We start from the raw sequence: 144,179 nt of genomic DNA on the forward strand, positions 1-144,179 counted from the left end.
GACTGATACATCAATGTCACTACTAGTGACAACTTTATTTAGTGGCATACAATAACGTAACTATAGTAATGAACATCTATCTATAAATGCACCACATGTCTGTACGTCTGTCTGTCTGTACGGCTGTAATGCACGTAACCTGTGAACCGTTCGCCCCACCGACTTCAAATTCGACACACGCGTTCCACACCCCCGCAGGGAGTGCAGTGCCCGGTGTCGAGTCGGTCGGACCCACGGTTGTCCAGAACCGCCACAAAAGGCCTCTGCCCGGGCTCTGGACATGGCCCCTGCCCAGGGTCCATAAGTCCATATATGGAGCTGGCCTGTTCTGACATCATAATACTCCATATTTGGGCTGACACAGAACTCCATATATAGGAATGAAGGGACACAGACAGATGGGTGGAACGGGTACTCTGACACGGGTACAACGGGTACTGCATAGCTGGGTGGGGCATCTCCAACTTCCATCGTTACCGACTCAGTACTCAGCCAGGCACCGGTTGTTCCAAGTAGGCCAGCGCCTAACGGGCACCACTCTAGTCAGTAATAACAAAGTATCATACAGTATATATAGTGACATTCAGTAACATACAGTAACATTCGGTGGCATACAGTACAGTATACATTGCTGTATATATAGTAACCAACAGCCATATCTGAGTGTCTTGGTCCCTTTAAGACATGGGAACAGAGAGAGCAGAGGCAGAGGAGAGGAGAGAAACAGGTCAGGATATCCTTTGTCTTTTTAGGAACCAGAGAGAGAGAGAGAGAGAGAGAGAGAGAGAGAGAGAGAGAGAGAGAGAGAGAGAGTGAGAGAGAGAGAATGTAGAGATGGGTGGTAGAGGAGCAGAGGGAGATGAGGGAGCAGGAAGAGGGCAGGGAACCCTTTGTCCCTTTAAGAACCATCCAGGGAGAGGGAGGGTGGGGTAGCAGAAGAAGAGAGCACAGAGAAAGGGAGGAGCACAGCAGGAGAGAGACAGACAGACCCCCTCTCTGCATTAGCTGGCAGCCATGTGCTGCATGCAGCGAGAGGGACAGGGTGAAGGGAGAGGGAGAGAACGAGAAATGATGAGACACAGAGAAGAATGGAGAGAAGGAAAGATGGAGGGGAGCTCGGGTGCAGGGTTTAATTAAAATATAGAGATAGAAGATGGACAAAGAGAGAGGGAGCGGACAGCCCCGTTAAAGCAGGCAGGGAAGGATGGAGAGAAAAGGGGAGAGGGGTGTGTGTGTTAAATGACGTTGGCCTGCACCTCATGCACACACACTCCTAAACACGCTTTGTCTTTCACTCTATTTGTATCGCTCTTCCTCCCCTCTATAGTTGGATGACTATCTCTTGCTTTCCTTAACCCTGTTAGTGGTGAGGCTCTAAGGATGACCATACTGTATCTGTCCGTCCGTCCATCTGTCCAGCCCTGTACGATGAGACCTATACCATTTGAGGGAAACCTTTCTCTCTTACACCACAGCCACAAAATGACAACTTTGTACACAGTACGTCTCATCATAATCGTATAGGCAGGTTGCAGGTTGAACCCAGCCCTTCGCTGTCCCCATGCATGAACTTTCCTCTATCAGCCAACATTCTATACAGTTGGGTTTATTGTAAGGAGCAGGATGGCTTTTAGGGTCTATATGTCTTGTTCCCTCATTAAGTAAGCCCTTTCACTCTCTTGGCATCTATCTCTCACCCCTCCTCTTCTACATATCTCTCTCTCCCTCTTCCGTCCCTTTATGTTCTAATATACCACCTCTGCATCCTGCTGTAAGCTTTCCTCCATGTCCCCCCCCCTCTCCCTCTCTCTCTCTCATCGTGTGGGACTCTCTCCATCCATCCCTGTCTCTCTCTCTCTCTCCTCCCTGTCTCATGTCTGTCTCTTCCCCTCATCCTCCTCTCTTCATCCCCCTGTGAGCCCCTCCCCCTCTCCCAGCCTCAATCCCACTATCTCTCTCTCTCTCTCTCTCTCTCTCTCTCTCTCTCTCTCTCTCTCTCTCTCTCTCTCTCTCTCTCTCTCTCTCTCTCTCTCTCTCTCTCTCCCCTCATGCTCTCCTCCCTCACTGAGTCCTGACCTGTTCACCATCTCCCCAACCCCCTCCTGACCTCCTTCCCTCTGACATCCTCTACCCCCTATCTCCCCCTACCTCTCTCTCTCTCTCTTGCTCTATTCCTGTGTCCCCTCCAGCCCTATCTCTGTTCTCGTCTCTCTTACGGTCTCTCTCTCTTACGCTCTCTCTCTCTCTCTCTCTCTCTCTCTCTCTCTCTCTCTCTCTCTCTCTCTCTCTCTCTCTCCCACTATATGATCTTTGTAGGATCATTGTCTTTATCTCGTAGATCATTACTGTGTGTGTAGCCATTCCTGCTTGTATCATTACTGTGAGGAGAGACAGGTTTGGAACAGGACCTTTTGGTTGCTGTGGGTGTGGAATGGATGGTAGCTGAGGTGGGATAGGAACCCAGGAGTCTGGTTGATTGCTGTGGGTTTGGGATGCTCTTCTTCAATCACAATGACATGGCACACTAAAGCATGAAAGCAGTGTGTGTATTTGTCTGTCTGTCTGTCTGTCTGTCTGTCTGTCTGTCTGTCTGTCTGTCTGTCTGTCTGTCTGTCTGTCTGTCTGTCTGTCTGTCTGTCTGTCTGTCTGTCTGTCTGTCTGTCTGTCTGTCTGTCTGTCTGTCTGTCTGTCTGTCTGTCTGTCTGTCTGTCTGTCTGTCTGTCTGTCTGTCTGTCTGTCTGTCTGTCTGTCTGTCTGTCTGTCTGTCTGTCTGTCTGTCTGTCTGTCTGTCTGTCTGTCTGTCTGTCTGTCTGTCTGTCTGTCTGTCTGTCTGTCTGTCTGTCTGTCTGTCTGTCTGTCTGTCTGTCTGTCTGTCTGTCTGTCTGTCTGTCTGTCTGTCTGTCTGTCTGTCTGTCTGTCTGTCTGTCTGTCCGTCCGTCCGTCCGTCCGTCCGTCCGTCCGTCCGTCCGTCCGTCCATCTGTTGGTGACACACTGTGTCTATGCCAATGCAGCTGCACCCCCCCTTCTCTATCTCTCTACTCTCTCTGTCTCCCTCCCTCTTAGTGCGTGTGTGCGCACACGTGTGTGTTTTGGATAGGCAAGAAAGCTGACCCCAATATTGTCCACATACACACATAGATACACACAAACACACCCTGCATACATAAGCACAACGCAGTCAGGGGACTCAGAGCATCTCACGTGCTTCTGTCTGTGTGTGTGTGTGTGTGTGTGTGTGTGTCCGTGCGTGCGTGTGCGTGCGTGCGTGCACGCATGTGCATGCAATCCGTGCATGCGTCTGACTGGGTAGCCAGAAAACTAGTCAGTCAGCCAGCCAGCCAGTTAGCCCAGCAATCATCCATCAAGCCTGCCACCAGTGTGCTTGGCAGGAACACATTCCATGATCACTTATTTAGTAGCTTTGCTGCCTGACTGCAAGACAGACATGCACGCACGCACGCACGCACGCACGCACGCAGGCACGCACGCACGCACGCACGCACGCACGCACGCACGCACGCACGCACGCACGCACGCACGCACACGAGAGAGATACATCTCAGAGTTTGCTTTGGCAATAATCAGTTTATGTCATGCCATTAAATCCCTCTTGAATTGAATACAGAGGGTGAAAGAGGTGATTATCCATGGAAGTGTGGTCTTACCTCACGCTGTCTGGGTGAACAGCTAGCCAGGGGGTTCAAGGCTGTTGAACACTGTACTGTTCTGTTCTGTTTGCTGGAGATTGAACATTGTGACATTTTAGTTACAGGTTAAGTGGCAGCAATGGGGAGAGGAGATTTGCAATTTATTTCCCCATTCCTATTCATTGAAAAGAAGAATGTATTTTTGTCTCAAATAAAAAAATGTAAATGGTTCATTAATAACTTAAGCGCTGTGGTTTACCAACCCTGAAGAGAAAATAGATTCCCAGAGATTTTGTACATAAATGAATAAATGGCATGTCATTGTAGGTGAAATAGGTATTCTCTCCATCTGTCTCCCTCTCACCCTCGTCCTCTTCGCCACTCGTCTCACTCCTCCACCATCTCTCTGATCAAGCTCTCCCTCTTTCTCACACAGCACCACTACCACTATCACCAAAATAACAACACAAAAAGTCTCACATTGGTCACATGGCGTTTGCAACCTTATTGTGGACTACGACAGATTACAAAGTATCAGAGTAGTTAGCACAGTTAGTGGTTCTCAATTTGTTTTGGCTCAGGTCACCCCTGTAAAAAACAAATTTGTCCACGGCACCCCTGAATTACATTGTTAGCACCTTTTGTCATACTATATAATTATGTAAATCTTTCCCCCAAAGATAGTGTATGTCAAGAGGTAAACTGGACAGACTGAACATTTTTTACTTTTATACCAGCATTCCTATTCTGGAGGAACATTCTGTGTGTGTGTGTGTGTGTGTGTGTGTGTGTGTGTGTGTGTGTGTGTGTGTGTGTGTGTGTGTGTGTGTGTGTGTGTGTGTGTGTGTGTGTGTGTGTGTGTGTGTGTGTGTGTGTGTGTGTGTGTGTGTGTGTGTGTGTGTGTGTGTGCATGTGCGTGAGTGCGTGCAAGCTTGTAGATTGGTTGAACTGAAGTGACATTGATAAATTCCAAATATTATCAACACGCGCGCGCATGCGTGTGCATGTGCGAGCTTGTAGATTGGTTGAACTGAAGTGACATTGATAAATTCCAAATATTATCAAAGTATTCTGAGGAAACCCGGGACTTGCGTCAAGGCACCCTCAGGTGCTATACTTGCTTGAGAAACCCTGCTCTAGCATACAGTTGTTTTAAAACAACTTGAGGCATCATTAGAGTCATCCTGTGACCCAGGTTTTTTTCAGAGAACAGTGTGAGCTGAGAACTCCTTTCTCAGCCCATTAGCTGGAGAAATACTGTACCTAATGGTTCCCCCGTTACCGAGGAGTACAACTAGTTTACTACAGCCTGGGGAGAAATACTGTACCTAATGGTTCCCCCGTTACCGAGGAGTACAACTAGTTTACTACAGCCTGGGGACAGCTTGATTATGGCTGCCAAGCAGTGTGTTTCTTCCCCCTCGTTAGAACAAACAGTCACACGTGTGTCCTCTTTATTAACGATGCATTTTCGGAGAGATATGAGCTGGGATATCTTCCCACCGTGTTCATTATTTTCTGTCCTCCTGCTTTGTTTCCATTTTTTTTAATGACGCTAGTATAGGTCGCTGTTAACAAAGGTGTGGTGTAGGACAGCAGTGTAAATACCTCACTGTTCTACACCTTCAACTTGAGTAAAGCCACCTTGGCTCCGAGACTCATAGTCATGTGAACCAGCCTGTTGGTTAGCTAGCTGCCCCATGCCTCCACGCTGCATGGGACAGTAGCTGATACTGCCCTCTCCTGGAGCCTATGGGTAGCTCACAATAGATAGAATGTCTCTTGTTAATATTGTGAGACAATTATTCAAATTTATGAAAATGCTTAATACAAAATTGATATATTCCAGCTGTCCCCCATCATATATTAACCTGGTAATTTTGTCTACCTGTCCTGTCCAGTCACTTTGGAAGTCATGTTTCAAATGGCTGCTAAGCCTGAGGAAGGCAGCCTCTGAATAAACCTTTTCTTGAACCAGCAGTGTTGCCTTCTACCTCAAATGGCTGGTAAAAATAAATTATTTGGCACCACTTGGTGACCTGGGTTGTATACAAGTTCATTTCCGGTTGCGTTTCATCAAAGTCATCCAGTTTTGAGTCCACATAGTACTGCTTGTGTATTTTGCAGTGAATCATACGTTTGTACGTGTGTGTTTTTGGCAGATGACTCCTCGTCAGAGAGTGGTAGTGGCCTACCGCCGGCGCTGACCCCTCCCTCCTCCTCGTCCGTAAATGACGGCTCCGTTGCCAGGGAGACGGAGGTGGTCAACGGCAACGGGGGTCCCGCCCCGCTGGACTTCAGCACGCCCACCTCCTCCTCGTCCTCGTCCCAGGAGGACCAGCAGCCAATGAACATGAGCGACCCGTCGCCCGCCGCCAATCAGACGTGCCCGCGCCTGCCCCTCTCCTCCGCCCACCTGCCCGTCGTCACTGTCTCTGCGGCGGCGGCGGCCCTGCTGGGCGCCCTCCACCCGGACGCACCCGAGGAGCTCCGCAGGAAGTACCCGCTGGCCACCAAGACGCACGCATCACACCTCGCCGCGCACGCACACCCCGCCCTGCCGCACTCGCACAACGCACACTCACACACACACGCGGCCGAGCTGCGACTGGAACGTGATGGCAGAGACTATGGGAGCAAGGTGAGAGAGAGACACACACACACACACACACACACACACACACACACACACACACAAACACACTAACTCAACCATACCTACAAATGACTTGGAAACAGATACTGATAGAGTTGTACATGCATTCACATATTATCATGGTCATGTACACAGACTACGCACACACACACACACACACACACATAACACGCACGCACACACATAACACGCACGCACGCACACATCCATTCAGCCTTCTCTGTTCTGCACACCCCCCCCTTCCGCCCATTTCTATAAGAAGGTAGAGACTATTTGAGAGGTGGCAGACAGTGAACTGATAAAAGAATGGAGACAGTCAGAGAGAGGCAGAGAGAAATGAGAGTAAGGTCATACAACTGTAGTTAGGGCAAATAAAAGAGGGAGAAAGAAAATGAAGCAATGGAAAGATATACAGGAGAGAGAGGGGGAGGGGGTGAGGACAGAACGCAAGACAACACATTGGAGAGAGAGAGAGAGAGAGAGAGAGAGAGAGAGAGAGAGAGAGAGAGAGAGAGAGAGAGAGAGAGAGAGAGAGAGAGAGAGAGAGAGAGATTTTTCAGTGTAGCTGAAATGAATAGAGAAGACTCTTGCCTCTCATTGGTTAACAATGCATACCGACCTTGGAATTATCGTCTACCTGGCTGACTGGTACACACACACACACACACACACACACACACACACACACACACACACACACACACACACACACACACTGATCAATGCGCCTCCCATAAGGATCCACTCATTGTCGTTTCTTTGCTGCTTTCTTTTCAGAAAAATACTCCAAAGTTGTAGTTTTTGTCCAATCCGCCCGACGTTCAGATGTAAATAGTGCTTTTTGATCACCATAATACCGTTTGTGGTGAAAGCTAAGACATGTCGGCTGCTGCTCGTACAACGTTTTGCTCCTCCTCTCGTGTTGGGCTGTGTGCCCTGGAAGTAGTTGGCGCAAATTCACAGATATCACATCACATGAACACTAGAGGGTGATGAAAGTGTTAACAGTTTGGGTCTTCTTTTGTGTGCCTGCCTGTGTGTGTGTGTGTGTGCCTGCGTGCGTGTGTGTGTGTGCGTGCCTGCGTGGGTGCGTGTTCAGTCTCCGCAGTACAGCTCTGGGGGCAGCTACGACAGCGTGAAGATGGAAATGTGTGCGGAGGACCTGACCATGGGTCGCGGTGCCCAGGCGGTCCAGGACGATGACGACGATGACCATGACGACCATGACGACAGCGACAAGATCGCAGAGGGAGTCGACCCTGAGAGACTAAAGGCCTTCAATGTATGTACAGTACACACACACAGTGACACACAGTCACACACACACACACACACACACACACACACACACACACACACACACACACACACACACACACACACACACACACACACACACACACACACACACACACATCAGGGTCCACTGGAACATTTGGAAAACTATGACCACGTGTTGAGTAGTCAGATGGGTGGGCCGTGTGCATTTTCAGGGCAACATGTTTATTTTAATGAACAATAAATCAAAACTGTAGACCATGACCACAGGTTGGGAGTCGTCAAGGGCCATATTTTGACTAGGGAACCAGGCTGGGGGCCGAGTCCGCTTTCTCATTAATTAATTAAGCTTAGAATAGATGTAGAACAGTGTTTCTCAACCAGTGGTCCGAGAACCACCAGTGGTCCTTGAGGGGGTTCCAGGTGGTCCCCAGCTAAATGATGGAGAGTTTTGGTAACGAAATTGGACCCTTATAGATCTTTAACTCTTGAGAGTGTTAAATGGATTAAATGGGCAAGACCCCATTTGAAATGATATGGCAGGGCTCTAGCAGTGATTCTCATCATTTTAATTTGAAGGATACCCAGTTTGACATGCATAGGCCATTTATATCTGGGACCTCAATTGATTATAACTCTTATTTATTTTTATATCGTAAAATCAATGTCAACTTAACTCTGAGAGAGTACAAATGGAACCAAATGGACGTGTTATGGTCCATTTGGTTCCATTTGTACTCTCTCCATTTCTTCCCGCCTACTCTTCTTTTAAAAATATATATTAATTATTCAATATTATCATTCCGTTGCTAGGGGACCGATAAACAGGAAACACACTCATTTCACATTGTGTCTATTTTGTGTCTTTCAGATGTTTGTGCGTCTGTTTGTGGATGAGAACTTGGACCGTATGGTGCCCATCTCCAAGCAGCCCAAGGAGAAGATCCAGGCCATTATCGAGTCCTGCAGCAGACAGTTCCCAGAGTTCCAGGAACGCGCACGCAAGCGCATCCGCACCTACCTCAAATCCTGCCGACGCATGAAGAAGAACGGCATGGAGGTATGTACTGTGTGTTAACCCATTTTGACCTGAGATCAGATTCTAAAAATGTCTTCTACATCCTGACAGTTTTCTGAAAAAGCTATGTTTCTATGTCAGTCGTTCTTCGATTTAAAAAAAATAGCAGACCTACAAGCTCGTAGCGCGCCACTCGTGGCGCGCTATGAGCTTGTAGATCTGCTATTTTGAAATAGCTAAAGCATAACATAATGCTAACACCAAAAGGGGTTCCCGCCCAAAATGGGTTAAAGAGTACAAGACAGTCTAGCACCACTCGCAGCCTCTAGAGCAGTGGTTTTCAACCAGTGGTCCGGAGACCACCAGTGGTCCTTGAGGGGGTTGCAGGTGGTCCCCGGCTAAATGATGGAGAGTAACAAAATGGACACTTATTAAATCTTTAACTCTTGACTCTTGAGAGTGTAAAATGTGACGGGTCCATTCGGTTTCAATTTACACTCTCAAGAGTTACATTATTGTTAAACACCTGCATTAGGCTACTTAATTTACAAGAAGTCTACACAATTATTAGAGCATGTAAAATAACGTGTTATGCCTTATCTCCTATGGTACTACATCAATACAGCATGGAATATTCCTTAGTTTTGGGTCTGCAAGGCTAAATGTCATCATGGTGGTCCGTGGCTCAAGTGCTCAATAAATAATGGGCCTTTATATGAAAAAGGTTGAAAACCACTGACCTACAGTATCTTGTTTGGGACCAAAGTGTTGTATTGACAGATGGAGGGACAGGGTGGTTGAGCACATCTTTACCATTTAGACAGAGAACTACTACAGAAAACACATCATGGCCTGAGCCGCCTGATGGACAGGGTCAAATATTAACCTAAGCAGTCCATTTTAATAATATCTGAATCGGAATACACTGATATTTTTCTGTGCTGCAAAAAACAGCAGCAGTGATAGAGCAGTATACTGTATACTGTACATGTGTTAGTATGCTGGTTAATATCAGAGCTGTCTTACAGCAAATTTCCTCCTGGTCACAACGGCTTATCTACAGTATGTACTTGTGAAAGTACACAGCGAGAATCACTCCCTGTCAAGGTGTCCTTGAGCAAGAGTCAAGACACTGAACCCGTACTGTAGCAAACACACGGTAGCAAGCAGTGGAGTACTTATATGAACCTTTATTGAGAAAGGATATCCCCTTGAGATGTCACATCTCGTTTTCGAGGGGGTCCAACAACATACAGCAAATACAGAGCAATACAATAGACAGAAACATTACAACAAATACATCCATGCATACATTACAAAACAAAACAGAAAGCTCTCCCAAGCTGGCCGCTCCCACCCCACCTAATCACCCCAAAAATAAGGGTACTGTAGGTCACTCTGGAGACGTGCATGAGCAGTTGTTTTAAAATACATTGTAGGAGCGTACAGCGTACACTCTGCATCCTACTCTTAAAATGAGAATACTTCAATAGCCATTCAGACTTCCATACAGACTGCCGAAACTGCCTCAATCCTCTGTAAGTGATGGAACGCTAAAAACTGCAGAAGAACCGTGGAAACAATGAAACTCAGATGAGACCTGTGACAAAAGTCTCTTGGGTAGGCTTTTAGGTTTGAGAAATATGTGGTTCACTTCACACACGTAGCTGTGGTAGGTGGCTTGTTTTATGCATCGGTTTGTTATTGAAGTTGCCACACGTTTGAAGAATGTTCCAGTGTGTTCCATGCGAGGAATGCAACAGTGCTTGAGACATTATAATATAATATGATTACATCAAATGTGCACATTTTATGTAAAAGGGCAGACCTACTTAGCTATTGTTCTCACTACTGGTGCTATTCTTCATTATTTTTTTGCAATTTCTGTTAGTGCTACTACAATATTGAGGAACCAAAGAATTTTTCTCTTTTGTAATTTTGTATCTTGAAACAGTAAAGAATGAAATAGGAATAAATTGCTAGATTCAGGCTGCAGTGTCTGCTGCAGTTCTGTACAACCCAGGGGTCACGGTTCACTTCGACTTTAATTAATTGAGTAAATGTGCTTCTTTAAACATTTAAAAGGAATCGCATGAAATGAATAACGCTTTGAAATTGACCTACAGTTTCAATTTGCATTGTGCACAGAGGGAAATTACAGTGAATTGACCACATCTCTTGTGCTAATACAGAAGAGATATAATGGGATCTCTACCATGGTGGGGGGTCAGTCTCAGTAGTTATACCTCTAATGTAGTATTATGTCTGATAATAGTTCCTAATGTATATAATACTAATACACTGTAGATGCAGGATGAAGGGTCCTCCACCACTGCAGTGGTTGGATCAATGACTAATACAGTACCATGGCTTCCACTGTACTAATACAGTACCATGGCTACCACTGTACTAATACAGTACCATGGCTTCCACTGTACTAATACAGTACCATGGCTACCACTGTACTAATACAGTACCATGGCTACCACTGGACTAATACAGTACCATGGCTTCCACTGTACTAATACAGTACCATGGCTACCACTGTACTAATACAGTACCATGGCTACCACTGGACTAATACAGTACCATGGCTTCCACTGTACTAATACAGTACCATGGCTACCACTGTACTAATACAGTACCATGGCTACCACTGGACTAATACAGTACCATGGCTACCACTGGACTAATACAGTACCATGGCTACCACTGGACTAATACAGTACCATGGCTACCACTGTACTAATACAGTACCATGGCTACCACTGGACTAATACAGTACCATGGCTACCACTGGACTAATACTGTACCATGGCTACCACTGGACTAATACAGTACCATGGCTACCACTGGACTAATACTGTACCATGGCTACCACTGGACTAATACAGTACCATGGCTACCACTGGACTAATACAGTACCATGGCTACCACTGTACTAATACAGTACCATGGCTACCACTGGACTAATACAGTACCATGGCTACCACTGTACTAATACAGTACCATGGCTACCACTGTACTAATACAGTACCATGGCTACCACTGGACTAATACAGTACCATGGCTACCACTGTACTAATACAGTACCATGGCTACCACTGGACTAATACAGTACCATGGCTTCCACTGTACTAATACAGTACCATGGCTACCACTGGACTAATACAGTACCATGGCTACCACTGGACTAATACAGTACCATGGCTACCACTGGACTAATACAGTACCATGGCTACCACTGGACTAATACAGTACCATGGCTACCACTGGACTAATACAGTACCATGGCTACCACTGGACTAATACAGTACCATGGCTACCACTGTACTAATACAGTACCATGGCTACCACTGTACTAATACAGTACCATGGCTACCACTGTACTAATACAGTACCATGGCTACCACTGTACTAATACAGTACCATGGCTTCCACTGTACTAATACAGTACCATGGCTACCACTGGACTAATACAGTACCATGGCTACCACTGTACTAATACAGTACCATGGCTACCACTGGACTAATACAGTACCATGGCTACCACTGGACTAATACAGTACCATGGCTACCACTGGACTAATACAGTACCATGGCTACCACTGGACTAATACAGTACCATGGCTACCACTGGACTAATACAGTACCATGGCTACCACTGGACTAATACAGTACCATGGCTACCACTGGACTAATACAGTACCATGGCTACCACTGGACTAATACAGTACCATGGCTACCACTGTACTAATACAGTACCATGGCTACCAATGACTAATACAGTACCATGGCTTCCACTGTACTAATACAGTACCATGGCTACCAATGACTAATACAGTACCATGGCTACCACTGGACTAATACAGTACCATGGCTACCACTGGACTAATACAGTACCATGGCTACCACTGGACTAATACAGTACCATGGCTACCACTGGACTAATACAGTACCATGGCTACCACTGGACTAATACAGTACCATGGCTACCACTGTACTAATACAGTACCATGGCTACCACTGGACTAATACAGTACCATGGCTACCACTGGACTAATACAGTACCATGGCTACCACTGGACTAATACAGTACCATGGCTACCACTGTACTAATACAGTACCATGGCTACCACTGGACTAATACAGTACCATGGCTACCACTGGACTAATACTGTACCATGGCTACCACTGGACTAATACTGTACCATGGCTACCACTGGACTAATACAGTACCATGGCTACCACTGGACTAATACAGTACCATGGCTACCACTGGACTAATACAGTACCATGGCTACCACTGGACTAATACAGTACCATGGCTACCACTGTACTAATACAGTACCATGGCTACCAATGACTAATACAGTACCATGGCTTCCACTGTACTAATACAGTACCATGGCTACCAATGACTAATACAGTACCATGGCTACCACTGGACTAATACAGTACCATGGCTACCACTGGACTAATACAGTACCATGGCTACCACTGGACTAATACAGTACCATGGCTACCACTGGACTAATACAGTACCATGGCTACCACTGGACTAATACAGTACCATGGCTACCACTGTACTAATACAGTACCATGGCTACCACTGGACTAATACAGTACCATGGCTACCACTGGACTAATACAGTACCATGGCTACCACTGGACTAATACAGTACCATGGCTACCACTGTACTAATACAGTACCATGGCTACCACTGGACTAATACAGTACCATGGCTACCACTGTACTAATACAGTACCATGGCTACCACTGTACTAATACAGTACCATGGCTACCACTGGACTAATACAGTACCATGGCTACCACTGGACTAATACTGTACCATGGCTACCACTGTACTAATACTGGTCAGATAATGCTACCACTGTACTAATACTGGTCAGATAATGCTACCACTGTACTAATACTGGTCAGATAATGCTACCACTGGACTAATACTGGTCAGATAATGCTACCACTGTACTAATACTGGTCAGATAATGCTACCACTGGACTAATACTGGTCAGATAATGCTACCACTGTACTAATACTGGTCAGATAATGCTACCACTGTACTAATACTGGTCAGATAATGCTACCACTGTACTAATACTGGTCAGATAATGCTACCACTGTACTAATACTGGTCAGATAATGCTACCACTGTACTAGTACTGGTCAGATAATGCTACCACTGTACTAATACTGGTCGGATAATGCTACCACTGTACTAATACTGGTCAGATAATGCTACCACTGTACTAGTACTGGTCAGATAATGCTACCACTGTACTAATACTGGTCGGATAATGCTACCACTGTACTAATACTGGTCGGATAATGCTACCACTGGACTAATACTGGTCAGATAATGCTACCACTGTACTAATACTGGTCAGATAATGCTACCACTGTACTAATATTGCTCAGATAATGCTACCACTGCAATACTAATACTGTTTAGATAATAGTGCCACTGTATTACTGATGTTGGTTCAATAAGATTATACCACTGTGGTACCAATACTGGGTAAATACATATTTGAGAAACAGAATCATTTTAGAAAACTTTTTCTTTTTCAACTTAAATGTTATTCATTTTTCATGAACAACCAAAAATAAACAAAAACACACACAAAACAAGACAAACAAATGGACATCACAGTATATGTTGCCAGACATCATCTTGTGAATTAAGAAATACAATAGAAGATAAATACTATATTAGTAGGAGATTACACACAGACAGAATATTTATGGAAATATGGAAAAGAGAATAGAGAATAGAGACGCCACGTTGAAACTTGGTAAATACCACAGCAGCAGTGGTCTGATCTATTCTATTTTGGCTTCCGCTGCAGTGATGATGTATATAGTATGGTCTGTATTCTTCCATAGATAGCAGTGTAATATTAAAGCTGGTACAGTATGTATGTATGTATGTATGTATGCTGGGGTATTTCATCATGGTTCCCTCTATAGGTGTGTTATAGAGTGTGGAGTCTGTCTAGCAACAGGTGTCATGTTGATTATTATAACCAATGTTATGAGCAAGCAGTGATCTCTGCTGCACCTTGGTGGTCACCTTGTACATTACACTTATCATTTACAATTAGGTATTTAGCGTGAAGCAATGGGATGGATTGATTGATTGATTGAATACTTTATTAACAGTTCACAAAAAGTACAGTTATACAGTCATGCTAAAAGGATAATACAAAAGGCCCTGAGGGCTTGTTTCCATTGCGGTCCTATGTATTCAATTCATCAAGACGGCTAGGCGCAATATGTTTTAGTTCAATATGTTCCATTCAATCAAGGTTGGGATTTGTACCATCTCAGACTATATGAACAGAGGTATTCTACTTTATATCCAGATACAACGGTAATGTTGTGTGTTCTCTCTGCAGACACGACCCACTCCACCACACCTCACCTCCGCCATGGCTGAGAACATCCTGGCTGCTGCCTGCGACAGTGAATCACGAAAGGCTGCCAAGAGAATGAGAATGGACACTTATCATGTGAGTAGTATGCGCGCGTGTGCATGGCATGTTCAAACAGCTGTTGGTGGACTGACTGAATTGTTGTGTACATGCTGCTGTGTGTTGACTGTCGACACACTACGCACAGCAGGACAGAATACATAATGGATGCCTGTATGTCTGCCTGTCTGTCTCTGCTTTTCAATCTCTGTTAATTTAACTTTGAATTGAACTCTTTCAGAGTTAAATTATTCCTCTGTATAAATCAAATAAATCTTCAGGTGTTCTCTTGCATTTTCAAAACAAGTCATCTGTTGAATACTGTTGATTAGTTCACAATTTAAACATGTTACAGGGACATCGACATTACAGGGTCACACACAGTAAAATCTGGAATGTTAATTGAACTCTTATGGGTATATTTTGTGAGATGTGTACACTCTCAGAGTTACAAATGGCTAAATTAACACTGATGACTTACACTAGCAATTTCCCTGCTTCCCTTTCTGCTCTCACTCCCACTATTGCACCCATTCTGGACAAGCCCCAGATGATGGTGTGTGTCACATCATCCCGTGTGTGCCACTCAGTGGACTGCAGAAAGTATAGCATTTCTATGATAGTAGTTTTGACACTGTAATGGACATAATGGGGATATGGCTAGGTAATTTATTATCCATGACAGATATCCATGATAGTACTATTTTGATCTAAGAAATGAAACAGAATTGTAATACTTGCCATGGTAGTTGTTGAGTATTGTACCCTTCTTTACCCCTTTAGGATGATATCTCCCTGGACAAGCCATCCAGTGGAGGAGGAGGAGGTCTGAGGGAGCCTGCGTCTCTGGCCCACTCTGCCTACTCCCTAGCAGCCTCTGCCTTCTCCTCCTCCCAGGACCCCCAGATATACATCAACGGAGCTGGACTCAGCTACGGCTACCGCGGATACGCTGGCCTGGGCGCCGCCATGCAACACCCAGTCTCCCTGACGCCTGGTGCCGCCACACAGAGCAACGGTGAGAGATTTGAGGTGTTGAGGTGTAAAAGAAGATAATGCAATGTGCATCATCTTCTTTTACACAGAGATCCCTTGTTTTTCTGTTGTTCTCGCTGCTCATTGTATAATAACTGAAACAGAACACATATTTTACCACAGTTTGATCCAGCTTTGCATTATGAATGGTCAATCGCTCGACCATTCATCATTTTTGAATATAATATTGAATAATAATTCGTCAACGTCTCACAATAACAGCACTACGAATGCATCAACCTTGTTTTGTTTTTGTTTGGGGGTTTTTGGAGGGGCATTTCAAGCCTTTATTTTCGACAGTCGGCCAGGAGTGGGATCAGGGCATTGTGCCCATGGGGTATGCGCCCTAACCATTGGGACAGCCTTCGGCCTCATGCCTGTGACCGTATAATCGAAAACGATTTATATGTCAGCTGTTTGTGTCTGCTTACTGACCTTTACGTTTCAAATCTCTCCTGCACTACTCCCTGCCCCTCCCTTACTCCTTATCTATTTTTCCCTTTTGTTTTCTTTTACACATCCCCATCCCTGACTACTCTCTCTCATCTTATTTCGCCACCCATCTCTCCATGCCTCGCTTTCCTCCAGGCCCTACAGACCTCAGTATGAAATCCCTGACCTCCAACAATGGCAGCAGTAACTCCTCCTCCGCCGTCATCTCCAGCAATCACAGCCTAGGTGGGCGTGGCAGTAACAGTGGGGGCGGGGCAGGGGGCGGGGCGTCGACCCAGCTCAGCCAACCAGAGATCACCGCGGTCCGACAGCTGATCGCCGGGTACCGCGAATCGGCCGCCTTCCTGCTCCGCTCTGCCGACGAGCTAGAGAACCTCATCCTACAGCAGAACTGAATTGTGGGAAACGGGGTCACACATGCACACACACACACACACACACACACACACACACACACATACATACAGTAGATATACCTCCCCTTGTGGTTGTCTTTTGTGTCTCCATCCCCCCCTGTATTCGTCCCTCCGTTCGTCTGTCTCTCCTCCTCGTGTTTCTACATGATGGCCATTTAACATGGGGACCTCCTTCTTTCTCTCCCCCCTGTATCTGCTCTCTGTCAGTTGGACATCTTGCTCATCCACTCTCCTTCCTCTCTCCTGTAATTTTCTTGGAAAGAGAGAGAGAAAGAGAGAGACAGTGGCAGGTCAGGACTTTGTTTTCACTCCTCTCTGGAGAAATGGAGAGGAGGAAAGTGGGAGAGAAGGAAGACAGACTCACGGCCCCTTCATCTGTCCCCTAGCTGACCCCCCCCCCCCCATCCCGCCCATCATTTTTGCCAGAAGAGGGTGGAAAAGAATGAAGAGAATCGAAAGAGAAGAGAGCACTTGGGAGGTTGAGAGGCTTTTCCCACTCCTCTCTATCTCTCCGCACCTCTCATCCGCTCTGTCTCACCTCACCTCTCCTCCTGTACTCTCCTCTCTGGAAGCACCTCACAATCACGGCCACGCTCCAAGCGAAGGAGTGTGGAAGAGAGGAACAGAGAGCAACGGAGAGATGAGGGCGACAGGAGAGAACAAAGACCTATTGAAACTGTGGAAGGAGAGGAGGAGTAGGAGGAGAACAAGTTGATTTGAGCTGGCTGGTGGAGACGTGAAGAAGCCTACAGAGCTGTTATTGATGCTGCTGCTGTGGGTTCTAACAGGAGACGATGTTGCCCCCTTGTGGGCAGACAAGTGAAATGAGCTTTTCCTTTTTTTTGCAGGAAGTCTTGACGCCTGGGAGATTTATTTTCTGTTCTTTGCTTTTTTCCCCCCAATTGACGGGTGTTGCGGCCAAATGGCCAATGCCATTCTATCATAACGATTTAAAAGAAAAATGACTCCCTAAATTAGTAGTACTAAAACTGTTTATTAAAAAAATTGACCAGAAATTGATTTCAAGTTCAATCAAAGATTGAACTTGTTGTGTTGTTAAGTCCTGTGAGCGTTTTTGTTTTTGTTTTAGTTTTAGTTCCCAATTGACTGAAGGATGAAGCGGTTTGACTTATCTTAAAAGATGGCACTAACTAAATGGCTAAGACACTCTCACCTTCTCTGAGCCTGGAGCGGCTGAATGGAGTAAAAACTGGAAAATGTCAAGAAAAAAATGTTTTTGATAAAACAAAAAGAGATAACTGTTTTGTGCTCGCTTGTATATAAGCTCTCTGTGTCCTATAGCACTTTTCCCTCTACCTGACCTTGAAACCTCACCCTTAAAACTCACCCTCGGTCCGCACCCCAAAACCCTTCCCCTGAACCCCAGCCCTTTACCCAGGGAGTAACTCGCTACTTATGCATCCAAGACGCCATCTTCACCACCAGGAAATACCTCAGATCAAATCTGCCAACCATCTTCACTTTCTCAGATTTACACACACAAGCACGAACGCACGCACGCACGCACGCACGCACGCACGCACGCACGCACGCACGCACGCACGCACGCACTCACGCACGCACGCACGCACGCACGCACGCACGCACGCACGCACGCACACACATACATACATGCACGGCAAGAGGTGAGATTCCCACCAGAAGCCAGTTTACCTTATCGTACCACCTGATGTCTTCAAGTTCTTTTTTCTAAAAAGATATTAAAGGCAGACTGTGCAAAGACCTGTAATGTCAAAGTGATAGAGAATTTCAAGAACTGATGATGTTGTGGGACGTGACCGTTTCCGAACAATGACTTCTTCAAAAAGAAAGAAACACACGAGAGGGACTTTTAGTTGTGTGCAGGTTCTGTTCAGTGTGCTGCTGTATATATAATCATTTCAAACTGAAGACATTAATGATCCAAAACTCTGGACTGGGATTGACTTTGTCCTTCTGAAAGGGGAGGCGGGGAATGGCTGTATGGGTGTTTCTTAAAAGGGAGGGGGGCTGCTAAATGTGTTTATTTCTGGTGGCAATTTTTCCTCCCAGATGTAAGCAAAACCTCAGCGTTCATTTGAAAACCCCCTCCTCCCCTCCTCCTCCTCCCCCCCCCCCCACCCCTCTCTCTCTCTGGGATGGGATATTTACACTCCCCTTTCCCTTCCTCCCCTTTCTCCCCCCCCCCTCTCTCACTGGACCTAATCTAATCTTATTTTTGTGGACCTACTGTATACCGGCTTTCTCGTTTTTCCTCTCCTCCCTCTACTTTCCTCCCTGGCCAAGGCTTAAAGTGGCTCTGTTCTAGTCTGATCTAGTCTGATCCTGGTTGTTGGGACCAGAGCATGGGAGGCACTGGGAGGAGTTCTCCTTGTGTTATTGTGTCTGTTAGACTTTTTTGAGAGGGCCATTATTATTATTATTATTATTATTACTATTATCATCATTATTTTTACTACTATGATGACTACAATGATGATTCATGTTGCTGCTGCTATTTTAAACCGGACCTTCTGCCATAGACCTGAAACCTCAATGAACGCCGGGCGTTCGCTAGCCAAAACGCCCAAACCAACCCACCAACCTCCGTTTTAACCTCAACCTTAACTCCACTGTAACACAGTGAAAACAACACCACAGAGAGGGACCTTTTAACCACAGACCTTTGAACTTTAACAGTCCTTTAGAGAACACGTACCAACACACCGTCGTTCTACAGTAGTTCATCATTCCAGTTGTTCCTCTTTTCTTGGAATTCCAGTTGGTTGATCAGTTTCTTCTTTCTTCATAAGGCTGTGTTCTCTGTTTTGTTTTTTCACCTTTCTTATGGTGACTATACCTCTTTATTTATTGGTAAAGTTCCCTCACCCAACACCTTCATCCTCTGGTCTGGAGGGTATAGGGAGTGAAGAGTTCCCTTTGCAACCCCAAAAGGTACAAGAACTCAAACCGCTCTGGGGCATATGAGACATCTTTCTATTAGTTAGACCCAATAGTACATTCAAAGATTTTAAACTCTTGATGTTCTCTGGTGTGTACATGCTGTCCTGTTCTGGGTTTTGGCCAGAGCCTTCTATCCAAAAGAGATGGGACATTGATGCATCTAGAATTATTTGAATCCTCCAGTGAGTCTGTTTTTTTTTTTAATTTATACTTCTTTCTTTTTTTAAATACCTAAAATAATATTACAGTTTGGCAAGCAATACCAAAATTTGGCTTTACTGGATGGAACTGAAATTTGTACCCTGGCAAATGTTTGTTAAGAATTGTATCTAGATGCTTATTTAAGTTAATTTAAGATTCCAATTATTTATATATTCTAACTCTTTTAGATATGTCTCTGGGCCCAGGTGTCTCGTTTTTACACTTGCAGTCAAACTCTGGGGGGTGGGGTTGAATTATGTTCAGAAACGGGACGAAATATGAATGCAACTACTACTTTCCTCTGGAGGTGGATTCTTGTCAGGAGGATTTCAACTGTCACTCTACTGTGGTTTTTTACTGTGCTTTCTACTCAGTCTGACTGTGGTCGTAGTCGTGTCACTGTAACTTGCTCCCTTTTTTGCACACTGAGCGAAGCAACAGTCATCTGTGAATTGGTTAAGGGGGGCAGTCTCTCCATGTGTTTATGTATGTTTCCCAGGAAGAGACGAGACCCCCCTTGTGGTTGCACGGCTGTAAACAAGATGTGTGAATTGAAAAGGAAGAGAAGATTAAAAAAAAAACAGAAAGGAGGACGAGGTGTTTCTTTTTTGCAATGCAGTTGATAATCATAGCGCCCCCTAGTCATTTAACGGTTTGGTGTTTTTGGCGACAGTAGTGCTGCGTCTGCTAGCTGACACAATGTTGGTTGGATGGTGAAATCTCTTTAATCTTTCTATCATCACTACACCAGATGACCGGCACGTGTGGGCTACTGACTAGTACATGTTTTTGGCATATTAAAGCCATTAATCCGGGAGGTGTGATAACATACTGTACATGCACATCTGCATTCATTGATGCTTGCCCTGAACCTGTGAAAGCCGTACGGCAAAACCTCCTTTCAACTTTTATCAATGTACGTCTAAATGCAATGTAAAAAAATAAAAAATAATCATCCCATCAAGGTTAGAATTGTTCAAAATGTTCAGAAAATGAAATGTAAAGTATTTAATTTATTGAATTTGTAGATGTAGAATTAGTAAAAGTTATTTTTTGTTTGTTTGTTTTGTTCTTGGTCTGAAAAGCAAGACGCTCTGTAATTGCCCAGTTGCAGTTAGGTTTAAAATGTTTTGATTTAACGAACGACACAAAATCAAGAGAAATATGCAACAAAAGATTACCCAGCTAGAGGTTTCTCATCCTCAGCTAGGAGGAAGAGAGAAGGAGAGGTCAGTCATGTCACAACATGAGTCAATATATTGTGATTTGGAAATGCTCAAGCCTGTGCTACATTTATTCAAATTGAAAAAAGGGCGCGATGTTGGTTGAACCCAGCCCTGACAGGGCGAATTCCATGCTGTCTTTGCTATCAAGGTGGACACAATCGGCATCAAATTATTTTCCAATACATGAATCCCACATATTTAGTACATAAGTATTATAATTATTTTTGTATATGTAAGCTTATTTTGTTCCAGTGCTATACTCATAGTATACAGTATGGGTACAAACTAAATCAACTGCGTTTTCTCACCCTGATTTTGTGGGTGACATCAATGACCTATCCGTCTCTACTCCTCCTTGATCCTCACTGTGTTCTCAAATACTGCCAATGTTCGGTTGAGGCTGCCTGGACTGCCCTGTGGGTGGGGCTTGGCATAATTGAGACAATGTGATTGGTTCTGCTCAATCAACCACTGAAAGACTTTAAATAAAATTCCTGTTTGGTGGGTTCTGTGCACACGCACGCACACACACACACACACACACACACACACACACACACACACACACACCATGCATACCATTACAAATTTGGTGTAAACGAGGATGGAACCTGTTTTCTTTTACCTTCTTGACAGATGATATTTCAATCACTGCTGCTGATGCGTCTTTTTAGCCACCGTTGGATGAAAACCCTGTATCTTAAAAATGCTTGTCATGTTTTTTTTTATATGCTTTTTCTCAGACATTTACCAAGAACCTCTGCGTTAACAATTAGTCAGCCTGTTCATTTATAGGATACAAACTTAATTAAAAAAATAAGACTACAACCATCGTTATCACATTGACAACCAGTTTTTAATTAACAAGAGTCTGAATGTCGTTTATTTGACCACGGGGATATTTGATGCTTCATTGACACACATTGGTACAATATAAAAGGGTGATAGAAAAGGTTTTTATGCAACATTTTATTTTATGACACACTCCCGATACCACAGCCTTCTGAAAAGAGTGGACTGCGACAAGAAAGACTGAAAGAAAAGAGGGGAAAATGGTGGTAGTTATTTCTAATAGAAGACCGAGGGGCTCTTTGCAGGGGAGAATGAGAATAATTTATCATTAATAACATTGTCCTAAATTATCTGGGCCCAATGCGTATGTGTTTTAATGGACCCCCCCCCCCCCCCCCGGGGCAAACACTGATCCCTGCTTGAAACACTTAACTCCTTGAATTCGGTGCTTGTCCTAATAAGCGAATATTCGGCAAAAATGTAAGATCTACAATCTGCAGATCGACGTGACACGCTGTAGATCTGCTTGTAGTTTAGCCATTTTCAGCAAATTTGGTGTAGAGGGAAAAAAGGTGGGGACCAAGTATAAACCCCTGGGGGACCCCCCTCTACTAAGTATATGGTTTTCAGTTAACCTTTTCCAAGCTAAAAAACGTAGTCTGCGTTATTTGTCGGGAAGCGACGCTGCCAAAATGCGTAGCCTACGTTTATTCAGTTGTCTAAATGTGTTTGATTCGATCTAGTGGAAAGGCTACTTACATTAGCTTCGGATGGCTATCTGTTGTTAGCTTAGACCCTGGGCTGCGCCATCTTCATTAGTGCACGCGCACGCACGCTTTCAGTTGCTTTAGTCTCCAAATGCCCCTCCCAGGCGGCATTTCTGGTCAAAACAGCACTTTTTGTACGGAGCCTGGCGGTCGTAGTAATGGCGCCGGCCAGTAGCTATCAAGCTCCAGGCAGACAATAACAACCGGTCGAGAGTCAACACACACCATTAAGCTGACACAACATCCGGTCGCGGTGTTTTGGATATTCAAAATAAGGGTTGAAAGGCGCGATATCCTGGCATGTTATTAATTAATCCTGGCGGGGAAACGGTTAAGAAGCCCTGCAGTAAGTGAAGAGACTCCTCCATCCACCCCTCCCTCCTTCCTCATGTGGCTAAAACTTTTGCTTTTATTCTCTATCTCTGTGTACGGTCTAGTTACAAAGACTTTTGAGACATGTTTGAATAGTCAATTTACTTTCTGTGGAATTGATTGTTTTTGTTTTGCTGCATAATGCACCTGAAGGAATATCCCCACGAGTACACAAGAAACAAGAATAACACACATTCATAATGCCATTTCCACAAAGACTAAAGCAAATTGTGCTTTTACACCTGTTAATATTACTCCTGGTTCCAGAGAGAACCAAGACAGTGCAGTTGAATCATTGCCTTAGTCTGTGTGGTGATCTGCCTTGCGGATATCGGGGATCGTCCCATTGGTCTATTCATGCCAGACAGCCTCAATCAACCACAGAAAGTGTTTGTGTTTTTGCACCCAGGTTTGATTTTCCATAAGCCCACACACTGTATAAAAAAGGAAAATTAGAAAGAAAAAAAAAGGAAAAACAAAAAACAGGCAAAAGACAATCTTTTAAAAGGTGTAATTTGCTCATTGTTTGATCCACGTTCTCTGAGTACAGCTAGTATGTACAGCTGGACAGACTTGGAGAATATGATATGAGTATTTTAGCCATAATCAACACGTTCTTACTCCAAAACGCCTCTTCCTGGTATCTCTTCACCCGGCCAAACCAAAATGGCCTGTGCATTTCTACCTGATTTCAATTTTTTATTAATTATTATATGATTATTATCAATGTTCTGATTCTTCTTAATGTTATTATTTTATATATATATTTTGTAGTGCGAGTAAAAGTTGTCTTTTTCGAGAAGATATTTTGTACAAATGTTCCAGCGTTCACTCAGATGAGGTCATGTATGCCTGTACTGCACATTCCAAACAAGGATGTCATCTCAGTTGTCACAACAATAGAACCCGTAACCATGGACCTTACCAGCACCAAGGTATAATCTCTCAAAAGGACATGACATGTTTTGCAAATACCTGTGATGATTTTTTTTTGGGGGGGGGGGGGTCGCTTTTTGATGAAAAATGATGATACATTTTCTAGCTGCCACCATTTGGACTCATGTTGCCTCAAAAAAATAAAGGAAGTGGATTAACTCATTCATCAATAGCTTCAGATTAAAAAAACAAGGCTGCCTGTTTTAGATGTTTTTTTCCATACTGTAATATATAGCAGGAAAACAGCATATTAGGCCGCTGCTATTCAGTAAGGCATAATACACTGGCCTTGTGCTTAAATAATGTATGGTATTTTAAAGCAAAATCAAAATGCTGAATAGCATTTTGCTGTTGGGATCATATCCTGCATTGATTTTCTATAATGAACACCTAGCCATGCATCATCTCACACAATGTGTACACAGTAAAATCCTGAGTGTTAATTCTGTCAATGTGGTGTCATTTGTACACTCAAAGCGGATAGATTAACACTGATGATTTTACGGTGTATTATGTACTCTTGTCTCAAACATATCTCAAATTTCGACCGGATGTCACAGTTTCACTGTAATAAATGGTCTGAACTATGTATACCTCATTCATATCAAAGACTTTACCTGGCAAATAATACAATACATTGGAAAAGCTGCATAGGTGTGTCCAGTCTTATCTCCCTTTTTAGGATTACCTTTGATGATAAAGCAAATGTTTCTCCTGAGCAGATAGATGACCTATGGTGCTGGTCAGGTCTACAAATGGTCACAAACTTGTTTAAAAAACACAAAGATAACGAAGAGTCTGCCTCATTCAGACAGTTTGCTCGATACACACACACACACTTTTATTTTTTTTATCGGAGCAGTGTACAGCTTCTACTGTAAAATCAAACAAATGGCTCTCTGAGCCAAGGCTTTAATGTTTTATTTAATTTTATATTATTTTGTATTTGTTTTTGGGTGTGTGTTAGAATCCTCTGTTTCCCGTTGTTCATATTTTAGCTTTTTGGGGGTATTTTGACCATTTTTCTTTCTTTTCCCGTTATTCCCTTCTTTTTTACCTGACTTGTACCAGACTCTGATTGTCTTGATTTGTGTCTGTCCACCGAGGGTCTTTGTACCTGCAGTAATACCAATGTGAAAGCCTGTATTCTCCTCATGATTTTCAACTCAGTGGAAGTGTGATGTTTACATGTACAGATTTTTGCAATTCTTTTTTCTGTTAATTTTGTTCCCACCACAACCCCACCTACCCCTCTACACCCCGCCCCTTTACTCACTCACTCAGTTTATCTGATTATTACTCCTTCCTAACACACTGAAGGGAAATGGGACTGCATCTAAACTGAATTTACACTTTACCTATCATCAAAGGGATGCCGTTACATGTTGAATTTTACAAGGTTATCTTTATTCACCAGATAGTCATATTTTGGAGGAAGGTTTCTATGATAATATTCAGTTTTTTCACAAAAGGCTTGTTGGCATTGTTAGCATTTGCATTCATCATTGAAATGCCAATTGTGTACAACTGTGTTTTGTTTTTGTTTTGTTGTTAAGGATGCCAATAACAGTTAGCTAATGGCTAGCTGTGGCCTGTGGTTTTAGTTTATGATAATGATGATAATGGGACATTTTTAGGAAAAACTGAAGGACAGATTCATAAATGTGACTAGCAGGAAGTTAAGAAGAAGTAACATGCTAAAATTCAAAATGGCAGGGTAATCCCATGAAGAAGAAAAAATGTTTTGGGAAGGGAGGGGGCGTTTAGTTGTGTGTTTGTTTGGCTTTGAGGGGCTGACTTAACTTTTGACCTCTTAGCGAAACTTAGTACACAAGTCACAAGTAGGGCCACATTGAATTTGTAGTGGTGTTACCACAAATCCAGTGAATGATAAGCCATTACCAGACCCTGTGTGTGGTCTTCTTTCTCTATTAGTATATTTAGCAAAACGTTAAACCACAGACGATGATAAAAACCGACCTCAGGAAAAATAAAAAAGGACATCACTTTTGTAAAACACATATATACCTGAAGGCCCATTTCCCTCTCTTTGATACCATATAAATTATATCAAAAATGATTCTTCTTTTTTTATATTTATTGTGTTTATTAACAGTGGATACTGTTTTCCAGTACCTGTGGCTAAATATTTTGATTCTTTGGAAAAGTGTTGATAATATATATGTGAAGCAACTTAAAATGACCGAGATGAGAAAAAAAGGAAACTCAAAAACAAAAAAGAACTTAAAGAATATACTTTTTTCTTTATTTTATTTCTGATTGCTGACTTCTTGCAAAAACATTATGGGCACAGTTATTTAGTAGCCTAACAAGAACATATCACTCTGGGTTCCGTGAACAAGCAGACCAATGACCTGAAATTTTGCTTTTTTCTTTTCTTTTTTTTCCTTTGTGTGATGTCACTGCTAACGGCTAAAATGTTGTTCCCCCCCCCAAAAAACTTTTGAAGAAAAGGAAATTGTGACCATTTTATTTTTTAATTATTTATTTTGTTTCTCCCAAGCTGTTCGTCACAAAGCTAAATATACTAATAAAACGGTGTGCTATCTATCAAATAGAACAATGGGGTTTGTCTTATTTTGTGTCATGTTGTTTTGTTCTTCAGGTATGTATAATAATCAAACAAAAGAAAAACATGATTTCCCAGTTTGTTTTATGTGGTAGGCCTATACTCAAATGCATCTGTATTGAGACAGACAGAAGGAAAGCTGAGAGGGAGTCAGTCAGCAAGCTTTGACTGGAGAATCAACAGCAATTTATTTGTCAGATGGTGAGACAAAGGAATCAATCCCAGACTAGCCTCGGAAACCCAGACGTTTTTATTTCCTGCAGGGAGACTGTCTCTGGGCACAACTACACACTTTTCAGGGAAGGTGGATATTCTATTTCATTACAGAGACAGAATGTGAGACAACAAGGGGAAAGTATGGGTCATATTTGTTGACATCAGCATTGTCGGTTAAAATTATTTGCCAAACTTTTAGTCTATGATTAGATCAAAATACATTTGGACAATATGTTTATTCTGTTTCTTGAAGACTAGTTTTGCAGGTATGGCCTAAGGATGGTCTCTCCCTAATAAAGATAAAGTTGATTTATGCTCCACAAGAATTTAAAGCTGGAAATTCCCAAAACTTTTAGTCTATGATTAGATCAAAATACATTTGGACAATATGTTTATTCTGTTTCTTGAAGACTAGTTTTGCAGGTATGGCCTAAGGATGGTCTCTCACTAATAAAGATAAAGTTGATTTATGCTCCACAAGAATTTAAAGCTGGAAATTCCAGCTTGAAGTGCTTTGACCAGCTTGGAATAAACTACAATGTTCCATTGTCAGCCCCATCATTATTTATTTGCTTTTAAATCTGAGTTCCTTTTGAATTCTGTTATCAGGACAAAATTTACCTGTATTTTGAGTTACTCTGAGTCAGGTATCTTACTTTTGAGAAAACTCCTTTTGTTTTGAGTATAAACAGGTGAAAATGTCAAGCGGGCACTTTTTGAGCCAGTGATACCTCCATTCAGATGAATACCACATTTGAGATTTGATGAGGTTCTCAAACTTTTGGGGCAATTGGCAAGTCAAAATCTTATGGTACACCTGTATTCGATGTAGCTCTAAAGTGCTTTACAGAGCAATTTATGGAGAAAAAAGAAAAGCATAAAACATTAAAATAATACCAAAAAAGACAGTGAACCATGCAAAATAGTGCTTTAAATCTGTCTACAGAGGCTGCCTGTCTAAGGTGTAGTGCATATACAAGATCGCAACAAACAGTCTCATGCATCGAATATATTACCTATTTTCACTACTTTTGAAAAAAAAGCCCCCCCCCCCCCCCCCCCTTTACAAAAAAAAGATTCGCCTATAATGAGTAATGACATGTCCAAAATGGGGATGCCAAGTTGAAAGAAGTTAAAAGGATTTTTTTAGACGTCTGGGCACGTAGGCTGTGAATCCAGCTTGGCAGCGTGTCACAGGTTCGACTCCCAATCCTGACGAGAGTCTCATTCCCCATCTCTCTGCCCATTACCTGTCAGTCTTAAAGCCCCAAAACTATATATATATATATATATATATATATATATATATATATATATATACTTATTCTTATAACTGAATTAGAAATCAATGCCGGAGTGGCGGGATGTCGAAATGGAAGGCTGATCCCCTGTAGGTTTACTTTGTATAGATAGGCTACAAAAAGTTCCTTGGCACTCTGTTACAGTCCCCGGTAGCCTGTAGTGTAAACAGTAAACACCTCCCAAAAGGAACAAAGAACAATGATGTATGAGAATCAGGAGGCATAGAAAGAAAAGAAGCTGATATCCTTATCAGCCTCCAACCTTTCTCAACGTGAGATACTGTGATCTTTATCAGGGCCACTCAAACAAACAAGTCCTAATTAAGACAGCATTGTGATGTAGGTTGAATTAAGAATTATTGAGAACAGAGTTCAGCTTTATTTGGTGAAAAGTAGGCTACAGTATAATCATATTAGAATAGAATAGAATAGAATAACACACACACACACACACACACACACACACACACACACACACACACACACACACACACACACACACACACACACACACACACACACACACACACACACACACACACACACACACACACACACGTGTGTATAGTGTCAAGTGCACAGAAACATATGTGTAGTGTGTAGCCTACTGTTTTCTCTCTCTCCAGTCTCCTCCCCTCTCTCTCTCTCTCTCCTCACGCACACGCACGCGCAGGTGCTGCTGTATCCGCCCTCCACGCACGCACGAGCTGGGTGGGGGTCAGGAGGAGTGCGCAGGTGCACTGACAGCGGGATCTCCGGGATGTGTACACCGCGCCAAACCAAACCAAAACACCTAACTTTTGGCTTATGGTGCAGGCTTACCTTTAAAAAAAATCCATACCATTGGCATTTATTCTTCGAGCAACACGGTTTAATATCAGTAACTAGCTTTTCTTCCATTAGGCACGCAGCTAATAGGATGGATTAACATTGTTTTTCCTGTGGGGTCCCGGGGACCTAATGATTCGTTCCTCTGGACCGCCGCCGAGTCGTTTCAGGGAACTGATCCGAGTTGGATCGCCTCCACGCCCGTTTCCGCATTCCCACAGGCCGCCGCCGTGGACCGTGGATGTTTTGATCCGTGATCACAGCAAAGGCGAAAGGAAAACCGGTTCCTCAGGATTCTCTGCTGCTGCTCAACTAGAACTACTGCTGGCGGTGCAGATATGTTAGCTGTGCGAGGAGCGAAAGAGCGTGGAAGGGGGATTGAATTGTAACTCTGGGCCGGCCCGGGACCAAGCTTTTGTTGGACTAATTTAACCCCCCGAGTGGTACCTCAATTCACCCCCCTACCCGATAACATCCCCCTAACCCTGGGGATTTATATTATTTATTTATTTATTAAACACCCCTGCGGTTTTTTTAAATGGTCCGGAATGGAGGATTGCTGTCGCTGCTGTATGCCATGTCTGAACCGGCTGTGGAACTGCATTTGGCCCGAGTTCCATTATCCCAACATCACCAGCAACAACAACACGATGACCATCGCCAACGCTGCGGTCGTCAACAACAACTCGCGGCCGGCGGAGATCCGGACCATTTCAGGTGACATCCGCGCTCCGTCGCCCAAGAAGAGGCCGGTGCAGCTGTACGCCGCGCTGTTCGACTTCGAAGCCCGGAGCACGGAGGAGCTGACGGTGAAGGAGGGGGACAAGCTTTCGGTGCTGGAGAAGCGGGGGGAATACGTGCTCGCCAAGAAGCTCACGGGCTCGCTGGAGTCCGGTCTCGTGCCGGCCAACTACGTGGCCCTGCTGCAGGACGAATTCGCCAAACACAAGTGAGTGAGTGGCAGAGAGTGTCACAAAAACTGACACGCAGGTACAATTAGCCTACTAAATACACCTGCCAGTTGTCTCTGCAGGGCAGGCAGGCTGCATCCCATGCAGCAGCAGCTGTGCGCGAGTACTGCATGTTGCCTTTAATTATGTATTGGTGAACAATGAAAGCTATCCTGGCTTTTATAGCAGTACTGAATATTTCATTCACAAGTTTGGTGTGTGGAAAAGCCCCCCGAACAATACACACACACACACACACACACACACACACACACACACACACACACACACACACACACACACACACACACACAGCCTGAGCCTAATGGCTTGGCATTAGCTCAGTGCGCAAATTCAGTGCCATGACATCCTTGAATTTAAACCAAAATTGACTTGAAACCCCTTTACTGTGTTGAAGCCTGACATTTATGGATGTTCTCTATGCAGCCACAACCCCCCCCCCCACACACACACACACACACACTTGAAATATTTATTGATATCCACATAAAAAGAAGTACAAGAATGCCTTGTACAAAGGACATAAACACTGCCAGTGCAGTCAGATAATAGGAAACCAGACAGTTACAAAGTGCCTTGTATAAGGCAGAACATTGTCACATACAATAATGTTGGCATACTTGACAGGCAGCAGACATCATCAATCATGGGCAACTAAAGGAAACAAGCCTCCTCCAAATTGACCGGCTTCCAGGATAATAGCTGATATTGAGCAGCAGTACCATGCCAACTGTTTGGCCCTCCTTTTGGAGAGGCCGGCCATTTGATGGCCCCTCACAACCAACTTGTGCACGTGCCCTAGGGCCCTAAGCTACCAAAGATATTAACAACCAAAAGTTTACATCTGTAGCCTAACTGTGAGATGGCCTGCTCTAGACTAGCTGATTATATTTTAGCACTTCCTTCCTCTAAGAAGCTGTGATCAACAAAAATCTCCTCCCTATGGTTTCCGTTAACAAAAATTACATCAGTCATAGCTGAAATGTTAGAGAACACAGAATCATCACTACACAGACTAAACTAGCTCTGGTCCATAGCCTTCTACTGCTTCTACGATTCTGCCCTGCAGTATAAGGCTATGGGACTTTCGGTTTAAATCTCAAATCGAAATCAGACCAGCCTCTCCTCTTTAGTGGAAATCTCACGAACGTTTGACCTACTCACCAATACAAAGACGGGTTGTGTCAATAGAAAGCCTACTTTCCTTAGTGGACGCACTCTGAGCCCCCCACCAAAAGTATAAACGGTACTTTTTGGCCAAAAAGGGATTTTGTTTCCACCGGGAAAAAAATACTTTTAGTTACTCCAATGCGCCCTCTACCGATATTGCCCAGAGAACTGCCTCATAGAGAATATAATTTCTGGCCAAAAAGTACCGTTTATACGTGTGGTGGGGGGCTCAGAGTGCGTCCACTAAGGAAAGTAGGCTTTCTAATGACACAACCCGCCTTTGTTTTGGTGAGTAGCAAAAACGTTCTTTTAAAATACGCTAAAGAGGAGAGGCTGGTCTGATTTCGATTTGAGATTTAAAACCGAAAGTCCCATAGCCTTATACTGCAGGGCAGAATCGTAGAAGCAGTAGAAGGCTATGGACCAGAGCTAAGGCTAAACATGCTTGGCTTCACAGTAGCATAGCATAATGTTGGACCTGAAAATGGAAGAGAGATCTTTTGATATCAAATGCATTATTTTGTCATGCCTACTTATCCCTTGTAGGGACCCTTATACATGTAGGACGTGGTTTCACTCTCACAAACGCACGCATACACGCACAACGCACACGTGACGCCCACCATATTGTAATGTGTGACAATGGGCTGTGGATTGTGTTTCTCCATATCAGCTATATCTCGGAGCAGGAATAATCTATTGTAGGGGCAGCAGCTTCTAAAGGGGAGGTATAGCCTTATCATCCTAATAGAGACTTTATGTGATTAAAAAATAAAGAGAGAATATGATTATGATATGCCACTCGATTTGCCATTCACTTTATGCCTGCTCATACCCTCTATAGGGAGGCTAAACTGCAGTATGTTTTAAGAATAGCCTAGGCCTACCAGGCTAGCACACATATTCTCTTTTGCAAGTTTGTAAAATGACAGACAATGTCCAATGTTCAACCAAAACCTAGCTCTAAACCTTAGGTCTTTATATAGGCTACTATACTAAGAACTAGAAGCTTATACGCCTAGCCTAATTAGAGCCATAAACGTAACGTAAATTCAATAATTGGACTATTAACACCTAGTATACATTCATACAACACAACCTCATGAGCAGAACCATTATTAACACCTGCACGCATTCTAACTAAACACAATAGGCCTATATTTGGACTATAATCTAAACATGTGTTATAATAATAACAATATTTATTTATATTTATTTACGACAATAATTATAAATGGTAAACACCTGTACACTCATACAGTAGCCCACAAGAAACACTTAAAGAGTATACTCCTTGTCACTTCCCACACCTTGTTTCAATGAAACCAGATAGTCATGGAAGTATGCCAAACGGGCAGGAGCCAAGGAGGCCCGCCCTTCACAAGATGATAAAGTAAATATGGGTTAGTTATTCATATCTGTGACAATAGGCAAGACTACACAGCTACAGTACTTGATGCCCTTTCACTAAAGATTCATTTCAAGATCGTCTGAATTCTAGGTCAGCTAGGAGGATACTATAAATAAGAGGATGTCTTGATATAAACAATATTATATTCAAGTTCAGGCTAAATGGAAAATGACCATTAAAAATGTTTAGAAATGTCTTGTTATTATGTCTTTGTTATGTCAAAATTGTTTTAAAGATGTAAATAGAAATGTCAAAACGGCAAAAGAAATGGCAGTGTCCTGTCTCCTTTTCTATTTCCTGGCTGTGTTTATGTGAAGGCAGCACCTAAACTCTGGCTGTTTGAGCAGTAGCCTTAGTGATCTCTGTGCCTGCACACATTTGGGGCCATGTTTACACCCTCTGAGTTAAATGAACAATGAGGATTAATGTTACCGTGTGCTTTGTCCTATGTATGTCCTCATGTTTTGTATAAACCGTTTTTTCACTTGTTTATATACACCCCTATGTTCCCTTGTTCGATCAAACCTCCACTCTTTTATCTTCTCATCTCTTCATCATAAGTCCATACACTTTCTTATTTATTTCGACTCTATACTTATATCCACCTGTCCATTTATCCATCCTCTGCCTGTCCCTCCATCCCTCTATCTGTCTGTCCGTCTGTAGGTGGTACTATGGTAACATAATCAGAGGTAAAGCAGAGAAGTTGCTGCTTGCACCCCAAAACAAAGATGGCTCCTTCCTGGTGCGGATCAGCGAGAGTCACAGTGACGAGTACACCATCTCAGGTACATTCTCCTCCTCCACTCTTTCCTCATTCTATCTCTCTTTTCTTTTCTATCTCCCCTTGCCTGCGTCCCACTGTGTCTGCCCTGTTGTTGTTGTTCAAAACTCCACCTCCCTCCTGCCCTCTTTCACTCCCTCCATCCTTTCTGCCACTTGTTTCTATCTAATCCTTTCTAGTCCCATGTGGTCCCGTCTGTCTTGCCTCCTCTGTATGTCCCCTTTCTCTTTTCCCCACCTCTCCTCACATTATCACTCATTCCTTGTCTTGTTGTCTCGATCATTCCCTCTCTTCTTTCTGTCTCCTATTTCATCCGCTTATCTCCCCATTCCTTACTCTTCTTCCTCCTTTGTGTTTCACTCTTTCTATTGGTTCTTTCTCCCCCTTAATGTCTTTCTTTCTTTCCTGTCCTCTGCCCTTTCCTGTCGCCCTCCATTACCCTTCAATCTCTCAAGGTCTTTAGCTGCCGGCGCCCACCTTCAGCTCTCTCTCTTTCTCTCTACAGTACATCCTTTCTCCTCCCTCGTTCAATTATATTTGTCCTTCTACCACAGTCATTTGTTTTCATTTTATGCCTCCCCATCCCTTCTGCCACACTTCTACTGGCAGTAATAGACCTCCCTCTGTCTCTGTTTGTCAGCCTGTCTGTCCATCTGTCTCTGAGTGTCTCTGTCTCTCTCTTCAAGGTCTTCTTAGGTCTCAGGGGTTTACACCTTCTGTTTTCTCTGCCCTTGCTTCTTTGTGTGTGTGTGTGTGTGTGTGTGTGTGTGTGTGTGTGTGTGTGTGTGTGTGTGTGTGTGTGTGTGTGTGTGTGTGTGTGTGTGTGTGTGTGTGTGTGTGTGTGTGTGTGTGTGTGTGTGTGTGTGTGTGTGTGTGTGTGTGTGTGTGTGTGTGTGTGTGTGTGTATAATTCTTGAACCCCCTCAAACACTTACACCAATAGAGTAGTACATGCATGTTTACTATGTTATCTATCTGCTCTACAATGCCCTTGGGGTGGGGGAGGGGCTTTAGAGTGCTGAGTAGTACACTGTGTTTGATTAATGGTTAAGAAAAGGCTTTGTCAGATAGATGTCATTTTTTATACTGTGTGTGTGTGTGTGGGGGGGGGGGGGGGGGGGGGGACTATTAAAATATTATATGCAACGGACAATATACGCCCGTAGTTGTTGAGAAATATCACCCGACAGAAAGAATGATTAAACACCTCCGCCTTTATGTTTAATTATCTGTGGAGTATATTATCCTGCTTATTACACGGCTACTTAGTAAACTGACCCAAAAGTTAAATGAGATGAAAGTATTCCTGTTAAGTATACTATGAGTACGTTTTGCGCTGGTCAAACACGGTCGTCTCGGAAAACAAATTGAAGTGTTGATCAAATAACATCAATTTTCGGATACTGCATTGTGTATTTCCCGCTCCAAATGTTTTAAAAAACATTCTTGAGACTTGAGAGCAATGTTCAGTTGTAAATGACATGGTGTGTTTGTGTTCATGGCTTTCATGTTGGATACGGCACAAAATCACGCAGCGCAGGTTGATATGAGCAGTCTGTTACTGAGCCCAGCGGTCATTATCCAGAAATAACACAGTGCTGAATTCAGTGATTGACCAATCAGAACCAAGCATTCAATCAAGCCGTGTAATAAGTAAGCGATAATACATGCACAATAGATGTCCCAATATACTGTAAGAAAATAACAGAAGAGGTGGGGTGTGACGTTCTTTATTGTCATATCAGGACACTTCAGTGTGCATTATCACACTTATACCATAGCACTTACACACATACCACTTACCAAAGAAAATAACTTGTTTTAGTCTAATAAAAACATAAATAATAATAATAATAAATTAATAATATATGTGTCCCCTATAAACAAAAGCTGTATTGTCCTTGGTAAACACTAGTGGTTACCAACAACAAGAGAGTTGCTGCAAACAAAGAGCTGCTACAGTTTGTTTATTATATCATTATGGATGCAGTTTAATACATCCTGAGCATTGATTAAGAACAGAGATTAAATTAATTGGTTTTATTTCAATGCAAATTCGTCACAACCCTAGAATACTGACCTTCTAATGTACACGCATACACTTCTCTTGCCTGCTGCATATTCCTGTTTAGTGTTATTTGTGTATTGTATGTGCAGTTTTTTTTTGCTACTGTGTTATTCATGTTGTGGAGTGTACAGAGACCCCCTTGGGGTGGTGATGCACTATGAAGATTAAATAAATACAAAAACGTAACTGATGAAACAGTTAGTTTAATTTCACTGCAGAACCATTGTGGCTATTTGTGGCCGTGGCATAATGCAGTGGTTTACAAGCCTTTTCATACCAAGGCCCATTATTTATTCGGTATTTGAGCCACAGACCCATTTGAGATTTAGCCTCGCAGACCCAAAACTAAGGGATATTTTGTTATCGTTGGATAAGGTTTTTTCACAATTCCGTGCCGTATTGATGTTGGTACCATAGGAGAGGCAGGTAAATTTTGATCAAAATGTTGTAAATTAAGTAATGCAGATGTTTAACAATAATTTAACTCTTGAGAGTGTAAAATGAAACCAAATGGACCTGTGCCGGTCCATTTGGTTTCATTTTACACTCTCACTAGTTAAAGAACTATAAGGGTCCATTTGGTTACCAACTTTCCATCATTTAGCTGGGGACCACCTGGAACCCCCTCAAGGATCACTGGTTGAAAACCACTGGCCTACTGTAACGTCTCCTAGTGACGGGTGGTCTCTCCTCTGTCCTCTGCAGCCAGGAGCGAGGGGAAGGTGTACCACTTTAGAATCCAGCGCTCCACCATCGGGGCCTACTTTGTCTCCGACAAGATCTCCTTTGGCACGCTGGGAGAGCTCATCTCCTACTACCAGAAGAACTCCCGCAGTCTGGGGGTCGCCCTGGACGAACCCTGCGCTCAGCAGGTAGGGTCACACACACACACACACACACACACACACACACACACACACACACACACACACACACACACACACACAGGAAAATAAATCCTAGATACCTCCATATCATCGCTGTCTTGGACAGAAACCTTGTATGTCCAAAAAGGTTACTTTGCAGAAAATAGAAGAAACACTGATGTATGTGTGAGTATGTTCAACAGACACCCTGCATATTGGACACATGTGTACACTTGGAGTCACAAACAGGCACCCACACAATCACTGACTCAAATGCACAGAATCACATGCATGCTACATTTACTGAAATGAATTGGCTCACATGTGGCATGGCGTGGCACACACCACGTCACATGTGGCGTGGCGTGTGCACACACCACGTCACATGTGGCATGGCGTGGCACACACCAAGTCACATGTGGCATGGCGTGGCACACACCAAGTCACATGTGACGTGGTGTGTCACACACAGCATCAACAGGAGAGCAGACAGTGTGGTGAAGTGAGTGATTAGTAGACTGAGCTTTACTTACAGGGACATGTCATAATTATAAATCATGCTCTCTCTGCTCTCATTAGGTTTCTGTCTTGGCACTTTAGCTAATCAAAGAGGCAACTCATTAATATTCAAAGTTGCCGCAGTATCTTCATGACTCGGCCAGTTTGTAGTCTGGGGTGTGTCGCATATGGACAAAAGAAGATATACAATATTTTTGAGCTATTACCTCTATCGATACTGTGACAACAATATCATTTATGATGAGGATGAAGTGATTAAAACCAGAAAAAGACAACACACATCACGATATCATGATATCCAAAACCCAAGTTATATCTAGTCTCACGATATCGATATGGTATCGACATAACTGTATTTATTTCAGCCTTTGTTGTGACCGATGTTAAATTACATCTCTCACTGTAACGCCCCAAACAGACAGAAACAAAGAGAAAGAACAGGCCAGTTGCACTAACCCAGCCGTTATATCTCTATTCACTACTCAAGAAATAGTGTAAACTAGAAAAAGTGCCCTTCTGGGCACAGGTCTCCACCAGGAGGATAGGACTGTGTGAGATGTTTGGCAAAATGTTTAGGAGTAATATAAACATGTTTGCCTTTGATGGCAATTGGATGATTTGAGGCATTGTTCCAAAAATGTGTTTTGCAAAAATCAACCTGTTGGTGGCGCTATAACAGGCCAATGTGAAAAGGGTGGGATATATTCCTCAGCCTAGTAAGAAAATGTGTGAAAGATTTCACGTAAATTGCATGCTGCGTTCATGATTTGAGGCTTTTGTTCAAAACGGGGCAATCTTGCAAACTGTGAAAGCCAATTATAGCCAATTAGGATGGAATATGAAATATCGGACAGATCCGACTTGAGCACATGACCATAGAGATACTGTGTAACGATTTGTGAGATTTTTGGACAGAATCTGGAGGAGTAATATCAAAAAATGTGTTTTACAAAAGTCGGCCTCCTGGTGGCGCTATAAAAGGCAGATGCGGAAAATGCAGGTCAAAGGTTTGTCCTTGGCCTCTAGGGAGTGTGCATGCAACATTTCACGCAGATCGGTGCAGTTTTAGGTAAAAAATTAGAAAAGCTGCCTCATGGTGGCGCTATAACAGGCCGTTCTGGAAAATGCGGGGCAGAGGTTCATCGTTGGCATCCAGGGAGTGTGTGTGCAAAGTTTGGCATCGACCGGGTTAACGGTGCCGGAGATTAGCTGGTAACGGACGGACGGACGGACGGAAGGACGGACGGACGGACGGACGGACGGACGGACGGACGGACACACACACACGGACGGACGGACGGACACACACACGGACGGAGTGCAAAACATACTCTCTCCCCATGCCTTCGGCCTGGTGGAGACAACTACAGGAATGAGTGCTATCGGGTCATGTGGATCTGGGGATCCACATGGGAACGCCGTGGCTCCAGTGTAGATCTCAGAATCAGTCATCTGTGATTTCAAATTTGGGCAAGGTTTCAGAACGATCACGAGCTCGTTGACTTCCATTGTATCGTTAAAGTTAAATATTTTAAAAAGTATAAAACATGAGAAAATTATTAGTGGAGGTACTTCTGTAACCTACATGCATACATGCGTGCCTACAACGTTGGCGGCTGCTCGGACCAGCCTCCAGCGGTTTGCTTTGTGTTGTTCGTATTTATCTGTTATGTGTGGAAAAAAATAATTGAATGCACACAAGACAATGGCGAAACAAATTCCTATGTGTGTACACACAATGGCTAATAAAGGAATCTGAATCTGCTAGATTAGCTATGGACAGACAAACAGACACAAACAAACACAAATACACTCAGACAGACCCTGTCAGACAGACCCTATATTAGTGGTGGGACAGCTGTGGCTCTCTGTCACTGTGCACAAGAACTCTGGTGCTGATCTGTCCAGCTGACAACTAGACTCCTACAGAGCGAAACCGTGAAAAAGTCCAACCTAGCAATTGAGTCATTACAGAGAAGTGGCAGTTTAATGAGCCATGTGTTGTTTTCTATATTCATGGGTTACAGTTTAAAAGAGGGCATATTTGGGGCAGAAGTAATCCGATAATTGAATTACATGGAACATTTGAAGAACAAAAAATAAAACGGAAGAAAATTAAGCTGTTTTTAAAGCTGTGAAAAGAACCAGAATAATTAATTTATGTGGATGATAAAACTAACAGAGAGAATTCAGAGGATAGCCAGAGGGTATAAATGTGCATGTTTGCACAATTATTCACGGTAAAAATGTAATATTTCTGAGAAAGAACCCCAGGAGACTGTGACTAAAACATCACAACCAGCCTTAAGTTTTACACAGTAAAATGCTGAGTGTTACAGGTCCATTTAGTCATTATTGTACACTATTTGAGTTATTTTAATACAGAGGATTTGACAGTGTGCATTTAGTTTCTTTCTGCAGTGCGGCAGAAGAAGCACCCCCACAGTGGAGTATTTTTAAGTCAAGGATTAACACACACAGGGGCTCAGTACCTTAGAGAGAACTAGAAGAATTCTTTCTCTGTCATTCCTAAAGGACACCTACTCTACTGTAATTACCGGGATTCTTACAAGTTGCAGTGGTGATCTGAATCCAGGAACACGTGAATTAATGTAAAACATAAATTGAACCAATTAACAAAGGATTACCAATGATATAGAGTACACGGACACACTGGTTTCATATAGTGTGTATTATGCTTACAAGAAGAGACCTATTTGTCATTATCTTTAATCTCAGGATTGTAATGTAGGTTTATGTCCTGGGGTGAAACCCTTTCAGAATGGATCCTCTGTGTTTCAGATTAAACCATGATTCAAAGGTTTAACCACTTAAATCCTGCATACTTACTATCGCTGAATGTTTGCTTATTTTTGCAGAAAGTTCACCTATTTTGGTCAAATGTCTGCCTATATTTATGCCAACTGTTACCCTATTTTCACAGAAGGTTTGCCTATTTTTGACAAATATGTATTTCACGTACTGTATTGAGGCGTGCCTCGATTAGTGCATGAGGGTTCATGTGGTTAATTATGTTTTACACCGAAGGGATTCACTTCTCAGTTGGCAGCAGACCCAAACACTGCATTTTTCAATGCATACAGTACAGACCTCTTAAATTATTGTAATTATGAATATGAAGCATGAGACGAAGATGTGAAGGCAAAAAAACTAAATCTTAGTAAAGATGCTGATGCTGATATCCCCAGGGACTCAGTGAGTGAGCAGGTAGGTACAATATGTAGGTCAGTACTACGACATTCTGCCAGCCAAAACAGTAGGGACAGTACAGTAGGGAACTTGGTTGACAATTTTACACGCTCACTCTATTGTATAATAGAAACACAATGAATGCTGAACTTGGAGTAAGATTTTGTTTCACGAAGGATCTGACATCAAATAATGTTAATAATCTTAATTGAGTTGCTAAATTGCTCACTTAATTGATCTGTCGCAGTAAAAGGGAACATTGTAGCATTACTGTATAACTTCAAATATATGGGAAATTATAATAAAGAATCTCCACATCGCACCGTAACAGTAGGCATACCTTAGGCTTGTTAGTGGCCGTTCGCCACTGTTCCAGCAACTAGCTTGGATTTAGATGCCACCAGATGTATCGGTAGGTAGAGAGATCCAGTTGTCTGGCAACGGGAGACTAGTTTAGTTCCTTTGTGCCCGGTTGCTGGTGATAACAGTTAAGCATGCAAGTATATGTGATGAATATAGATTATCTAATCTCCCAAGCATTCATGGTAGTTTATTATATCCATAGCCTTATTTAGCCACAGAGATGAGGTGAAAATAGCATTTTGAACAATGCAGCAAATATCAGATGTCGCCCTCCCAGTCTTTTTTATCATTCCCCTCAACCAGGGCAAATGAATGCTGTGTATGTGATCGTGCTATGTACACAAAAATAACTACTGTTATCCCATTTTGGGCGGGAACCCCTTTTGGTGTTAGCATTATGTTATGCTTTAGCTATTGAAAAATAGCAGATCTACAAGCTCATAGCGCGCCACCGAGTGGCGCGCTACGAGCTTGTAGGTCTGCTATTTTTGAAAAATCAAAGAACGACTGACATGGAAACATAGCTTTTTCAGAAAACTGTCAGGATGTAGAAGACATTTTTAGAATCTGATCTCAGGCCTAATTAATTAATCCATTTGTAACTCAGAGTTCGTACAAATCTGAGTTACAAATGAACAGGGAGGAATGGAGGATTATATTGTATTGTGTAGTCTTTGGAGAGAAGAGTTCAGTGATTGGTGGCTTTTTCTTTCTTCTTCCTTGCAGACCACAGTTTGAGGCTCAGTTACCATGTGACCATGGACACAATCTGAAGCTACTCACTAAACACATGCACACACATACCGCACGCACGCACACACGGGCACGGACACACACACACACACACACACACACACACACACACACACACACACACACACACACAGAGAGAGAAACGTGCATACTTATTCATCAGGAGCAATGAACAAATATGCACACGTACAGTACAACACACATGCATAGACAGACACACACTTACCGTAGGCCACATAGAAATGCACACATATACCCATATAGCCAGTGCATTTGCATACGTTACCGTCTATGATCATTCATCCCATTTGTTTTAATTTCACACTTTTTTAGATTTAAAAAAATGTCTATTCATTTCAAATGCGTTGAGTTTTAAATGCATCATTTTGATATTTATTTATTATTAAACGTATAATTATTTATTCCAATCACCAGAACAAAGATTTGTTATAGATTGCTTTGATTTTATGAATGCACTATTGGCTGATTGTACCTGTGCCTTTTCTGAAAGCTTTTGCAAAATTGCCATTAGCATTTTGTCCGCTAAGGAACACTACCTGCCTCCTGCTATTTTATAAATGGTGCCACTTCTTACTACGTATTTAACCACTTAAGACCTATGCACATGGTGTATGATGAAAATCTGACCTGCAAGCTCACAACTTAAAAATAATAATAATAATAATCTTCACCTTCAGTATAATGCAATTCTTAAAACATGGACAGTGGATTGAAAGTAGCAAATAAGTAGTAAAATCTGAAAATAATGTTAAAAGTACATGTGACATGTTGTGTATACAATCTGATGATGTACATCTGATTCACAACAATAACACTGAGATACTTGTAAATGTTTAACCCATCGATGCCTGAGGCCAAATCTGGAAACGCCTTCTAGGGCCTGACCTTTTTTTAAATAGTTGTGTTGCTTAAACTAAGTAAACAAAGACAATTTCATGTTTTTTACTTTTATTTTTTAGACCATATTGGCATGCCATTGTCTTTTTAACTTGTTGATTGTTTGATGTGCTCTCACTTGAAAATCATTCATTTCATTCATATTATTTATTTCATTTTATATCAAAGTACTTAATCACTAGAACATGTTGAGTAGCATGAGATTGTGTTGTTAAGGAATAAATGTGTCATATCCGTTTTTGATGTCCGCTCCCATTTATTCATACAGGAGATAGACGATAATTCCATCCATCCATCCATCTGTTCATTCATACATTCACTCACCCACATGTATTCCACAATATTGCCAAACATTAAAATTGGACACATGGGGAATGTATGTACAGTATATTCCCAAATGCATATATTACTAGGCACGGTATTTTAAAGTGTCCAATTGTCAACATTATAGAAAGCTGCGCTTATTGTCAAAACAGCTCCCTGTTGCTGCCCCGCCTCCACTCAAAAGAGTGCGATTTGACATTAATGTTTGTATCTAGTTGACATAAACGCAAGTGTACCCAACACTGGCATTGTTGGGCACTCCTGTTTTGCTGCGGATTTTGAAAATACTTGTACAGCTCCACAAAGCCTGACTGTACAGAGCCACAGACATTCATAGTGCTTTCAAACCCCAGTCTTTAGTACAGCTCCACAAAGCCTGACTGTACAGAGCCACAGACATTCATAGTGCTTTCAAACCCCAGACGAACCCTTTAGACGATGTGTGCACATCTAGTATGTATAGGTGGCCCCGGGGAGGTTGGAATAGTGGTCAGAATGACTGCCGCATAACGCAGGTTCCCAGATTCAATCTCTGCTGCTGCTGTGTCCCTGTCAAGCTGACACTGAATCTGCTCACTCAGCAGTACGTCCTACTGAAGAACGGCATCAGCTAAATGTCTGGAATAAAATATAATGTCAAATATACTCCTGTGCACTTTGTATCAAATACCACTGAAACCCTCCGTCTTGTTTCTCTCAGTTGTCCTACACCGGAAAATCCTCAGTGTTCATTTAACTTTGCGAGTGTACAAATGTAACCAAATGGACCCATTGGCGTCCATTTGTACACTATTGAGTTACAAATTGATAATGATCACTGAGCATTTTGCTTTGTACTTGACCCTGCAAAGGCTAGCAGCGGAAAGCAATTCTGTGTGTTTTTTTCTTTTAAATGCCACCAGTCAGCACTTGGCTTTAGTTGTTATATAAACAAAACTGATACCCCTGAAAAGCTTGGAGAAAGCATGAATCCTGTGTTTATTTAAGGCCGTTAAGATTTTGCTCTGAGAGCAATATTTGTGGCATAGTATGAGATGAAAAATAAAACGACTCTGACTGTCACTTTAAAATAATCAGTCCATGAATTTAGCTTTGTAAGCTGTCCTAATTTATATAAATGATATGGAGCCATCTTCAAGCTGTGGGACCTTTAAACAGGGGCTTGTCTTAACATATTGCGGAATTCAATTTCACACTCTGCATTGTTAGAAAATATGTATATTGTCCACAACTGTAAAACGTTCTCTTGTTGTTATTTTTGCATAATAAGTAAACTGAAAATAACTCGACTTCAATGTTTTCAGATAGACTGTGGGTGTATAAAGCATTAGGCCCGAGCACAGAAGTCCCTCCTTTGATAAAGAGAGCTTGCACAACACAATCTGCTAATCCCAACAGAGAAAGTCAGCAGAGAGATGAAACGGAATATTAACAAGGTTTAGTCAGAATACTAATGAGGTCAGGCTGAGTTACGACCGGATGTAAATGCTTTATAGGGTGTGTGTGTGTGTGTGTGTGTGTGTGTGTGTGTGTGTGTGTGTGTGTGTGTGTGTGTGTGTGTGTGTGTGTGTGTGTGTGTGTGTGTGTGTGTGTGTGTGTGTGTGTGTGTGTGTGTGTGTGTGTGTGTGTGTGTGTGTGTGTGTGTGTGTGAGAATATATTACACTCTCTTACTTCACTTATTTTAACTATGGCAGGTAAATAAAATGTTGGGACATGTGGAGTTTGCTTTGGAGTTGCCCAAACTGCAAGTGCACATTTGAGTGAGGAGTCTGCTATAAACACAACAGTGACAACACGAGATATAGCTATAAACACAACATGAGATCACGACACTGGTATCGGTATTCGGTATCGGCTAACACAGAAATTGAGGTATCGGGATCGGATCGGAATCGAAAAAAGTGTATCGGGACATCCCTAGCTGGAACCATTCGATTTGTTGTTTTTTAATACATTTACTGTTTAGGATTAACTCACAGTTTTTGAATGTTAAGCATCTGCTTCTCTCTTTTTGTTCTCTGAAGCACATTACCTAGGTTTACTAACAGCACTCTGACAAAAATGTAGTGCATTATTATTAACATTCAGGATTTGACAGTGTACATGCTTAGAACCTCTGTCATGGACCACTTGATTTAAAATAAATGGTTGAAAGAGTCTGATAGCAACGATAGCATGTGAAGTGAACACATTTGTTTGGTCTCTGTGCAGAGGGAGCTGTTTGACATGGAACCCTGGGAGAGGCCCAGAGAGGAGTTCAAAATGCACCGCAAGCTGGGAGAGGGACACTTTGGAGAGGTGTGGGAGGCCGTATGGACCACAGAGAACAAGAGAGTGGCCATTAAGATGCTCAAACAAGGTATGGATAGACAAATGGGATGGATGGATAGGATTAGATCGGTGGAGGGTGGGTGAGTGGTTGCTTGGATGGATGGATCTATAGAAATGATGGATGGGTAGATACGGTAAATAAGATGAATAGATATACTGTAGATGGGTGCCTAGATGGACATAGGGTGCATAGGATGACTGATTTAATGGATAGATAGGATGGATTAATGGATTCCTTCCCTCTCCTCCTCTCTATGCTCCTCCCCAGAGGACACAAAGCAGGAGGAGTTTGTAAAGGAGGTCCAGGCATTGAAGAACCTCCACCATCCCAGGCTGATCCAGCTGTTAGCTCTGTGTTCCAGAGGAGAGCCCGTCTACATCGTCACCGAGCTTATGACCAAAGGCAGCCTCAAAGCCTACCTCATCTGTATGTTGCACACACACACACACACACACACACACACAGTCACACACACACACACAGGTGCATAAAGCAAGAGCTGGGAGCCACCTCAAGTGGTGATGATGGCAGTTAACCGATAAATACATAAATTACATAAAGAATGTATATTATGATCCATTAAGATATATTAATCTATCACACACACACACACACACACACACACACACACACACACACACACACACACACACACACACACACACACACACACACACACACACACACACAGGTGCATAAAGCAAGAGCTGGGAGCCAGAGGGAGGAGTGCTCAGGTGCACTCACGCTCATAGCCTCAAGCCCTACTCAAACTACGTCACTTACAGTCATTTCCACCCAGTAACTTGAAACAAATGTAACATAAAGGTCCGTCTGGCCTGGTAACATAATTTACATTCCTTTACATTAATCTGATTCTGTCATTCACTACACAGTGACTCACAGTTGCTAAACAGGCTCTATAGAGGGTATGCGTGTGACATCATCATCATACCCGGAAGTTATGCGGTAAGGCCTACTGAGTGACAAAAAAATACTTTCTGGCCTTGACAGCCCATACATCCAAACAGAAAAGTCCCTCACTTTATACATGCACATACGCTCTATATGCCAGTGTTTATTCCTTATTAATTCGGATGCCCATTAGCTGCCACCAAAGTAGCAGCTACTCTTCCTGGGGTCCACAACAAACATACCGTAACAATTACATGCCCAACACAACAAAAACATGTACAGTCTTGCTAAAAAACATTCAAGACGATAAAAGTCAAGTAAAAAAAGAAACAAAAAAGGATAACAATCCATTAAATTGCAAGCCAGTTAATTTAAATTACGGTAATTGATCAAGTGTCTTTTAAGGAGCTTCTTAAAACTAGCCTTACTGGTGCTTCAGTGATCATAGTTGGTAGCGTGTTCCACTACTGTACTACTGTAACATATACAGTAGTAATTGCCCTTACTTGATCTGCACATATACTACATTTGTTCTGGGTTTTTGTTTAACCATGTGACCCCTAGTAACCTGCCTGGTAGCATGGCTATGACGATCTCTCACATACTGCATTTTTGTGAGTACAGACAAACTGGTTGTTTACTATGACAAATATTCCAAAAGAAACTCACAAAATCGCATGCCCAACCTCTCCTCCACTCTGAGCCATGGGAGGCTGGCATGGCAATATCTCAGTACTCTGCCTCACACCCAATGGACAGTGCCGTGAAAGATTTGCAGCTTTATTCTGAGCTATTTGAAGCTTAGACAGATGAGACGCGCATAATAAAGGTGAGATAGTACTAGTGAATGTGTCACTAGACACTAGCACTCTAGAGGCTGGGATAAAAAACAAGGAACACCTTTTAATGCATGCTATTCCTCTACCCATTGAGTGATAGACACACCTGATTATCCTCCTTAATGTCTAGCAGTGAAAATAATATTACATACGATACGACTATGAAAACTATGCAAAACCTGTCAGTCGGTCCGTCCGTCGCGCCTCGTGACACATTCCATATATGGCCATCAGTCCGTCACGCCCGTGACACGCTCCATATTTGGCAGTCTCCATATATGAAGATCACGACACTGACCTCAAGTGGTGATGATGGCAGTTAACCGATATATACATACATTACATAAAGAATGTATATTATGATCCATTAAGATATATATTAATCTATTACACACACACACACACACACACACACACACACACACAGAGAAACATGTTTATATAATCACAGACATCAGCCTCAAGGCCTGCATTAGTGGTAGATCAAACACAACAATGTACATTCTTGACTTGCACAAGCGCACACACACACACACACACACACGCGCACACACACACACACACACACACACACACTCTCTCCTCATGCATATTACATACAGGCATGCACATTATGCCAGAAGACATGGAATTAACCATACATTATGCAGGAAGACATGTGCCCACCCACATGCACAGCGCGCGCACACACACACACACACACACACACACACACGGTATAATACTGTCAAAGCTGTCAGTCCAACAGATCATTTTAAATGACGAATATTCAAATAATGTGGGGAAAAAAACGTTCTTAGGTCTGCTATAATTAAGCGAAGAGGCACACATAGCAAGGCAAAATGGAGATGCTGCTTCCATAGACCAGACAGAATATATCATTGACATTACACAGATCGGTATGCTAAATAACACCTGCACTGCTACTGTGTGTGACTTTGCTGCAGCGGCAGAGGGCCAGGTGCTAACGTCAGCCCATCTGATCTACATGGGCAGTCAGATATCAGAGGGGATGGCCTATCTGGAGGATCGACACATCGTTCACAGAGACCTGGCAGCAAGGAACATCCTGGTGGGGGATGACCTGGTCTGCAAGGTGGCCGACTTCGGACTGGCAAGAATTATTAAGGTTTGGGGACTGTGTGTGTGTGTGTGTGTGTGTGTGTGTGTGTGTGTGTGTGTGTGTGTGTGTGTGTGTGTGTGTGTGTGTGTGTGTGTGTGTGTGTGTGTGTGTGTGTGTGTGTGTGTGTGTGTGTGTGTGTGTGTGTGTGTGTGTGTGTGTGTGTGTGTGTGTGTGTGTGTGTGTGTGTGTGTGTGTGTGTGTGTTTTTGACTGGTATGACCAAATAAGGGCATATTCCGATACTGGTATCGGGACATCTCTAGTACAGCTAATGTTACAGTATGTACTGTAATGTATGGATGACTGTCCCGTGTGCTTCCAGGACAGCGTCTATACAGCCAGTCGTAGCACTAAGATCCCAGTGAGGTGGACTGCTCCGGAGGCTGCTCTGTACCAGAAGTTCTCCGTCAAGTCAGACGTCTGGTCGTTTGGTGTGTTGCTCTATGAGATGATGTCACGGGGGAAGATGCCCTATGATGGTAAAACACTGAACATTTTTGTTCTATCCACCGATACTGTGTGTGTGTTTATTGATTCATTGTTACTGTGTGTGAACAGTGTGTGTGTGTGTGTACTGTACATGCATGTTTATGGATTGATTGCTTCATTGTCAATGGCATTTAATGTTTGTGTTGCGGACATTTTGTGGGAACAAAAGCTGTATATAGGAGGGGCTAGCGCCCCTCAAAAACAAAGTCCATATATGGGCATTCCCAGACCTGTTGTTTCAGCGCGACCTCGCCCTTTAGGGCGTCTTACTGGTAGTAAATCATCTTGGTGCGGGTGTTCGACTCCGGCAGAATAGTAGTTTCCTTAAATAATAAGTCACATAATGAGCATAGTGGCAATAATTACTTACGCTGTCTCTCTGCTCCTCTTGCCTCCTTCTATTGCCTTTTTTAATTCCCCCTCATGGCTCTCTGTCTCTCTGTCAGGTAAGAGCAATAAGGAAGTACTGGAGCTCCTATCATCAGGCTTTCGGCTGCCGTGTCCGACCCGATGCCCCCAGAACATCTACCGAATCATGATGGACTGCTGGACCCCTGAACCCTCCAAGAGACCTTCTTTTCATGCCCTGCACAGCCAGCTGGACTCCATCTATGCCCGGATATACTTCAAGACTATAGAGGTGTAGAGAGGATTATTATTAGACTTCCACTATGTGTCAGAGAAATAGAAAGGAGGAGAACAGAGATTACAGGGGGATGGGGTTCAGAAGAGGATTTGAGAATGTGACAGAGGGAGAGCAACATTCTTCTATTCACACTAAGGATTTTATTTTAGAAACGGCAAGTGGAGTAGAGAGAGGGAAGAGAGAAAGGTAGTGAAAATTTAATTGGGCTCTGTTTTCTACTCATCACACAATGACATGATTTATAACAAGAGAGGAGGAAGAGGACTGTTCTTCCTCTTTACTTTGTTTAAATATCTCATAGGGGAAGGAGAGAAAGGCTGACCATCACTCCAAGAGAGCAGGAAAAGCCCAATGAGAGAATATGAAGGAAGTTGATCAGTAGAACAGGACAGGAGAGGAGAAATGAAGACGCCATGTGAATAATACTGCACTCGTACCAAACTAACCACTCACACTCATGCTCACAGCACAAAACTTCTATGGTTTTATACCCCAAGCTGTGATTTGTACACATTTTTCTAAATTGTATTTTATTATCTATGTGCCATGTCTGTGGAGCCACACAATGAAATATAAGGACGGGTCTAGATTTGAAAGTGACCCGTCTGTGGACTCCGGTGTCCAATGTTGAATTTACTTTATGTGCAATAATTCAGTGCTTCCTGGGTCGTGTGACCGTCAAGCTTACAGAGTGTTTACTCACCAGACTTAATTTACAGGGTTTTGGCCAATGGCAGTGCAGTATAGCCTGTAGCTATGAAAACCAATTTCACTTTTTTTCCTTTTGTCTATTATTTTTATATTTTCACTTTCACTGAGAAACCTCTGCAATAACAAATGGCTCTAATGGGCCATAATGCTATATGTATGTATTTCTATGAATAGGACTCTGTTATGTCTTCGCTCAGCTACAGGCCCGCTGTCGCAGACAGTCACAATTTGAGTGCCTATGTTTACACTCCAGAATCTGAACACACTGAAGAACTTGCAAACTGTGGACTACAAAGAACTACACAAAGCCACTGGGACCGCACAGGGACCTAACCATAGCCAGAGGAGGTTTTTAATGGGTCATTCAGGGGTGGGAGGGGGTTGTGCCAAAAAATATGATTTCGCAGTGTTGTTTTAAAACGATGCAATTAGCCAACAATGCAATTTTGGACTTCCTATGCATGGTATTTATAGAAGATGAAAGCAAGTGAAGTGAAGGAAACTTGAGCCATAAACATCAAAAACACCAAAAGATGAATTTAGGGCTGCATGCAATTTGGTACCAACCAGAATGGATGGGAAGTATATTAATAAAGTATTTTTAGGTTTTATTTTGTCATGAGTGGAGCTTTGATTTCAACCGAAGCTAAATCTATATTACCAACAGTTGAAGTAAACTAGGTAATCATGAGTGCATGAACCTTCAACCCTGTCAGTTCTTTTATGAGCCTTTGTATTCTTCTATCCAGTAAGCTTTTGTATTAGATATGCTCATGTGCGTGTGTACGTGCACCAGCGGGTGGGTGTCTGCACCTCCCTCCAGAAGTGAGACTCGGACCATTAAGCATTGTTGGACTCTACAGCCCTAAAGACGAGTTTGTTTTGATGCTACTGTATATTTTGTACTGTCTCTGCAGTGGCATTTACTCCTGTGTGACCATAACAGAGTATAACTGGTGGCGCACGTGCTTTGATATATTCTTGTTCCAAGTTAAGACTTGAAAATAACAAGGACAGAGGTGTGCATAGCTGAGCCATGTGGCTCATCGCTGACCACAGCATTGCACCACCATTGCATGTCATCTACTGAGTTAGTTTGAATATAGTCTCTTGAGACGGACTGTTCTCATGTCAAAGGAAAAAGGGCACTGTTTCTCCTTTATTTGCAGATGGGTTCTCAGATTGGTTTGAATATGATGTTTCAAGGACTTGTGTACGATTTGACGTACGACGTGCTCAGCTGTGAGGACGACCGCCTTGGCAACTACAATCAGTACAGAGCCTTGCATGTACTAGTAGGTTGCAACCGGAAGGTGTATTTATTTTGCCATGCACAGAAAATGCAAGACAATAACACCACATGTAACCTCGCCTCACCAGGCTTTCCACCACCTCGGAGGAAAGCCTGGTCTCTGTTTCAAAAGTCCGTATGATCCGGTCGGGAGCGGATGATATTGTTACGTCATGTTGTAGTATTGTTTTGTAGTCGACAGGCAGGAACAACAAACCCGAACTTCCTTTTCCCTCAAACTGATTTTTCTCAATAAAAGCTCTCGTAGCCTGTAGCTTTTATTGAGAAAGGTCGGTTTGAGGGAAAAGGAAGTTGCCGCCCCGTTGTTCCTGCCTGTCGACTATCATCCGCTCCCGACAGGATCATATACCTAAATGAAATGGTGCCCAGGCTACACCACATGTAGCTTCACCCTCAACAGACCTACTTTAACTAATAAGTGGCAGCATTTTTAGGCTCAGGCAGCTGAGCTAATGAGCCAGCCTGGACTATACCATTCAAAGTGGTGCATTCTAAATCTAGCATACCAAGAAATACATACAATACATAAATAAACACCTTAAATACTTAAATTCCCTTAACCCCCACAAGTATATTAAGTCTTGCTGAACTACAAAAGTACTCTTTCCTCACTATAGGTGCATGGAAAAGATTCACCTGTGTCCTTGAAGTCAAAGCCAAATGGTATTTTGAATCAGTCCCAGTTTGCACTAAAGTCTTTGCATTGTTTCTGTTATTTTTATATATTTATATTTATTTATTCCAAGTTGTTTAACCAGTTTTAGCCCCTATTGAATTTAGATGTCACCAGATGTATGGTGCATCTAGTAGTAACAATACTTACTACAGGCTACTACAAACAAGATAAAATAAAACTGCTTGCTGAATTGACATGAAATTTGCAGTGACCCCATAACCTTTCCTCTAGTCAGGGCCGGATCTACCATATGGGCACGTGCCCAGGGGCCCCTCAAAAAATGTTTTTTTAAGCTTCCACAGAAAATGTCCCTGCTAATCCGAATGAAATAAATGGTGTCTAAAAAGATTAGTGTTTTATTGTTGGTGAGAAGGCAGCTGAAAAGTTCAATTGTGTGTAAAGCAGCAACAATGCGCTAGATTGTCTGTCAATCTGGGGGGGGGGGTAGGTGACCGGAAATAGGCCAATATACCGGCATAAAACCGCCCCAAAACGGCCCAAAACAGCAAAGATTTACGTGTGCATGTGAAGGGGGGCCCTTGGAGCTTCAGTGCCCAGGGGCCCTTAGAGGTGTTAATCCGGCCCTGCCTCTATAGTGACCTCATTTGTTTGACCCATGACCTTCTACTGTCTTTTTCCGTTTGTTATTTTACTTAAACATTTTTGCAGATGTGTCAACACTTCAGTGAGTATATGATACCCCCTCCACCAAAATATAATCATTTTACATTTTATTTTCACTTTGCAATGTTGGTGAGTTCAAAGAATTTTGGTCTGGTTAGAGGTAAAGAGCAGCATGGCCTCTAGGGACCGCTAGTGGGGCTTTTAGGTCTTGTTATTAGCGGCATGTCAGAGATTGATTGATTGATTAATTGAATGAGTTCGCCCCCTGTCAAAAAAATCGCTAAAATCACTCAAACTAAAGAAATTGAAATAATAATAATTGCGACCATAGGTCGCAGATTACTATGAAAACCTGCAGTTGCTGAAAACCTGCAGCAACCTGACAGTCTGTCTGTCGATCCGTCACGCCACCATATATGGCCGTAAGTTCATCACGCCTCGTGACACGCTCCATATATGGCCGTCTCCATATATGAAGATCACAACACTGACCTCATCAAACCCTGGATAGCCATACATGGAGAAGACTGGATCATCATCACCTAGATCTGCATATATGGAGCCGGCCAGCAACTCTACATCTGACCTCAAACCTCAAACCCTTAGATCTCCATATATGGAGCTGACCTGTTCCGACATTCCATATGTTCATCCTCCCTCACCCGTCCTTACGCTTCGATGTCTCCCTTTTGACTGATACCTGTCCATTTAAACCATAGACGGGCCTGCCCCAAAGTTATTAGTACAGCTGCACGCGAAAACTAGAGTTCTCAACAGGCCCGAAAATTGAGGCCCGGCCCTACCTGGGCCCTCATCAAACCCTGTACACTCAAGACACTGCCCCCGCTGCCACCCTTAGATCTCCATATATGGAGCTGACCTGTTCTGACACTCCATTATGACCTCATCAAACCCTGTACAGTGTACACTCAAGAGTCAAGACACGCTCCATATAATAGGCCAGTACAGAATTCATTCCATATGTTGATCTGACCCCCCATGCCAAAGCGCCAGCGCTCGCCCAGCAGTCTGCCATCACCCAGGCGGATGCATGCATGCGACCTTGCCCTTTTAATGTCTGTGCGTGCCGTAAACATGGAGTGCTGTCACTGTGTGGGGACTGGGGAGTAGGGACTTTCATCTCGATAAACTTGTAAAGATTTTGCGCTGCTGTCTGTTATCAGTGCGCTCAGCGCTGTGCTCCATGCCCAAAATAACAGTGCGTGGCTGCGTGCGTATAGTGAGAGAGGGGGGGGGGTGTCCAGTCCCAGACGGCACGACACATGCACGTTATGAGTATAATTGTATCACCATAGATTTCACTGTGTAGGCTAGTTTATGAATGGAACACATTGATAAAGGTCCCCCCTGCTGCTTTTCCAATTGCTGCGGATGACAGTGTGAAGGCAAACTAAATCTACAAAAATCCCAACTTCTCCGCCCATTCGCATCGAGTCTAAGTATTAGGTGAATGTGACCTTTGATTGAAGGAGTTAATTGTGTCCTGTCAGCAACTGTAATCGGCAGTGAGTGACCGCCTCAACACTTCTTTGAAACGCGTTCCATTCCATTCCATTCTTTACCTGTCCAACAGGTGTAGTGGGTAATATCTGTGTTGCTTCCTGCCTGGCGCGCCAGAGCGCAGCGCTCAGCAAGAAAGAATCCACAGAACACCTGGCTAGGAGGTCCCCATTAATGCTCCTCCATGGGAGAATCTCTGCGTAAAGCGTGCCCGTGTCTGGAGACTCTGTGGCAGCGGATTTTCGGCGACAAACCGACTACCCAGTTCCACTGTGGAACTGAAACCAGCGAGGTAGTTATTCGTGTTTCGCCAGGAGAGTGTGATGATGATGTGGATTCTCCTTCACACAGAAAAAATCTAATGTCACCGGCGGACATGGCATTTGCTGGGCGCGGAAATGTCAAGGAAAGCATCAGTTCGATCTACACGGCGATGTGGCCGTTCGAGTCCAGGCACGAAGACGAATTGTCGTTTGAAGAAGGAGATTTGTTCAACGTCATCACCCGCACCGGGGACTGGTGGACGGCGCGGAAAGTCGACGAGAACGGCCGCGTACTGGCCACCGGGATTGTACCCAATAATTATTTAGCCAGAGCAGAGTCTGTGGATGCGCAACCGTGAGTACATGCATGGTCTCCATCTCCCCCCTCTCCCCCCCTAGTTCTCCCTCCTCCCTCCCCAGTTTCTCTAGGCTACTGTTGTTCTCTATCTGGTGTAATTTGTGTAAATAATGACAAATGTCAATGAACACCTCCCAGAAATGTCAACCCCGTCTCGAGTCGGCAGGGCAGCAGACGCAGAGCTCTCTTCCTACACAGAGAAACCGGAGTATTAATTTAACCATGAGTTTAGACTAAGTATGTACAAATTAACACTCCGGCTTTTACTGTTTAGGCAACTTCTTATTTTGCCACTGTGTCTCTCTGCAGTCTGTTGGCATATGGCAATGGCATCATCAATGGGAAGTGGTTGTGGTTGTTCCTATTAATATGTTTCTGTAGTAAACCATGATGTAAGCTGCATGAATATCACGTATACATTTCGGCCTATAGCCTGTTCTGTCACTGGCTTACTAAAATGTCAAGAATGTGATCGCAATGTTTTGGGGTTGTAGTGCGCGTGTGTGGTACGGGAATGGTTAATGGCTCTGAGGACAGGCCTAATAATGGTTAATGTTTATGACTTGGGTCAAAATGTAAATGACAGCGGCCCCTGTCCCTCCCATATCTGTCCAAAGTTTGAAAGAAATTCAAAGTGTCCAGCCAGCATGATGGGACCAGTCAGTGTTTACTTTGCACTCATACAGCTATATATAGGCACAGGCTTGTGAAATTATCTCATTTGTGGCAAGATTTTAGTGACAGCAACAGTAAAACGTTATTATCAAATCCATGTTAAAATGTTTTATCCAGCAGGTGGTATTATCACCGGAATGATCAAATATGCATTCATACTCACAGTATAATAATGCAGAGGAATTCATTTAATGTATAGGCCATGTAACCAAAGGGCACAATGAATGCAAGGACTATAGTTCAATCAGCTAATTCACAGTGTGCTGCAACATGATCTGTAAAATAATAAGAGTCATGTGATTTTATAGAACAAAATGAAAATGTATTAATGTTCCACGTGATGATAAAACAATAAAGTAGACTCTCATAATACATTATTTAACATTGTTCAACTTTTATGTTATTACTGCAGTAAATAATGACATGCATGCACTTACCCTGATTCATACACTCTGTTACTGTTGTGTGCATAACGTAGCAGATCTACAAGCTCAGTGAGGTCCTGGATTAGTAATTTCCACTTTTTCCAGCATCAAAGACTATCATAAAATGGATAAAAAATTAAACAATAATGTATATTACCAATAATGTATACTTCTCATGCTTTGTTGTGTTTGATAATCAGACCCTTCTGGAAATGTATGTACCTTCATGTATCTTAGCTGAATTTCCTCCTGTGGGATCAATAATGTGCAAACCTTTTCCCCCCAATATGTGTATTGAGTTTTACACGTTTTTATTAAGTGCAGTCTTTATTGATTGCAGCAGCATCAGTGGTAGTACTAGTAGTAGCAGTATAGTCTTGGTACTAAAATACCGGATTCTGAAACGAAAGAACTGTCAACATGAACCGCATCAACACTTCTTCCAATTGAGAATTATTTTGGGCATATTTTCGTAGGCCGACACTGTCGACACTTACAGCATGGCTCTGTAGGAACCTAGCATCCATAAAGGTAAAAGGGTCTGTGTGCTTGTCCGGAGCTAATAATCTTACAAACCGCTCAACCTATCAGCGCCATATTTAGTAGGCCAACTGAACTTAATAGCTCCATGTGTCTTCTTAGGTGGTTCTTTGGGAAGATGAACCGCGTCGAGGCCCAGAGCCACCTGCTTAGGCGAGAGAACCAGGAAGGAGCCTTCCTTATTCGCCTCAGCGAGAAAGACACTGTGGGATACGTACTGTCAGGTATGACGGAGGAGAAGAGAGGTGGAAAAGACTGGAAAAGAGAAGGGGGTATAGGGGAGAGAAAAGAGAGGGAAGAAGAGGGAGAGAGCTACAGATAAGAATGAAAGGGATTTGTTGAGGAAGATGAGGGGTGAGGAGAATGAGAGACAGAGAGGGATGATGAGAGGAGAAATAGAGGGGGAATGGAGAGAGCATGGCGTAGAGAAAGGATAATGAGAAGAGGTAGAGAAATAGAGCGAGTGTATGAGGTGAGAAGTTGGGAGAGAGAGAGAGATGCCCATATATGACTGTATGTGTGTACAGTATGTGTTTTACATTTCTGCACTGAAGATCATGTAGCTAACTAGCCAATATCCATGCATCTTTCTGTTTGTTTGTTTGTTTGTGTGTGTGTGTGTGTGTGTGTGTGTGTGTGTGTGTGTGTGTGTGTGTGTGTGGGTGTGGGTGTGGGTGTGTGCGTGTGCATACAGTGAAGTCAGATGGGTGTGCTAAGCACTTTAAGGTCATCCAGACAGGCTGTCAGTTCTACGTGGAACCGAACCACAACTTCACGTCTCTCATTGACCTGATAGAACACTACAGTTCCACCAACCTCAGCAATGTCAGCAAACTTGGAGAACCCTGCAAGAGGGTAAGGTGTGTGTGTGTGTGTGTGTGTGTGTGTGTGTGTGTGTGTGTGTGTGTGTGTGTGTGTGTGTGTGTGTGTGTGTGTGTGTGTGTGTGTGTGTGTGTGTGTGTGTGTGTGTGTGTGTGTGTGTGTGTGTGTGTGTGTGTGTGTGCCCCTTCAAATGGCAAAATGGCAATTACCAATGAATTTTGCGACCAGGGGGTGGACAGAGTAATTTATAGTTGCTGGTAACAGCATTGTATTATGCATGTTTGTAACAAAAATGACATAAACATTACAACTAGAAAGGGTACAACAGTAGTAAACAACCACTGCCCTTGATTGATTGTGACCATTTCCGATCGAAATGTTAATCCCCTCTTCGGAGCAGCCAACTGATTATTACCATAGCTTTTTTGAAAATCCGCCAATCCATTCCCAACCTTGATCATTGACCTTGATGACCGTGGCTAAATATAAATGGTAAATGGACTGCATTATTTATTATTTATGCCCCCAACGGCAGAGGAAACCATGCAAAGCAGTGGCCTGCTCATCGGGAGCATTTAGGGGTTCAGTGACTTGCTCAAGGACACTTCGACATGCAGCCAAGGGTGCAGCGTAGCCGGGAATCAAACCAGGAACCGTGCTCTACCTCCCTTAAGCCAATTTTAATATAGGATGTGTATTGTCTCTGATAAATAAATGATTAGATTAAAATGATCTTGATCTTTGACTTTCTTCTCTCTTTTGGGCCAGGCTACTGATCATTGAAAAACAATCTATCCGTTCTCGAGTCATTTTGCTAGATAGACTCACCGTGACTTTGATTGTGACCTTGACCTTTGAAGTATTTTTGAGGTAACCTAATGTTCATTCCTACCTAGTTATATGCAAATCATTTTATTCTCCAAGTATTTTTTCTAAACAACAAAGAGAATAGCACATAAGCATAAACTCTGTTCAACTTGCTGAGCATTTTACAATATTGGACTGACAGTTCTCCATGTACATTATGTGTATGATCCTTGGTTGACCACAAAATTATAGTCCACTTCACCACTAAAATACGACCCTGAGAATGTGGTCACAGTTGATTGTCTTTCTATTTGTTCTTCTTCCTCTATTCTCTTGTAACTGAACAGAAAGGAGGGAAGTGAGTACAGAATAACACATTTACCGGTATATACTGTACATGTTGCAGTGATGGCAAAGCACAGTTGTGTGTGGACTTGGAGCCACTTTGGTGACTTTTAGCATGTGTTGTGCAAATGACAACTGTGTTGGTTGTAAACTCTTTGCTGTTTTTTCCTCCGACATCCCACATTTTCTTTGTGAGTTATAGCCCTAGTTTCTCAGTCTTTCCCTACACATCACACTCTTTCCTCATCGTCGGTGCATTTGTAATTGCTGTGTATGTGTGTGTGTGTGTGTGTGTGTGTGTGTGTGTGTGTGTGTGTGTGTGTGTGTGTGTGTGTGTTGCTGTCTGGAGGAACCACCTAACCCCATTTTTGAGTTTTTCCTCTTTTTCCCCTGCATAAACCGTGTTATTGAACAGCCTTTACGCCTGTGTGTTGGTTAACAAATATTGAACCAAGGAAAAGTATTAAAAAGCGCTTTGGACAAAACCTCTTAACTCCATTGGACCCTCAAACTGTCTGCTAAAGAAACTAACTCCACCACCTCTCCCCCTCTCGTGCAAGTAATTGACAATATATAAAGTCACAACGCCAACTTTGATGAGGCTTTGCTTTGTTTTCAAAATATGTTTTCTTCATTTCCTGAAAAATATATATTTTTCATTTCCTGAAAAGGTTTGGAGTTAAGGGGTTTCTTCCTGACAGCAGAGATATATTAAACATACATGTATACAATATACATGTTCATCTACTCTACAGTCTACACTACAGTATGTATGTGCAGTGTGTGCATATAACTATGTGTACTATGCATGCATGATTGTACATTATGAATGATTGTAGTTTTTATTTGCCACTATTTCCACATTTCTCTCAATGCAGTCCTTACAACAATTCCCGATATCACCACACCTTTGTACTCTTAGCACTGCAGGACACATGGTGGATTCCAACCCATATTTTCACAGCCAAGTTGTATTGATGTGCTGCTGTATGTACTATGTATACGATTGTATACATAGATTGTGTGTATGCACATTCATGCATAAGCACACAGATTGTTAACTTCATTTATTGGACTCCACCAGGCACGGCCCCACACTCTGGACCTGTCCCATTCCACAGTGGATGAATGGGAGCTTCCTAAAGACCAGTTCACCCTGGGAGAGCAGCTGGGAAGTGGCTTCTTCGCTGACGTCCACCGCGGCCGCTGGAAGAACCGCATCAATGTCGCCATCAAGATCATTAAAAGCGGTATTTCTTCATGTTAACCCATTCAGACCGTACGACGTGTGGGAACGTCATAACTAATCCAACCGATGGATCCAAAATTTTCATTGATATCAAACGAGAGAAAAATATTCTGAATTATTTTATTTTTTATTTTTTTGAGTTGGCCTCCAAGGCCATCATACTCCTTGCTCCTTGTCGTTCCCTTCCCTGTATACGGATCAGAAAGAATGCCTCGTATCTGCTAATCTAGGGAGCTCTCCGTGGTTTTGACCAGATGGATATACTAAGCTCTTCATTTCTGACTTCTGACCTGCCTCTCGTTCAAAATATGAACGTGAGGGATTATTCAGCGATTTCATCGTAACGATAGCGAGGTAAGCAAGCAAAAATATGTCTCCCGGTTTTTGTCCAGAACGGAAAGGGGGGGCTTTACAGAGTAAAAGAGGAGACAGAACAAGTGTTGCTCCAGGTCCACAGGTAGTAGGTATACTGTACCAGGAGTTAAGATCCACTGGGAGGTAGAGGGTGAAATGGAGGGCAGTCATTGGCCTAATGACACAACATATTACTAACGGAATCTCATTAGTGTTAATTAACCCCCATGGCAACATACAGTTCAAATGTACGTGTAAATAAAAATATGTAAAGTGTAAATATACACCCTTTATTTGTCAGTATACAGGACAGAGAGACAGAGAGAACCAGGAAGTCAGCTACTGTGTACACCGCCTGTGCATACATATTTACAACATTGCAGTAAATATGTCAAAGGCTTACAGTTACACTTTAAAGCCATGTGTTGTTGTTATATTAAGTTATTAACCCAGTTTTATTGCTGAACTTTGAACTTGTATGGCAGTATAACTGGACTTTGTTTAGTATTATTTTCCAGTACAGCTTCCCGAAAGGTCCATAAAGACATTTCAGAGTTAGTAGTAGATACGTTTTCTTTGACTTATCTCTGTTCCCTGTTTCAAAGTCAAGTGCCACTAACAGGAATGACTATGGTGTCATGAAGCGGCTGTGTCCTATGCTCAGTGTCTACTTCCTCCTCCTGGGCCTCCCATACCTGTATGCCTTTAGAACAAAAACAAAACAGTGCATGATTTAATATCATTTATTTAATTTGATTATGTACAAAAGTTGGCTATATTGGACCCCGCCCCCCATATCACCATATATACCATGGCAGCATAGTGTATTTATTTTCTAGTTTTCGAGTAGTCTATCTCCAATATAGGAATGGGCATCAAAAGCAGGGACATCGACTTGTACAAATTGAGTCTTTGATTATTTTTCACATTAAAAAACGTTGTAATATGAAAGCTGCATTAAACTCCAGGATTGTAAAATAGGAGCTTTACTGTGTGTGTGTGTGTGTGTGTGTGTGTGTGTGTGTGTGTGTGTGTGTGTGTGTGTGTGTGTGTGTGTGTGTGTGTGTGTGTGTGTGTGTGTGTGTGTGTGTGTGTGTGTGTGTGTGTGTGTGTGTGTGTGTGTGTGTGTGTGTGTGTGTGTGTGTGTATACTGAAACTCGCTTTTGGCACAGTGGTCTATATTCAACATCTATGTGAATGTAAAGCAATGAGTCACTTCAAAGTAATTACAGTTTCTGCTTAGTTAAAAAACAAACTCAGTCTAGCCATGAGAGAGCTGCATATCACTTCCAAAGAAGCTTGCACAATCATCCTTTGTTTAAGCCTGATGATCTGATGACACTTTCAGGTTAGACAACACCAAGATAACTCCTTATCTTATATGGTTATGGCTGACAGTGAGTCATAGTGATATGAGCGTGATAACATGGTCGGCCGGCCGGTCCTCCCATCAGCCAATTTTAATCTAGGATGTTTGAAAATTTTGCTCTTTGCCTTTATAGTATACAGTAGTCTGACAGGAGATGGGTAGAGACCAAACCTCCTAACACCACTTGAGCTGGATGTTTTTTCATTTCCTGAAAAATTTACATTTTGGAGTTAGGTGGTTTCTGCAGAGATATATAATACAGCCCATAAATAATATGGGCTGTATTATGTACTGTACTGTGTATTGTTCTGTACTAGTAGGTGCAACATCAGACCAAGGCGATGATGCATAGCTTGGTCCCATCAGACACGTATAAGGACTGTTTGTATGGCCTCTCTCTCTCTCCCTCTCCCTCTCTCTCTCTCCCTCCCTTTCTCTCCCATCTCCATCTCTCTCTCTCTCTCTCTCTCTCTCTCTCTCCCCCTCTCTCTCTCTCCCATCTCCATCTCTCTCTCTCTCCCCCCCCCCCCCCTCTCCATCTCCCTCTCTCCCCCCTCTCCATCTCTCTCTCTCCATCTCCCTCTCTCTCCCATCTCCATCTCTCTCTCCCATCTCCATCTCTCTCTCTCCCTCCCTCTCTCTCCCATCTCTCCCTCTCTCTCTCCCTCCCTCTCTCTCCCATCTCCCCCCCCCCTCTCTCTCTCTCTCTCTCTCTCTCTCTCTCTCTCTCTCCCTCTCTCTCCCATCTCCATCTCTCTCTCTCTCTCCCTCTCTCTCTCTCGCTCTCTCTCTCTCTCTCTCCCTCCCTCTCTCTCCCATCTCCCCCTCTCTCTCTCTCTCTCCCTCTATCTCTCTCTCTCTCTCTCTCTCTCCCCCCCCCCTCTCCCTCTCCCCTCCCTCCCACTCCAGACTCTGAGCTAAACCATGTTGAGTTCCTGCGAGAGGTTCAGATGCTGAAAGGCCTTCGCCATCGTCACCTCATCTCTCTGTTCGCCATCTGCACCAACTCCTCCCCTTTCTACATTGTCACTGAGCTCATGGAGAAAGGAAACCTGCTCATCTTCCTCCGAGGTAAGGCTGTGAACTCAGTGTTCAAGGATCTGTATGATTATGTCTTGTGTACATACAGGTACATAAGAGTTAAAAAAAAAAGTAAATTCCGTCTCCTCGAACATTGTAGCAGCATTAGTAACTGTAATAAAAGACAAACAATAATAATAACATTAAAAAAAAACTGCAAAGTAGAGGGCGAGGCTGACATTTCTTCGGGATTCCCGATATCCGCAGGATGGTATTAATCCATTAAAAACAAGGTAATCTGGCCTGGGCCGTGGCTCAGTGGTCCAGGCACCTTGGCTGGTAATCCAGTCTGGCAGTGTGCCGCGGGTTCGACTCCCGATGCTGACGGCCTTTACTGCATGCCTTCCCCCCATATCTCTCTATCTCTCTCCCCATTGTCAGCCTACTGTCTGTCCCTCCATAAAAAATAATAATCTAAAATGAACACAAAATCCATTGCCTTTCCTAATGACAACAAAACGGGAGCAGGATGGCAGTGGGAGTATTTTTAAGATATTTTTTTGGCTTGTTCTGCCTTTATTGATATGTTGAAAGTAGACTGACAGAAAATGGGGAGAGAGATGGGGGGGAAGACACGCGGCACGCCGTCAGGCTGGCTCAGCAGCCTAGGTGCCCAGACGGTTGAGCTAACCACCTGGGCCGGATCAGGAGTCATTCTACCAGGATTGGGATGGGATGGGATTTTTTCTGTGGGAGTGGACTCCCGCGTCAGTCTACTGCAATGCAAAGGTCTACCATAGCAACAGTACACCAATCTTGCCGCTAGAGGGCAGTGTGACTCCACACAAACTGAAGGCACTTTCTCCTTTTGATCATTTACAAAGATAATCAATACGGTTCTTGAAGGTTCTGGTTGCAAGGTTATCAACATATAATAACATTATATTGTGAGCAAACACATTCTGTAAAGGGGGAGGGGGATTATTAGCATGCTGCATTTCCCAAGCTTTACTTCTACTACTAACTACTGTAACTCGATCTCATCCATTTCTCAAGCTTTACTTTAGCTAACTCGGCCTCATCCTTCTCCCTCAGGCCCTGAGGGACGGCATTTGGACGTGGTGTCTCTGATCGACGTGGCTGCCCAGGTGGCTGATGGGATGTCATACCTGGAGGAGCATAACAGTATTCACAGAGATCTGGCCGCGCGTAACGTCCTGGTGGGAGAGAACAACATCTGTAAAGTGGCTGATTTCGGTCTGGCCAGGATTATTAAGGTAAGTGACAGTAGCCTAATATCCCCAGTGTTTATCCATTTGTGTGCAGACTTAATCCATTGAGACCTGGAACGCATCCATGTCACGTTAGCGTTTAACCACATTAACCATTAACCCATTTTGGGGCGGGAACCCCTTTTGGTGTTTTAAACATTGTTATAATTTAGCTATTGAAAAATAGCAGATCTACAAGCTCATAGCGCGCCACCGAGTGGCGCGCTATGAACTTGTAGGTCTGCTATTTTTGAAAAATCGTTAAAATGTGCCTCAAATCTTTCCGAAAATTGTCATGATTTAGAAAACTTTTTTTTTTTAAATTTCGACGTCAGGCCTGAATGGGTTAAATTAACACTAAGGATTTCACTGTTTACTGTGTATGGGGAGTGGGGAGTGTGAGTGTGCGTGCGTGCGTGCGTGCGTGCGTGCGTGTGTGCGTGCGTGCGTGCGACAGTGTCACTCCCTCTCACCATCTCCTGCATTCATCCCATCCAGGAGCCCTTCTATATAACAGAAGACAAGAAGATCCCTTATAAATGGAGCGCTCCAGAGGCCATCAGCCATGGCAGGTTCTCCACCAAGTCAGACGTCTGGTCCTTTGGAGTTCTGCTCTATGAGATCATGACCTGCGGAGGCGTACCTTACCCAGGTTGGTTGGTTGGTTGGTTGGTTGGTTGGTTGGTTGGTTGGTTGATTGATTGATTGATTGATTGATTGATTCATTCATTGTTAAAATAATAATAAATAGCTCCATATTCTGATAATATAAACAATTGCTATACAGTGTTTGTTCTGTAACAGGCGTTTCCCCATTGCCCCAGCTCTTTACAATAATATACAGAAAATACATTTCCAGACATGAGATGAGACATAAGATGACATGAGATGAGACATAAGCCATTTATAAGCATCAGTTATAGTGTTCCAATTCCACTTTTACCAAGTCCACACAGGCTTACAAGACACTCACACAATTAACATACATACACCAACATGTCCACAAACAAACATAAAACAAACGTCCAACAAATACATAAACATTTTCATTGTCCAGGCTGTGCGTTACGGATCATAATATAGAGCTATTTAACACTGATAAGAAAACATATCACTTACAACCCCCACAGTCGACTGTGGCTCAGGAGGTAGAGCAGGTCGTCCAATGATCCATGGGTCGGCGGTTTGAATCCCGGCTCCTCCTGTCTACATGTCGAAGTGTCCTTGGGCAAGACACTGAACCCCAAATTGCTCCCGATGTGCTGGTTGGTACCTTGCATGGCTTCCGCCGCAATCGGTGTATGAATGGGTGAATGTAATGCACAATCTATGTAAAGCGCCTTGGATAAAGGTGCTATATAAATGCACCATTTACCATTTTATATGCTCTGTCCCTAACAAATAAAGAAAGAAAAAACATAAACATAGAATACTGCAGCGGATATATATATATTTTTATTTTATCTTAGAAACGGAGCATGCACGTCCAGTATGGAGGTGCAGGGCAAACAGGAGATCAGCATGAAAATAAAAATAGAGTCTGCACACTGTTCTTAGATCTCACTGTTTATTGCAGATCGCCAACTTGTATTCCCACACACGAATGTTTTAAAATTACATTTCAATTGTTTTCATTCTCACTCCATAACCTTTTACACCCATCTCTGTCTCCCTCCATCCATCTGTCCATCTCTCTATATCCATCTACCCCCTCCTCTCTCTCTCTCTCTCTCTCTCTCTCTCTCTCTCTCTCTCTCTCTCTCTCTCTCTCTCTCTCTCTCTCTCTCTCTCTCTCTCTCTCTCGACAGCATACTCCAACTTGGAAGTGTACCAGCAGGTCACCACAGGATACAGGATGCCGGCTCCAGACAAATGCCCCAAGCTCATCTACAGCATCATGGGTGAATGTTGGAGCGCTGAAGCAGATGATAGGCCCGACTTCAAGGACCTTAAGAACCATTTGCTGAACGTTACCTATACATTGGAATGAACGTCCATCTTGCCGTACACAAACATGATCACTGGGGGCAGTAGAGAGAGACACGAGACAGTGGTGGTCAGGAGTGGATGATAACTTACGTCATGTTGTAGTCACTGGTTTGTAGTCATCAGGCCGGAACCCGAACCAGAATTACCCCAAATAATTCCCCATAATCAAGGGCATCATAATTTTAGGGCCTACCCAATGAAAGCCATGATCCGGCGTTTGAATCCGACAATTTCTTTGAGTACTTCTTGGCATAGTTTGTTTGGTATATCCATCTTTTATTCCAACTCGTAGCGACTGGTGAGACTAAAAACAAACAGGGGGAACCAAAACAAAAGTGACGCAGAAAAAACGGAACGACCTTACCGGAACCAGATGGGGTTTTTTTTCTCTCTCTCCTCGACCGGATCACACGGGCCATTTTGGAACGAACACAAGGCTGCACAAGGTTTCAGGGTAATTTCATACCCCTTGTTATGACAGATATGAGTCACACACATGAACTGAGTTTATTTTTAGATTAGATTACATTCAATTTATCGTCACTGCACATAGTATACAAATACTTTGACAATGAAATGAAGAGTGGCGTCTAGCCAGAAGTGCAATAGAGTAATGCAGTAAATGAGAGAATAAATACAGAAAAATTTACAGTATGTACAGTAATGTATACAGAATAATAAATATAATATATAATGAGTATATGATGGGAGAACCAAGCATAATCTGGATAAGTACATGAGAAGAAATAACTGTACAGTGCAAGTAATGCATATATAGCATATATACAGTATGCACTATGCACACCCACCCCACACATACATACCCACACTCTCTAAACATGCTAATGAATATAAGCATGAGTTCAGATGGGTAGAGGGATGGAGGGACAGAAGGGGGTCAGAGTTCAATGTCCTGGGGGGGGGGGGGGGGGGAAGAGTTCAGCAGGGAGACAGCAACAGGAAAGAAGCTGTTCCTGAGCCTACTAGTACGGGAGCCAATAGTTCTGTAGCGCCTCCCAGAAGGGAGAAGGGAAAAGAGTCTGTGGTTTGGATGAGAGGGGTCTTTCACCTCTCGCCCTACACAGACATCTCTGGCTTTATGTAAGGATTTAAAAATAGAATGTATGTAAAGAAACAGCTGATAACACTGACATCACCAAATTTGGAGCGACACTCCTCTGCACTGTAATTGGTTAGCGAAATACAAGTTGACTCCCACTTCCTATGCCAGATTTTCCAATGGGTTTCCCCAGGCTTTTGTTTTTGAGACGAATGCGGACGAAAATAAAAGCCTGGGTACCGAGGCTAGTTGTAAAGTGAGTCCTTCTGTCACTCAAGAGGCACTTCCTTTCCCAAAAGGACATACTGTATATTGTAAATTAAATGTAAATTATTTGTAATTATGCACAATGTTCATAGCTTGATTTATGCTGTGTGTGTGTGTGTGTGGGGGGGGGGGGTTATTACCTTCAACATTGATTATTTGAAAGGTGTTGTGATATTCTTTATTAAATAATTTCACCCCCTTAAGTTAAAGCTCTATATTTTTTCTCAAATTTGAAAGGACTATAAAGAGAAGGCGGCGATCCGAGCACTCAACTCGTTTAGAGTCGAAACATGTCGGCCTCTTTTAACTTTTATAAATAAAGTACTATTTTTATCCTCATTTTTAACCTTTTGAGTGCTCGGATTGCCGCCTTGTCTTTAGTATTCCAGTCCCATTGATCTTTGAAGCACCAGTCTACTTTACAGTATTATTTTTTGTCATCTCCATCAAGCACCTGGTTGATTTAATTTTTGTCGCTTTGAAAGGACTATATTTCTAAAACTATGAAACATTTCAAATGTCCACCGTACGATGAACATTTAAAAGTTTGAATGGGGTTTCTCAGTGTAAGTATGCAGGATTATAGTAGTGTGCCAAAGTTTGTGCTATTGCCATTGACAATGCATTGGGCATTTAAATTAAATAACTCAAAAACTACAAAACATTTCAAAGTCAAAAGTTCCAGCATGTGTGTCCACAGTAAGCTGAATTATAAAAAGTGTGAATGGAGTTTCTAGGTGAAAGTGATTTTTTGGCGTGCCAAAATTGTTCCCCATTATAAATTTCTCAAATTGGAAAGCACTATATTTCTAAAACTGAAGCATTTCAAATATACATTTTCAGGCAAACATGTCCATCGTAAGATGAACATTTTAAAGTTTGAATGGGGTTTCTAGGTGTAAGTATATAGGACTAGTATAGCGTGCCAAAGTTTGTGCTATTGCCGTTGACAATGCATTGGGAGTTTACGTTAAATAACTCAAAAACTATACAAAACATTACAAAGTCAAAAGTTGAATACAGTAAGTTGAATTATAAAAAGTATAAATGGAGTTTATAGGTGATAGTGATTTTTTGACGTGCCAAAATCTGCCATTGACCCCCATTATACATTTCTCAAATTTGAAAGCACTATATTTCTAAAACTATGAAAACAAGTGACGAAAAAGCGTGACGAGAAAAAGCGTGACGAAAAAGTGTGACGACAAAGCGTGACGAAAAGGCACTGGTCAGGCTACTACTTGGCCTCACTCCCCGAACCCACCTCACCCCTGCCCACTTTGACAGGCTGGAATGGCTTAGGGTTGACGACAGAGTACAGCATCTTGCAATGGGTCTGGTCCACACGATTCGATACAACACTAAGATACCCATGTACCTGTCTAAATACTTCCTTAATGTCTAAGTCCACACCCACAACACCAGAGGGAGATCAACAAACCATGTGCAACCCAGATTCGGCACAAACAAGGGACTAAATTAATTTCGCTCCTATGCCACCAAAATGTGGAACGCCCTATACCAACAGTCATTAAGACAGTCCATGGTCTCGGATGGCATACTATAGCATGTCATATTTTCATGATTTTGGGACACTATGTCAGAGACAGGACTTGAACCTGCGGCCTCCTGATTCCCAGGCAAGCTCTGTACCCAGTGAGCCACTGTGCATGCTGTTCTCAAAAGGCCGAATAGATAATGACAGAAGAGCCAGAGACTTATTTCCATTTTGGTTCATAAACATTCAAACGTCTAGAGATAAACAACAGCATAAGAAACAATAGACAAATCACCTGTTGTTTTATTTTTTGTATTTTATTTTTGTATCAATGTTGTTACTCAAAGGGAACAGCAGACTGCATTGTGGCAGGTATACAGATCAGTGACTTAGCTCACTGGCTGCATGATCTGGAGGTTGTGGCTTCAAACCCCACTCAAATCTTTACTTGCCAAAATCTGCCATTGACCCCTATTCTATTTAAAAGCACTATATTTCTAAAACTATGAAACATTTAAAAGATTCCTTTTCAGGCAAACATGTCCACCGTAAGATGAACCTAAATAGGTTTGAATGGGGTTTCTAGGTGTAAGTATGTAGGACTAGTAGCATGCCAAAGTTTGTGCTATTGCCATTGAGAATGCATTGGGCGTTTAAGTTAAATAACTCAGAAACTACAAAACATTTCAAAGTAAAAAGTTCCAGCATGTGTCTGCACAGTAAGCTGAATTATACAAAGTGTGAATGGAGTTTCTAGGTGAAAGTGATTTTTTGACGTGCCACTATCTGCCATTGAGCCCCATTATACATTTCTCAAATTTGAAAGCACTATATTTCTAAAACTATGAAACATTTCAAATATTCCTTTTCAGGCAAACATGTCCACCGTAAGATGAACCAAAATAGGTTTGAATGGGGTTTCTAGGTGTAAGTATGTAGGACTAGTAGCATGGCAAGGTTTGTGCTATTGCCATTGAGAATGCATTGGGCGTTTAAGTTAAATAACTCAGAAACTACAAAACATTTCAAAGTAAAAAGTTCCAGCATGTGTCTGCACAGTAAGCTGAATTATACAAAGTGTGAATGGAGTTTCTAGGTGAAAGTGATTTTTTGACGTGCCACTATCTGCCATTGAGCCCCATTATAAATGTCTCAAATTTGAAAGCACTATATTTCTAAAACTATGAAACATTTCAAAGATTCCTTTTCAGGCAAACATGTCCACCGTAAGATGAACCTAAATAGGTTTGAATGGGGTTTCTAGGTGTAAGTATGTAGGACTAGTAGCATGGCAAGGTTTGTGCTATTGCCATTGAGAATGCATTGGGCGTTTAAGTTAAATAACTCAGAAACTACAAAACATTTCAAAGTAAAAAGTTCCAGCATGTGTCTGCACAGTAAGCTGAATTATACAAAGTGGAAATGGAGTTTCTAGGTGAAAGTGATTTTTTGACGTGCCACTATCTGCCATTGAGCCCCATTATACATTTCTCAAATTTAAAAGCACTATATTTCTAAAACTATGAAACATTTCAAAGATTCCTTTTCAGGCAAACATGTCCACCGTAAGATGAACCTAAATAGGTTTGAATGGGGTTTCTAGGTGTAAGTATGTAGGACTAGTAGCATGCCAAAGTTTGTGCTATTGCCATTGAGAATGCATTGGGCGTTTAAGTTAAATAACTCAGAAACTACAAAACATTTCAAAGTAAAAAGTTCCAGCATGTGTCTGCACAGTAAGCTGAATTATACAAAGTTTGAATGTAGTTTCTAGGTGAAAGTGATTTTTTGACGTGCCACTATCTGCCATTATACATTTCTCAAATTTGAAAGCACTATATTTCTAAAACTATGAACCATTTCAACGATTCCTTTTCAGGCAAACATGTCCACCGTAAGATGAATCTAAATAGGTTTGAATGGGGTTTCTAGGTTTAAGTATGTAGGACTAGTAGCATGCCAAAGTTATACATTTCTCATATTTGGTTTCGGACGGCATACTATAGCATGTCGTGATTTTGGCCATACTGTACTATACGGTACTGTACAATACTGTACTGTACAATACTGTCCCATACTGTACTGTCCCATACTGTACTGTGCTGTGCTGTGCCTTACCATACTGTACTGTACTGTACTGTACTGTACTGTACTGTACTGTACTGTACTGTACTGTACTGTACTGTACTGTACTGTACTGTACTGTACTGTAGCATACTGTGCTGTACCGTGCTGCTGTGCCCTGTGTATGTGTGTGCGCACGTGCGTGCACGGGCTATATATAGTCCATGGTCTCGGAGTGATTTTCGTCTTTTTTTCAAATCCTCAAAAATGATGAAAAAACGGCATGCTGCTATAGTATGCCGTCTCTCTCTCTCTTTCTCTGCGTCACTCTCTCTGCGTCACTCTCTCTGCGTCACTGTCTCTGCGTCACTCTCTCTGCGTCACTGTCTCTGCGTCACTGTCTATGCGTCACTGTATCTGCGTCACTGTCTCTGTGTCACTGTCTCTGCGTCACTGTCTCTGTGTCACTGTCTCTGCGTCACTGTCTCTGCGTCACTGTCTCTGCGTCACTCTCTCTGCGTCACTGTCTCTGCGGCACTGTCTCTGCGTCACTGTCTCTGCGTCACTGTCTCTGCGTCACTGTCTCTGACTGTCTCTGACTTTCAAAGTCGACTTTGAAATTTAAAAGTCGACTATTTCAAAGTCGACTTTGAAATAGTGCCCCTAAGGGGACATGTGGGTAGATCTTTTTTTAGGTGGTAAAAAAAGGGGTGTGAAAAAATAAATTTTGTCAGGGTGGGTATATTTTTTATGGAGACTTTTTAAAAAAAAATATATTAATGAAATATAGTGAAATAGTGAAATAGGGTAATAAGGTAATAGTGTAATAAGGTAATAATGTAATAAGGTAATAAACAGGCAGGGAACATTTTTGATGACGTGTCACTCTTATGCAACACCGAGGATTGGGCAACAAGCGCTCCTAGGCTGTGGAGCGATGCGACCGGTTTTGATATCATTAATCTCCGTCCTATTTATCAATCTCCGTCTCGGGCAACTGACCGTGCACTTGAACTTGACGGTGATCTCCGTCTGGGGCCCCCAACCTGTTAAATAGAGTTAATTTAATAGAGTTAAATATCTATATGGGTCCTTTCTGCTAGCAGTGCCTGCCTGCCTGCATGCCTGTCTGTAGAACTTGAGCTGTATACTTTCTTGACCGGGGTTCCCAACTTCCAATGCAGGGCTTTGTACTGGGCCCAGGGCTCTTTGCATTGTGACCTGTTCTGTGAGCTTGTAGATGGGCTTGCCCACTTCCAACCCATGCAAGTTAGCCCACATGTAGACCATGTTGGAACTACATGGGCTTGCCCACTTCCAACCCATGCCAGTTAGCCCACATGTAGACCATGTTGGACCTACATGGGCTTGCCCACTTCCAGCCCATGCAAGTTAGCCCACATGCAGACCATGTTGGAACTACATGGGCTTACCCACTTCCAACCCATGCAAGTTAGCCCACATGTAGACCATGTTGGACCTACATGGGCATGCCCACTTCCAACCCATGCCAGTTAGCCCACATGTAGACCATGTGGGACCTACATGGGCTTGCCCACTTTCAACCCATGCCAGTTAGCCCACATGTAGCCCATGTGGGACCTACATGGGCTTGCCCACTTTCAACCCATGCCAGTTAGCCCACATGTAGCCCATGTGGGACCTGCATGGGCTTGCCCACTTCCAGCCCATGCAAGTTAGCCCACATGTAGACCATGTTGGACCTACATGGGCTTGCCCACTTCCAGCCCATGCCAGTTAGCCCTCATGTAGACCACGTGGGACCTACATTGGCTTGCCCACTTCCAGCCCATGCAAGTTAGCCCACATGTAGACCATGTGGGACCTACATGGGCTTGCCCACTTTCAACCCATGCCAGTTAGCCCACATGTAGACCACGTGGGACCTACATTGGCTTGCCCACTTCCAACCCATGCCCAGTTAGCCCACATGCAGACCATGTTGGACCTACATGGGCTTGCCCACTTCCAACCCATGCCCAGTTAACCCACGTGTAGACCACGTGGGACCCTCATACTTTGCCCAGTTCAAGCCCATTCCCACTTGGTACCCATGTATCCCGCATTGAAACCACATGGGCCCCAAGTGGGCGTGCTGGCTGGGATGCGAATCCCTTGACTCCTTCAAAACCGCTCTCAAGGGGCACCTATGGACGACTGCAAATTTTGCAATTCGAAACTGGCCCCCGTAAAATCTGGTTCCCCCACCCACCCCCTTTTCCCCTCGCTGTGGGCCTATATGTTTTTTCCCCCTTTTTACCTCCACTATGATTTCCTGCTTTTGGCTACATGGCTAAATGTTTTGATGAAATGAAAATGGTGGGCCATATTGTAAACAAGTAGAAATGCTTTTATGCGGTCGTCCACTCACAGTTAACAGTCTTGTATTGAGTTGTGCTTGAAATGTAATGTAATGCTGCAAACTGTTAATAAATATTTCAATCAATCAATCAATGGAATTCCTATAGGCCACATTCATTTCCAGCATGGTTCAATCGGGTTGTAATACCAGGACATGACCACAGAGTGGAAGCAAAGTCACAGAAACTAACGTAGAGATGACTTAAAATCTCCCCTGCCTTTATCATAGTAGTAGTAGGGTAGACATTAAACATTTTGCCCTAGATCTTGCGCCACCCCTTACCCCTTATCCCTAAACTTATTTGCACATTTTTACTACCGGTATTTTAAAACATTTTAAAATAGTACATATAGCCGATCTACAAGCTAACAACGTGTCGATGTAGATTGGCTAGTTGAACTATGTTTAAATGTTTTAAAATAGTAAAAAATGGCAAAAACGTTTAGGGGTAAGGGGTAAGGGGTGGCGCAAGATGGAGCCCTTTACCTATTTTATTGCTTCATTAGTTCTGGACTGGTGCATTGAAACCCCCATTTCAATGCACTAGAACTAATAAAATACATTTTCCGATTGCAAGATGCTGTACTCTGACGTCGACCCTAAGCCATTCCAAAGCCAAAGTGGGCAGGGGTGAGGTGGGTTCAGGGGGTGAGGCCAAGTAGGAGCCTGACCAGTTTGTTTTGGGAGGACTCTGGAGCCTTGTTTTAAGGGCCTTTGAGGTGCTGTGGTACCAAGAGGTAGCCTCGCGTTGCCATACTAATATACCACTGCGCTGGGCGGGTTTAGTGTGGAATCTTGTTCTTTGATTGACTTTTTTGATTACGTTGGTGGCCATTTTATCACCGGAAAGATTAGCCTCCAGGATGGAACCTACGTAGGTCATTTCATCTTTTCGTGTGATAATATTGTCACCCACTCTAACCAAGAAGCCATCTGCCTTGCTGAGATCACTATTTGATCCGAGGAGAATGGATTCAGTTTTTCCCAGTTTGTTATCAGCGAGCCAGGTGCAGATTCTACCGAGTTCAGAGCTGAGGGTCTTTTCAACCTGCAGTTTGTTCCTGTCCGAGACCAGCAGTGCTGAGTCATCTGTGAACAGGAACAAGTTGCAGTCATAAGCTGATGTCATGTCGTTTACATATATTAGGAACAGTAAAGGCCCTAGTATGCTCCCTTGTGGAACGCCACAGCCCACTATCTGTTCTCTCCCCTCCAGGTAGGATTGCATCCAGCTCACTGATGTGCTATCAAAACCAATTGCTTTTAGCTTGTTAACCAGTATGGAGTGCTTCACGGTGTCAAAAGCCTTTTGGAGGCCTATGTATAATTTTCAGGCATAGGCCTACATCTCTAGTCTCTAGCGTGCGTGCGTGCGTGCGTGCGTGCGTGCGTGCGTGCGTGCATGCATGTGTGAGAGAGGGAGAGAGAGAGGGAGTTTGTAAATACATCAAAGATGCGATTATAATCCATCTATAATGGATAAAGCCTGGTCACCAGCATGACTATAAGTCTGTGCGGTGTGCATGCATCCGTCCTTGTCCACATTTGGCCTCTCTGGAGTTTTTGAGTAAGGTGGTTGGGTTGTTTAACTTGTTTGATCCTTCTCTGCGTCTGTGTCACTGACTTTGTTATTGCCGTTGAATCTGTCCTAGCGAGTCTCTCTTCCTCCCGTCCTCTCGGGAGACTCTGGGGGTATTGCTCATTTGTACGATCTGTAGCTTAATTGCGTGCTTGGAGAGAGAGAGAGAGAGAGAGAGAGAGAGAGGTGCCACATTCCCTCGTGTCAACTTGAGTAAACAGGGCAAATTGTGCAGTTGGCCCCTTCACTCTGTCTGTGTGTGACTGTCTGTCTGCATCTCTGCCAGCCTGCCTGCCAGGCCCTAGTAGCTGCCTGCGTGCGTGCGTGCGTGCGTGCGTGCGTGCGTGCGTGCGTGCGTGCGTGCGTGCGTGCGTGCTTGCGTCCATCTCTGCCTCTGTCGACCTGTACCCCCATCCGATCCCTCCCTCCCCTCTTCTCATTCTTTCTCTCTCTCGTTGCTTCTCTAATTTCTTTTCAACTCTCATTTCTCTGATGATGCAGCAGTTTGGGGAACTGCCCTCATCCGGTCTGTACAGTGTGTGTACTGTACACACAATCACACATTACTGCACATTACTGGTGCGTGCGTGCGTGCGCGTGCGTGTGTGTGTGTGTGTGCGCGCACGTGTTTGTTTGTAAAAGGGTTAGTTCAGATCTTTGGACATGTAGGATATATATATATATATATATATATATATATATTGCACTAGTTTTGTGGATTCATTTATTTTTAATGCGTGTCCCCATGTGACCCCCACCAAATGCCCGGCCGGAACTACTTAATATTCACCAAAACCAGACCAGAACTCCCACCATGGGACTCAGGCAATCAATTAATACCTTTACAACCACTCCTTGCAACTACCTGCAACCATTAGCGTAGGCAGTCACATCATGTTTTTGATAATCAGAGACAGACTGTATATCTGATATCACTTCTTCTGCTTTTTTGGATTAAACAAAAGCTTGAAGCCTGACTACTTAGCAAGTTACCGATCAGTGTAAATAACCCTCACCAAGTGGTTAAGCTAACATCGATTTTGAAGCAGGCCATAAATAGACCCATATGCTGGGTTCAGTCACCCTGTTAGGACAGCCCTGGCGGTCTGCCACCTTGGTATATGATTTCTTACTCTGGGTCTGTAGCCTAGCCTTATACCTTATAATTTTCAAACAATCTATCAGTAAGACGCCCTGCGCCATGCGTGCACACATCCGCCTCGGAAACGGCAGACTGCTGGGCGAGTGCTGGCGCTTTGGCATGGGGAGTCAGATCAACATATAGAATTAATTCTGTACTGGCTAAATATGGAGCGTGTCTTGAGTGTGTACAGGGTTTGATGAGGTCAGATCAACATATGGAATGTCAGAACAGGTCAGCTCCATATATGGTGATGTATCAAACCTCTACAATACAAAGAGAACCCATCACCCTTAGTACTAAGCGTAACTCCAGTAATTTCACATGTATTAGTTGAGTGAATTCAAGCAAGTACAATAATACAGTTTAATGTCAACGTAGCTCAACTATACAGACAACTCAACTACGCAGACAGCTCAACTATGCAGTCTTCTTTTCAGGTATGTACTCAGCTCAACTGTACATACCTAGAGGTTGTCTTCTCTCTATGAATTGCATTCAACACAAAACCATGAGTTATATTGGCCTATCCGTAATCACTTAAGCCCATATACTTAGTTGACCAGAGCCCCCTGCATATACGGATACGAGAATTATTTCCCTCTACACCAAATATCTGAGAATAGCCGATCTACAAACTTTAGATCTTCTATTTTTGAGTGGTGTAAACCACTCCTACAACTGGCTTTTGTGTGCAGAAAAAAATGAGCATGGTTGCTATGTTCAAAATAATTTCTGACGTAATTAAATCACACCCGGGTGAACTGGATGACCGTAGCAACCATGCTCATTTTTTCTGCACAAAAAAAGCCAGTTGTGAAATCACATCCGGGTGTGATTTCATTACGTCAGACATTACGTCAGACCACAGCTGATCATGCTATATAAAACCTTACACCACTCAGTTCACACGGGTGTGATTTTTAGTTAATATTAGGGACACTATAGCGTTCAAGCCATAGTTATAGGCCTATACGTTTTAACTCTATAAAACACAAAAACAGGCTTCTTTTCTTCTTCTTCTGTTAGAACAATAGAACCATTACTCCCCCCCCCCCCCCCCCCTCTCTCTTGCTCTCTCGCTCTCTCTCTTCCCACCCCTATGTCTCTCTCTTCGTCACCCGCAGACTGCCTCTAACCTCTGTACAGAGAGACCTTTACACACACTAACCCCCATTCTCCAAAGGTTTGAGGGAGGTAAACAAACTCACCACCGCCCGTCCAAGGAAGAAAGCTACAGACTGAGCATGCTCTGTGAAGGCTGCTCGTCCTGATTTTGCAACCATGAGGAGTTTTGTTCAACTGTTTTGTTCAATGAATATCAATATTCCAGTAGATAATGAGGCAAAAACAATTAGGTCTAATCGAGGTTTATTTGAAGATAATACAAAAAAAGGATAAGTCCAAAAGTAAAAGAGATTAATACAAGAGAATAAGTTCAAAGTAAAGTACAACGATGAATCCAAAAAGAAAAGTACAAGAGTCGAAAAAGGATAGCTGTGCAAGCAGCCGATGAACCGTACAGAAGTAGAGTCGCACTTGTTCCTCGGTTTTTAGTCTGGCATATTAGCTCCTGATCATGGTTCTACCCCAGCTTTTATAGCATGTGATTTCACAATAGCCAGTACTCGGTCCACACGAAAGTTCCGTGGCACTCTCCAAGTTCTTCCCGCAAAACACATACTGTAAGTCATATCCCACAACACCGATCGTCTCATCGTCTCAGAACATTTCAGAACATTTGAGTACTGCCAGAAAAGGTCGACTTGACCTGGCTACAAGCCGGGATGATTTCACCTTGCACATGGACAGAAATATAAGCACATATAACCCACCAGACCAGCTCTGGTCAGAATATCTGTGGTGTACTATAACACTGTACTGGTTCAGAGTGAGACAACATGTCCCACAAAGAGCAATAACACACAGTACAGGGTCAACGTGAATACACTCGGTCAGAGGGTCAATTAAAGCATGCATAGGTCAAAGGGTTAATAGAATATACACCCCTGTATATAGAATGATACGCCCCTATATATGTATGATTCTCCAACACTGTAAGGAGAATAGTTTGTATTTAAGAACAAACAAAATAAATTATGGATCCATTATCTGGTCTGTATATCTCCTTTTATGTCTCTTCTTTCACTGTCTCTTATGCCTCTTTCCTGTCCTCCCCCCCATGTCTTTCTTTCTCTTACCCATCTCAATTTCAATTCAATTTCAATTTCAAAATATACAACAAAACAAATCGCAACATATTGGGCACACAGAGACAAGTGAACAACAAACATCCCAACAATAATGAACAACAAGCAATGCAGTAACAATGAAAAGAAATGAACAAACAGAGACAATGATAACAGCAACATCTCTCTCTCTCCAGACAGCTGACACGTCACGTAGTGATAGAGATAACTGAGATAACGTATCAGTTTAATGTCTCGTCAGCATAATGCACTTCAGTTAGCCAGTGCACAAAACAACTTACTGTGGCAAAAACACATGCACATCATGCTTACATAAACATACACACGCGCGCGCGCACACACACACACACACACACACACACACACACACACACACACACACACACACACACACACACACACACACACACCTGCTCTCACAGGTGCATTAAGGAGCGCAAGGGGGAAGGAAAGGCTTGACAAGCTGAGAAGGACGGAGCAAAATATAGGGAGCTGATCAGTGAATAAGGAGAGAGAGAGAGGGTGCTGTCTCCTTACTAAATAAAGCACTAGACTTGGTGTGTGTGCATGTGTGCTCTGCTTAGACTAGGACCCACGTGGGCAGGGCAGCGCTCTCCTCTGAGACGACAGGCACCTCCACACTCACCCACAAGCCATCTCATCAGTCATCAGTATCCATCCTTCCTCTTCATCGCCACGCCTCTATTCATTTGTTTGTCTTTCTTCTGCAGCCGTCCATCTGTTTCTTGTGTTCTATCTATGGGAGCTTGCAACCTCCCATTCATCTCTGTGGATTTCCCTAAGTGGACTGAACTGATCATTGCTTACCTGTGGAACCCTGAAGGAGTTGGACACAGACATACAGTAACTAACTAACACTGGGCAAAGGTAAGACAATGTTAATTTACACTCGATCGACTCGATCAAATACATCTATGAAACTCTTGATCTGGCTGGGAAAGATCCCATGTATCAGTAAGCTTGTGGGGGAAAAAAGAACAGTATGTCCATGCATGACTTTGATTAAATGTACTAGTGATAAAATAGCAACAGCATTGTGTTTTATAGTCAGGATGGTTTGATCTTTGACTTTTTGACTGTGAGTTCTTGGCCCAGATAAATCACAGTTGAACACGTGATCACACACTGAAGCACGCTCCAATGATATTTAGTTACCACTCAATGCTCTGTGGTCTGTGATACTTAACCCCTGTTACAAACTCTAATAAAGCTGAGTCACTCTGTCTTTTTTAATTTATTGAATACGTTTATAATACTAGTATTACCGTCTTCTTAGTACCTAATATATAGCACCTCCACCTTCACCTTCTGTAATCATTATATGACCACTTGGATATTGTCTGGCCATTATGTCTCTGAACCTTGTACTCTTTATTGCTGGTTGCTTGTAATGTTGCTGATCTAGCAATTTAAAATGTGAAGAGGACAGATAACATGATTGGTTTCATTCCTAAATGTGTTACAGTACATCTGAAAAGACCTTACATACAGTAGGATCTAGTGTGAGATCTGCCCCATGGGGCTCAATCTGGACTCCAAGAAGCAGCTTGCCTGTCCATAAGTATTATGTAAGGCAGGGGTTCTCAACCCGTGGGTCGCGACCCCTCGGGGGGTCGCCAAATTATTTTAGGGGGTCCCCAAATTATTTTCAAAAAAAAAAGAAAAAAGACATTTTTTTTTTTTTTTTTTTTGTGTTGTTGTTCATAGATGGTTGCGTCCACTCTCAAAAGAGCACTTGCCCGGTCGGGCATCCTGAAAGCAGACTACATGCACCTGCCCCAAAGTTTTATTTACCTGCAGGGGCAAGTGGGCAACCCGTGAACTGGGTGGGGCATGCATTTCCAACTTGCATCGTTCCAAGTAGGCCAGTGCCCAATGGACACCGCTCTAATACCCTAAAACTAAGCCAATCAAATCATCACTCATGGGGTAGGGGTACACACATAATTTGCTCAACCAATCAAATCATCGCTATGGGGTACACACAAACACACAAAGCTGGGCATAGTAGGGGCTAGCGCCCCTCAAAAATAAATCAGGTCAGAATCAAGTGAGTGCCTGCCAATAGGCCTATCTCACAGCCCGCTTTCCACGCCCACTTCCGGTAAATAGTGGTGTCTTTAACATGAGCATTTACACGTTTTTTTCTCTGGAGAATCTAAGTACATTTTCTAATGTAAAAATGTGACAGACCAATATTATTATGAAGCAAACAAGATGGTAAATCAGGTCGAACAGATAGAACAAACCTTACCTTGAGAAAACAAAAGTTGTAGACTTCTTAAATTACCTCGATTAACATGTAGTCTATGGAGTGACGTCACGCTATCACCACTAACCCCGAAAGGGGGCGTATTTAGGGGGGCGGGGAAATTCTGTGAGATAGGCTTATCCCACTGACCTTACAGTAAGACCCAGAAGGACCCTGAATCTCTTCCAGGCAGCACCAGGGCTGTTAATGGGTTTTCATCAGTCTGCCAGCTGAGGGTCATGCACTAATACCCCAAGCATGTGTTTACTGTTAACTAAAAGTAGATGTCCAGTGTGTTGAGCTGAGATTCATTGTCTAGATACAGGAAAATATTCTGTGGTTAAACAACCATAATTATAGTTGGACAGGTGGCTCTGTGGCTACAGTATATGCCTCAATATCCTAATCTAGACATGTCAGAATGTTCTTACCCAGAGTTCATAAGAAATATAGAAAATGTACAAAATGTACAAAATACACATGCAAATTACAAAATGTATGCGCTATCTAAGCTAATCAATGTCAACTATCCTTACAAGGCAATGCTTTATGAAGAAAAACACTACATTTGTAGAGCATGGAAAGAGGATGCCAGACAGCTCAAAACGAGGGCAATGTTTGTATTGATTTTTTGTATCAGATCAGTGGGTTTGTGAATATGATCGTGTGGAAGGCATACATAAAGTTACAGACATCAATCATATTATGCAAGTTAAATTGTGCAACTAATTCTGGATTTTTACAATTTGAATGCAGTTTATTTATTTATTGTTACTTGTCCTTGTTCAGGGCTCTGACAGCTGAAAAGAAAAAAACTCTTTGAGAGACACCAAGGACTTTTAGCCTTACTCAAACTCCTGCATCCTGCAGGACTCACAGATCCTGAGATGAAGCTCTTCTACCGTACCGTACCGTACCGTACCGTACCAAAGTATACCATACCATACCATACCATACCATACCATACCATACCATACCATACCATACCATACCATAGTATACCATACCGTACCGTACCGTACCATACCATACCATACCATACCATACCATACCATACCATACCATACCATACCATACCATACCATACCATACCATGCCATGCCATGCCATGCCATGCCATACCATACCATAGTATACCATACGATAGTGATGGAGCCATTTACCCTTTGTTGACTAGTTTTCAGGTTTACTCTGATTCACAAATGTAGGACGCTCTGGATAAGAATGTTTGCTAAAGCTAAAAATGACTGACATGACTGACCTCGTTCTGCTGACGGGGCAGATATCCTTGGTGATCACGATGTCAACAAGGATGACTGGAACCTTGTTGTCTCATAGGGCTCTGATCAGCCTGTTATGTAAATAATGTAAGATATCAAGAAGTCATCTGATCAGGGGATTAAGTACAGTAGATTGAGATTCTACTGAGTAGAACACCATGTAATCAATATGTCATGGGTTTGGGGTTTGAACTCATGATGCTCTTTGATATTTGGCATTTCTTTGTGTGACTCCTATCTCCCTGCAATCTAGCACACAATACATGTCCTCTTGTGAACTTATGTTGAAAAATGGGCCTACTGTCAATGTGGATGCAGAGCAAACGTCATCATTAGACAGATGGTGGAATACCAGTGGTTGCCAAAACCAGGCATGACAAGAGGATATTTAACAGTTTACAAAATACATATTGGTATAGTGCAGTGCATCAGGTTGTCAGACCAGCCGACTGGTGCTCACGGGTTGGGGGGAAAAAAATCTATTGATCTTAAATAGCAGAGATCAGCGAAGTAATCATTTAACTATTGTTTCTGTGATTATACTGATCTGTACCATGTGACTTTTACAATTCACTGTCTCTTTAAGAAGACCTTTAGAGTTCTAAAGGTCTTTTATAAAGGTCTAAAAGATTGACTGCACTCCCAGTTACAGGTGATCCAATCAATATGGTCTGGAGTCCTAAGTATGAATCACATGATTTGACTATGAAGACCCTTACAGTCTGTCTGAACATGGATGCTGCAGGCCTTGGTGTCTTGTTTTTAACTTAAGTGGAATTGATCTAGAAGTGCTAAAAATAAACCGGATGCTTCAGAGGACATGTTGCATGTCGTACATTTGTGCAAACTAATGTGACATAACTTGACATGACGTGTGTGTGTGTGTGTGTGTGTGTGTGTGTGTGTGTGTGTGTGTGTGTGTGTGTGTGTGTGTGTGTGTATGTATGTGTGTGTGTGTGTGTGTGTGTGTGTGTGTGTGTGTGTGTGTGTGTGTGTGTATTTGTGTGTGTGTGTGTGTGTGTGTGTGTGTGTGTGTGTGTGTGTGTGTGTGTGTGTGTGTGTGTCTGTGTGTGTGTGTGTGTGTGTGTGTGTGTGTGTGTGTGTGTGTGAACGTGCATGCAGGACTATCATTAGGTAATTTTATACTCTGGCCTTAACTGGAAACGTCTTTACAGGCTCTGCATGCAAGGTAGCATTGGGTGAATTAAGATTCCTGGCCAATTTAAGGTCAATTCAGGGTTAAAATAAGCAGAACTGTGGAACTGTGCATCTGAAGACATGGTGCTAATCCTTTGAATGTGATCTCATTGAGATGAAAGAGTAGTCTTATATACAGTAAGTATGTAGGACTAGTCTAGTAGCATGCCAAAGTTTGTGAAAAGATTCCTTTTCAGGCAAACATGTCCACCGTAGGATGAACCAAAATAGGTTTGAATGGGGTTTCTAGGTGTAAGTATGTAGGACTAGTAGCATGCCAAAGTTTGTGCTATTGCCATGGAGAATGCATTGGGCGTTTAAGTTAAATAACTCAGAAACTACAAAACATTTCAAAGTAAAAAGTTCCAGCATGTGTCTCCACAGTAAGCTGAATTATAAAAAGTGTGAATGGAGTTTCTAGGTGAAAGTGACTTTTTGACGTCCCATAGAGCTGCCATTGAGCTCCATTATACATTTCTCAAATTTGAAAACACTATATTTCTAAAACTATGAAACATTTCAAAGATTCCATTTCAGGCAAACATGTCCACCATAGGATGAACCTAAATAGGTTTGAATGGGGTTTCTAGGTGTAAGTATGTAGGACTAGTAGCATGCCAAAGTTTGTGCTATTGCCATTGAGAATGCATCGGGCGTTTAAGTTAAATAACTCAGAAACTACAAAACATTTCAAAGTAATAAGTTCCAGCATGTGTCTCCACAGTAAGCTGAATTATAAAAAGTGTGAATGGAGTTTCTAAGTGAAAGTGACTTTTTGACGTCCCATAGAGCTGCCATTGAGCCCCATTATACATTTCTCAAATTTGAAAGCACTATATTTCTAAAACTATGAAACATTTCAAAGATTCCTTTTCAGGCAAACATGTCCACCATAGGATGAACCTAAATAGGTTTGAATGGGTCTAGGTGTAAGTATGTAGGACTAGTAGCATGCCAAAGTTTGTGCTATTGCCATTGAGAATGCATTGGGCGTTTAAGTTAAATAACTCAGAAACTACAAAACATTTCAAAGTAAAAAGTTCCAGCATGTGTCTCCACAGTAAGCTGAATTATAAAAAGTGTGAATGGAGTTTCTAGGTGAAAGTGACTTTTTGACGTCCCATAGAGCTGCCATTGAGCTCCATTATACATTTCTCAAATTTGAAAGCCCTATATTTCTAAAACTATGAAACATTTCAAATATTCCTTTTCAGGCAAACATGTCCACCATAGGATGAACCTAAATAGGTTTGAATGGGGTTTCTAGGTGTAAGTATGTAGGACTAGTAGCATGCCAAAGTTTGTGCTATTGCCATTGAGAATGCATTGGGCGTTTAAGTTAAATAACTCAGAAACTACAAAACATTTCAAAGTAATAAGTTCCAGCATGTGTCTCCACAGTAAGCTGAATTATAAAAAGTGTGAATGGAGTTTCTAGGTGAAAGTGACTTTTTGACGTCCCATAGAGCTGCCATTGAGCCCCATTATAAATGTCTCAAATTTGAAAGCACTATATTTCTAAAACTATGAAACATTTCAAAGATTCCTTTTCAGGCAAACATGTCCACCGTAGGATGAACCTAAATAGGTTTGAATGGGGTTTCTAGGTGTACTGTATTCTTACATTGTGGGTCAGGATCTAAATGGGGTCACTGGTGGGTCCCCATGTGACAGAAATAGTGACGTTTCAATGTGCTCGAGGTCCAGCAGAGATAATTGGATCACAGGCTGCAAAGAAAGAGCCCTTTTGAACTGCCATAATTTGCAGACATGAGAATCATGGGTTTACATTAAGGCCATTAATCGCATCTAAGATTAGCTTAATCCCTCATAAACTTCATTTATATTTCATTGCATGTCATGACGTGCTGAAATAGTCGACCATACGACAAAGTATAAATGCTAAATGTACAATACACATTTAGCAGCTGCGTAAAACAACTCTCTCTACCACCATCCAGCCTTGCCTCACAGGCTGGCTGGATGAAGGGAGGGAAGGATGGAAGGAACAGATGTCATTGTGAGTTTTGTGTGTGGGTGGGTGAGAGAAGGGAGGGAAAAAGAGAAATGGGTCATCCAAGACTCTGCAGTTGCATGAGGAGTGGGCTGCAGTGACCTTTCCCCTGCATAGCATTGAAAACCACTGGCTTATATAAGATGTGTGTACACCGTAACGTAAAGTCCTCATTGTGAATTTAACTCAGTAGAGTGTGCAAACAAATGAACAGTGTACGATGCCGTTACATAAAGTATCCGCGCCAAATGCTATTAAATACACACAGTTCATCACTTTGCACTGGTGTATGGAAAATAATATGTTGATACACAAAGAAATGGTGAAAGGAGGTCTCAACCCAGCATTGAACTAACACACATTGGCCTAGAAACATGGTGTTAGTGACTTAAAACTTTAGCATAGTTTTATGTACAGCCTCTGGCTGAGACTGAGTAAGTCTGGGTTCAGGTCTAGGCATGAATGAATGGATCTTTATTTGAACAGGGATGGTGTACAAAGCTTTAAATTACCTGTGCAATAATGCACCATGTTTAGCAAATTTACATTTTCCAGTCCCATTTCTTCGGTTTTAATTTGGCTTTAGTTACATCTTGTAAACTTTTAAAATCTAAAACATGGAGGCAAAGTGATGAAAGTCAAAGTCTAAATTCTGAAATGAATGGCTTGCAATAGGGGGCGATCTAACACATGCTGTAAGGTTCTCTAAATGCTTGGGCTGGTGGTGACAAACAGGCTTGCAGCTGGCCTTGTTCCCAGGGAAATCCACTTTATCTGCAAGCTAACTTTACTCAGAAATCTAGTTTGTAGGACAACATGTGAAAGCACCTCTTCAGACTCCACCTCATGCACACCTAGCACTTCTTGTTAACGTTTCTGACGGATTAAAATGTAATTGTACAAATAAGTTAAAGGTATGAGCTCTTGTTTGAGGGGCTGCATTTGATGCTTTTATTTCGTTTTTTAGTTAATTAATTTAGCAAAGTTTATATCAAACCTTTATAACTATACAGTTGATAGATTCTCATGTATAATTTTTTTTTAACTTTGTTTTTATTTCAAAAAAAATCTTTCCACCAAATAATGAATGAATGAACAGAAGTCAAACATAAATATGAAAAAAAGAAAAAAAGAAAGAAAGAAAAAAGAAAAAAAGAAAAAAACATAACAAAAACACAGACACAAAGGTAAACAGAAAAACAGCTTGACATAACTACAACAATACAGCATTTTTCAAGTTGAGTGCAAGGCAAGGCAGGAAAATGATGACATGACAAAAACAGTCTAGTTTCAACTACATTTCAACACAAAAACAAATATTTGATGGGACATGTTTTCGAATTAAAGCCAACAGGACTGTGATGATAGTGGAGCTGTTTATAGGCTAAAAATGAGACAGAAGGTACGTAGGCTGGCAGGAATAAATATTTGACATAGAAGCTGTTGTAATCTAGAGAGAATGGCCCACATTATTTCACACAAACACTAAGATATTGTGAATACAGACCAAACAGGCCATTAGAATAAGGACGTTTGTTGAAATGTGTATGGCTGTTGTTCTCTATTTGTGACCGGCAACACCGTACTGCACACATACAAACAAGTCAACTCTGCATGGATTGATTTTCCTTTTGATGGATTATTGACCCAATGATTTGATGAGTACCACAGACGAAAAACAGTCTAAGTCCAAATTTCATTCTGACCCCTCCAGTTAGGAATCCTAACTCAAGGTGTTTTTTTAAAAATCCCCCAATAATGTAAAATGTGTATTTGTACAGCCTCAAAAAAGGTATAGTAATGTCAGAAATAAATACCAAAAATCAAAGAAAGTCCATAAATTATTGCCATTAAATGTACGAATATTGGAGTAGTAGGATATGTCTTTTTGTTCACCACACAATGCATTCTGCCCTGGGTATCATCCTGCCAACATATCCATTATACCATTCCAACATAGCAGCCATGTGTACACATTGACCCCAGGCCCAGTGGGGGATTGGTTGTGGCCCATGATGATAGTAACCTGACTCTGCCAGATGGGGCAGCAGATAGTACACTGGGTTCACCCCAGGGGGGAACCCAGTGTACTATCTGCTGCCCCATCTGGCAGCAGATAGCTCCCTTTTAAGTATGTGTACTGTGCACATAGAAACATGCTGTCTGATTCAACTGATTTAGGCTACCTGTTGTGAGCTTGTTTTTGGCGAGTAATAGTGTTACGGATTTGAGAGTAGTAGATGGAAATGAAGAGAAACCAAATTAAACATTTGCATGTTGAACAGTGGGGTGTTACACAATACACAGTGAACAGACTTTTCTTTTATACATGGATGTATGAAACATTGTGGAAAGCTCTTAAAGGGACACTTCACCCCTTTTGCAACCAGATCTTATTTTCATGATATTTGGGAGACAAGAAACACTTTCCTGGGGTTTTTATGTGGGTAATGTGTTTTTAGGTATTTTAGTATTTCAAAGTGTCCAGGATGTCATGGACACGCTCACTTACTTCCTGGACTACATGTTACTACATGTAAGACAGTCCTCTCCGGCCCTATCCACGAGGAGGAGCAGTGCACCAAAGCATTATGGGAATTATAGTCCAGGAAGGAAGTGAGCCCAGTGCCCATGACATCATGGACACTTGGAAATACTAAAATATCTAAAAACCCATATTACCCACATAAAAACCCCAGGAACGTGTTTCTTGTCTCCCAAACATCATTAAAATAAGATCTGGTTGCAAAAGGGGTGAAGTGTCCCTTTAAGTGGCACATTTGATTGGATCATCTTATCTTTCTATTACATATTAACATTTGTCTTTTGTCTCTTGTTCTGTCTGACTACACCCTCATATCTCTTTATCTCAATCGCTCTATCTCCCTCTCTGCAGCATCTCTCCCTTGCTTCCCATCTGTCTATCTCTGTCTTTTCCCAGAAAGGTGACCGTAGTTCAAGTGACCCTGCTGACAGACAACATGACCAGTGTCAACTCTCCTGCCTGTTTGCTCGCCAGGAACCACTTCTACAGGAGTATGGAAATGCTTGCACGCACGCGCACACACACACACACACACACACACACACACACACACACACACACACACACACACACACACACACACACACACACACTCCCCTGCCTATATTTAATGTAACATTATATCAGTCAGCATTGGAAGCTATTGGGACACTCTGTTTAACAGTTTCAAGAACCTGACCTATTTTTGGCAACCAGCCATGACTGTAAATCTGGAGGCAGGGAGTTCCTGCTTTCTGGGCTTGACCTTTGCTCTGTATTCATAGACTACGTGTGTGTGTGTGTGTGTGTGTGTGTGTGTGTGTGTGTGTGTGTGTGTGTGTGTGTGTGTGTGTGTGTGTGTGTGTGTGTGTGTGTGTGTGTGTGTGTGTGTGTGTGTGTGTGTGTGTGTGTGTGTGTGTGTGTGTGTGTGTGTGTGTGTGTGTGTGTGTGTGTGTGTGTGTGTGTGTGTGTGCGCGTGCCCGCATGTGCGCCTTTGACATTGAGCCATGCTCCACCTCCAATGGACTCGAGTGTTCACTTTACCTCTGAGAGTGTACAAATGTAACCATGGCATCCCTTTGGTTCAATTTGTACTCTCTAATGAACACTAAGTATTGGACCATGTACCACAACCTCACTTTCATAACATCCTGTTTGCTTACGACTTCACCCCTGTACCAATTAACTATTCTGATGGATTTCCCTAAACCTTTAAAACCCAGTGTTTACCTCAGCCTGTATTTCCACAGCTGATTTGCTCTGTAAAGCCACAGTCGGTCAGTCTCTCTTGTCTTGATCTCCTACTTTGCTCTGTAAGAGAACAGCAAACGTGAATTTGAACAGAAGGTTCCGTATTTGTTCGTGAGCACGTGTAACACTCTGTATCATATTTCGCGGGCCTTTGGCCCGCTCATCCCAGAGTTGCGTTGCCCCGCGTTGCGATACAGAAGTCCACAGATACAGAAGTCCACAGTGACACGCGTTTTATGCAGCTGTTTTGTGTTGCAGCGCGTGCGCGCGCGCGCGTGTAGTGTTGTTATCCATATATGCGCCTGGGTTGGTCCCGTTTGTTCCACGCCAGGTGTCGATGCAGTCGTTTGCGCAATTTGTGTGTTTGCATTATGTTAAGTGTGTAGGCATACCATATTCTGAATGAGCAAAAAGAGGACACATGCGCGCGTGCATGTGGATGTGGACATGCGCGTGCACGTCGTGCATGTGCATGTGTCGTGCGTGGGCGGTTCTGTTAAATTCAGATGTCAAAATAATCTGTAGCCTAACATTAAAATGATCAAATATGCTCTATATTAGTTATGTATTTTTTGAAAGCAGTGGCTCTCAAAGGTGTGATCCAGGGACCCTCATGGTTCCTTGAGGGGGTTCCAAATGGACCCATTATAGGTCTGTAACTCTGAGAGTGTACAAATGGATCCAAGTGGACCCTACAGGTGTGTAACTGTGAGAGTGTACAAATGGAACCAAATGGACTGTTTTATAACTTTTAACTCTGATACTGTACAAATGGAATCAAATGGGACTCTTATGGGTCCATTTGGTTTTACTGTCAGAGTTATGGGGGTCCTTGAAATTAAAAAGGTTGAGAACCTGTATGCAATGGCGTATGTCTTGTAAAAAGAGAGAGCAGCCTATTCTCCATCATATGTTATGCTTTGCTAGGTTGTACAAAATAATATTGGGTCAGTGTAATTTGCAGGAGTCACCGCGCGCACAGCTGCCTTGTCTGTGTTGACATGACATGGGCTTGCAGGACAGAACTTTTATTTGTGACAGACACATAGTTGCTTTGCAGACAATACAATCTGCTTCTCATTGGTCAGTCACAAAGCTAAGAAAACAATGTGAGAGAAAAGGTAAGCACTGGAAAGCGCTGTGTTTGTCTCTGTGTTCCTACGTGAAGACGTGTGTGCTCTGTCTCTCTCTCGCTCTGTTCTCTCTCCTCCCTCTCTGGGGTGTGTGTGTGTGTGTGTGTGTGTGTGGGGGGGGGGGGGGGGGGGGGGAGTAGTTGCGCTGCCTTCGACAGTGCTATACTTGTCCAGCAGCGGTGCAGAACCGAGAGAGTGACACATTGTTGTGGATGTAAAGGGCGCAACGTGTAGCTCTAAAGTAGTTTGGATTGTGTAGTCGCAGCGGTGCTACAAAGTGAATGTTACAATTCGCACGGTGATATTGTAAGTCGCAAATGCGAGTACGTAGTGGCACTGGCGAGCCCTGTGTAGTGTAGTGCCATTGTCGCGGCATCGCGAGGCGATCCAAATTCCCCCCCCCCGCGCGCGCACGCACGCACGCACACACACACTGTACGTAGCTGTTTGTTGTTGCAGCGCGCGTGTGCGTGTAGTGTTGTTGTTGGTATCCATATATGCGCCTGGGTTTGTCCCGCTTGTACCACGGCAGGTGTCGACGCGGTCGTGTTAGCATTATGGTAAGTGTCCAAGTTAGAATCAGAGTGTGCGCTGTGTAGTTCTTCTTCTTCTAGTAAACAGAAGCCGTGTGTGTGTCACACCAAAAGTGGTGACCTATAGAATCCTGTACATAGAAGCATCACGCAATCGTCTCCCTCCCTGTGTGGGTCACGTGGTGGGCTGTGAGCCAATGGGAGAGGGAATGTAGTGTTGCCAGGTCCGCGTATTGTAAGCGAGTGGTAGTGTGTGTAAGTAGCGTGTTGAATGGCATTTTTTCTGTGCTTGTTTTCATAGACGTGGCAACAAATTAGGCGGGGGTGTCGGTGCTTGTGGCGTGTTTGTGTTTATTATTGATATTGATATTGTTTGCGAGTGTGGACGGGAGCCGGCTTTAGTGGCAGTGCGATGACAATTTTTACGCGGCTGGTGTCGAGTGTGGCCGTGCGGCGCGACATGAGGAGATAGCCGTGGATCGACGCGGAGGGTAAGGCTGTGTCGTGTTAGTGTGTTGTTGCAGTGTGTGTTGCAGCGTGTTGCAGCGTGTCAGTGACGTAGTAGCTGGTGCCTTTTGTTCCTGTGCGTGCGCTTGGGCACATGTTTTCAATTGTAATATAGGATACACGGGACCCAGGGTGGAAGGGGATTAACGATGTCACACCACAAGCACAGAGGAAAAGTAGAATACAGGAATGCATAAATTATGTGCAAATGTACATGTCCTGCATGCATACAGTACTACAACATAATACATTAATGTATACATTCATGTATGCACACCTGCATGCTTATAAATACATGCAATAAATATACAAAGATATGCACATATATATTTGCATGTAAGCACGTACTATAAATACATGCTTTAATTTTTTTATATTTATTGAAATGTATTTTTTAACACATAAACATACATGTACATTTTACTGTATCACACATACTGTAGGAAGCTCTATGGGCCTCACAGCCCTGTGACATAACATTGACCATGATATGACCATGATACTGACATGATATGGCCGGCCGACCGACCCATTAGGCAATTTTAATATAGGATATTGTGTGTAATACTACTGTTTATATACTGACTATTTCCTCATCTGCAAAACATCCTCTGAACAAACATGCATTCACAGACACATTATAGGTAAAGATTTCTCCTTGTGGCAAAACGGCATTTCCATGAAGTTGATAAACTGTATATTCACAGCATTCATCTGTGCACGTGAGAAAAAGATTTCCGACAGAGAAATATAGCTTTTAATCTGCTTATGTTTCAGTACAGTACAGTACAGTACAGTACAGTACAGTACAGTACAGTACAGTACAGTACAGTACAGTACAGTACAGTACAGTACAGTACAGTACAGGGACCCCCTGTACGGGACCCATTTCGGACACGGGGGTGGCTCGCCGGTACTGGGCCGGCAACCTGGGCGTGTTCCTGCAGGTCTGGAAGTTCCGGGGACCCCCACATGGAGTTGCACCACTTACTTCACACGGGTGTGATTATACTTTATAAAGTGTCCCTCCCCCTCCCCCCTCTCTCTCTCTCTCTCTCTCATTCACACTCTCTCACTCTCCCTCACCCATTCAGACTTGTCTCCCAGTCCAGAGCCAGTGAAACCAGCATTCACCAGTCAGTCAGTCAGTACAACAGACAGATGTCCCTGTCTCAAACAGAGGCAAGTTACGGTCTGGCTCACCTTCTCCACACCACCTGGTAAGAACACACGTACATACAGAACAAATGTGATAAGAATATGTGTACAGACATACAAAACAAATGTGCAGTCTGTTAATCACATGCAGGAACCTCCTGGTCCCATGTCATAGAATATAATTAATAGGCCATTCATGTTTACTCAGTGCTGGAAAAACAACTCACAATTTTAAAAGTAAGAAATACTCTGTTACAAGGAAAAGTCAGGAATTCAAGTATTAGTATCAGAATGTACTTAAAATTCCAACCGAAAATATGACGTGAGAGAAAAATGGCCACTGTGTGAATATAGTCAATGGTAAACACAACATTTATATAAGCAAACCAAACAAAAAATTGCCTTCTGATTTCTACCATGTCCATTACCAGGGTTTCCAGGCGGAGTCGGAGGCAAAGGATTATGGGTCAGTGTGTTCCTTGGCCCCACCTCGTCCGCTCGCTGCCCCTCCCACACCAAACCCCCCAGTCCTGGCAACCAAGGAGTCAAGTAGAAGAAATGAAAGCACTTCATTGTTTGCTTCACAGACAGATGGGAAGTTCATGATGTCATTATTAAGAAAGAACGGTTAACTTCCTTTTATTTGGCATTCTTGGTTGGTCAGAACACCTTGGGATGTACTGTCTGTCAACTAAAGAGGACAGACCTGAGAAACTGTTAAAAAAGAAAGAGACTGAGAACTGGTACTTTTGTTTGTTAATATACATTCAAAATAATTTTGTGTTTAAGATTTTTGCGTTGTCAGACTGTTTGACTGTTCTTTGTGTCATAGTTGGCACGTGGACCAGACCTGTTGAAAGAGAGAGTTGCAACACTTGTTCTCGTGTGACCCGGATATTTACATTTTTAAGGGGTTGATATATGCGAGCATGTCTCAGTTTTAATGTTGAATATCAATATTGGGTTCAGTGCAGTCTACACAGCTGTCTGGAAATATTGGTTGCTCACTCCATTACTTCCCCAGTCTGAATGGAAAACTATGAGAGTGATGTAGCCTGTACTGACATGGCCTGCGACTATCTGACAGCTTCTCAAAGCCCTTGGGTGTGGTTTGTCCTGGCCTGACCTCTACAAGAAACAGCTTATCTGCAACACACAGACTTACACAAGCAAATTCTTTATCATGCTGCTGTTCTTTTTAACCTCTAAACAAACCCCACCCAAAAACTCTCCAAAGGTTTTATTTTTAAAAGTTTTTAGTTTGTTAGTTTTTTTGGAGTCTATAGACATTGATTATTTCATGGGATATTTTCAATGTTTTGTTTTTTATTTCTTGGTTTGTCAGAACTCTGCATTCCTCTTTTCTTTGTTGAACTTGACTGAAGATAGATGTGAATGTGTTCCTTTCTTTTTACCACATCACCACTATTAATCCTACAGATTTTGTCCAACATCATGCAAATCGGTACACATTATCTCTATAGTCATCTGATCAAGACGGATCTGTCTGATTTTTCATATTCCATCCAAATTGGCTAGGATTGCCACCTAAAGTTTGCATGTCGGTGCAATAACTTCATCTACAGATAACAGATTCCACTCACCTAATAGCCTGGCCTAGCCAGTGTGCTTTCTGGTCTAGAGGGGCACGCGCGCTTGGAGCAACTACTGGAGAATAATGATTGGTTCACCGATTGGTGAAATCAGCGGAGGAAAGCGACGCCCCCTCTGCACTGTAGTTACCAGGAAATGTGTCACGTTCTCCCAGGCTTTCATTTTTTGAGCTGAACGTGAACGAAGATAAAAGCCTGGGTGCCAAGGCTACTCACCTAATGACTGAATTCCGAACATTGCAGGCCCACAATAACCTACCTTGACCTGGTGGAGACCTAGCTGTGCTCTGTGGAGCACTTGTTCGTAATTGATTTGGCATACTGTAATATATGGAGTCTGGATATAAATAGATTTCATGGCATCTTTTCAGTGTGTTGTTTTTTCTTTCTTGGTTTATTAAAACTCTGCATTCCTCTTTCTTTTTTTCTTGAACTCGACTGAAGATAGATGTCAAAGTGTTCCTTTCTATCTCTCTCTCTCTCTCTCTGCTTCTCTTTCTGTGTCTGCCATCTCTGTTATGCATACATTTCCTCTCTTTTTCTCTCACATGTTACACCTCCCTCTATCCTGATACCTCGACTGTCATGTATGTTATCTCAAATCAAGTTAGTGTGGTCTATAACTGGCTTGAGTGATGCAAGAGACTTTAAGCAAAAAAGTACAACTCTGTAGAAGTTAATTTCCCCAAAACAATACAATTCTAGGGGGGGGGGGGGGGGGGGGGGGGTCGTGCAGAGACAGAGAGTAGGCTTACCTAAAATGAGTAACCGTGAATCCTATCATTCATCACACATGATCATTATATGGCCCTCAGGTACAATATACAGGTTGAATAAAATATTCAACCTGTATAAGAAATGGAAATGTAGGCATTCAGTCATGAAACCTTTTTTCTTCTTGCATTAGACTAGAGCTTGAAAAAAGCACACAGGGAAAGAAAGTGAGAGTGAGAAAAAAGGCGGAAAAGAAGACAAGGTAGAGAGGGAGGAATGAGCTGAGTGTAATGGAAAATAGTGGAATAGACAGTGACGGATATGGCCTAATATACAGAGAGACAGAGAAGAGATCCTTTCCATCCCTGGTTTAATGTACGTCACTGACTGAACACCCAATGAGCTGGAAAAACTGCTGCAGTAGGTGAATAGGCGTCCCTTCAAATGGGACTGGGAGCTGCAGAACAAATCCTCTTTTCAACCTTTCAGCTCCATCATGCATGGAAGCCATTTTGAACACCTATTGTTTGTTTTTCCTCTCACTTGCTGCAATTCAATGGGGACAGATAGAGAGATGGACAGAGGGAGAAATGAGGTGAACAGGCAGGGCACAGTCATGCTTACACAGGCCCATTCTACAGTACAGGGAAATGCATGTCAGGATTTGTGATAGATCTGTAGTCAGCTTCATGATGTGAACTCATACTGAAAAGGAAAAAAAGGGGAGTTTGCAGAATCAATGGTTGTAAGCTGTTAAAAGTGTTATTGGAGTTTGTTTTATGCTTTATTATGGGATGGGTTGGGATGGGATGAGAACCCCTATTGTTTGACATGGTACATGCAGCAAAAGTTGCAACAAGGTAAGCATCTGTTACAGAACAGCTGAGATCACATCATGAAGCTCAACAGGGAACCTAGACATTAAATCAATCATTGGCATTGCTACAGTAAACATGCACACTTTCTGTGCACTTTCAGCATGGTGAAAAATCATCGCATGCATCTTTCATGCCAGCGTGGCTCAAGTAAGGTTTATAAACCAACCCAGCAAGCACGGTCAGGACCTGGACGAATTAGTGACGTCTCGTTTGAGGCCAGCTGATCACGTTCAAACCAACACAAATTCTGCACACTAAGACGGACGTCCCTGGATGAATCAGAGAGTCCGATCGAGGTCAGATCAACTTAAGTCATATCATAACTAGTCAGATATGGCCCAGAATAAACTATATTATTTCAACTGGTGAAGACGGCTGTGATCTGGTCTAGTTCTGAACGTCACCGGAGTCATCATAGCGTCATCATGACGTAATTTGGCTTGAATTCACTGATGATCAGGGTTCATTATGACAGAAATGGTATTTAGGTTATTGCTCTAAAAAACATCTGTTGGAACAATTACTCTGCACGCTAATGTAACCTTTCATTGACAGCAAACAAGAGGGATAATTAGAATTAGCCTTAGGCCTACTATTAGCTAAATTGGGGAGAGAAGTTTAACATATGCATAGGAACTGGGGAGATGATCCCAGTATAGAAATCTGAATTGTAGCCGGGTGAATGTTGAGTTGGGATTTACTTAAATACTCTTCCTAACCCTGCGTCAACAGTTGCATAACTACAAACCAACTAGCAAAGCAAAGTTCTTTGTTTACCCAGGGAAGTGGACTAAGCTTGAGATGCTTGTTTACAGCCAGGCCCTGCTCATAGAACATTTCATGGTAGGGGTTCAATGCCTTGCTCATAAGGGCACTTCAGCGGTGGTGATTTTAACGTGCCGGTCCGGGGATTCGAACTGGCGACCTTCCGGTATCAAGACCGTTCCGCAAACCGTTCGGCCACCGCTGCCGCTTAACTGACTATGCAGGGAGAACAAGGAGAGGAGAGAGTGAGAGAGAACATTCAGCACTCTGGGAACAGAGTCAGAAACCATCTCTTTGGCAAACAAGCATGAGGAGTTTCACTTCCTGCCACGTGGAGTGAAGCCGCACTGACAGACACATCAGATCCACATTATCTCATTAAAACCATGAAAGCATCTGTCATTTAACAAATGGTTAAATGATTCATTCATAATTTTATACTTTGGATATACAAAAATGGCAGATATACAAGCTCGTAGCGTGGCACAAAGTGATGCTATGACCTTGTAGATCTGCTATTCTTGAAACATCTTGAAAATGTGTGCAAATGTTTGAATATGTTCTTTTACAGTGAACAGTTTCAACTCAAATATTCACTTCTGGGTGTCCCTGGAACAAAATATCTTAAGATGGGGGGTCCGCAACCAAATACATATACTTGTGGGGTCCATTGGGTTATTAGTTTGAGAACCACAGACATAGAAACATAATTTTTTTCATAAAACTGTTAGGATTTAGAAGACATTTTGTAGAATGAGCCTCAGGTTTTCAAGGGCACAGCATATGTTGTGCACCATGTCAACTACGAGCATGTCGAATCCCTGCGATTTGATTGGAATGAGCTCCAGAAGTCCTTCAAAATCAAATCACTGCCTTCCTTGGGTCAATTCAGGGAAATTATTTCCAGCACTTATGTTCAACATTGCAACTGTCTGTTTTAGTTTCTTCCGATTCATATATTTAACTATTGCAGTCAATTGTCAAAAATAAATACAAAGAAACAGATCTTAGGCTGCAGGTCTACTTTATTGTAACTGCAATCACAGGGTGACACCAGTGAAAAAAAATGTTTTAACAAAACAGACGTGTTTGCACCACAGTATTACAGAGACAAAGACAGTACAAATGTAAAAAAAATGATCAACATGGCGCTCATCGTGTCGTAATCGTATTCTCTTTTTTTGTTCATTTTATTTTTTCTTTTGGCGATAAAAAAACACAAGGTTACAAAAACAAAATAAACTAGTACGGCAGCCTGTTCTACTTAGTACAAAATAATAATTATGAACTAAAAATGGTTGTAAACGGGACTTCATCCCGCCACCTAGCGTTGGTTGGTCGGTGTGTCTGTTCGATTCCCCCAAGGCGTGGAATGGAACGGAGCGTGGAACGGGGGTGGGGGAGACGGGGAGGTGGGGAGGTTGGGAACGGGGTGGTGGGGAGGTTGGGATCAAGATCAAGGAGAGGCGGGGCCTCCCGACTCGCTCGATTCGCTCTCCTGGCGACGCATCACCATCTCCCTGGCAACACAGGAGATCTGGCCATTTGTTACCACACCAGGACCCCCTGCCCTGAGAGAGAGAAAGAGAGATGGTCAGATAGGATAGGGCTTAACTGAAAGAGTGTGTGTTTTTATGTTTTGCACATGGAGTGCTGACTGAATTCTCCTGCCATTTAAAGAGCCGTACCTGTTGTGTCAATGTAGAACAATCAACAGTTAAACACAGAAATAAAGAAAGTGAACAGATCAAAAGGACCAAGGAAAAAAGTAGTAAGATGAATTACTAGTGTAAGGCAAGGACAGAGGACACTCAGGACAGGTTAAATACAATATACTACAGTGTCAGCTGGTACTAATAACTGCTCATGTAATACTAATGTGCATATGAGAACATTTCACCACAGTGCGATATCTTGGTGGAGGGCCAACACAGCATAGTTGCCCTGTTACTTGACTGAGCAAGCTGTATTCCATTGGATGGAAAAGTACAGCTCTAGTTTGGTTGTTGGGCAAGCTATCATCATTAGTATTATGCAATCACACGCCCTGTTTGACAGGGTAGGAGCTAGCAGAACAATTACAGGCGTGTTATTACTATATTAGGACGTTGGCAGATAGGGACATTGACATGCAGGGTAAGTTTAACACAACACAGAATCATAACTTGTACTTCTAATATGGTTCTTATTGACAGTATGGTGCAACACTGCACTATACCAGGACTTCTGTGAACTTACTTCTGCAGTGCTTCCTCAGTTAGGGGGGTCATCCCAGGTGTGTTCTGCTTCCCAAAGAAGAAACTGGACCACCAATGTCCCGGGTCTTGTTTGGGGAGACCTGAAGGCCAGACAGGTCAGTCAGTAACATTCAACAGGACCGTCCGCAGCTGTTCTAACACACTAAAAGCTACAACTGCAGGTCACAAATAAGGAAGGGCTGTGTTTCTGGACACACAGTATATGACAACTGTCAGATATGCAAGGACTACTGACGACATAAAAAATGCTAATACACCACAGCTGCTGTGTGTGAGAGAATCTGACAGTTTAAAGTTATAAGTAATTTACTATAAGTTTGTACACAGCCTATATATATAAAAGATACATGTACAGTAGCATTTATTTTGTCCCAGAACCAAAGAAGACGTGTGTGTTAAAGCCAATCCTGACCGTGTATGCAATTGCACGCAAATACATGTTCAAGCAAGCCCTGTGTGTTGGCATGAACCCGTTTCACCTGCTAGTCAGTGAGAGAATGATAACTGAGCATTCCGTCCTCGACCTGATTTGGCTGCAAGCTTGGCTCCATGCCAGACTAGACACTCTGAGTTGTCATTCAAGCCCAGAAAGCAGGAACTCCCTGCCTCCAGATTTACAGTCATGGCTGGTTGCCAAAAATAGGTCAGGTTCTTGAAACTGTGTTAAAGTTGAGTGTCCCAATAGCTTCCAATGCTGACTGATATAATGTTACATTAAATATAGGCAGGGGAGTGTGTGTGTGTGTGTGTGTGTGTGTGTGTGTGTGTGTGTGTGTGTGTGTGTAAAACACTCTTACAATATGAAATTTGTTTGAGACTAACCCAAAACTAAAATTGTATTCTCCTTCATCATAGACAAACTACAGCCTAAGTTTTTAAGTAATTTTATAACCATAAAACAAACGTTTGCCATCAGCTGTATTTAAGCCATATTGCATATAACTTAAGATCGATGCCATGTGGTGAAAATAGCTGATCTACAAGCTCACAGTCACAATGTGTCCAAAAATAGAGATGCCAGGTTGAAAGTGTAAACACAGCTGGTCCAGATATTATTCAAGCCAAGCAGTGGGTTGGACTTTGGACAAGAACTAGTTGTAACCAAATACAGGTCAGGAACATTGCTTTAGCAACGATACGATGATGGGTCATGCAGTCAAATTATCTCACAGTATCTTCATCACAGTGCCACTTTTAGAACCTTGACACCGCTCAAACACTGAGCCAGTAGTTAAAAAGGCCTGACTAACACTCCTGACCCAGTATTTGACTCTAGTCCAGCTGGCCCTCCAATAAAGCTATCCAGCATTACTGGTCAACTCACTGGACCTAGACTGGCATAGTTGGGGAAACTCATCTACTCCCAATTCATTCTATCATCATTCCATTATTCACAAAGCAGTGCAAGCATGACTCACAGTGACAAGGTCTGACTCACTCCAGGCAATCAATATAGTCATTAGCAAGTGAAATTGGAGACGGACTGATGAGCAATGGTATTGCATGTCAGGATGACAGGATATTATGTTAGCCATGTACTGTATATTACACAATAACATAGTAGTAGTTCTCTCTCTCTACCTCTCTCTAGCCTTTCATATTAAAAAGCATAAACTCACTTCATCAATGTAACCCACGTACCTTTGACTTTATTTAATAATTCTGAAAACTGGTCCAATAACTAAAGTCCAGAATATAAAGTTTCAGTGTATAATACAGATATTCTGTCAATGTGTGTTATGGATGCACTAAACTAATTTTAATTGTATTGTATGTCTCATACAGTGACAAATAAAGATCTTATCTTATGTCTATAGTGAAAATAATCTGTTATTTTTGGCTAGTGACGCGGTTGTATGACAAAGTATTATTGGGCTCAAGGGGGAGGGAACTTTGACATCTGAACCCCTACACTTAGTATTTGTGGAATAAAATTTACTCAACTGTCCATATATACACATGTACCTCCTAATGCCTCTTCTATACTTTGTTTGCGTGCTGGTTTCACACCAAAAATAGCAGGTCTACATACAAGCTCTGAGCTTGTGGACGTGCTAAATTCAGTGCGTGACCTGATCCGCAACAAAGTATAAATCAGGCTTAACAAGAAGTAAACCAAACGTCACCACCGCTGAAAAACACACACCTGGATGATGAGGGATGACCTCTCCGGCGTACTCCGAACTGCCACAAGAGCTACTGCTGGAGGTAGAGCCAATGCGCCCTGCAGAGCAAAGATGAGAGGGAGAAGGTGGTCAATGTGAAATACAATACAAAGGCATGTAGCAGGGAAAAACTGGACGCCCATCACTTTCATATGAAATTCAAGCATTGTGGGTTTGAATTCATGAGAGGGTTAGGCTATCAAAAAGCCATTAGCTCTGAGATATATGCTATCAAAAAGCTATTAGCTCTGATATACACAACATAAGAGCTATAGAGGCAACATATCCCCCTGTGATTCACTCAGGTGGGTTACTACTCTATTTTAGGACACTGATGAGAACCAGACACACCCAGAATGTTCTCCCACTCAAAACAAAAAACACACAGGCATAATTATCTTTTCATGAAGCCAGTAACAGTCTTCGCAGTCGATTTCCTATAAGAAATGCCTGAATTTAGGTGTAGTTTTATGAAGAGATGCACTTCTCTGGGATCTGATTAATTAGTATGGCAGACCTGAGGTTAAACAGGATTTAGTCTGTCTATGTCTACGTGAACCAGGTATACAGGTGAGGACTTGGGCACCCCCAAACACCACCACAACCACCAGAAAATGCATGCTCTACTTGTAAATGTGATTCATGTTGTCACCTTCTGTCTAGCAAATGCATTTGGAAACATTGGCATTACAACACCACTGTGGCTGAAGTGAAGAAAGATACCCACTTCGGTAGTAGTCGTTGGTCGCCATGAGAGAACCGCCTGCAATGGCTGCCATTCTGTTGGTCGCTGTGTGCTGTGCTTGATGGAAACTAGAGGAAGGAAGAGGAACAACAATGAGTTAAAACAATGAAATACTTAAAATAAAAAAATAGATGAATTGACTTGAGATGTCTTATGTTCCATTATTTAAAAAAACAGCCCCGTTTGTTTTCATGATTCTGTTCTTACAGTTTGGCTAAAAAAAAACTGAGGATGTGTTATTGAACCATTAAAATACACACTATATTTTTCATACATACAGACAGTACATACATACATATTATTAAGGCTGTCACAATACTCAAGTTGCCACGTATCCAAAAATTATTGAAATTGACATTTGATACTGTAAAATTACAAGCCATATTGCGATTGTCACGCTATTTAATTATGTTACTCCCGCACAAGGTGCTGTTGTTTTATCTGTGTATTCCACACCAGCGAGAGTTTCTGAAGTGCTGAGCTAGGTAGAACGGTGTTGTTAGGGCATAAAACCCAAAGTATATATTATGAATACGTTAAAGACATTTTATTATTCTTATTTGTTTTTATTTTAATTATTGCTCACAACTTCAAATACTCTATGTCTCCCTATGAGTATTATATTGTATTTTACTTTAACATTTCTGTACACATCATCTATCTCTCCCATATGCTTCATTTTATTCTTTTTTTGTTCCCGTTTAAAAATGTAAAAAAAAAATGTGGACAAAGAAATAATATTTGAAAAATGTTGTATAACATGATTGTTGATGTCCTTAAATACATAATTTAAAAAAGATTTGTAATAGTTATTTGAGAAACACGTGTTTTTCTTCACAAATCAAGACTCACTAGCCTAATAATTAAAATCTAATTGTGAGCTTAAAAGTCAAATTGAACACACACACACCTAATCAATTAATGACGTCACGTGTTTACATGACAGAAGAAATTGCGACAGTTATATGGGCCTTTGTCATCACAGCACTCCCACGCTCGCTCATAGCCAAAATATATGAAAACTGATTATATATGAGGGAAGTCGAACACATTTAAAAACAAAATGAGGGGTGGAACACGATGTCAAATGTCTGGGTCTGTGACATTCAAAATAAAGACATAGCCGAAACAGATCGAGGCATTCAGACATTGTCAACGATTTAATGTTCACCAAACAGTTTGCACATGTTCATGTTGTGGAATGTCATTTTTGTTGTAAACAATACAAAAATAACATTTTAAATTACGGTTAAGATTTAGTTGCTAGCATCTTCAGAGTAAATTACTGGATCAAAACAAAGCACCCCCGGAGGGGACAAAAACAAAACAATAACCTCTAGGCTCGAGTCGCTCGACTCGACCTAGCATCCATAAAGGGCCAAGCAAGCACTGTAACTCTAACCGTCGTTCAGTTGTGGCGTGGAAAGAGGCTATATCCGCTTGAGTTAGAACGACAAAAAAAGATTCATAACTGCTTTATATGTCCGTTCGTAAGTATGACGGCATCGATCTCAGAAAATACTAGCCGATGTACAAGCTCACAGCTCAGGGCTTGTAGATCGGCTATCTATTTTTCAGCTTTGCCTTGCCTTCCCCAACAACAACAACAACAGCGATCAGAAACAATCCACCATCTTCTCGAGTCTGAACAACACAAAGCTCACCTTGGGTGACCCAGATGTGCTTCGGTCTTCAGTCGCAGCAGCACCCAGTACAACTCTGGCGGCGAGGCTGGGAGGAGGAAGGGGGGTAAACGCTAGGCGACAGGGCCCATTTGAAAATAAGTTTTGGGTAAATGTAACCCTCCAAGGTACGCGCTCAGATTCTGCTCCGACGTCTCTTTCTATAATGTGAGGGCTTCCACTGGTGCTTTTATAAGAGAAGATGGAGGTGACGTCGATATTTCTTGGGGCGGAGCGAATTCAGCGCACGCGCTGACCCGGCGAGAAAACAAAACAACAGAACTACATTACAGTAGGGCCAGGCTATACAGTACAACACCACAACTCAAATGCAAATAGCGTAGACCTAATATTTCTCCAGGACTATTCTGCATTATTTTTCTTCTGGCTGCAACGTTGTCACTTTCCACTTTACTTATTATTACCGCTTTGGCCTATTACACTTGTATAAACCGTTATTACACATGATGTACATGGCATTGGTCTGTTTTTAATTGTATTGGCTAATTGTTGTACCTTTGTTAATTGGGTCTGTTGCGACATCTACCACTGTACATACTTTTATGCGCATGGGACAAAGACTAAAACTTCTATAATCTTGTTGTGGAAGAATGTACTGTAACTAGAACAATATGAGTTGGATATGCAGTTAGAATCTGCACCTGACTCGCTGATAAGTTATAACACACTATATCTTTATACCTGGGAAAAACTGAATCCATTCTTTTTGGATCAAATAGTAATCTCAGCAAGGCAGATGGCTTCTTGGTTAGAGTGGGTGACAATATTATCACACGAAAAGATGAAATTACCTATAGGTTCCATCCGGGAGGAAAATCTTTCCGGTGATAAAATGGCCATTCCTATACAGGATCTCCTCACTGGTCAACAAAAACACCTTGAAGACCCTAGGAGCCCTCGTACAAGGTTTCTTCGACTATGCCTGCACCTCTTGGTACCATATCACCTCAAAGGCCCTTAAAACAAGGCTCCAGACCTCCCAAAACAAACTGATCAGGCTACTACTTGGCCTCACTCCCCAAACCCACCTCACCCCTGCCCACTTTGACAGGCTGGAATGGCTTAGGGTTGATGACAGAGTACAGCATCTTGCAATGGGTCTGGTCCACAAGATTCGCTACACCTGGCCTGGGCCGTGGCTCAGTGGTCCAGGCACCTTGGCTGGTAATCCAGTCTGGCCTTTACTGCATGTCACCCCCCCATCTCTCTCCCCATTTCCTGTCAGCCTACTGTCTATCCCTCCATAACAAATATATATAAAATAAAGGCGAAAGCCACAAAAAAACGCTACAACACCAAGATACCCATGTACCTGTCTAAATATACTTCCTTAATGTCAACGAAGTCCACACCCACAACACCAGAGGGAGTTCAACAAACCATGTGCAACCCAGATTCGGCACAAACAAGGGACTAAATTCATGTCGCTCCTATGCCACCAAAATGTGGAATGCCCTACCAACAGTCATTAAGACATGCAAATCCCTTGACTCCTTCAAAACTGCTCTCAAAGGGCACCTACGGACGGCTGCAATTCAAAACTGGCCCCCGTAAACTCTGAAAATAATTGAAAATGGTGGGCCCTATTGTAAACAAGTGTAATGCTTTATGGTGTCGTCCACTCAGTTAACAGTTATTGTATTGAGTTTTGAAATGTACTGTAATTCTGCAGTTATTGTATTGAGTTGTACTTGAAATGTACTGTAATTCTGCAAACTGTTAATAAATCAATCAATCAATCGGAGGAGGCCGAATCACATCATAAGTGAGGATCCCAAAAATAAAAAGAAGGTTAATGTGTCGGCCTACTAGAAAAAAGTTGGAACTACAAAGATTGGGATGGTCATAATTGTCAATAAATAATTCAATAAAAAAAAGAAACAAAAGTAGAGTGATCAGTGGCATACTGTTTTTCCCCTCAGGCTCAGTTTGACCTTATGCTCTCATTGCTCTGTCCTCCTCAGGCCATATGGCCTGATGCCCTGCTGGGCTGGCACTGCCCCAACTGATTTATCCTCTGCCCATTTCCTCAATATGGGTATAGAAGACAGTGTTTTTTAACTCCCCATCCCCCTCTCAATTTTTACTGGGTTCAAGGCCCCTGGCCTAAACCATCTCGCCCCTCGATTCTTTTCTGCCGACCTCACGCCGACCGCTCGATGCCGCGGTTCTTGTATTATTTATTTTGTTTTACTGAGAAATAAGGTTAGAAATAAATGTAGGGTTAGGCATAGTTTTACTGGGGTTACGTTTAGGTATAGGGTTAGGTTTAGCAGGCATAGTTTTACTGAGGTTAAGCCAAGGTTAGGAATAAGATGTCTAGTCCAATCAATGACACCTGTCATTTATTGTGCCATACTGCCACCTAGTGTTAAAACAATTTGTTTTGTCCATCATAGTCTTCATTGAAATTGGACTCATTGGATTGAAATTCCCTCAAAACTCTGCGAGCATTGGTTGCATGAAGTTTCAAACTGGCACTTTGAGCACTGGAAACAAAAAACATTTCAACAAACTAAAACTATAAATTGGCAACATTTTGCAACTGAAACGTGCCACGAGCCCACGACCACTATCTTATTTACAGGCTTTTTTCTGACTCGTATCCACTTACTGTGCACACCTTTGAGGACGGTAGGTCTACAATGTTGATGTTGTGTTGCTGTCCAAACACACTACCTTGTGTATTCTGCGCAGAGGCACAGAACATAATGTTACCTCCAATTCCCCTGAGTCCTGTTGTTGTGTTGTGTTGCAACTGTGCAACAGTTCAATCAGCCAACTATTACTTGCACCTGGACCCTGAATGCATACGTACCCACCAACTCTAGGAGGCGCACTGTAGTGGCACTTGACCACTACAAATAGACAATTTACATAGGCAGCGGCTACACACTGGTCTCCCTGCCTTTTCTGTGAAATGTTGTTTTGTGAAATAGGCTAATATTAACTTGCGTAGGCCTGCCCTATGTGGTTTTGAGTTCACATTCACATTTCAGATTATGTTGCCACCATAAGCTCCCATTTATTCACATTCTTCGCCTTCTCATCCACAAGAATTCTTCTTATTCCTCTTTCTGGCCTCCTCTCCCACTGTCAGTGTCATCCTTAAAGCGGCTATAAGCAATAATATGTCAAATTTTAATGACCTTTTTTCCCCCTTCTTTTTGGTATTCAGACAGCCAGTGTAACTGCCATTTTTCCAGTTTCCAGGCTCCTTTGCAGTTACTTCACAGGTATGGCATGGGAGTGATCCTGCGCAGTACACACACAGAAAATAGTAACAGATGGATGTCCAGTCTTTGATCCAGTTTGAGTGTTATTTATTTATCAGAAGTGAGCAGTTGAAATTACAAACATACCAGTTTATATTGAATGGTTCTTTCTTTCCTTTCTGTCTGTTTGGTTGCTGATTGCTGCTGTGCTGCCTAGTGCCTGCTGCTGGTAAGAACGGTTTGGCTCCCCAATCCCTGTGTCTAGCCCTCCTCAGTGCACCTGTGTCACCTTATAAGTGCACACCCAGTGCTGTGCATACTGGAAATAATCAGCTACAGCCAGCAATGGGTAGAACGCTCCCAAACAAAATGTAGTCTCTGTGACACATCTAGGGGCCACAATCTGCATTCAAAGATGTTCCTAGAAGCTTTGTCATTGGTCGGAAAAACAACCCGGTCGCAATGACTAACCAATCAGGAAGCAGACAGGCAAATCAACCAATGACAAAGCTTCTAGGAACATCTTTGAATGCAGATTGCGGCCCCTAGATGTGTCACAGAGACTACATTTTTGGGGAGTGTTCTAACCCATTGCTGGATGTCTGGAAAAAAAAGAAAAAAATTGTCATTAAAATTTTGACATTATTGCTTATAGCAGCTTTAATATCTTCAGCTGCTCCACTTTCATCTAACACTTCTTCCACACTCTTTCAGCATCTTGCCTATTTCTCCTCCTTCTCTACTACTCCTCCATAAGCCACGTAATGTGACCTGTGTTCAGGTCTTCTGTAAATAAAAAGTCTCATTTATTATTCCTATACCAGTTTTACCAGGTCCCAGGCTATAGTGTGGTTGAAATTAATTGGGAAGTCATAGACTGGCTGGCCTCTGCCAGGCCAAAGACAAAGGCCTGAGGTTTTTTATGTGTGTAATATGTTTTTTGTTTTTTATATTTTAGTCATGACGCCATGTACATGACCAAAAACCTGTAATGAAAATGTGGTCTCACTTCCTTCCTGGACTACAAAGTCACACCTCCATGAAGCCTCCTCCCTCTACACAAGGAGGGGGAGTGCACTAAAGCATTATGGGCATTGTAGGAATTCAGCAATCCAGTCAAACCCTAGTCAAACATACAGGCTTCACGTCATTATTTTTCTGGCCATAGGGTGCAAATTTCAAATTGTGCTACTGTTATCTACTACAAATACTACCAGTAAGACGCCTGAGGGCGAGGTCGCGTGCACTGGCCATATGGAGCGTGTCTTGAGTGTACAGGGTGCGATGAGGTCAGATCAACATAATGGAATGTCAGAACAGGTTAGCTCCATATATGGTCGTTCTAAGGGTGGCAGCGGGGGCAGTGTCTTGAATGTACATGGTTTGATGAGGGCCCAGGTAGGGCCGGGCCTTAATTTTCGGGCCTGTTGAGAACTTTAGTTTACCCCAGCTGCCAGGCGTGGCTGCACAAATAACTTTGGGGCAGGCCCGTCTAGAGTTTAAATGGACAGGTATCAGTCAAAAGGGAGACATCGAAAAGGAAGGATGGATGGGGAAGGATCAACATAATGGAATATATGGGGGCTTTCCCCATGTATGGGGATGATGATGTCATAGTGATGTCACAAGACCTGGGCACAATATATGGGGGCTTTCCCCATGTATGGGGTTTTAATATCATATCATCCCTGATGATGTCATAGTGATGTCACGAGACCTGGGCACAATATTGTGAGTGACGATTGTCAGTGAGTCAGTGACAGATTGAGTGACGTGACATGACGTGACAAAAACACTAGGTTTCATAGTTATCTGCGACCTACAGTCGCAATTAACATTGAGTGACTGCAGTTTCTTCCAGCTGTGAAATGTCCCTTTAAGCTGAAGGGGCGTGTGTCTGTGTGTTTGTCTGTAACTAATCTTGCAAACTGCTTGACCTACATTCTTTTGATATATTTAATAATTTTGGTATATCATCATCATCATCACCTTTATTTATGCTCGGAAATACAGTTGAGCCCTCATTTTCAATGTAGCCGAGGTTACAATTCACAAATACAGTCAAAAACAATACATCAAACACAACATTATAAATCAGGATAAATTACAAAGGAACTTAAATGCAGAACAACCAGTAAAATAAACCAATTGAAGCAGGAGCAATCACGGTGAAAAATGTTCTGGAGCATTCCTTTGAACTGACCGAAGGATGGCAGGGAGCTCAGTTTTAAGGAGTTTTGAAATGCATTCCACAAAGTTGGACCATTGACAGAAAAAGCTGTCTTGCCCATCTCTGTCTAAGCCTGAGGAACCTTGAGCCTAGAGCAAAAATCACTAGAGCGGGTCTGATACATGCTATTGTTCAATTCCAACATGGAACAAATATAGTCAGGGAGCATACCAGCAATGGCTTTATATAAAAATCACACCCGTGTGAACTGAGTGGTGTAAGGTTTTATATAGCATGATCAGCTGTGGTCTGACGTAATGTCTGACGTTAAAGATCTTTGGCTAGGTAGACTCGTCTTCTGATGTGATGATTTGTGACCATGAAGTTGATTCAGCTGGAGTTTTTGTCCGATGTGAGGTATTATATAAGGTAAGGTATTATATACCCTGATCAGCTCTGATCTGACGTAATGAAATCACACCTGGATGTGATTTCACAACTGGCTTTTTTTGTGCAGAGAAAATGACCACGGTTGCTACGGTCATCCAGTTCACCCGGGTGTGATTTAATTACGTCAGAAATTATTTTGAACATAGCAACCATGGTCATTTTTTTATGCACACAAAAGCCAGTTGTAGGAGTGGTTTACACCACTCAAAAATAGGTGCCAATGCTTATCTCGCAGAGTGGTAGACAGTGTCTAGCCGCTTTAAAAGTGAAGGACCTATAAATAATGTTGCCGTAGTCCAGGACCGAGTGGAAAGTGGACTCAATAATAGCGTTTTTACTGGAATTTGGAAAACAGAATGTATTGCTATACAGAAAACCTAGTTTTTGTCTTAGTTTGGAGACAAGATCAACAATATGAAATTTAAAAGAAAGTTCATCGTCAAGCCAGATGCCAAGATATTTATATTCAGAGACCCTCTCAAACGTGGAGCCATCTGAAAAAGTTGTACACTATCCATAGCCCTAGAAAACAGCATACATTTTGTTTTACTTGCATTTAAAACGAGTCTTAGCTCAACCAGGGAATCCTGGAGAAAAGCAAGCTGCAGATTCTTAACGGCAACCTCAACACAATTGGCAACACAATATAAAACTGTGTCGTCCGTGTAAAGATGGGATTGACAATCCTTCAGAGTGGAAACAATATTATTACTTACTTATCCTCTTCGTCCCAGTTGGGGCATAAGGCCGCAATCATACACTGCCACTGGATCCTGTCTCGTGCTTTGGCCTGTGCTTCGTCCCAGGTAAGACCCATCTCCTTCAGCTCCACCATCACTGTCCTTCGCCAGGTGTTCTTTGGTCGGCCTCTTTCTTTTCCCAATTGGCAGGGCAACCTTGGGTGCCCTTTCGTTGGGCATCCTGAGTACGTAGGAAACAATATTATTAATATATAATATATTGGTAGTCCACCAGAGGGAGTTCCTCTGACCTCATCCCCCCAAGTTCAAGTTAAAATGCATTATACTATGCAGCTACAGCACAATGGATTTCTGTCTAGTAACAATACCCCTGAAATGTCTTACTTCCCCATTAAAGGACCACTTCACCACTTTTCAACATCTCTTCATATAATTGGTCCTCACTAATGTTCATGATAAAACACCACCATTTTTTCCTACTCAGTCTGTGTCTCATAGGAGGGCTTTGGGCAGTTCGGACACCCGTCCACCAGTGACATCATCATTAGGCAGATTTTTTTAGATTTGTTTTAAAATATATTTAGATTTGTATTATCGTGAGAACGATGGCTTCAACTTTTGCATTGCAACTTTTCAGGAAAAGAAAGCCTGCCGTTTCTATTAGCTTGGATTCATCGATGATGTCACTGGTGGACGGGTTTCTGAACTGCCCACAGCCTTCCTATGAGACACAGACTGAGTAGGAAAAAATTGTGGTATTTTATCATGAACATTAGTTAGGACAAATTATATGAAGATTGGTTGAAAAGTGGTGAAGTGGTCCTTTAAGGTTTAAGGTTGACGTATTGGACATAGCCAAATTCGTCCCCGGCTGATCTCTCCCCAGGGTTATAAACGGCCATAATGTGAACTTCATACACATATAGGCTACTGTATCAGATAGAAGTTACATTTTAATAGGACCATCACGGGAGGAAAACGTCCAAGTGTGTATCTCATACATCAAATATACAGTATGACCTCAGGGGTCAAACTTTAATCCTAGGTTAAAAATAAAATGTGTTAATGGCTGCATTATTGATTCATTTGATATAAAAAAGGGTGTGCAGGGGGAGAACAGAAATGATCAAAGCCACACACCAATTAGTCATTTAAAGGAATGCTTTATTTATATCCAAACTTATGACAAAACAAAACAAACGTTTTCAATTCATCATTCTTCCAAATCCGATCCCTTTTCATATTCTATTACCAGCAATGCTCAGGAACCTAAAGTAAAGCTAATATGGCCTAATAGTCTCCAGTCATCCTCTGCATTGGCTACCATTAAGCAGGCCATTTCACTTTACATTAGCACCCAAAGAAAAAAAAAGAAAAGCACAATTATCCATTTTAATAATTCAATCCCAGCACCCTTATTCAATCTGTGGTTTTTAATAAGATCTGTTAATCATTTGTGATCATTGGACTTGCCTCTCAAGCAAATAAACTTATTTAACAAACAAATCTGCTTAATAATGTAAGCCTAACCAATTAAGGAGAGTGATCTGCCATGTTCTGATACTCTTTGACAGACGTTCTCAAGTTGTATCAAGTTGATTTCAAGACTCACACCAGATACAATTGAGTGTTAAAATGAGTAGATCTTCGTGTGTGTGTGCTCACGCGCGTGATGTATGTGTTATATTGACGTTTTTCTTTCTCCCTCCTGCTATGGCAAAAAGTGAAATATTCAGATATGGAACCGAATCCGAGAGAGATAGTGTTGTAACAGGTACTTAAATATTGGCAACATTTTACAAATGGCAAATTAAATATAAATGATAAACTAACTACTCTTCACACAGAAGAGGCCTAAGAAAACAAAAGAAGCAAAATAAGAATATAATAATTCACTAGCAACAATGATCAACACATACAGACACAAAAGAGGACATGGGAAAACGATGATACACGGCTAATACTTTGAAGTATATTTGAATGGGGAATTATGATAACTATATCTACGTACGTACATGTGTGTCTGTGGGTATAGACATATATATATATATATAATATATATATACACACACACACACACACACACATATATATATACACACACATACTAATATATATCGTACAAATACAGATGTATACACACACATATAGTGCACGTTTGGCAAATGTTTAATCAAATGACAATTTGATTGCAAATTAAGTGTTGCTTGACAAATTACCCATTTTGAAGTTTTCACCCATGCCACAAAGAGCATGACCTCAAAATGTTGCATACGACCTCTATTACAATTATGACTACTAGTAATTCCAGTCCACGCCAGGCCAATTCATTCGACATACGTTAGCGCCAATATGAAAAAGGTGCCCATGTATCATCAACTTTAAACAGAGATAGAAGGCAGAGATACCCAGTGCTCTGTCCCTACACACTGAGCAGAGGATCAGGGGGAGAATAAAACAATTATTAGACAATCTTCTACTTCATGTTGAGAACAATAAAAAAGTGACGGTGCTACCAAACTATTTGCAGCGGTTTTAGTTTCAACTTCAGTTTCTTTCTTTCTGTCACATCAATGTGTGTGTGTGTGTTGTTCAGATGCAGGATAAGTGTCCATAACGACTCAACAAGTAAAATATAGTTGGCATATGGTGAGTTTGTTTGGCCTTGCACAATGTTTGTGTGTGAATAGGAGTGTATTTGCGTTTTAGGGGTTGTGGCTCTTATTTCAAAATGGCAGCAAGACATTTTCTCAGTTTCAGCTGTGTGGCACAAGTTGCAAGCATCCGACCCGACACAGTGAAATCCTTAGTTAATTGAATTCTTAGTGTACAAATGTAACCAATTGATTATAATTGTACACTCAGAGTTACACATGGATTAATTAACACTGTGGTGTGTGTATATACTTCAAAACCTAGCCAGCAAAACCAACCCATCCAATCCTCCCTCCAATCCTGTCAACTTTAAATAGGAACAGAAGAAAGAAAAAATACAAGGAAAGGAAAAAAGGAAAAAAAGAAAAGAAAAGAAAAAAAAGGAGACTAGGAAGAAGAACATCCTTTCCTACCTGCTAAAAGATAATGGGATGTGGCATAGTGGGTAAGACATTGACATTCACCAGGTAGTATGCACAACAAAAGCAACATCTCACACAGTGTTATGTATGGCAGCAGAAGAATCAACTCGCATCGTGTTCTATATACACAGAAGCATCATCTCACATCCTGTTCTGCGCATCAACAAAAAGGTAAAGGTATGTGGCCTCAGACTAGACCAGGGCATAAATAACCTACACATTCAAAATGGCCCTTTTGAACTATGGAGGTGTGCTCTTGGCTTTAGTCACGACATGCAAATGGTGTTCTTGTCAACATACTTACTAATGCCTCTTAGGCCCTATTTACACTGGCAGCCAAATCCAGCCTGAATCAGATCTGTGCCACATCCAGATTGGAATCTGATTTGTTTAAATGAGTCATGTGACCATTTAAACCAATCGGATTTCAATCTTGATGTGGCACAGATCTGATTCAGGTTAGATTTGTCTGCCAGTGTAAATGGGGCCTTAGATCGTTCCCATCTTTCAGTGGAAATCAGTTGAACCAATACAAGTCCAATATAATTTGTTGTAGGAAGAAAAGTTTGAACATTTTCACCTACAGTAACATGCCCAAAATAGAGGCGGCAGGTTGAAAGTGGTTAAACAGAACTTCACTTGCCTTGGTTTGACTATCACTAGTGTTAATCAGTTCACTTTCACAAGGTGCCCTCAGACAATGAACTGGAAAAGGATTCACAGGAAAGAAAGTACCCTGCCTGGCCATAATGTTGGTATATTAAAAAATACACCGGCCTCTCTCTAGAACAGGACCTCGACAGAGGTTCGTTAATAGGTAAACTGGCCAGTAAAGCAGACAAACCTACAGTACAAGTCAAAATCTACACCTTATTTTGTGTGAAGCTTACATTATACTCCATCGCACACCAGTATTTTCCCAACCAGATATATTTTCATCTAAATGATCATCTCCAGAGTTGCAAAACCTTAATCCCCCTAATCCATGTCTGTGATACTGATCCCATAGTAGTGATTCCTTTCGTGTGTTCTACATTTGTAGTTTGCTTCATCTCCTCTTGTTAAACCTACCAGCTCGACTGCTACTCTACCAGTCAGCAGCCTCGGTTACAATATAGTTTCTTATATAATTTGTACATAATAGATAAAAGTTATGTAAAAACATTATGCAAAGCAGTGTAAAATAGTTTATAATACAAAATGGTTTAAGTTTTTTTCTTATTTAGTTTTTTTTGTCCTCTTCCTGTGGAGATTTTTTGAAGGTGTTACACGAGACTTCGGTCGTATTTGCATGACTGGTATTTTCTACAGTTGAGATGAGATAATATAAGCAGTACTAGGCCTTGGTGGGTTGAGATGTGTGTATGTGTGGTGGATGATGATGATGGGGGGGGGGGGGGGGGGCCCAATTCAGTCAAACCACTATCCTCTGAACTATACTGACCTCCAATGGCCAAGAGCACTGAAGATCGTTTGTGTGTTTTAAATGTCCCATCATGTAAAGGTTAGGTTTTCATTGTTTCATCAACAAAAGCTAATATCAGTGAATGAATGCTTCTATCATGCTAGCAGTATAGTAACAGTAAAAAACAAAATCCATGTTAATTTGACTGTTTAGATGTAACCAAATGGACTTGGTTAAACTCTCAAGAGTTAAATTAACATTGGTGATTTTACAGTGTAGGTAAACGTCCAGGTGTTCTTTTTCCAGTTTCAGTACTCAATGGAGATTTTCTTTGGATTTGCAGAGCAGTATACAGTACAAGTCATTCTGCATTCATACACCACCAGTCAAATAGTCAATATGCTAGCTAGCCAATAGATGACTAGAGTGCCAATGGTGTTGTAGTAAGAGGCTTGCTTCACTTAGATAAGTGCTAGCTATGTTATTTATCCATGTTCAGCTGCAAATAAATGTTCAACATTGGCCAACAAAGACCAGTAGAAAAGACAAATCTATCATTCAATGCCTCTGTTCAACCAGGAAACATAATCTTCCTTAACAGTAACAACCTGGTATAAAAACAAAGGCACACAGAAGGATCACTCAGTCAGAGCGTGGTCTAATTGGACAAGGGCTGGATGAGAGGTTGGCAGAGAAAATGGATGCAGGAAGTGATGCGGTGGTGGGTAGGCAGTTATGGTCTATAAACTATTATGGTTGGGAGAACAGTGATGACATAACAATTATCTTTCCTTAACAACTAGTTAGAACTTTTCACGGCTTTCATAACCAGCAGAAGTCTGGATTATTATTTAGAAACAACCAAGAGATGCTCATCCAATAGACCACCACCACCACGTCAACCAACCAGATCGTCCTAAACGTCCACCAATCGTGGCTTGAGCACATAATGCCATAGGCATAGACCTTGGGTGACCGGTAATTTGATTGGCGACAGGTCATCGAGGAGCAGGGTCAAGGGATCAGGGTTGATTCAGTGAGGCGATGTCGGTTCAGTCTCGGGTCGTGAGGAAGGAGTTAGGGAGCAGGAAGTGGATGAAGAGGAGGGCTGGTGTGTTCAGAAAGGTGCATTGTCCTGAGTGGGGTTGGCATCGGTGGGAGAGCCCATGGCCTCTCCGTTCCCTTTGGCTCCTACAACCTTGTACTGAACACACGTTTAGAGGAACAGAGAGTTTGTTAATTATGGATGAGAAGATAAAAGGAGGTACGACAGAAAATTACATTGAATAATTATTATAAATTCCCTTGCTTTTCCTTTGCACTAAACACAATTATGTACATTAGTACATAATACATGTCATCTTTTTTTAAACATACATTGACATTGCCATGGGATAGGATACTTTTTAGAATGTACCCCATGGCAACTCAAGCCCTGCTACAGTGAACTGGAACAGTCATATTATCAAGGCCGCAACATTCTGGTATATTGTTGATATGACTGTTGCAGTTAAATGATTTAAATTAAGTGGAACAGTCTAGTTGACTGTATCTCACCTTGAGGTTCCCCATTTTGTCCTCAAATGACTTGAAGGTGGAGGAGTTCCTGTCATACACCACACAGTGATAAACACAACGGTTATCAACGTGTACAGTCAGAGTTTATCTATGTGTGTTATGTGTTGCTTAACAGAGAAACAACGTTAACCAACAGTGTATGTGGTGATTAAGACTAATTCAGCTCACGTCCTGTTGATTATCGCAAAACAATGTTCAGGAAAATAAACCATACCAACTTGATTACCAACAGAAAAGAATGGTTCTTGTAGAAAACCTGTGCTATGCTCTACATTATGACAGCACTATTTTAATGTAACTATATTGCTGCAATCTATACAATATGTATCAGCATAAAGGTGTTACAGACAACATTCAGCCACTAGATGTCTCACAACACCTGCACTCCCACAACATCTTTGTTGCAAAAGGTTCCTTATTTCCCCAAGTTTGACTCCTACAGTATAAGGCATGCAGTTAGCACCATTGTATGGCATCAGCTGCCTCCAAGTACATTCCCCAATGAAAAACGGAAACAACATGTATAAAGGCATCAGTCAGATTAGGTAATTACAGAGGTAAGGTAAACAATTCCCATTCAGTAGTTGTATTCAGAGCACTGCCCTCTGCTAGTTTTTTATTATTCAGTGTTACAGAATGATGCAGAACAAGATTAATATGCTACCTATACTGTATTGAGAATAGCAACAACTTCTTCCATGTTTACACTGAACACTTTTAAAGAAGGTGCAACTACAGTATGGGCTATGGGTGTGTGTTTGTTTTGTAATGTGAGGCCTGTACTATACAACCAACTGCTTGTGTATTATGCACTTGTATTTTGATTGCATTGTTGTAAAGCACAAAGTGATGCCCCATGTATGAAATGGGCTGTACAAATGAAACTGGATTTGATCCGGTGAATCCAGACTCCCAGATGGAGACCCACTTCAGTCAGGAAGGTAGGAGGCAAGGTAAAGAAAATGACATTGTGCCTTGTTTCTGACAAGTAGTTCTCAACTTGAGGGTCGGGACCCCCAGGGGGGTCAAATATGATAGTTTGGTGGGGTCCCCACTTTTAAACCGTTATACATTTTAGGCTCTATTTTTGTCCATGCTAAACCCCTTATCCCTAAACTACATTGCATTTTTTCTTACTATTTTGAAAAACATTTTTGAATGGTTAAAACAGACAATATACGAACGAACACGTTGTGAGCTTGTAGATTGGCTATTTTAACTATTCAAAAATGTTTTTCAAAATAGTAAAAAAAAAAAAAAAAAAAAAAGGTTTTCTAGTTTAGAAATAAGGGGTTTAGCATCGACGAAAATAGAGCCCACTGTGTGTAGACTATGGAAAAGAGGTACGGCTCCATAAGATAAACATGTTCTGAACATGTACAGTATAGTTGTGTTAAAGCAGCAGTAAGTGTCAGTAGTATGCATGTGTCACTTTACCTCATAGCAGGCATACTTATGGAGTGGCGGATGGAATAGTTGCTACTTTGTAAGCATTAAGGAAGAAGGGACACAGAAGTGCACGTGTTAAAGAAGAAGGGAAGCAGAGGTTAAGACGCACACACACACTAGAGCCCACTGGTGCAGACCAACCAGTATACCAGACAGAGAGAGACACAAAAAGCAAGATTGCCCAAAATGGCTTACTTTCTCATCCATTCATTAATAATAACCAAAATGCTTTACATATGAATCTGTTTAAAAAATAAGAAATAAATAAAATAAATTATGTCTTTAAAAAGAAATGGGAATTTGGAAAGACATGCAAAACACAATAAAACATTACCAAACTTGAATATACTAGGGTAGTTCTCCACATATGGATTAAAAAGGTACTGTAAGTGATTATTGTAATTTTTTCATTTTTAATTAATGCTCTCTATATTCTAATAGTAATCATTGCAATAGTTTGTTCAGTAATAGGGGTCTCCGCGTCTCTCCAGCTTTCCAGTACACAGAAAATACAGTACATTTTCAGATGGGTAGCCAGTTTCATAGTCAGGAGAGCCCCCCATTTGTCAGCTAGTGTTCCAGTTACAATTTTGTCTGTAAGTTCCCTCTTCTGGTTGGATAAAATTGATATCCCAATCTGAAAAAGTATTTTTTGTTTAGCAAAGAGCTGGAGGGAGATACCCCTGTTTACTGTCCAAACACACTATAGCAATTATTACTATCAGAAGCCATTTAACACTCATTTTAGCAAAGACATATTACTTACAGTACCTTTAGGACTCAAGGTCTCCACACAGAGAAGTATGGCAGAAGGTTTTAAAACAGAGCTTAACCTCAAAGACTTTGATGCGATGAAACTCTAAATTGTTGTTGATGTGACTTGTTAGTCTTACCCAAACGAGTTAGAGAAAGGCAGCGCTCTGTAGACACAACCATGGCCGCCATTAAAAAAACAAACAAAAAAACAAGACAGGGTGAGGTAGAAGCAGTAACATTAAACCACTACTACTTGTCAGACTACCACTGGTAAGTGGTAACACACCTTGAATCGGACAATGCTGGGAAATGATATGACTACAGTCTCTAAGGCAGGGGTGCCCACACTTTTTGACTTGAGAGCTACTTTCAAAATGACCAGCTCGGCAAGATCTACCCACCAAATCAATTATTATACCATTTCTGAAAATAGTTTAAATATGTACCTGAGGGGGCTTCGGAATAGTAGAGTTTGTGTTACATTCTGTACAGTATAAGACAAATGCACTTGGAATGGGAAATAGAGGGGGAGAAATGGTTTTCTTCAATATATTTAAATGAAATACTCTTTAGGGGCATGTCATGTGATCTACCTGCACAGCCTTTGTGATCTACTGGTAGATCGCGATCTACCTTTTGGGCACCCCTGCTCTAAGGGGAAATCTACAGTTAAAACACAAGCATTTAGAAGCAAGGACACTAGAGGATGCAAGGGTTGACGGATGATGGATAGATACGTAGATGAATGGGAGGGAGGGAGGGCATGCATGTTGGAGATAACAGTATAGGAAAGCTGATGGAAAAAGGATGTCACGTAAATAAACCTGATTAATTAAGTTTCAAGAAACATTTAGGATGGAAATTACACACATTACACACACGCACGCACACAAACACGCCCACAAACATTTGTGTGTAAAGTTGAGTATATGACAGAGCAGACAAATTAGAGTGTAGATGAGTTAAAGATATGATGGAGCTGGTATGGTTAAGGTTTAGTTCTACACCTCTACCACCGTGCACGTCTCATGGCCAATACAAACACTGTAGTCTTGATTAAGGGGTTAAGATGTACACCAGCATCTATTAATGTTAGTACAAATATGTCTATAGGAATGGTTCAACTTCAAATTTGAGACTTAATTCAGTCGTACTTTACAGTTATTTTAGTGTGAATGCACCCAAATGGTCCTAAGCATTTACACTCTCATTAGAGATACTGTATCTTAAAGTATGAAAATAAAACTGAACCATCCATCAAGACAGCATGCGTTTCGTCTCTACAACTATCAACAAGGTCTAGGCTGATGTTGCCATACATACTGGTCTGGGATCAGTTTCAGAATTGTATAGATTTATACCGATACTGGTATCCGATACCAATACCAGTATTGGAAAAGCTGCCGATACTGCCTAAAATACTGGTATCTGTATCGAGGAGTATGCCATTCTATACCACCTAATTTATCACATGATGATATTGCATTTACAGTAATCCATTTTTTTTAACGATTCAGTTGATGTTGCACTAACTGGTTTAAAATTACTGTACTATGTACATTATGTTTGTAACTTATTTTTCTAAGGTTTCTAACTCCACTATTAATGGAATATGTATTTATTCCTAGATCAGTGTCTCTCAAAGGACCACCATAACTGTGTACAAATGGCACTGATACTCTCAGAGTTACAGTCCTATAAGGGTCCATTTGGAACCCCTTCAATGAACTCTAGCAACCACTGTCGTAGATTTTTTTTGAGGGGCGACAGCCCCTCCTATGTCCAGCTTTTGGTGTGTGTGTCCTACACAAACATTAAATCCCATTGACAATGAATGGACAATTTTGAGTGTTTGTGTAAACACAAACATTGCGTAACACAAAGATTGAAGATGAAGGTTTGAATTCTGATTGGCCGGAATGAGATGATGTTGTACGATGATAAGATCACCCCTCACTGCACACAGGTGTGATTTTTGAAGTACACACGGGTATCGGACATGTACTCAGTATCGACCGGGTATGCAAGATATGGGTATCGGGATGGAAAGAATTGTATTGGTAGGTACATCTCTAGAATGTTGCCACCAGAATGTAGAGGGATGCTGCAATGTTTTTATGTTTGTGCGTAACAGCCTCCATTGGATACAGGAAACCGATCCCTAGTCAGTGTTAAGAGGCAGCCTCAGCCCACACACTGTGTGTTGCAGCGTTACCTCATGTCTCCCAGTCTCCTGGCGATGGATGTGCCCACAGTGGAGAGAGCGGCACTGGTCTTCTGACCTGCCTGAGACAATGTCTCTGAAGTCTTCTTATATCTAGAGAGAGAGAGAGAGAGAGAGAGAGAGAGAGAGAGAGAGAGAGAGAGAGAGAGAGAGAGAGAGAGAGAGAATCAGGATGGGGAAGAAAGGGATGGCAAAGGGAGAAGAGAAGTGAGGGGTTAAGAACAAAAAAGGAAAGACGGGAGAAAGATCAGGGGAGAGCAAGAAAAAAGTCAGAAGAATAGGGGACAGGTGGAGGTATGGGGTAGCGAGTGAGAAGAAAGACAGAAGAATAGGGGACAGGAGAAGGTATGGGGTAGAGAAGAATAGGGGACAGGAGAAGGTATGGTGTAGAGAGTGAGAAGAAAGACAGATGAATGGTAGAAGGGAAGACAGAAGGGGAGAAGAGGGTGTAAATTAAAGCAAGTCATTCAAACACTGAACAATGCTGCTTCCCCAAGCCAAGACACCCTGCATTCAGCTGGTTAGTATTCACACGGGCACAGATACACAGCAGCTCCAACACATTAGTACAGGTATGGATCAATCACAGCACAAAGAACTAACTTCAGAACTAGCTGTCCAATCAACACGACTTCTACAATATATCTTTCTTTCTTTTCATAAACCAAGATGGATAGTGCATCCCAAATGTGTGAGATAATTCATTTTATCAGGTCTTCAAAAATTTTGCAAACAAGCAGAGTATAGTATCTTTATAGAATATATTTTGCAGTTAATTTCACCGAAACAGGAAGTTCAATCTTGATTAACTGGATCAGCTGGTACAGAAGTGAGTCATTCCAATTTGGAACTTCAACATATTGGAGAAATTCCAAACTGGAACATTCCACGTTGCTCTATCAAGCCAACTGAAACCAGATAACTCCAGGCTCCAGTTGGGTTTCAAAATAGGGTTTCTTCTAACCACAAGAAAAGAAAGTGCAACAAAAGCTCCAGAGCAGCAGCTACTGTTTATTACACAACTTTATAACTTACTTGCAAGAAAAAATATTAAATGGCTGAAACACACTCCCTTATTTAGACTACTACACTACTAAGCTTCTGCGTAGTAGAACTACTAGACATAAGGTCTAATAGTTGAAGGTAGATAGGTAGGACATGAGGAAAATAGAGAATACTGTATTCTACTGTTATTGGCAAATCAAATGGGTCAGAAACAACCAGGACAATATAAAAAGGCCATAACCAAGTAGAGTACAGACAGATTTGCTCATCCACCCTGCTTCAACATATTTCCTGTATGACCTGGCCTTAACACAAAGGGAATGTATCAAGGTGGGGTCCTTGAAAGGAGTTAAGAGCTGTTCGGTTCACACCTACCAGTCCAGCAAAACCAGTGCCTTTACCATGTACCAGCAGCAAGGGTGTGGTGGATTGCAGGAGGCTATGGTTTGTTTAACGATTGTAAAAGCTACAGAGGTCTGTTTCACAATACATGAAAAACACACACAAGGTGAGTTTTAAGGAACACATCACAATTAAGACCAAACCCCCTCCTTGCTGACAGAATGGACATTGTCTCCATGTTGCCTAAATTCAGAGCCAAGACATTGGGAACGAAATGTTGATTTCTGCCTATCAACAAGAAGTCACAGGTTAGTGTAGATTAGCAAGGTCAACAGGTGTGGCACAAAGTACGGTAGTCACACTGGATCTGCAAATACAGATACCCAGGCACACATACAAACACACACACACAAATACACAGAGCATAATGCACACACCACCAACAGACATCTGGATTAGGGAAATACTTGCAAGACAACTGGACAAACAGCTAGTGAAACCAGCCTGTTCTCTGTACATGTTTATGGTATGTAGGCTACTACCGGTATACATACCGGTAACTAAATCAGTGTCTTCTTTTTAATTTACAGACACAAAAACATAGCATAGACATTTTCCGATTTTATTTTATGAATCAGACAATTGACTTCATGATCTGAAGTTAAAAATAAAGAAGAAAATCAATCTCAGTGGTTACCCACAGTGCGGTTAATAAACACATGAAAGCAGCGAAAACAAAGGGAGGAGGGGGAGACTTGTGATGAATGATCTATGGATCAAAATATACATTAACAATGTAAGACTTTGAGTGTCAATTTAACCCTGAGAATTAAATTTGACAGTGTGTTAGTTTCACAGATGGAAACAGGTGAGTAATACATTCCTCTGGCACCAAAACAATCTCCTCAAGTCAAATTTATACTTCACTGTGCTCCGGTGTAGCGTGGAAAAATAGCCTATCTACCAGGGTCACAACGCATTATCATGATGCATTGTGAGCTTGTAGATCTGCTATTTCTTGCGCACAACACCATCATACAGCAGAGTATAAATTAAGCATTAAATGAATAAAAATAATGAAATTAAAAAATGATCTCCATCATCCTACGGTAGCCCTACACTCTGGACGTTCTCTGTCAGTAGTAGATCTACTGTATACAATGGGCTCGACAACCAGGCATTACAAGGAAGAAAACGTATACCAATTTATGAAACTACAGCCAGGGTGGACAGGTCCACCTGGAAAAGTGGCAGGTGAAGACAAATTCAACAATTAGTCTGAATTTGACCTTTAATAGAATTCATGGCCTTAGATTAAGCTTGCTATAATGATTCCTACTATACCTGCTGGGATGCACATATAAAAATATTAACTCTTATTACATTTTAAAAATGGAAGTGACCAGTATGTGTAGCGAGGCTATGCCACCACCAGCCCATGCCCAAAAGATCTTAATTTGCCAACAAAAAAAAAGCTCAAAAGAATGAAAGAAACCTTACTGCATCTATTGGCGCTTTTCCACAGCATGGAACCGGCTCAATTTAGCTCTACTCTACTTACCTCTTTTGGTTTTCCTTTAGTCAAAACTGTCACTGGCGTGATTGCATCACAATGGACTACCTACCCTATAGTATACTGCATAGAAGCTGCTGAATACGGTTAAAAACTTTTAAACTTTGTTGTAAATGTGAAATGAATAAACATTATTTCTTACCAACAATGTAAAAGAGAAAAATTGGTTTGCTGGACTGTACAGCTAAAATGAATAATACTTTCCAGATAGAATAAATGTTAGCATTAGCTTTAGCATTGTTTAGCACTAAACTGAGGGGGTGATATATTTTTTGCAGTTGTAAAGCAAGTAGTCTAGGGCTGTCACAATTATGACATTTTACGATTATGACATTACTATTATTTTACATATTACTATTTATTTTACCATTTACGATTAATTGTCACACAAATAATTGCGATTAACGATTGTTTCTGTAATTGAACATTATTGGGACATTTATTAATGAAAATTACATTTGTTTGGCTTTCATATCTTGCACATGGCAGATAACAAATAACATATATTTAATTACTTTATACTTAAAAACAAATATTAATATTGAAAATAGCATGTAGATCTGCCATTTCCTTTTTAATATTATTATTTTTTAATATGAACATTTTAACATGGCAATTATGACGATTATGCAAAAGTTAATTGCAATTATCTCAAATGAATTGCGATTAGGCGACATGTAACAATTGTGCCAGGCCTAATAATGTGGAGCTGAGCCAGTACCATGCAGTGGAAAACGAAGCGAGTAGAGTCAAGCCGAGCCAGTACAATGCAGAGGAACAGTGACTGATGACACACAGGAACATAAAAGTGAAAGGTGTGAACTCACGCTTCAGACTGGGCAATGTCGTCCAGAGTGGCTGAAGCAGACAGATATCTATGGACACAACAGTAGGATTGTCACACAATGTTCAGGGAAAATGACAAGACACACACACACACAACACCATGCACGCAATTCAACAGAACTGTACAGGGTTGAAGACAGCCAAATCTGTGCTCTTACAATGGACAGAAAAAGTAGTTACTTGGTATTCTCATACAAACTACAGTTTTCTTTCTTTCACGAGTGTAAGCGCTGTGAACTGTGGCACTTCTGATGTCTGAAGTTACGAGTTCGGTTTGTTGCAACAGGTCGTCCAGTTCTGTCAAGGGAACGGGGCTGTTATTTTGAGCTCAGTTGGTTTATAAGCTGATTCACTCCCTGAATATTTTCCCAATCCATGAACGGCTGGGTTATTTCATATTTAATTTTGTTTCCTCAGGTTGGACAGCTGCATCCCTTTCTAGTTTAAAAATGTAAATGCCATTTACATCAAAGAGATATGGCAAAACAATTTGATTCTCAGCTAAATTAAACTCATGGAAATGAACATGGAAATGTGTTGGCTCCAAGAGACAAGGAAACACACCTTAGAAAAAAGCAGACCAGTGTAGGTCACACTGCAAAACACATGAATGGATCTAGCAGCAGATAACACACTGATTAGTCAGTAAGCAAGCTCATACGCGCGCACACACACACACACACACACACACACACACACACACACACACACACACACACACACACACACACACACACACACACACACACACACACACACACACACACACACACACACACACACACACACACACACACACACACACACACACACACACACACACACACACACACACACACACACACACACACACACACAGAGAAACGATTCGCACATTAGGTTTAAGGCCCCTACACATCAAATTGAGTTGTCCTACAGACTCACATTGGGGATATCAACCGGGTCAGATGACGGTTGTAAAGTAGCTGTGTGCACGCCAAGTACACACCGCGCACAGATGGTATGCCGATGGTGCTGTTATGTACCTGCGTGAGAGTAAAAAACTGCATGCCAGGAGGTGCCAGTAGTCTGCAGGAATCTGCAGTTTAATAGGTGTTCCTAAATAAATGTACTTTAAAATTAAGCAATTCAATATGTATTTTTCTCTAATGAACATTTTTGACCGACATTTCAACGTCCCATTTGCTGTGCGCAGATCCTATTCTTGACTTGTGCTATAATCAGACACTGCTGTCCCTGTATGTTGACTCACACAGGACTGGTTATTGTAGTGGGTTACAGCAGCATAATGCCTCTTACTGTACAAACCAAAGTCATCACTGAGACACACTCACTGTCACGTTGAACATGGACTGAGAGACTGCCTGTCTGCCTTCTATTTCAGTGCATGTCTGCCTGTATTGAGTGTGATAGTTAGGCCTGATTTACACTGGCAGACAAATCTAGCCTGAATCAGATCTGTGCCACATCAAGATTGAAATCCGATTGGTTTAAATGGTCACATGACTCATTTAGACAAATCAGATTCCAATCTGGATGTGGCTCAGATCTGATTCAGGCTGGATTTGGCTGCCAGTGTAAATGGGGCCTTAGTGTATGCTGTGCATCACTTTCTATCTGTACCAGCTTTTCCACATGGCACACTTCAAGTTACTAGCTTTTCTCCTGTTCTGTAGTCTGCTACACTGACCTAGTGACCTTCTCTATGAATGCACACTGTAAAATAGCCTTAACTTAAGTCTGACCATGTAAATAGTTATCTGTCTGGGGTCAAATAGGACCCTATTGGACCCAACCTATAGGGTCCAAGTCAACCTACTCAATGATGTTATTATCTTTCCCTCTGGTTTCATATATCTCTCAACCTACTCCTTATCTTATTGTCCTTTTGTGTGTAATTCTGTATAGCATCATCACATGATACTTTGTCTCTGTTCATGCTTGCTCAAAGGCCAAAGGCTACAGAATGTGCCTGTCTGCACATGCCGTAGTGTTTCTCAAGCTCCTAGCCACAAACATGCACTTCTTATCCTTCCTGTGTGTGCGTGTCCACCATTTCCATGGTATATTTACCATATAACAGGATCCATGTATGATGTTGGCACCTAACTGTGACCCAGTGTCTGAACACAAAAGTCTTGCTGTCTCTGGAGACAGCTTTATATTATAGACTCCACAAAGCAGTGTGTGTGTGTGTGTGTGTGTGTGTGTGTGTGTGTGTGTGTGTGTGTGTGTGTGTGTGTGTGTGTGTGCGCAGACTGCACACACACGTAGGTGTGTGCGCACTTTGTAAATATGTGCTCCTTCTCTGTTAACGTTTCTAAAACTTTGTGTATCTTCACCTTTCAACTCTCTTAGCACGTCATGTGACAAAGCAAAAAAACATGCTAGAGGTTCCTCTCTCTTCTCTTCTGTTCCTGTCTGTCCCTCCCTCCCATTACCTCCATCTCACATTCCATTGCTCTCTTCCTCCCACTCATTCTTTCAAACAGCAAGTCTGGGCAGTCTGTCTGGTCGCCAGGCAGCAGCCAGAATTGTGTGTTGGGATGAGCAGTGCTTTATTTCAGGCATGCTTGTGTGTATATGTGTCTCTCTGTGTGTCTGTGAGATATATATATATATATATATATATATATATATATGCTTGAATGATGCGAGTGGGTGTGAAAGCACACCAATTCAAAGTGAAGCTGCATGCCACCCATGTCAAGCTGCAGAAGCTTGTGTAGACAGTTAGCTACAGAAGCAACCAAGTTGAACCAACCATCCAGAAAAATTCCATTAGCGTTAGATTACACAGCCACTGCACAGAGGACACAGGGACAAAACTCAATACATTACACTTCATACTGCCCAGTTCCCATTACTGGCTCTTATGGATTCATTCAGCAGTGAAATATACCTCTAGTCTGGACTAGAAAATGTAGGAAGAAACATTGAACATTGAATGGTGAAAGTTGCAGAAGATCTACAAGCTCACAACACATCATGGTGAGTCTTGTTGTGAGCTTGTAGTTTGGCTATTTTCCCATTCATTAACATGGATTTTATATAATTATAATTGTTTGAGTCATGGCTTCATTATCAACATGTTCATCACAGTTCCTCGCTCTACCATATTTAGTATTTACCACAGTCTGACTCTGAATAAAGGCTGTCACTTTCATTCCAACTAACTAAGCCATTCCTCCATTTTCTACATTACAAGGAACCTATACTTTTTGAGACGAAGTGACATATTTCCAAATTACTGACAACTCATTGCAACACTTTGTTTAAGCTATAAGAAAATACATAACTTCTGGCGATGCATAAATGAGAAAGGTTAATTCTTTACAACCAGTTCAGCTATATTCAATTATACAAAGTCAGAATGTGGTGCATTCTGACTTTGTATAATTTAATGTTGTAAAGAATTAACCTCTGATTTATGCATCGCCAGAAATTATGTATTTTTTTTAAGCTGAAACAAAGTGTTGCAGTGAGTTATGCAAAAAGTATAGGTTCACCATTCCTGCAATCCTATAATAATACTATTCAACTGCATAAAATTGCAGGGATATTTTTCATTGCGGTATTGCACAACAGAATAAAAAACAACAACAACACACACAATGGTGTCTCTGTGTGGGTATAAACGCAGAGGAAGTGGTTGTGCTGTATGGAAGAATGCTGGTTGAGCAGGAGGAAGTGGAAATGGCGATGTCACCAGCTGTGCCTGGATGGCCAGAGGCCACATGACCTGTTGGAACAGGAAGTATAAAACAACTGGAGAAACCGATAGGAGAGATGGGATGCGGTGTGGTCACTGTGGTGGGGGGAGCTAAAAGAGAGAGAGGAGACGGACAGTATGCAAGAAAGAATGTGAGGTAGAGAAACAGAGGAAGAGGGAATGAGAGTGAGACAAGCTAAGTGAAGGTGGTGAGAGAAGGACAGAGAAAGGCTGGAAAAGTGAAAATGAGTGAGAGTGGGAGAGAGAGAGAAAAGACACTGCCAGGAGACAAGAGATATGAATAAGAGACAACGGAAGAACTGCATGCCATAGACAGAAGAAATATAGAAACACAAACTGGCACTGCCAGAACGCTACATGCTAACGTAGCATTTATGCTTCAGTCCTCCACGTTATCATAAAAAGACAAAGAAGTGGGAAGGAACTGGGCCCAAACACAGCAACACAAGCTAAATGCAGGGTTACACACACCAGGTTATCAAATACCACGGTTTACTTACGACTGATTTATAATTAGTTGCGTATCACGGTACACACCGAAAATAGAGCTACAAACGCATGATCTTGCAGATTAGCTATTTGCCGTGCACGGCACTGGCATGCAACAAAGTATAAAGTAACCTTAGCAGACCACAAGGGACAGCAAATTGAGAGGAGGTGGTTATGCGACACACAGACTGTAATTAAATGGTTAGGCAACTGACTGACGTTAGGCAACTGACTGACTTCTCAGAGCATTAAAAGTACTGACGGATCTAGGAGGAATACTGACTGAAACAAATGTGGTCCATGGACTCCTTGGGAGGTCCTGAATCTCCACCAAGGGGTCAGTGATCACAGAATTGGTCAAAAGATAGTTTGTAAGTAGGATAGATTGAGGGGGTCGCAGATGAACACAATGAAGATTTTACTTTATGGTCAACAACACATTTACTGACCAGTATTGAACCAGTTGAGAATCACTATTATAGAAGGTTCTCAGAAGGATCCTGAGATACTGATCAGTACTACTGCTGCTACTGTGAGACGCTGGGTCAATACCACAGGTTAGAATACAGCTGTTCTCAAATATGGAGTGAGGGTGAGAGGAGGAGGAGCTAGAAAGCTTGACAGAAGGCGAGACAGTGAGAGTGGTGTTTTATTTGAGAGGAGAGGGCGACGGGTAAAACACAAAAAAGAAAGTAAGCACAGAGGGAGACAGCGAGGTGGAGAGAGAACCAGTCTACGTAAACATAGAGAGCGAGTAACAAGTGAGGGAGAAAGACTGAGAGCTGTATGAGAGCAAATACTGCAGAAAGCACACACGGATGCTTGCGTGCGTGTGCACACACTGCGCACTCTATTAGTACTGTGTGAGCAGCAAATGGTACATTAGACTCACAAATCAGAACTGGCAACTCTCTCATTCCACTCGCCCAGTTTCTCTGTGGTTTTCGCATAGCTAGAAACAGACACGAAGGGAAGTTGTGATAGAAGATAATAAAGGATTAAAAACTGCACTTGTTTAGAAGTAGTCAGGTTTACACATTCCCACAACAATCACTTCCACTGAGTCCACTCACAATGGAAACATGTCCTGGTCCTTAGTGATCCCCGATATTCCAGATTTATCTTACCAGGAAGTTAATTGCATTTCCACTGCAATCAGTCAGGCCCTTCCATAATAAACCATACAGTATATACACCACAGATGGGCCCTCCAATACAGTACCATAATACACATATTTACACATGTATACAAACATATTTAATCATCATAATTGCTTTGATTTTCTTGATGTGTAAAAAATGGGTCATTCCTTTTATGATGCGTTGTATGTGCAATGCATCGCATCATAAACCAACATTTTTCATTCTCAATCTATTCCCGTTTTCAGTCATGTTTCCTATACCCTCTCCCTGCCTCTTCATGTTTCCTATACCCCCTCTCCCTGCCTCTTCATGTTTCCTATACCCTCTCCCTGCCTCTTCATGTTTCCTATACCCCCTCTCCCTGCCTCTTCAGTCATGTTTCCTATACCCTCTCCCTGCCTCTTCATGTTTCCTATACCCCCTCTCCCTGCCTCTTCAGTCATGTTTCCTATACCCTCTCCCTGCCTCTTCATGTTTCCTATACCCCCTCTCCCTGCCTCTTCAAACCCAGTCATGTTTCCTATACCCCCTCTCCCTGCCTCTTCAAACCCAGTCATGTTTCCTATACCCCCTCTCCCTGCCCCTTCAAACCCACCAACTTTGGTAATATCAACCACGTACTCTTGTCTGTTGATCCGGGATCTATTCAGGTCTGCCATTGCCTTATAATTCGATTTAACTGCAGAGCACAACCCACAGTGCCCAGAAGCATCCATGTGTCATCATTGGATGACTCATTCACAATGACAGGTACATCCGATAACTCACCATCATTTGGTCCGTTTGTGTTACACAGTACACGGTAACATAGTCATTTACTATTAAATTAGTATTCACATTGTCATAATAAATTCAATCTTAATTACTGAAATAAAATGTGCAAAAAAGAAAACCTAACTACTACATCAGAACAGGGAGTGGGTCCGTTTCAGTGAATCCAATTCAACAAAATCCAACTCTCAATCTAGACACGCATTATACAGTATACATAACACATGACCAGTATTAGTGTGTGGTGATAAATACGTACGCGTTGGATGTCTGTACGTCCTGCCAGCTCTTGCTAATGTTCTGTTTGAGCTCGTTAAGTGGACTCAGACCCAGCTTCCTCTTCAGCTCTGTGGCATGTTTCTCTTTGGCCGACAATACCTGGCGCAAGGTATTGATCTCCTCCTCCACCTGGGAGGTATCGGAGGTAATTGAGAAGGAGGGAGACAAAACAAGAAATGGGATGATGGCAGATTGGCAGAGGGAGGTAGATAAACGTTTGGGATTAGGACTGACTGCATTATGAATCATATTTTTGTAATCACATTGCTATATGAATTTTCACAATGAAACACAAAGGACTGCAAAACAGGTCTTAGACACCCACGGAATCGATGTTTTTCACAAGCATGACAGAAACTTCTGCTTCAGGCTATGTGTTTAGTGTAGTGTCAGATTTTTAACCTGCTTGTTTTTCCATTGTTTTCAAAGGCAAACCTACACCAGATGCTTGTCTTTTTAACATTGAGTTGCGTCTTGCTTCCTTAAAGATACTACACTGCTGCTGGTGCTTTTTCGGATGGAATGCAACCAGATGGGTCTGTTTTTGCACTGTGTTTTGCCCAGGCTGTACCTGGTACCTACAAGCAATTATATGAACTCAGAGCAGCTCTGGCGTAGATAACGATCATATGTCCTCAGAGCTCAGACAGATATGATCACTTGTAGATAGAATTGCTCGTAAATTTCAAGTAAAGATCCTAGGACAGACGGCTTCCAAGATACATTCTGTTCAATTGTTGCGAGCAATCACAAAAAACTGTCCTACTCAGTTTTATCTCTTGATGTGTCATTTGACAGAATCCATAAGAGTATGAAATTGAAAGCAGCCATGTTGTGTAATTAATATTATATTGAAAAACTAAATAACTGTTCAGTGTTGGATACCACAGAAATGTTAACTTTTTTTTTTTTTTTAAGATTTGTTTTTTGCGTTTTATTGATAGTTATTAGTGAAGATAGACAGGAAAGTGGGAGGGAGAGAGGGGGAGAGACATGCAGCAAAGGTTGTCATGAACGGGACTCGAACACGCAACGCGCTGTCAGGCCAGAGCCTATATGTGGCATGCGCCTGGACCGCTAGGCCAGCGGGCGCCCCAGAAATGTTTACTTTTTAACATAGTTGTTGGCAATGGTGAAAATGGACCCGTCAGCATGTACAGTACCATCACACTGAAATCGCCCCTTAAAATAAGGCTTTATTTTAATCACAATATTTATCACACATCAGATATTATCTCCAAATCGTGCAGCCCAATTTGGAATGCAGAATCCCTTATATTCAGGCAGCAAAATGGCAACCCACTTGAGAGGTGGAGTTTCCTACCTTGATGAGTTCTTGGTGAAGTTCCTCAGCCTCTTCCTCTGACAGACCAGGGGGCAGAGGGTTGACGGAGTTGCCCACCGCCCCTCCCTCCATCATCATATTCACAGGCACGTCTGACAGACTGTCTGCACGCTCCAATTCTGCAGCTTTGTTAGGAGAGTTCAGGTTGATGTCTGCTGGTTGATGGAGGGACAGAGAGGGAGAGGTGAAAGGGAAGGAAGGAAGGAATAGGAAGGGACACGAATAAAAAAAGAGAAAGGTATAATTAGTCTATTTGAAATGTTAAAAGCCAGGTTCGATTACCCACGCTGCCACGTGCTCGCACATACACTTGCACGCACAGCAACCAAGGCAAGTGAAAGGCTAGTGTTGCAGGAGACATCCGGAGAGGAGACAGTAAAGTGTCAATTAGCAGAACCAAGTAGGTTTCTATGATAGGAGAGAACCCCCAACAGTGACCACAAAGTATCCCTGCTCCATTACACACCATTTACTACATCCCAACCGGATCCAAGGCTCCATTATAGAAATATTACTGAAATTACGTCAACTGGTATATTGATGGAAAAATCATAATTATAATCAAAATGATAATCCACTCCACTGAACTGGAAGATGAATGTAAAAGGTAGGTAGTAGGTGATTTAACCTGGACCAACTGCATAACCGAAATAAACTGCAGAGAGTAATGGGATGATGATACTGTACATGAGTGACATGAGATGACTTTCATTATGTTTATGTTCATTCATCTTTCAGCATGATCAAATTAAATAGACTACAAACTAAAGTGTGGATGGAACAGAGCAGCATCAAGAGAACAAAGGACACAGAGGGAAGAGGCCCATTGTCTCAAAGACAGAATGAGATTGGTTGAGTCCTGACTGGGGCTTGGCTACAGTACAGAATCTGCCACGCAAAGGCAAACAATTCAAACTTGCAGGTTTTAAAGGTTACAGATCATGGTGAGGCTGCAACTACTAACCTGACTCCGCCAGATGGGGCAGCAGAGAGTCCCCCCTCCTGCTCCCATCTGGGAACTCTCAGGCAGACTTGATGCCCGGCCACAAAACGGCCTGGCCAATCAGCAGCAGCTATCCCGCCTCTAGCTGCTGCTGATTGGCCAGGCCGTTTTGTGGCCGGGCATCAAGTCTGCCTGAGAGTTCCCAGATGGGAGCAGGAGGGGGGAACCCAGTGTACTCTCTGCTGCCCCATCTGGCGGAGTCAGGTTAGCAACTACAACTACACCCGCAAATTTGAGTCAAAGTAATTTTTCTTCTCATCTTCACCATTCAAACAGTTTTACTGCTGTCAGTCTTCGTAGGGCAGAGAAGACATAATGGCACACTAACACACAGCTCTGTGCCTTGGATCATGTATATTAGCAATCAAATATACATGGGAAAAAAGTATTGTGACAGTAGCACATTGTTATGTTATTCTGCTTTGTTTATCCTGTGCATGTTATTTATTTTGAAATGAAATGTAACGTGTGGTGCTGAGTTTGAATATTATTATTATTATCTCCTATTCACGAGTAAGGTAATGGGCCTTGTACCTGGGGTGATTGACAGGTGACAGAGATTGATGTCGCCACCCATCCAAGGTTATATGTAGAGGAAGTGACACACAGGGAACAGGGGGACAATTGTAAACAGAGTGTAGGCCTACACAGAGGGGAAGAGGAGCTCCAGGCGCCAGATCACGTCCGATTCAAGTTCAAGTGTAATCGAGTGCGTCTGCAGCCTTTGTGAAGAACTGTCGAACTGTCGGGTCCAACGGGGGAATTAAGCAACCGCTTAATTGTCGTTGCCGTCGGAGCGATCAGTGGTGGGATCTGAAGCTGTCGGTGTTTGCTGCTCGGAGGCTACGTACCGGTGAGATCGATCCTGAACTGTTCTAGTGGATTATAAACATTAGGGGTACCCCATTCTTATTTTCATTTAACCGTTTCGAGCGGAGGAGCGCTGCGTTTCTTTGGATCAATTAAGGAACTGCTATAGACTTGTGCGTGCGCGGCGTTTAATTGGAGAAGAGGACGGATGCGGACTTTATTATTTATTTAACATTGAGCGCGGTTTTGCATTGTTGACTTTGGGGGGGTGATTGTTCATTGTTTGTGATAGACGTTGTGACGCTGAGCGTTGCGGGGAGCGTCGGGACTTGTTTGGGGCGTGAGGGGTTTTGAAAGTGTATTTGTTTGTTGATGAAGTTCGTTTGCCTGTTTATTTCTTTCATAGGGAGAGAGACAGGGACAGACGCACTGTGCCAAGTGCACTGGTTCAACTGAACACCGTTGTTTATGACAATCTCATTTCTTGACAACTCTATATAAATACTACAAATATAACCCTACGATTCCGCTTAATTTTTCCTTAGTTAATGATTTGCCTTAATGCACAAAGGGCGATTGTTACAGGTGGTGGCCCATACGGGGATGAAATGCCCGTCCAAGAGGTGGCCACCGGAGGTAACTCCGGCTGGTCTAGGCAGGGCTCAGGGTGCAGATCCCAAGGTCAGAGGTCTACTCGAACATCTGGACCAGACTGACCAGCGACCGGGCCGCCCAGGCTTCGAGGAAGTTCGGGGGATCCTGTATCGGAGACAGCCGACCAAGTCCTCTGGATGGAAATATCAGGTGGTGGTGCCTGACAGCCTGGTCCACTGTTTCCTGGAACATTTCCACAACGGTGGTCACCCTGGTAGGCTGAAGACACTCCTTCGGCTCCTCGAAGTATCCTGGTGGTCAACAGTCCGCAGGGATGTGTGGGACTACATTGAGGGATGCCGTGGCTGCCAGCAACGCAAGCCAGTCGATTGTAAGCCGCCCCACAGGTTACCGTCCGCCCAGGTAGACCAAGCAGGAGATCCCCTCGGGCACGGCCCGACAGGGCCGGGCTCGAGGAGTACAAGAGGGAACACCGTGCTGCTGGTCACCCTGGACTACAACAGCCAGTGGGCTATGATAAAAGAAATTCCACAAAGGGCGGGAGACTCTCAGTCTAGAAAAGCTAAATGGTATAGTGCCTGGCGGAATAGGCATGTTCCGGACAGACGGTTTGGACTGGGCGAGAGTATACCCTCCTTCAAAAGCATCTGAGATATACTTGTCGAGGCTTGTGCCCCCTATTTGGTCAGGTTCAGCCTTAGCGACGAGTCAGACAGGTCCGGTAAATTACCGTGTGAAATGGAGAGAGAACAATAAAGTAGACACACAAATGTGGTCAACCTCCAACCCTACTTTGGTAGGACTTGGAAAACAGCTTCCAGCTTGGGGGGGGGGGGACTGTGACAGTAGCACATTGTTATGTTATTCTGCTTTGTTTATCCTGTGCATGTTATTTATTTTGAAATGAAATGTAACGTGTGGTGCTGAGTTTGAATATTATTATTATTATCTCCTATTCACGAGTAAGGTAATGGGCCTTGTACCTGGGGTGATTGACAGGTGACAGAGATTGATGTCGCCACCCATCCAAGGTTATATGTAGAGGAAGTGACACACAGGGAACAGGGGGACAATTGTAAACAGAGTGTAGGCCTACACAGAGGGGAAGAGGAGCTCCAGGCGCCAGATCACGTCCGATTCAAGTTCAAGTGTAATCGAGTGCGTCTGCAGCCTTTGTGAAGAACTGTCGAACTGTCGGGTCCAACGGGGGAATTAAGCAACCGCTTAATTGTCGTTGCCGTCGGAGCGATCAGTGGTGGGATCTGAAGCTGTCGGTGTTTGCTGCTCGGAGGCTACGTACCGGTGAGATCGATCCTGAACTGTTCTAGTGGATTATAAACATTAGGGGTACCCCATTCTTATTTTCATTTAACCGTTTCGAGCGGAGGAGCGCTGCGTTTCTTTGGATCAATTAAGGAACTGCTATAGACTTGTGCGTGCGCGGCGTTTAATTGGAGAAGAGGACGGATGCGGACTTTATTATTTATTTAACATTGAGCGCGGTTTTGCATTGTTGACTTTGGGGGGGTGATTGTTCATTGTTTGTGATAGACGTTGTGACGCTGAGCGTTGCGGGGAGCGTCGGGACTTGTTTGGGGCGTGAGGGGTTTTGAAAGTGTATTTGTTTGTTGATGAAGTTCGTTTGCCTGTTTATTTCTTTCATAGGGAGAGAGACAGGGACAGACGCACTGTGCCAAGTGCACTGGTTCAACTGAACACCGTTGTTTATGACAATCTCATTTCTTGACAACTCTATATAAATACTACAAATATAACCCTACGATTCCGCTTAATTTTTCCTTAGTTAATGATTTGCCTTAATGCACAAAGGGCGATTGTTACAGTATAGCATTTAGCATTTCACCACCTAGTGCTATTAAGCACAGTGCAAGATAGTTATCTTTGACAGAACTCGAAAACTGATGGCTAGGCTTTTGAGTCTAGGCCAACACCCAAAGATCCATGAGTTTGTCAAGAATGACTCACAATGACTTCTCTCCAATGGAGAGAAGCGCCTTGGATAAAGGCGCTATATAAATGCACCATTTACCATTTTACCATTTACCAATGGAAAAGATTTAAGAGACTAGATAGATGCCCAACATTATTTACAATCGAATGAGCATATAAGAAATATTGTGATAAGCAAGTGGGCTAGACAGGCAAGGCCCAATTCACTCAATTCTCCAGTATGTCATACTTGAATTAGGCCAGCCCAGCACACATCACTTCCTATTAGTAAAATAATAAGTCCTTTAACAGTGGGTCAACTGAAGCAGCAGAACCCAATATAATGAAGGTCACAGGCCATCATGACAACCATACATCTACCTTTATTTATGTATGCTATAATAAAGTAAACATGGCTACTAAGTCCAGTGTAGACTAGAGCACCTCCATTAGTTCCATACAGTGTTCACTTCATTACAAACAGCTTGAAACAAGAACAGTTGCAACTTTGACAAAAGCAAAGTGTAATGATAAAACAAAATGATTTTCTGTCAGTGTAAATATGTTTAACTAGCTAGCCAGTCATGTAGATAACGACTATCAAGTCAAGTGTAGATTTCCGTGCAAAAACATAGGCAGAAGCGCACACACACACACACACACACACACACACACACACACACACACACACACACACACACACACACACACACACACACACACACACACACACACACACACAGTTTAAGGTACCATAAGAATAAGCAGTAGAAAATCAATTGACATCAACTCTGAATGAGGAATTATCCAGCAATGTTGATTAAGACCTATAATACTGCTATACAAACAGGTTACCTAATGCAACGCCAACCACCGTTGTTTGTTTACAAGCAGAACAGACAAGCCCCACAAGAACTGACATGTTTGTAAAACTTGCCATGGTCTGTACATTTAAAAAAAAAACGCCCCACGTTAAGTCCAGCAGCTGCCTGCTGACCAGAGCTTAGTCATGATGTGATTTTACTTTTTATGGTAATATACTACTAATACGTCACCTTCCTTTCCCATGAATAGGTTTGTGCTACAATCCGGTGACCTAGTCAATTCTGTGACTCCAGGGGTCGTTGTGGGGGGTTTGTTGGGTGTTTCTGGGTGCTTTAATTATAGTTTCAATAAAGTTTCAGGTCACACGTAAGGTATTTTTATGACACACTGGTTATACCTTTCAGGTAGTATGCCCTTCACAAACATTCATCTTCAATCTTAAATATACATTATATCAGAATGGCACGGTGTGCACATGATTCATTTTAACGTGACATCATGGCATGCATTGCAAATATAACATGAACCAGCTAGGTTTTATTTATATATCTTACATTTTAACAAAATAGAATATCTACGTTTGAGGCACAGACTGACACTAGCTCTGGAGTCTGGTCCATAGCCTCCTGCACTTTACTGCCGTGGCATTGAAGTGCAGGAGGCTATGGACCAGAGCTAAGACTGACACCAAATCTTCCACAATTATTGTCTCTGACATTTCCAAGCGGTCTGTTGTTGCGTCGGGCCCACGCACTCGGTCTTGTTGCTGGTTGGTTGCTGCACTAAATGTCAGTTACTTATTTAACAGCCAACAACCCCAGACAAATCAAACTACTTAGGCAGAAGCATTCCGTTCAATATCAAACAACCACGCTATCCGGTTATGTCATAATTCAACAATGCCTGGGTGCCACATTTTGTAGCTAACGTTGGCTAACTGACTATAGCTGTCTTAGCTAACAATTACCTTGACTGGCGGGATCCATGGCGTCGAAATGACAGGTGGAACTCTCTCTAGTAGCTTATTAAACGTTAAATGACGCAGAACGTGGATAAACAAACTACGCCGGTGTGTTCTCCACTCGCTAAATGTGAATGTTAGTAGTTTCGTGTTAGCTTTGTCCCACTGAGTCCAACTCGTCGAGAGAGACTGGAACAACAGCACTCCTCCTGACTGTCCTGAACCAAAACAGCCAGCTCAGCTGTGTCCGTCAAGTAAACTGTCATTACAAACCTATACTTCCGGTGAAGGGAATGTCAAAATAATACTATCGTAGAAATATTTAGACCCTATTTGTCGAATGTTTAAGCATGTTCTAATCATGTATACTTTAATTTAATTAAAAATATTTTCAAATATGATTTTTTTTGTAACATTAAAGGGCCACTTCACTCCTTAGGGCGAAGGCTCACTTCCTTCTTAGACTACAATTCCCATAATGCTTTGGTACAATGCTCCTCCTTGTGGATAGGGGGAGGGCTGTCTTACTGAGTCAACATGTAGTCCAAGAAGTAAGTGAGCCCAGTGTCCATCACATCATGGACACTTTGAAATACAAAATTATCTAAAAACACATAGGCCTATTACCCACATTAAAACCCCCCAGGAAAGTGTTTCTTGTCTCCCAAACATCATTAAAATAAGATCTGGTTGCAAATGGGGTGAAGTGTCGATTTAAATAATCTACATTTTAACAATACAATACCGGTAGGCTATACACTTTTCTATATAGTCCGGGAGCCGTGGGGCTGAACGTGGTTTCGTCAGATTTATTTCTCAACTGATTCTTGTAGCTTGGGGTCACCTCTCACGAATTCAAGAGGGTGCTCAGTGATATCCCTTGGGCAAATTTAGTTATTAACCCCTTAATGCCTGAAATACTAACAAATCCCTGAAAATAAAGTTTATGGTATTTCATGCGAATTACTTGGTCTAAATGCATCAAATTTGCTTTCTACATGTGTTTGTGGATGTGGATAGGCACAATGTAGTAGATTTATGATGAATGCATTATTAATTAATGCATATTAACCCCTTCATGCCTCAAACCCCCAAATCCCATAAAATATATCGTTTAAATGCATCAAATTAGTTTTCTAGAGTGTTTATCCGCATGAATGTGGATATGTACAATATATTTGATTTCAGAATAGGGCATTTTTAGATATTAACCCCGTCATGGGAGTTAGGTTAGCTTAACACAGCAAAAGCCCATAAAATAGACCTACAATAATTAATGCAAAAGCAACAAATTTGCATTCCAAAATAAATGCTTATTTGGAAGTGGTCATGTCCACCACACCTCCTTTCCTATGAATTAACTCGATCACTTATTACTTTATTACACTTATTACTGCAGGTCTTTAGGTAGATTGATAGGGCTCAGTGGCCTGATAGATCTGTCTTTTTCCATCCAAACTACTCTCGGTCTCATGCTGGTGTAAAATGCCCATCAACATTTTGCCACAAAGATGTTTAAAAGTGGGGGATCTATACATTCTCAATTAATCTGTTGGTGGTAGTGCAGCTGGTTTGAAGTACATGCATGACCTTTCCCATTCTTTTCTCCCAGACTAGCAGTCTAGTTTCCTCCATAGTTTCCTTAACGGAACAGAACCTGAAGGTCCAGATGGCACTTGCTGGAATGCCTATAGCACAAGTTTAGTTTAGTTTAGTTTATTTAGGATCCCCATTAGCTGTTGCACATGGCAACAGCTATTCTTCCTGGGGTCCTCACAGAATAATATACACACAAAAAAACATTACAACATTACAGATATCACAAAAAAAAAAAGAAAAATACATTAAAGCATAACTAGGGTTAGTGCATTCACTCTAGATTACATTAACTGGTATATTGACATAAACATAATTACAATTTCGCCATAAGAGAATCTTCAGTCTTTTCTTAAAGTGCCTTTTACCCTTAATTTCTGTGATGCATACTGGTAGAGAGTTCCAGAAAGTAATTGCCCTGTACATGACTGTATTCTTCATTGCATCAGTTCTTGGCTTAGGCACTGTAAATCGACCCATTGCAACATGTCTGGTATTATGTCTGTGTCTATAACTGGTATAATGAATATTTTTATATAAGCATTTTGTTTTTTTATTTGAACAAATGTTCCTAAAAAATCCAGCCAGACTAGCAGCTAATCTCTGCTCCACCAACAGCCATGACAGCTTCTGATGATTTAACAGTGTACTAGATCTAGTATTGCAGTTCAGGGCAAGGCAAGCTGCCTTATTCTGGGCTATTTGTAATTTACGCAGGTCCTTTTTAGCTGCATTGGACCACACAACTGGACAACAGTCAAGGTGGGATATATCACTAGTGCCTGGATGACCTGGACAGCAGATGTTGGAGTTAAAAACTCAGCACATCTCCTAATCATGGACAAATCCCCTCCCATTTTCTTAGTTATGTTTTGAATATGAGTAGACCATGTTAGATGACTGTCTAATGTAAGCCCAAGTAGTTTTGTTTCATCTACCTGCTCAATTGCTAAATCGCTCAGATTTAGATTCAATTTGGGTTTTGACTTGAGCATATGCTGTGATCCAAATACAATGGATTTAGTCTTTGAGATGTTCAGGACAATCCTATTGTTCACCACCCACTCTGATATGTTCTGTAGTTCCTTTTTGAGAGCTACAGACAGATCTTCCACATTAGTGGCAGACATATACAAAGTAGTGTCATCAGAATACATGGCTATATTGGCCCTGTCTAAGACCAGTGGCATGTCATTTGTAAATATAGTGAACAACAAAGACCTAAGCAACTTCCTTGTGGAATTCCACAGTGAATATGTTTAGTGTCTGCGAGACTCCCATTATAGTATACTCTCTGTGATCTGCTGGATAAATAGCTTTTTATCCACCTTAGTGCAGATAAGGTAAAACCATAACATGAAAGTTTGTCAAGCAATAGATTGTGATCAATAATGTCGAACGCGGCACTAAAATCTAACAATACAGACCCCACTAGTCTCTTGGAATCCACATTCATTAGACAGTCATCTATTAACTGTGTCAGTGCTGTACATGTAGAAAGCCCATCTCTATAGGCGTGTTGAAAGTCAGTATTCAATACATTCTCAGAAAAATATGATTGAATTTGGTTAACGACACATTTTTCCATTAATTTAGCAAGAACTGGCAGAATGCTAATAGGGCGGCTGTTAACCCCTGTGATGTTTGTTTTAGAATCTTTTGGTATTGGAATAACTTTAGCTTCCTTCCATATTTGTGGACACCCCCCCCACATCAAGCTTTGGTTAAAAATGTGAGTAATTGGATTAGTTACCAGGTGTACAGCGAGCTTCAGTAACTTGCCATCAAGGTTATCCAGGCCTGCAGACTTCTCACTGTTTCTCCACCACCTCAGAGCTGATGGGTTCAAAACTAAACATACATGACTTATGTACAAGATGAGGAGTGTGGAAATCAGACCTCAAAAGGCGGCTGTTTGTAGCTACAGTGATTGGAGGAGATATATCTTGATAGGACATGGTATTTCTAGCTGACCCCCGTCTCCCTGGCATCTCTGCTGACTGACCTGATATTGTAATCACAGTAGACCTATATCTCGAAGATTAGGTAGACATCACTGTCAGACAGGTATGTGGTTGACATCAGCTGGATGGTCCAAAGGTCTGATACATCAATGACAGTGACATCTGCATCAGCAGCATTCCTCCCGAAGTGACGTCTTCAATGTGGACGTGGCTTTCTGAATTACTTAGACTTAGATCAATCACTTCTTTTCAATGTATTTAAATAATTGATTTTCACTCATCTTCTAACACCGTGCTCATGCTTCTAATCTTTTTTTTTTTTTTGTATCTTTCTTGGACTTTGTCTTTCTACAACAAACAAAGTGCTGCCTCTTTTCCAATATGCATGTTCATATTTATACCTTGCTTATTCGATGATGCTGTTTATTATTACTGTTCATCTGTGTTGAGGACCCCCTCTAAAATGAGATGATGCATCAAGGGACTTATCCTTTCAATAAAGGTATATACATTTGCATTCCATCCTCTGCGAACATGGCAGTTAAGACCGCTCATAGGCAAGGGCGTCCTCCACATGAACATCACAGTCACTAGACAGGAGTACGATGACCATTGAATAGATATAATTTAGGTCATACATTTAGGAGTGTATCATTTGAATTGGATTTGGCTGTTGTTGCCACCATCTTCAACCTGAAAATAAATATGCTACAGTTTCACTAATACAGATGGTAGAAAGCAGATTTGATACATTTGACTTGATTATTGTGCATACAATCTCAAAAGATATATTTTATGGCATGTTGGGGTTTTCAGGCATGAAGGGGTTAATAATATGCATTAATAAATAATGCATTAATCATAAATTGTATACATTTATACAATGTGGATTGCATATCCACATTCATAAACACTGTAGAAATCAAAGTTTATGCATGACCAAGTATTTTGCATGAAATACCATAAAACTCTATTTTGGGTGGATTATTTAGTGTTTCGAGCATTAAGGGGCTAATAACAAAAAAGGCCCAAGGGATATCACTGGGCACCCTCTGGAATTATTAAGAGGTGACCCCAAGCTACAAGAATCAGTTGACAAAAAAACTTTATCTGACGAAACCACGTTCAGCCAAAAATCACCCTTCGGTTCCCGGACTAATATGAAATATTGTCTTATTTAATACTTATAATAATTATTTCTCTAGAATTCTTCATCAGTATAATTCCTGAAATGACCCTGTGATTTACATGAGTATATGCCGGATTACATGAGCACAACCCATAATTTCCTGTCACAGAGACAGTTTGTTTTGGCCTCTGGCAAACCTATGAAGGTGAAATGTGAAGCTCATATCTCCACCAGGCCGGGTGGAACTCCATATTTGGACAAGTCTGATGTCATCAAAATTACATTGTTACTTTTTACTTGTAGGTCGTACCAATATATAAGTGGTGGTGTGAGCAATGCGACTGCATTCTGTTACAGGCCAAGCGTTCAGGTGTTGAGATTTTCCAGCCTCGTCTTTGTGCGTAAAATGCAGACATGCACTGTGAATCTGAATGGACCAAGAGGGATATCATGCGGCTGGGACGGTCGGACACGAGGTGTACGCGATCGGAGGGAAGAACAGTAGCATGAATAACGGTGATCAGGTTGAAGTTAGTCTATAGCGTAGCCAGACAACTATTCCACAATCTCCGAATGCTATATAGAGTCTGGAACTACACCTCCTACACCAGTGATTGTCCTTTCCGTTCAAAAAATATATTAAAAAATATCTAGAGCTTATTTTTTCCATTTCTTCTCAGCAGCAAGCTATACAGTATATGCTTGGATGATTTCGATTTACATTAGGATAAATTTGCGCGACTGTAAAGACGAAACGGAACTGGGTAGAGCTTCCGTTGCTCCAGACTGTATGATGGAAGCATTTGAAAATTGCGAGAAGCAAAAGTCTGGCAATGCGAGACTAGGTTGATGTTGACGTCTTACAACACAGTGTCTTTGCGCTGGAGGAAGTTGTCTCCTCCAGCGACACCTGGAAATGGAGAACTTCACCTTTATCTTAACCTCAAGGTGAGGTTCAGGCACTGGGACCACACTGTCTATCTCTGGAGAAGGTTTTCTTACTGCAACGTGCTTTTTGCATTTGATGCTCAAACCACAGGTTTCTGGGACTGTTTCAGAGGCAAAGTACTACCACTCTCTTGTGGAAGGTCATGTATATTCATGATGGATTACCTATACACTAATAATAACACTAATGACCTCTATAATTTGGACACCACCACAATGGTCTGGTCTTTAACAATCTGGAAACCCATCGGCGAAAAAGAGAGAAAAAATAGCACTCTCTGCTGTTTGTTTCATTTGAATTTGCCTCTGGGGGAAGGCCTCAATAGAATGTGTTGGCCCGTTTGACCCGCCCTCAGCCCTCCACTTCCTGTGATGTACCTCTTTGGAGGATACAAACTCATTCCAATGGTTGAGCATACAAATACACATCCTCTGATGACCTGTATGTCTTAGACTTCAGTCCTAGCCTCAATGCATTATGTTAAACGTAGGGTCAGGCATTCATTTTGAATATGTGTTTGACAGGTTTATAAAATTGTTATAATCAGTTTGTCACGAAAGACAATAAAAGAGGAGAGGTAGGCTACTTTAACTATTTAGGTCTACTCTAACTGATGACGAGGTACATTTTTTTAGTAAAAACTAAATGTTGCTTACATTTTGAAACCAGTTACACTAGACACTAGTAGACAGGAAGGTCTTTCTTTGCAACTGTACTCCAGGGGTTTAGCTTTTCGAATGCTGATTTCCGGTGTATTCAAATGACGTTGCAGAAACACCTATTAAAGATTATATATTAAATGTTTTGTGAGGCAGTGATTTTTTGTTTGTTTGTTTTTGAGTGGTGTAAACCACTCCTACAACTGGCTTTGTTAGTGCAGAAAAAATGAGCATGGTTGCTATGTTCACCCTGTTCACCCGGGTATGATTTCCTACACCTGGCTTTGTTAGTGCAGAAAAAATGAGCATGGTTGCTATGTTCACCCTGTTCACCCGGGTGTGATTTCATTACGTCAGACATGATTTCATTACGTCAGACAGGCCTTACACCACTCAGTTCACACGGGTGTGATTTTTAATTTTAGCAATAGTTGTTCCTCGTGTGTGCGTGTCTTTATGCGTGCACACATGTGATGATGTGATTGATTAACATCAGCGCGCACGCGCGCGCGCACACACACACACACACACACACACACACACACACACACACACACACACACACACACACACACACACTTTGTGAACAAATTATGTTTTATTATTTCGTTCAATATAGCAAGCACATTTAGTTTTACATAGCCTAGCTGTTCTGCATCATGCATTGCTTATAAGTTATAACAACCAGATTTTATAAAATATTCATTGAAAAGCCATGCATTAGAACCAGTGGAGCAAAAAAATATATATATATTTTTTGATTGTAGCCTGTAGGCTATACTGTAAAACAACACAGCGGTCATACTACTGTACATCCATGTTGTGATGATTGATGATGATGCAAGGCACTAGGCAGTCATTAATGATAATGAACAGCCATTGATTGACCATATGGCTCACAAATCAATACTTGAGGAGAGGAGTGTCCATTGAAAGTGGCTCCACTATTTCACACCTCATTGTTTCTGATGGCAAACCCTCATTTCCCTTTACATGCTGTGGCAATGTTCCAAGACTGGATTGATATGAGGCTCTGCATTGCACTAAAGTGCCTG

At 42.2% G+C, this 144,179-nt stretch overlaps 5 protein-coding genes and 2 long non-coding RNA genes across 17 annotated transcripts in view; 4 read left to right on the forward strand and 3 right to left on the reverse strand.

The window, feature by feature from the left end:
* The window catches only part of nol4lb (nucleolar protein 4-like b), a 185,311-nt gene extending 163,817 nt beyond the window's left edge, over positions 1 to 21,494 (forward strand). Inside the window, exons 6-11 of the mRNA XM_079528322.1 lie at positions 5,811 to 6,289; positions 7,404 to 7,586; positions 8,454 to 8,642; positions 15,022 to 15,135; positions 15,880 to 16,114; positions 16,720 to 21,494. Of these exons, the coding sequence (XP_079384448.1) occupies positions 5,811 to 6,289; positions 7,404 to 7,586; positions 8,454 to 8,642; positions 15,022 to 15,135; positions 15,880 to 16,114; positions 16,720 to 16,979 (1,460 nt within the window). The 3' untranslated portion in view covers positions 16,980 to 21,494. The remainder of the gene's footprint in view (positions 1 to 5,810; positions 6,290 to 7,403; positions 7,587 to 8,453; positions 8,643 to 15,021; positions 15,136 to 15,879; positions 16,115 to 16,719) is intronic.
* Positions 21,495 to 29,005: 7,511 nt separating this feature from the next.
* Positions 29,006 to 50,191, forward strand: srms (src-related kinase lacking C-terminal regulatory tyrosine and N-terminal myristylation sites). Its single transcript, XM_079528371.1, has 8 exons — positions 29,006 to 30,121; positions 33,391 to 33,512; positions 36,281 to 36,447; positions 44,741 to 44,888; positions 45,129 to 45,287; positions 47,560 to 47,741; positions 48,057 to 48,213; positions 48,670 to 50,191. Exons 1-8 carry the CDS (start codon positions 29,721 to 29,723, stop codon positions 48,867 to 48,869), a joined length of 1,536 nt encoding a protein of 511 aa, XP_079384497.1. The 5' UTR covers positions 29,006 to 29,720; the 3' UTR covers positions 48,870 to 50,191.
* Positions 49,605 to 51,886, reverse strand: LOC306942496. Its single transcript, XR_013792304.1, has 2 exons — positions 51,399 to 51,886; positions 49,605 to 51,336 (listed from the first exon to the last, which is right to left on the reverse strand). It is a non-coding gene; the product is annotated as an uncharacterized lncRNA (long non-coding RNA).
* A 1,992-nt stretch (positions 51,887 to 53,878) lies between these two features.
* On the forward strand, positions 53,879 to 65,508 carry ptk6b (PTK6 protein tyrosine kinase 6b). The gene is made up of 8 exons (XM_079520680.1): positions 53,879 to 54,331; positions 56,077 to 56,198; positions 56,669 to 56,829; positions 59,033 to 59,198; positions 61,830 to 61,991; positions 63,036 to 63,217; positions 63,710 to 63,863; positions 65,020 to 65,508. The coding sequence occupies exons 1-8, from the start codon at positions 53,898 to 53,900 to the stop codon at positions 65,199 to 65,201; spliced, it is 1,563 nt and encodes a 520-aa protein (XP_079376806.1). The 5' UTR covers positions 53,879 to 53,897; the 3' UTR covers positions 65,202 to 65,508.
* A 12,377-nt stretch (positions 65,509 to 77,885) lies between these two features.
* Positions 77,886 to 93,246, forward strand: LOC306939713. Its single transcript, XR_013791912.1, has 4 exons — positions 77,886 to 78,290; positions 87,062 to 87,201; positions 91,208 to 91,333; positions 91,703 to 93,246. It is a non-coding gene; the product is annotated as an uncharacterized lncRNA (long non-coding RNA).
* Positions 93,247 to 96,248: 3,002 nt separating this feature from the next.
* On the reverse strand, positions 96,249 to 104,908 carry ppdpfb (pancreatic progenitor cell differentiation and proliferation factor b). 2 transcript variants are annotated; one of them, XM_079518178.1, is made up of 5 exons: positions 104,727 to 104,908; positions 100,392 to 100,477; positions 99,646 to 99,723; positions 97,480 to 97,579; positions 96,249 to 96,812 (listed from the first exon to the last, which is right to left on the reverse strand). In XM_079518178.1, the coding sequence occupies exons 2-5, from the start codon at positions 100,441 to 100,443 to the stop codon at positions 96,698 to 96,700; spliced, it is 345 nt and encodes a 114-aa protein (XP_079374304.1). In that variant the 5' UTR covers positions 100,444 to 100,477; positions 104,727 to 104,908; the 3' UTR covers positions 96,249 to 96,697. The 2 variants fall into 2 exon arrangements, with proteins under 2 accessions (XP_079374304.1, XP_079374303.1); XM_079518177.1 differs by lacking the exon at positions 104,727 to 104,908 and adding an exon at positions 102,074 to 102,268.
* Positions 104,909 to 109,791: 4,883 nt separating this feature from the next.
* Positions 109,792 to 137,081, reverse strand: tpd52l2b (tpd52 like 2b). Of its 10 annotated transcripts, none has more exons than XM_079526412.1 (10): positions 136,834 to 137,081; positions 130,643 to 130,815; positions 129,299 to 129,447; positions 128,018 to 128,077; positions 122,885 to 122,932; positions 119,129 to 119,230; positions 117,051 to 117,077; positions 116,146 to 116,190; positions 114,688 to 114,736; positions 109,792 to 114,334 (listed from the first exon to the last, which is right to left on the reverse strand). In XM_079526412.1, the coding sequence occupies exons 1-10, from the start codon at positions 136,850 to 136,852 to the stop codon at positions 114,248 to 114,250; spliced, it is 759 nt and encodes a 252-aa protein (XP_079382538.1). In that variant the 5' UTR covers positions 136,853 to 137,081; the 3' UTR covers positions 109,792 to 114,247. The 10 variants fall into 10 exon arrangements, with proteins under 10 accessions (XP_079382538.1, XP_079382539.1, XP_079382536.1 ...); XM_079526413.1 differs by having other exon boundaries at positions 116,146 to 116,187; positions 130,643 to 130,818; XM_079526410.1 differs by having other exon boundaries at positions 130,643 to 130,818.
* Between the last annotated feature and the right edge of the window lie 7,098 nt (positions 137,082 to 144,179).

The sequence above is a fragment of the Electrona antarctica genome, assembly GCF_951216825.1.
Source record: "Electrona antarctica genome assembly, chromosome: 2".
Classification (NCBI taxonomy): Eukaryota; Metazoa; Chordata; class Actinopteri; order Myctophiformes; family Myctophidae; genus Electrona; species Electrona antarctica.

Coding starts and splice junctions, on each gene's coding strand:
- srms (XM_079528371.1), top strand. CDS start 29,721: ATGGAGGATTGCTGTCGCTGCTGTATGCCATGTCTGAACCGGCTGTGG. Junction 44,889..45,128: donor CATTAAGATGCTCAAACAAG/GTATGGATAGAC, acceptor GCTCCTCCCCAG/AGGACACAAAGCAGGAGGAG. Junction 47,742..48,056: donor GACTGGCAAGAATTATTAAG/GTTTGGGGACTG, acceptor GTGTGCTTCCAG/GACAGCGTCTATACAGCCAG.
- ptk6b (XM_079520680.1), top strand. CDS start 53,898: ATGGGAGAATCTCTGCGTAAAGCGTGCCCGTGTCTGGAGACTCTGTGG. Junction 54,332..56,076: donor GAGTCTGTGGATGCGCAACC/GTGAGTACATGC, acceptor GTGTCTTCTTAG/GTGGTTCTTTGGGAAGATGA. Junction 59,199..61,829: donor CATCAAGATCATTAAAAGCG/GTATTTCTTCAT, acceptor CTCCCACTCCAG/ACTCTGAGCTAAACCATGTT.
- ppdpfb (XM_079518178.1), bottom strand. CDS start 100,443: ATGGCAGCCATTGCAGGCGGTTCTCTCATGGCGACCAACGACTACTAC. Junction 99,724..100,391: donor GACCAACGACTACTACCGAA/GTGGGTATCTTT, acceptor TTTGCTCTGCAG/GGCGCATTGGCTCTACCTCC. Junction 96,813..97,479: donor ACTGAGGAAGCACTGCAGAA/GTAAGTTCACAG, acceptor TCTCTCTCTCAG/GGCAGGGGGTCCTGGTGTGG.
- tpd52l2b (XM_079526410.1), bottom strand. Junction 128,078..129,298: donor GACGTACAGACATCCAACGC/GTACGTATTTAT, acceptor GTCTGTTTCTAG/CTATGCGAAAACCACAGAGA. Junction 114,335..114,687: donor ACAAAATGGGGAACCTCAAG/GTGAGATACAGT, acceptor ACGTGTGTTCAG/TACAAGGTTGTAGGAGCCAA.